General features: G+C 35.1%; 1 protein-coding gene across 2 annotated transcripts; it reads right to left on the reverse strand.

Annotated features, from left to right (window-relative positions):
• Window positions 1-22,563: 22,563 nt before the first annotated feature.
• LOC145676506 (uncharacterized) lies at window positions 22,564-99,531 on the reverse strand. Of its 2 annotated transcripts, XR_014129396.1 has the most exons (8): window positions 98,996-99,531; window positions 86,229-88,849; window positions 82,151-83,580; window positions 75,624-76,514; window positions 69,629-69,757; window positions 69,345-69,387; window positions 58,425-58,473; window positions 22,564-23,217 (listed from the first exon to the last, which is right to left on the reverse strand). XR_014129396.1 is itself a non-coding variant. In XM_081747324.1 (7 exons), coding segments are annotated over exons 1-6 (5,442 nt in total). In that variant the 5' UTR covers window positions 99,366-99,531; the 3' UTR covers window positions 22,564-23,217; window positions 58,425-58,472. The 2 variants fall into 2 exon arrangements, 1 of the variants encoding a protein (XP_081603450.1); XM_081747324.1 differs by lacking the exon at window positions 69,345-69,387.
• Window positions 99,532-121,896: the final 22,365 nt, after the last annotated feature.

Below are 121,896 nucleotides of genomic sequence, written 5' to 3' on the forward strand. Positions count from 1 at the left end.
TATGGCTGTTCGTTTGGAAAACTGGTCTTGCGAAGAAGTCTGCTCAGAGTTAGTCGATTTCTGTGAGCCAAACATGTAACCGTGGATGAAATTCACCGGCAGCTGCTAGAGGTTTACGGAGAGACTGTAATGTCTTGTCAGCATGTCGCAGAGTGATGTCGAAAGTTTGCGACTGGTAGAGAAAATGTCACCGACGAGGAGCGTAGTGGCCGACTCAGCACGGCATCAACAGTTTTGAACACAGCTCGCGTGGAGTTGCTGATTCAGAACAACAGGAGGATCATGTTGCGACATCTGATGGCAGAATTGTGAACGAAGGAGCATCTAGGAGGCCGTCGCTTCACTTCAGACGAGGAGATGAAACACTTTGTGACAATGTGGATGAACAGTCGAGGATAGGATTCTTACCAGAAGGGAATCTTCAAACCCATCACGTGATGCAGCAATTTCCTCAACTGATATGGAGACTAGTAGAAAAATAACCTAATGTATGTACTCTCTGTTGGTTGCATTGGTTGTATAAAGTAATATACAGGGTTTTCATAAAGTATGGACGGATTTAATTCGCTTATAATTTACATAAAAATGCTCATATTGAAATCAAATAAAGTGCAAACGGTAGCGGAAGGATTAAATTTTTACCTGTAATCTGCACCAGCTCAGTTCATTCACCGCCACACCTCCAACTGGGCGCCATTTACGTCCACACATTCGCGTAGGCGGCGCTGGAATGTTGGCGGCCTCCCACTTCGAGGACGGTCCAGGACGCTTCCTGTCTCCAAGAACTTAGCAGGCCACTTTCGGATTGGACTCTCAGTCGGTGCCGGCTTTTTGAACTCTTTGGTGAACTTTCGACACACCAGAATTGGTGATTTTAGCTCTGCGTACCACAGAACACATTGCGTACCACAGAACATAAGAAACTGACCCTTACCCTCCCTCTCCCTCTCTCAACGTGTACAGAGTTGCCGCTTATCTAACAGTGTTGCGAACTAAAAATTTAATCCTTCCGCTACCGTTTGCACTTTATTTGATTTCATTATGAGCATTTTTATGAAAATTATAAGCAAATTAAATCCGTCCAGACTTTATGAAACCCCTGTATATACACGTTTCACTACAGGCTTTGTAACCTTACTTTCTGATCACTGCTCATATGTTAATGATGAGCATGTAGGATAATATGTGTCAGTATCGAGTAATCTTTGTAAAAGGAACAACTTTGTTGCAGACGCCATAAACAACAAGTAAATAGTTTTGTGGTATTCCTTGATTTATTTGCTAATTTAACATCAATATTCATTTCTCTTTCTCTTCTAAAAATCGGGTTGACTACGGGCTTGAAATGTTCGCTTCAGCCAATTGGTTCCCAACCTTTCCTGTCTGAGACACACTTTACTGACCGCCCACGCCCAGAAGATCACACATTTACTTGAGTTTTTCTTAATAATAATATAAATTATACTAGCATAAGACTATAAGTTTCTATGAACTAGTGACTTTACGTAGTACTGAGCATTGTTGCTCGCTGCTGGAGGCGTTGATTGGTAAAATCTGTCTCAAAATTGTTTTTAACTAATTATTAGATGCTTCATGATTTTTAAATTCTAAAATTTCACAACAGACCCTATGAAACTGTGTGACACACCGGTTGGCAACCATTGCTCTAGTCTATACAACATTTGTATGCTGCGCTCGTGTGTACTTAGTATACAGGATGGCTCATAATTATTTATATGATGTTTGACTGACTTAGTATTTGTAATTATAGATTAAAATTTCGAAATGACAACATTGTATACCCTGAATCTGAGGATGATGCAAGAGGAAGCACCACCACACTATGCCATATCCGTACGAAAGTGGCTAAACGGAACACTCTCGAACTGCTAGATCGGTCAACGTAGATCTATAGAGTGGCCAGCTCGATCTCTCGATTTAATATCATCTGACTTTCTCTTATGAAGTGTTTTAAAGGACAAAGTGTATCAACATCAAATATGAAATTTGGCCGAACTACCGGACACTATCACAGAAGAGTTCCACAGGATACCAGTATGGTTCTGTCGAACTGTTTGCGACAACGTTGCTTTTCGGTTCCAGGCAGTGGTGTTATTCTAATTTTTTAACAACCGGTTCTGTATATATATATATATATATATATATATATATATATATATATATATATATATATATATATATATACAGTATGGTGCTAAATTCGTTGTACAAAAGCAGAGGAGTGGTTCGTGGGAGTAAAACAAACAAAAAAGTTCCAATAAACATAGGGCGAAAACCCCATCATTTACGTGTTATAGGCTGCCGAAATCATGAAAAACTGAATTTTAAAGATTCATAGCTCCAAAACTATGAACCTACCTGGGTCGGGTCAAGACTTCACTGGGTCGGGAACTAGTAGGTGCCCTATCCAAAAATGCGTGTTTCAGAATCCTGAGGTGCTTCCACAACAATTTTTATAGAGCGAGTTTGACTACGGGCCTATGATATAAAGTACTCTCCAACTACCTCCATACAAATTGTTGCGTGAGTACCTTAGGATTCTAAAACATGTATTTTTGGATAGAGCACATACTAGTTCCTAAGTGAAGTCTTGACCCGACTACAGTGGTCCCATAGTTTTGGAGCTATGGGCCTTTAGAATTCATTCGGCACCTTATAAAACGTAAACGATGGGGTTTTCACCCTATGTTTATTGGAACTTTTTTGTTTGTTTTACTCTCAGGAAACACTCCTCTGATTTTGTACAACGAATTTAGCGCCATACTATCTATCTATCTATCTATCTATCTATCTATCTATCTATATATATATATATATATATATATATATATATATATATATATATATATATATATATATATCTATATATCTATCTCTCTCTCTCTCTCTCTCTCTATATATATATATATATATATATATATATATATATATATATATATATATATATATATATATATATATATATATATATATATATATATATATATATAGAGAGAGAGAGAGAGAGAGAGAGAGAGAGAGTCTATGGATAGATATAACTCTTTTAGGAAACAAACCATACGAAATAGACAAAAGCAAATTTTTTATTGGATACCACAAGTGACAAGTGGGAATCTGCAGTGCATTCTAATACAAGGTGATGTAACGAAATTATGTAGCACTGCCAATATCTTGGAAACGAATTATCCAAAATAGAAGGTTGTCAAAAAATATTGGATAGACCTTAATCCAGCAATGGATCGACAATTATTGATAATGGTATGGTAATATAAATAACCCTCACCACTACACTCATGTGATCCCAGTTCTTATTCTAGATATTTGAGTATTTAAGGCTAAGAATAAACGCTTATATCTGATCGTGTCTACCTTGTTCTACACCTGTAGTTGTAGCCTAAGAATTTGTAAAAACAAAGATAGTTAAACTAAAATTTACTTGTTCCTAAGTATAAAGGTAAAATTTACTGTTATGTCTGGGTATAACAAACGGTTCTGCGAACTCGAAATATTTTAACAACCGGTTCTAGCGAACCGGCTGAATAGCACCGCTGCTTCCAGGTGTGTATCGATTTGGATAGTGAATTGGTGAATCATGTCATGCAGAACAGAGATTAAAATTCTTGTACGAAAAGGTATGGGAGTAATGTAATTATGTTCAATTTAATGTTTAAGTTATGTTGCTAGTTTCTTTACCGCAGCCTTGGAAACAATATATACATAATTCTGGACCATCCTGTACGTAGTTATGAGTACTTTTAATTGCGACAATGTTTATCAGATACTATATCTGCATAGCGAACATACAACTCATATCATATACTTACTACAGGTTCTCAGGAGTGTAATGTTAAAATTACGATTTGCTAGACATACGACAAGTGCCGCAAAATATGATGAAAAAAGCAGACGTTCTGTCAGTAAAAGTTATTGTTGTAAGCGATGAATTATTATCTTACATCATGCAATCGCATTGTACAATATGAGTTTTAGTAAAAGTAATTAGGAGTTTGTTAAATTAGTGGAGCATGGTAGAAGAAAGTAATAACTTTCGTTCCAGTAGCTGATCTCATAATATATCAGAAAAGAGACAACTGAACTAACTATACGTATACTCTTAAATGATGTTGGAAATATCACCTTACACGTAGAATCTTCTCACAGTTCTTGTCAAAATGGGTCACAAATGGGAATGATTTCCAAATGTGCACCTACAAATTTAATATCTAATTTGATGACAATTTTAATCGTCATTTTATATAACAAATTTAAAATTAATCTAACTGGTTGTGATATTATTAGAAATAAAAGACTGTTGATAGTCTTCTGTCTGGAGTAAAATTTAATTTAGTGATTTGTAAAAAATCATGATGATGTTGAGAGAGTACCTACATTGTCAGGGAAATCTCACTGCTTCCTAAGTGGCACTAAAAAGTCGGTAAGGGTCCTAGAAAACAGTTTGCATTAAGCCATCAATATAAAATTAATACAGAGATACAATGAATTTGTCATTTTTTTTTCTTTGGCTGAGCATGAGCTTGCACTTCGTAGATACGATGAATTTCGAGACTTCAGTAATCGTGAGAACTACATTGGACTGATAAATTTAATTACAGTAGTAAGTTTGATGATGAGGGATCGAATATTCTATAGTGTTTTCTGGATTATCTAGTGACATTCAGAACGATCTAATTAAGTGTATTTCGTAGAGATTATTGTCCGAAACTTATGAAATAACATTTTAGCCACTATACGAGGAGTGATCAGAAACTAAGGTTACAAAGCCTGCAGTGAAACGTGTATACATAATTTTATACAACCAATACAGTCAACAGATACTTCATACATTAGATTACCTTTCGACAGTCTTCATATCAGTCTTCATATCACTTGTCACATCATCGTGGGACGAGTTTGAAGATTCCCTCCTGGTAAAAATCCTGTCCTTGCGTGTTCTGCCACATTGTCACAAGGTGTTGCACCTCCTCGTCTGAAGCGAAACAACGGCCTCCTAGGTGCTCCTTCAAGTATGGGAACCGGTGAAAGTCGCTTGGAGCGAGGTCCGGGCTGTAGGGAGAGTGGTCGATGATATCCCAACTGCTGCAACAGTGTGGTGGTCATCTGGGCTGTATGTTAGCGCGCAAACTTTCTACACCATTCTGCGACATGTTGGCGAGTCATTACAGTCTGTCCGTAAACCTCCGCCGGTGAATTTCCGCTACGGTTACGTATTTCACCCACAGAAATCGAATAACTCAGCGGACTTCTTTACGAGACCAGTTTTCCAAATGAGTCGCCATTTTTGTTTACCTACAACTAGCGCCGTAGGTAGATGGTGACTCAAACTCTGCACAGTTGCCAATTCCATGTATTAAAATTACCACGAAGTCCTCATTCCTCTGTAACAGACGAAACTTCAGAAATACCGGCCTTGTAACATTAGTTTCTGATTCTCTCTCGTAATAAACCAAATCACGGTGGGAGACCTGGATTCGATTGCCGACGGAAGTTCATATGGTGTAGATCTTACGTTAAGCTGTAGGTCTCATATAACCTGAACAGCACGCTAACTAAATCAACCAACCGATGAATTCACGAACATAGCTTACAAAGCCAGATTTCCACAGTATTCCAACATGTAGGAAGAGGAGCAAATTTATGAACTTCTTTTAAAAAATGTATTTAAGTTTACTGATTTCAGTAGTGACCAGTATCACACAACAAATGCATTAACGGAGCATGCTTTCAAAATCTTGAAAACATGCCAATATGAGGAAAAGTAGGTGGTGCAGTCGTATAATTACAAACTAGAGCCAAAGTTCAATATAAAAGTGAGCCGGTGTTCATTTAATGCTATGCGCATAAAATAGCAAGGGGCATAATGACTTGTGAAGAATTACAAAAGAAAATATAAGACATAGTGTAAAAGAAGATTTAAGTTTCTTAAAAAGATAAAAGTAAGAAATTATTTTGATACAACTTTGTTACTCACTAAGAATTCATCGAATGAAGACATTGTCATTAACCTTCCCACCCCACTAGACAAGTATGAATTCAAATGTGTACGAAAATATGTAAAACAAAATAATAATAATAATAATAATAATAATAATAATAATAATAATAATAATAATAATAATAATAATAATAATAATAATAATAATAATAATAATAATAATATAGAATACTGTCAAACCATTGACACATATATGGTAAAGGGTTTTCTGATTTTAATAAAATGTATTTGATTGGCCTACTCGAGCCAAAAACTTTGCACACTTTTCGGTCTTATTCTTTGAGCACAATTTTACCTATTTGAAGTACTTATTTGGACAATTTTATTATTTTCCTGAACTGCGAAGTGAACTTAGTATTTCTTATTCAGGAAGATTTCATACAGGAGTGTCAGATATACTTAAATTTTGCGGCACACTACCGCAAATGATTATCCTTGTCAAGTTACAACCCCTGTCTCTAATGCATCATCAGGAAGATCGTTATCTGCTTTAAAAGAAATCAAAATGCACTTAAGAGACATTCAGGGTCTATATTTACCTACGCTTTCAGCGCTTTTAGGGGTCGTACACATATTACACAGCCTTCATATTCAGCCACTGCAGTGGCGCAACTGCTTGTGAAGCATTGCTTTAAATTGCTGCGTTCGTACGCGGTAACTGCAGTTGCTTCCACTAAAACGGTTGCCGCCACCGACCGCTCTCGCGTAACTGTCTCGAGCAACTCTCAGTGTCCGCCACTCGAGGAAAAGCATTGCTTTAAATTGTAGCCTTCGTACGGGGACACTGCAGTGGCGGTCACCACACAAGGTTGCCAGTGTATCTCGATGCCACTGTATGTATATGTTGTAAAAAAAAAAAAAAAAAAAAAAAAGGTGCTGATCAGACGAAACATGCACACTTGATCTTTCCGTGCCTGCCCTAGTCGCGGGTTTACTACCCCTCCCCGATGGAGGAAATTTTTAACACAATAGAAAATAATAATGAAAAACTTATTTTATGCATACCTTTATTTCGTTTTAGTATAAATTTTAATGAATTTTCATTTTACATATGTTGTGAAGAAATACTTTAATTACTATAAATTCACGATCTTTTCTTGTTGTTTGAAATAGTTACAGAGAATGATGAGTTTTACAATATGCGTTGGCGCAATAATGAAATAAATTCGTTTTGAATTTTCGCCCGTAATAGTTTGAATATTCCAACACTTAAGAATTTCATTAAAGAGAATAAAATAATCGGATTGTTGAACTTTATCTAGATTTATATTGTGACAAGGTGTTGAGGAGCACATGCACAGAGAGTTGCGAGGGAAGTGCAGTATTGCTCACAGATGACGAGAAGAACCCTAAAACAGGGTTAGCGGGGAAAGGTAACGACATGGTCAAGTCCATTTTTGGTTTTTGAGGTGTTGTCTATACTTAGATGTCGTCTGCTACTCCGGGTAGTTATCTGTGTGCTATTCCGGGGTGTCATTTGAAACCCCCGTGCGAAAAGTGGGCGAGCTCATACCTACGTCACATTACTTCTGCTAGGGTTCTTCTCGTCATCTGTGAGCTGTACACCATAATTACCCGCCTCTTCGCTACTGTCTACTGCAAGTAGGACGTTAAAATTCTATTTAGCTTCCACGACCAATGATTAACGCCAATAGACTTGCTAAATCAATTATTATTTGGAGACTGTTTGACTTCTGTTATTATTATTATTATTATTATTATTATTATTATTATTATTATTATTATTATTATTATTAATAATAATAATAATAATAATAATAATAATATACTTTTGCACTTTTCTTCGTCTTGCTAATTAAATTTTCAAAGTGCTCCCCTCAAAACGTTGCGCCCCTAGACTCGAGACTAGTGGTAAATCCAACTCTGCCTAGTCGTGTATTATGTTTTATTCTTTGGGTATTAGTCTTCATCACCAGATTAGCAGTCACCCCTTATGCCAAATGAATCATTTCCGGATACGTTTATAACTATTATTATTATCACGTAACGGGACTTATAATATTGTATTCTTAGTCCGTCCGTCCGTTACTCCTACGATAACTCTTGGACAAATGCCAAATTGCTATATTCTGTTTTTGCAATAGATATGTGGAGCGATTATGGTATCTCGTCCGAGTTCATTTATGGAGACGATTAATCAACCGGACGTGGTAAAATCAACCATTTCCGGTTTTAACGTTGCTATTATAGAGCGAAAGACATAATAGATAGCGAGAATGGGTTTTCTCAAATCGATTAAGTGTTCCAAGAATATCTTCCATGTCCATTCTTAATACTGTATTAAAACCGGAAGTGGTAGAAATCCAGTACGACTTCCGGTTTCAATATTAATCTATATAAAGAAAACCGATAAGAGAACAAGTTCGATTTCCTTGGAATCGACTTAGCGTTCTAAGAATAGTTCGCATTTTCTCTTTTAACACTTTATTCAAATCGGTAGTGGCAGAAATCAACCATTTCCGCTTTCAGTGTTGATAGCCATAGAATAAAAACGATAATAGATAGCGAAAAGTGCTTTTGTAATCAATTTAGCATTTCAAATATATGTACTATCTCCCCTCTTAACCATCTATTTAAACCAGAAATGGCATAAATCAACTACTTCCGGCTTAAACGTTGATTACTATAAGGTAAAATCGGTAATAGGTAGGGAGAAGCGGTTTTCTGTAATCAATTGTGTCCCAAGAATAATATTCCATCTCGACTCTAATCTGTTTACTAAAACCAAACCTGGTACACACGTACCATTTTTGGTTTCCAGACTAATTTGAAAAAAATATTGGCGCGCTCCTCTTGTATTGTCTTTACAAAATTATGTATTATTATTATTATTATTATTATTATTATTATTATTATTATTATTATTATTATTATTATTATTATTATTAAATCATTAAGGAAAGAAGTAAAGGACGGAAATATGTTGTTGACGAAACCAAATATATATTGATGGGATTCTTTGTGGCTAAATGCTTAGAACTTTGCTCCCTTACAGGAGTCGGGTTCGATTTCCGGTGGCAGGTGCTGTGGTTTGTAGATCTACGTCCCATGTAGCCTAGTAGCGTAGGCGTTGAAATGAAGTTGAACTCTAAGTAATAAAAATGAAATGAAATCTTTAAGTTTTACGTCCCACGCTTATGCCGGTTAGGCTAAAGGAGACGGTGATGATGAGAAATGAATAAAATGATGGAATGAAGAAAGTGGGAGGAAACGGGGAAACCCCGAGAAAACCCACGAGCACAGTGTTTGTCCACTACAAAGTCCACACGGCGCGAGCTGGGATCGAAATAGGGACCACAAGCACCGGAGTAAGTAATAAAAATATATAAACGAAAATATTGGTAAGTGGAAGAGTATTACCTGCGTCTAACAAAAGAATATAAATTGAGAAATTAATTACAAAGTTTATGTTGACTTTGGAGCTGCAACACTTCAAAGAAAGAAAAAAATAGTATGGAAATAATATGAATATGTATATAGTCCTAATGACAGGATTGCTCTCATGCAAATCCTCCTCTAAGGCAAATCTCTTAGCAGAAAGAGAGCCGTCCTGTGAATCCTCAGGAACCTCATTCAAGCTAGTTCAGGCCAACTGTCATCCGGGGAACCTAAAATATTCCCCTTCATGTCAGCATCTTCAAAACCCAGGGAACTCACTCAATTAAAAGGATTTAGTTCTAAATATCTAAAAATTGTTCCAGTAGTCGGAACAATCTGGCTTAATTCCCTTAAAAAATGATAATAAATAAATTGTAGCTAGTTAAAATAAAAATCGAGCAGCCTCCATATTTGAAGATTGCGACATTCTCTATCAGGAGCAGCCAACCTTTAAGGGTCCATCCAAAATATAACTAATTCAACTTTATTTAGATTTCGAATAGTCATCAGCCACTGGTCGATCTACCATCTCCAGATTCAGACAGATGCCAAGGACATATTAGCAATAATTGGTACTTTGTCCAAGTAATATATATTTTAAGTTATGTTTCATTTTGTCGTTGAATTTTGTTCTGATTTAGGTATATTATCTTGGTTCCTTCTGTCTGTTTGCTGGGACTATATATATATATATCCCTAATATTATTATTCTTACCTTAAAGTTACAGCTAGTTTCTCTTCTGGTGTAATACTTGTTCTTATCACTGTGTCAATCCCTGTAATATCTGTCCGTATTAACTCCAGGAGTTCATCAAATGAAGGTTTCGACATACAGAAGTAGTTAAAGAACTTCATTTTGTCTGCACAGAGATCACGATACAAAGTATGATACAGGCCAGTTTGCAATCTCGTTGATAGCATAGGATGCACGGACATTCGTTTTTTCCCTCTACGTTTCTTCTTTTTGAGCAGCAAAATAAGAAGTAGTGCTTGCTTACTATTAACAACCACTTCTCAAAGTGGAATAACTTGAGACAGTGGAAATGCTTCTACGAATTATATGAACCGGATAGTCGCCGAATGGACACTGAAATCTCGAACCATGAACGGCTGTATGTGTGTTTCTGCGTGTTCCATGTATTTATGTGTGTGTCCTGGCAACACCACTCATAACTTGGGCCGGTGGGGTTATTTAATACAAGAAACTATTTTTAATGGTAGTACTTTATTACAAAATGCTTAAATTCTGGATATATTTGTAGCGTTTTTTCGCCAACAAATCAAATTATTATAGAATATGGTAGTACCGTAATAACATTTTAATTCCATAAGTTTTTTTTTTTTTTTTTTTTTTTTTAATTAACCAGTATTAATTCTTTGAGATTGTATACTGTCGTTTCCCAAGGAGATCGCACCTATTCTTTTAGCTCACCAATAATTGGCAAGGAGGAAATACAGCCGAGATGCAGGTGAAACAGGATCTAAAGAATTGACATCAACCTCTTTTTCTGGAATGCAGGATGTTTCGTGTATTTGAAGCAAGGATAGAGGATCTGCCCATCCTATTAAATCGGCGAAGCCAAAAAGCAACCGAGCATCGGCACGTCTGATTGGTCACTCTCGTTTCTACCATCGTCTGATTAGCTACTTTCGTTTCCGCCATGATTGTTGACTCAAAACATTGCGATCCTATTGGGCGGGGTGGGCAGAGTAGGGGTGGCGAAACTGTGACGTATGGCTTCATGATTTTGTTGTAATGGTAGATCCTCTATTTTATAAGTTCCTTGATTTGAAGTTCGCCAGTGTCTACGATGCAAAGAATTTCTGTTCCTCGTAGACCACAGATTCGAAATAGCTGCACACTGAAGGATCAGGGACATATCGTTTGTGAACAAGCTTTCAGGCATCTTCTTTGGACTTTGGACTTCAGTTTACTGTTTCAAATTCTTCTTGTCCAAAATTAGTGCCAGAATGCGAATAAACTCGAATTCTCCAGAAATATTAAAATCAAAAAATTCGGTACGAGATGAATATCCGACGAATTAGGTTTTTAATATCTTGTTTTGCTCTCCAAATCGAGGATTGTTGTGTCGCGAAAAATATTATTGCACGAAAAAAGAATTTCTTCTATTTCATATGCGAAACCCCTTAGAAAGCTAATGATTTAAATCAAAAGTTTTAAATAAATTCATCAGAAATAGCGATAGGCTACGAATGGGAATGCGCGGATTTTCAAGTGGTGATTCGATCATTAGCAACTAACTCCTTCTACATGATTTAATTATATAAGCCATATGTTCGCAATTCCCAAAACAATAGAAATATTTATAAAAATAAAAGAACTGTATAAAATTATTTGTTTAAAATATTGCACATAAACCTGAGAATAAAAATAAAAATTACAGCAAAAAAAAGTAGTATGTAACGAAGACGTAAACCACTCCTCCCCTTGTCATATTTCATAGCACAAGGCCGAACCCCCCCCCTTTTGGCGCATTCCGTAATATGTGGACAACCCGTTAATTGAATATTACATAAAATTTCTACCGTTATGGAACTTCAACCAAACTTCTACAACAAAGCGATTGATTTGGTTCAGGGCCGTAACTAGGGAGGGTTAGACGGGGCACTGCCCCCCTAAATTATTTTTACCCACTCTAAAAATAACGCTAAAGAGAATTTCTCAAACTGACTCAAAACCAATGAAGTTCCTGCAATTGTATTTACTAAATTAAATCAACTTTGCCAATTCTACTAATTTCTGTGTAAAATTATGTTTCTTGCTAGATGCACCAAATATCTTCCATTGTCTTTACCCATTTCAAGAATTTCAAACCGCACCCTATTACTGCAAACATGACAAGCTCATCCAAGGAGTCCACAACGTGAGTTGTGAATATTAATAAACTGTAATGCCTTGCTTATTTTGGGAGGCAGAAAATTAAGTGCAAACGTTGAATAAAACATTTACTTCTATTTGGTATTGATATAATCTAAAATTGCTGTAATCTAATTTTCTTCTAGTGTTTTAAAAATAAATACTTCGATTTTAATTATTAATATGAAACAAAGTACCTCGCAAAGAGCTTTATTAAGCACACAAAAATTAAACAAAAATTTACAGTTTCGATAATTCGAAAATAAAATACAGATTATGTAAATAATAAGTAAATATACAATTTTATGGTGTTCTTTGATGTCTTTGTCATGGCGCTCTCAATCTTCATTTCTGACTCTCCCTCTACGGGCCTGATTTGGTTGCTATGAAACCCACATATTTGGAACTCAGAATTAGGATTAGGCTTCAACTCAAAACAATGGTTTTCTCTTAATTCTCCGTATTTGCACTTAAATTATTAGCAATCTTTGTCAAAATTGTTTCAACTACCTTTTCAATAGATTTTGGATTTCATTATTTAACATCAGCGAAGATTCCAAGTATTTACAGTGCAGTTTACATAACGATATTCTTGTATAAATAACTGTCTCAGACGATGTTCCATACGAATGACTAACAATAATCCCGTTCTTCGCATAAGGCATATACCGAATTAAATCTGCCATTTTTAAATTGATGTAATATATTTATTATGGATTGTACAAGTTTATGTTTTACATGTATTGATGCACGTACACTTACTTAGAAATTGATACACTTTTCATTGTTTTATGTTGCAGGGTACAGATACAGTAATGAATGAAAGAGATCGCCGTCAACGAGTAGTCGACAGATGGCTCCAAAATCCTTGTCGCCCATGGATTTTGATTGCGAAGGACCTGAAAACGCTGCGCAGAACTGCCCAAACCATACTGACACAGTACATTATGACTCACTCGATCGAACGACAACCACACAATATAAATCCTTATGGCCCACGTGACCCTCGACTTCACAAAAGGATCGTGAGTGCCATAAAGAAGAATCCTAGTGCTTCGGTCAGGGATGTTTCCAGGAAGTGCAACACAAGCGTCAGCATGGTGCAGAGATCGCGCGAAGGTGTGATTACATACGAAAAACAGAAGGTGCCAAGAGTTTCAGAAAATCAGCGCACCGTCATATATCACGTGCTCGCAAACTCTATGACTACCTCGGACGCGAAAATCGCCACATCATTATGGACGACGAAACCTACGTCAAAGCAGAATTTTCAGCGCTTCCTGGCCAACAATTCTATTCTCACCTGGACAGCATCTCCCACGATCCGAAACAACGGTCGCAGTGGGGAAATTCGACAAGAAATATCTTGTGTGGCAGGCAATCTGCGAGTGCGGAGAAAGGAGTTTAGTTTTTCTCACGAAGGGTACGGTGAACGCATAGGTCTATGTCCAAGAGTGTTTACAGAAGCGACTGCTGCCACTAATTCGAAAGCACGATGTTCCCACTATATTTTGGCCTGATCTCGCCCCAGCTCACTACGCCAAAGCAACGGCATCGAATTTGTCAAAAAAGACATACACCCACATTCACATAACGTTCCGCAGTGCCGGCCTATCGAGCGTTATTGGGCGCGAGTGAAAGGCGTTTTGAGGCTACAGGTGAGGGTACGAAAACCATTCAGGAGTTTCAGTGAAAGTGGATTGCTGCTGCCAGGACGATCAAGAAAGTGTCTGTCGAAATCCTCATAAAGGGAATCTGCGCCATGAATACAATCCATGAACTCTTTGCATTGTTTCTTTGAACATACTTTAAGTCAATATACTTGCTCTCAATAAATGTAAAACAGAAACGTGTATATTCAATGCATAATAAAGGTACTAAATCAATTTAAAAATGGCAGATTTAATTCGGTACATGCTTTAGAAAGGAGTGAATAAGGTTTAATGAATTTTACCTTATACTCAGCTATGTATGATTGTTCCTCTCATCGGCACGGGCGCCGATTTCTGTAAATTTGGAGGGGGCCCATTCAGATGCAGGACGATTTTAAGACAAATTGCATTCAAATTATGCCAAATATTGTATATTCATAAATACAATAGGGGGCCCACATGAGCTTTGGAAGGGGGGGCAGGATCGGCGCCCTTCCTCATCGGCCAACTTTTGCCGGGCTGAGCGATTGAAAATAATGGCACGGCGCGAACTCAATTCGCCTTCCACTCCTTTTTCTCTCTTCCTTACTCAGATATCAAGGAATGCGGAAACACTTGTTTTGGTCACATTAAATGGAAAATCTAAATACCAAATTTAATTTGTCTAAATCTAAAGAATTCCGAGTTTGAAATGAGAAATCTGAATACTGAATTTCATTCCTCTAACCCTTCCGAATTCCGAGATGTGAACACCTTAGTGAATCAACTCATCTCTTTTTCCTACCGTCTAGGTCAAATATAGTAAAAAAGCTAGAACACTTTATATTTACTTATTCATAGAGTATTTACTTATTTTAATCACTATCTCTTTTTCTTCTCTTCTAGGTCATATAGGTCATAACTCAAAGTGGGTGCAGTCACAAATTTATCGGCATGTGCTCGAAGTGTATGATGGAAATGCAATATCGTGTCAAGCTGTTGCAAAAAGGTGCAACATATTTGAGAACGGACGTACAGATATTGATGACGCTTACTGCGCGTGAGGACCAACTTCGACAAATGCTAAGATCGTTGCTCGCGTGAATACAGATGCGTAATAATAGACGAATTCACATATGAACTAGATATTTCACATGGAAGAGTGCATGCGAATATTGTCATGCATCTTAAATTCTGTAAGGTTTGTGTGTGATGGATGCCTCGGCTATTTACGAATAACGCAAAGGGAAGCGCTTTGACAGTGTTTATACGTTTGTGAAACGTTATCAACAGGAAGGAAATGTGTTTATGGACATAATTGTGTCCGGACACAGGTCAGGGATTCATCATTTCTTACCTAGATGAAACGCAGTTCCCCAAATGAAAACATTCCATTTCCCACCACTCGAAAAGTACACCAAACAGTTTCATTTGAATGGAAGGTAACGCTGACGCTCATTTTTGACAGAGGTGTGACCGAAGGGTCTTATGATTAATGCTTCATGTTACTGTGAAACGTTAAAACGACTGGGAAAAGCACTTAAAGATCGATGCCTAGGTAAAATTTAGGAAGGTATTGTGCTTCTACATGACAATGCGAGACCGTATGCGGCAAAACTAACGTGCAATTTTTGGGCAAGTTTCAATCGGTAATGTGCGATCGCCCATCATATAGCCCAGATCTTGCACCTTGTGATTTTCATATTTTCAGTTCCATGAAACAACTTACAATAATACTCGCATGTGACAAGGTGAAAGCTGTAACCCAACAACAATTATCGGTCATTGAACGGGAAATCTTCGCAGAAAAAAAAAAAAAAAAGATACCTTTCGGCAATTTTTTAAAATGAAGATGACGATTGCGTCGAAAAGTAGCTTTTGTACGGACCCCTTTTTGTACAAATAGAAGTAGTGTAAAAGTCAACTCCTGGTTTGCTTTCTCAAGATGTGCAACTAACTTTTCGACTGACATCGTACATGTATATAGTGTGTGTATTGGTAGAGAAGTTTTTCAAAAACTGAATAAATATACCCATAGCCCTTACAGACTTCAGCCCATGAGAAGTACACCATAAATTTCATTAAAGTAGAATACATCTTCGGAAGTTATTCTGGAGAAGATAGACTAATACATGTTGAATTGAATAACAGAAATTCGTTTCAATCAAGTGGGCACGCATGCTTCAGAGGAAAGTAAAGTGAAAACCTTTCGTCGCATTGAAATACATCATTTTTAAAATTAATAGGATTAAACACTTAAAAAATTTAAAACATATTTATTTCAACTATTATAATTAAGGCCCGGATTTTTATGTAAAAAACACCTTTTTTTTTTCAAACACGTACATGCCCAAAACAAAGTTTATTATCCCGATGAAGACTCTGCAAGTGTAAATTATAAATTTTATTTCACATAAAAATACATATTTTGTGAAAAAAGTTATGTTAATAAATATTTTGGATATTTTTGTTATAAATACATATTTTTAACAATTTTCCGTTATTTTATTCTAAATTTTACGATTTTTTTCTTTCGCTCGAAAGAAATTAACATCGGGAAAAGAATAGGCTAATCCATCGTATTTACAAGCAATGTTCTACCTGTATAAACAGCGTCGTCATAAATTCTGCTTGTCAGCGCTGGGGTAACTTGGGCCAAACAAAGAGCTTTTAAAGGAGAACTTTGTACTTTGAAGCCAAAACTGAGGGGAGGGCGAGTGACCATAGGGGAAGGGGAAGTAATCGTAGACACAGCACTGCTCGACTTTAAAGAACTTTCAGTTACGAATCACGTGACAATTGCCAGGCTGTTCAATGAATCTTTGCACATTTAGTGGCCGAATAGCCTACTGTAAAATACAAGTTTTGCTTTTTCTGACTGATGATGCTTCTTTATGAGGAAAGCTGGTAAAGCTTTTTCCATATGCTACCCTAACATGATTCACGTGGCATGTGTCATTGAATTGTTTGAAAATACATCAATTGTTTGAAAATAAATCAGAACCCTTTATCCTAAAGTGGACAAGTTAGTGTCAAATGGGAAAACATTTTCATAAAACCACAAACTAGAATTGCGCTTTTCAAAGAAACAAATCCCGATCTTTCACTTCCTATAACACCCGTAATCACGTACCTATGCGGATCATTTTGAAGCATTTGTATCTGTAGTAATTAAACTAAACCCAGATGATGATTCATCCTTTTAGTAAGTGACAGTAACTTCAAATGTGACTTAGCTTTCAGATCTCCCAATTTCGGTTTCTTGACTCACTCTATAAAGAAACTAGAAACTATGGGAGATTTATTGAGTATTTTGGGTAAAGAAGTAGAGTATGTTGAAAGAAAGCTGAATGTTCTTTCTGCTTCGAAAGCTTAAGTCGTAAGAAAAAAAATTAAGGATTTGTTTGAGAAAAACACAGGATAAAACCCTATGTATATCTGAAGTATAGGGAGGTCAAACCACAAGTGAAGTTGGTGTGACTATTCGTAATATACCCCTTACGCTAGGTTAACATCGTGTAATGTAGAACGTTCCTTTTCCAATATAAGGCATTATTCTGTGACAATAGCTTTACGATGGACAATTTGTTAGTTGTTCACTGCAATGCCCATGGAATCTCGACATTTGATGAATAGGAGCTATTAGTGACTAGCAGTATTTATTTTTCTTATGTTGGGCGTTTTCCCATACTTTTCCTTATTTTTGTTATATATTTTTTTAATTTTTAGCAAATATTTTTCCATTTTTAGCACACAAAAATATTTTACAGTTTTTAGCACATAAAAATCCGAGCTCTAATTATAATAATGACTTACGATACTGCAAAAGCTTGTGAACACTTTTTTTTTTTAAATAAAGAAATAAATAGATGTTTGATGAGAAATATTGGTTTACTTGGAATTGACATGTTTAATTACTTGGGAATTGCCATGCATAAGCATAATTAAACAAATAGTGCATAATGAGAAGTGTATTTCTAAAATAAATACAAAAAATTCCCCTTTGTTGCTTTTCTCAAAACTATAGGCAGTAAGAAGCGATAGTTTATAAAATCAAAAGTCAAGTAGCTGAGACGATTTTTGAAAACTTCAATTTGCCTTAAAAAGCAGTGGCAGAACTATGGTCCTTGAAACTGAAAGGAAGGGGACGCACGAAATGATGGGCTCAAACTTGTAGGACGTTGAAATTAATATTCCGCCACTGCTAAGATTTTCAGTATTTATACATGAGATGTACTAGTTTACACTGCATTGAGAGCAACAAGGTCACGTAAACAGTTGTTTTTGAGAATAAACCGATGGACCTGGTCATTCTCTCATGTAGCCTGTGGGATTTCTATCCAAATTAGGCTTCGATAGTAGAGGCATAACGTGATGCTTATATGCAAAACTAAAGCTTAAAGAAGTATTACTTACCTTCTATCGTGTATTCAGAAGCAGCTAGAAGCCTCGAAGGATTTTAAAGTTGGATAACTGTTTCATATGAGCAAATATTCACTTATTACAAGTTCATTGTGTGAGATTATGCAAAAATGTCTCATAACACCAGGAATAATAGGAATCAGGCAAAATTCTTTTTGTTGTTGTTTTTATTATTATTAGCTTCCGAACACGCATTATGCGGTGCCCTGCAGAGCGCTTGCTCTTCATGTAGGATTCCTAATTGAACACTCGCTGTAGAAAACAATGTAAGTGCCAGAAACAAAAGTTACTGTAACAGTAGAGACAAAAGACAGTAAATTGTGCCCAAACGTCAAAAAATAGAAAATATTATTGCTTAGAACTAGAACCAAGCATATAATCAAGTATGAAGATATAACTATGGCATAAAAAGTATGAAGATCTAACTATTAAAAAAATAAAATAAAATAAGTGAAACAATTCAAAGGTGGCACTTACATTGTTTTCTACAACGAGTCTTCAATTCTGTTCGAAGAAATGAATTTAAGACCATCCTTGTGTCCGCGAACTTCCTCCTGATTCGTCCTGCTACTTCCACTTAATCAATTCTTCCATCACTCACTTCCGTTGATCACTTGTCTCATTGGTCAACAATTCATAAGATGTTATACTGAAGATTCAATTTTCGTGTCATAGAAAAATACAAATACAGCAGTCTCTCTATAATCCAGCGTTTTCTGGTGGAGTCCTATGCGAGCGAAGAGGGACAAACTATTATTGTAATTCTCCGAGCGTTCACTATAGTTTTCTGCACGCTGTGTTTAAGATCCTATAATGATTACTACTTTAAAAGAGAGACTCGTAATTGGGTACAACCTAGTCTGATATTTGCCGGATTACAGTCTACTCTAGTTGCAATCTTTGAATCTGATTATCATTCGCGTAAAGGAACTAAACTGCACACTAGAATTCGCACAAAAAAGGCACAAAGAGGAGTAAGGATCTATAACAGTATGGAAGTGACTGGCTACAGTTTTCATTAAATCAGTACCTGTGAAGATATTGTGACAATGTTCCTTTAATTTGAACTTCTGTTGTACAATTAATCTTCACTTAAGTTGCCTCCTTTCCACAAAGTGCGGGCCAATGCAGCAGTGCTTTGTCTTCAGCAAAAATAATCAACATGAAATGATAAATACGAAATATACCACACACATTTTTGAGACGAAATCTCGAGTACTTATTACTTCGAGCCATCTAATAATAATTATTTGTCTTGTAGGTCAAGGCTGTTCTAAGTATGACCATTTTACGTAGATACATTTTGTTTCACATTTGGGAAGATTGACTGCATCTATCTTCGATCTTGGATATGTTGTATTCATAGGCGCAGACATTTAAGTTTTTTCAATGCGTGCTCAAACTTTATAAGATAAATCGAAACTTTTCATATTAAAAAAAAAAAAAAAAAAAAAAAAAAGAAATTCCAAAAGACCAGTGGTTTCCAAACTCCCCGTAAGAGGCGTGAAAGACTAACGGGGAAGGAAGGAAGACTACGAAATAAAATGAAGTGTGAAATTTTACTTTTAAAATGGAAAGGCGTCAGTTTTTCTACCATTATTGCCTGAAATTTTGATTGAACAAAACTAAATATTGAGATTCTAGTTTTCCATTTGAAACGTGTTTGAGCAACGGCAAGAGAGAGAAAAATATTTAAATAATAATGCATATTTAATGATCAGCACGTATTAAAATAAAATTGATAAAAACGCATAGAAAGCCTTCTCCGCTTGTCTAATGGCTACTCTCTCTTTGGACCTCTGAAAACTCCAACGACTACTCGAACACTTTGTTTATGACTTCACCTATTATCTCCAGCCAATAAATTGGATTTTCTTCTTGTCTTGAAGGAAATTTTCTAAATGGCTTTTGCACTTGAAATCAAGTTTACTGCTTTTCTTCTTAATTTTATTGACATAAAGACAGAAATTTTAAGTCCAAGTGGGACTAACTACAAGAGAGGTTTTAAATCAGGGACGTACACAAGTGGTGGATCCTGCGGGTTTGCTCTTCCGAAATCTCGATTTTTCTGTAAAGTTACAAATTTCAATACAATTTATCCTCATATTAAAATTGGACTCCTCCCGAAATAAATTACTGCGTACGTGCCTGTTTCAAATACCAGAATCTTGATATATATGTAAAAATAATTACGCCTCTCGTACAGTCAAGGACAAAAGTTCTTTCGTTGATGAAATTAGTTTCGTAAATAACTTCAGAATGGAAGAACAATTTGAGTACAGTTTTCAGTAAATTAAAAAAAAAAAAAAAGTACTTTTCTGTACGTTCCAACCTTGAAACTAGTTGAAACTGTGTACGTTCCACCGTTATTCCCAAAATAATTTTACCAAACGGAAAGAACTTTTGTCGCTGACTGTACAATGGCATTAAATCCACACTTACTTTAGTCACCAGAAATACGTAATAATAGATACACTCGACGCGCACAAATTTATGATTCTTCCTGTTACCAATTCCATTCCTGTAGCCAATGTACTGTCTTGTAGTTTATTAAAAACCGCTGTTTCTTCTGAGTCTTTCATGTATTCAGTTTTTTTTTTTTTTTTTTTTTTTTTTTTTTTTTTTGAAGGAAGCTGATTTGCGCTTTCTATTACTACATTACTGGAATGTGAGTGCTTATTTGTTCGAATGAAATGAACGACTTACTTGTAGTCTACACATTTATATCGAGAATGATGATATGAAATTTAGCATCAATTTTCATCACCAAAGCTACACAGATCAACGTGTTATCAAAATAACACGAGCTTCAACACGTAATCAATTCAGTGTCTCCTGCCTCGAAGGCGCGTCAGGAATCATCTACCTTCCTTGACTGACAGGAAGAAGCATAAATATGGGTGAGTCCAGTATAAATATCTGGTGAGAGAGAATCTTGTAAACAAGAAACAGTTCGAATATAAGAAATCCTCAATGTGTGTTCAGGCGAATTATCGTCCATATAAAGAATATAAATTTCAATGGCATTTTAATAAGTTAAGACATGCCAGATATGTTCGAATCATGCAAATAGGCGGAACATATTTATTCATACAGTAAAGTATTATTATTATGGGTGACTTAAACGTTGGGTAAAACGGACGATACATTCTAGAATTTAAAGAAAAAAATAGTAAGGGAATGATAGTTGATACACAATAAAAAAACACTAGGTACATTTACAATAGAAAAAGTAACTACAAATATTTTTATCTTATATATAAAAGAGAACGCACAAATCCTTTGTTCCCTCATCACGCTAATACGGCTGAACCAATTTCTTTCATTTTTGGGGGGTTATTAGGATTTGGACCCTAGATGGTTTTTATCATATCACTTTAATTTTTAATTACCAGTGTCTTGAGATAATTGACCATTCAAGTGTCCATAACGTACAAATCCTTTGTTAGTTCATCATAGGTAAAAATAAACGTATTTATATGCAACCCGCATGACCGTGTCACTCGGCGGGTTAACATAAATGACAGGCGATATAATGTTAACATTTACTGCAATCTACTATGGTTTTTATCATATCACTTGAAAGCGAAAAAGTAAAAATTATCTAAGTAACAAAGTTTATTGCGTTCCGGGGTGACCGCAGCGAAGCGGGGCGGGTTAACATAAATGACAGGCGATATAATGTTAACATTTACTGCAATCTTCTATGGTTTTTATCATATCACTTGAAAGCGAAAAAGTAAAAATTATCTAAGTAACAAAGTTTATTGCGTTCCGGGGTGACCGCAGCGAAGCGGGGTGAACGCTGCTAGTTCTTAATAAGGTACAACATACCTAGGTAGGTAGTATTTACTTGGTTCCTCTTTCTATTGTAAACTTCCACATCAACTTTTGTATGATAATTATTATTATTTTGTATTTGAAAAAAAGTATTATACATATCTGTACAAATAGGCAAGTATATAAACAATTAATTTCATATAAGCTGAGCCCGGACAATATCACAATTTATATCATTAATCTCAAGTTCTTCTTTACGAAAATATTCTAGTCTTTCTTTGGATAAGTGTTTACATATATATCCAAAAATTTGATTCTAAATTATGGAACGATATGGCTTCTCACTGGTGATGGCATTCGACGACTTAGATCATTTCGCTTCAGCGATGGTAAGATTTCTGTACAATAATTTTCCACTATTTTTTTAAAATAAGCTATCAAGGATTACATTTACTTTCTCTCTTTCATATTAACGTAGATCATTGTTATGTCACATCACATTTTATCACAGAGAGCATATCCTTTCTGTCACGGTGGGATTCCTAAATTCATTCTCTTCCAAATCTCCAAGAATCAAAGAGGGCTTGGCAATCTTCCGTGTCCATTTCTTCCGGCTCCATCCTCTCCCTATCCTCCACAACAACTCATACAATCCATAAAATGTCTTACTCCCAAATATTTAAGTGTCTATATTAATTGGTCTTTCTTGAAGATCTCCAAATCAACAAACGATTTATCACAGATAACAATCATCAAATTAGAACTCTTATTGTCTATTTACACACGAAGGAACATGGAATAATCTATATCTACCTTTAACTTATCGCTCAAGAATGGCAACAGTATCAAGAAAAAAAAAATGTCTAATTTTCTTAGAACATAAAAAAATGGTTCTTGTTTTCTGTATGTGTACTACGAACATTTACATAGGTACACTATTGGGAGTAGTGCTCAGTGTGCAACATTTGGAAACATACTTACTGTTTCCGTGTCTATCTTTTTTTGTTTACTTTTCAAAAACATGTCCACTCGGAAGTTTATTATGTGAACTGTTCCACTCAATTTTCAGGTATCTGACAAGATGGATATGTAGCATGATCACACAAATGGAAATGGTTTTAAAAAAATGTGCATATTACATAAATACATAAAAAAAATCAATAAATACATTCACTCTCCCTCACACACATACATATATATACTTTCTCTCTCATACACACACAAAATTATAATTTAACGTATATACCCATGCATACACAACATCTTACAAATTATAAGTAACTAGTTCGGATTCTATTACTATTGAGTAAATTATTACTATATGACTCTTCGCTGAAAAACAAAATGTAATCAAAAGGTGTTACAGGGGAAGAATTGTATATACAAATAGATATTAAGAAAAATCTACCTGCAACCCACCAAAAAAAAAGTGAAACAAACACCACCATGTGCATTACAAAAAAGAAAATTACATGAAAATTGAGAGAGTTCACATAAGGAAATGCTTATGAACAAGTTCATTAGTGTGCTACTTTACACACACACACACACTACACGCTTCATGAATGCACACATTTTCTAGAATGATTCCTTGGACAAAAAAAAAAAAAAAAAAAAAGTACATCTTTCACGGTTTAGTTAAGGAGATACAGGATACGAAAAAGTAGTTACTAGGTGGCACATAAAATGTATTTACTGCAACAATGAAGACTATCTTCTTTTCTTAAACAACTTTATTCAGAGCCTAATGATATAAAGGTGCTTAAAAAATTACAGCGCGTATTTAATAATTACTTTCCGTAAGTGATTTTGAACTTTTTTGTATACCCTATATCTCCTTAAAAGCGTCTTCGAAGATAGCTACATAATAGTTGTACACACGAAATAAACACTTTTCGTGTTACTTAGGTAATTCTTTAGGACATCTAGACTCTTTCCTTATAATCTAGATCATCTTCAAATTAAGCTCACACTTAGAAACTATCCTGCAGTCATTCGTACTTACATTTTGTATCTTCTTTTTTGTATGAATTCACACAATTTACACTATATATTTAATTTGTTCAGAAGACTAGACGTAAAGTACAATAAATGTATAATTGAAAGCAATGTATGCATATCAAACATATTCTGACCCAGGATTAAGGCAGACGTTAAGAGATATCAAATTTTTAGTTCGACCACATTTGTTTCAAGTACAGGCAACGTTAATGACGTGGAAATTCTACTTTGTTAAAATTTTCATATCTCCAATGATCTGGTTAGAAGAGATCTTTCGCTAATTTAATATTTGACTTTTTTTTATCTTCTTTGTTTCACTATGTCATATCATCGTTAGTGTACTAACGTCATTAATTTTAGTATTAGAACGTCATTAATTTTAACTTGAAAATATTTCAACTACTAGGAAGCACACTGTCGGACTGTATACAATGAATTATTAACTTTTTATGAAGGTCTATCAGAGATTACGTCTGATGACATAAAACAAATCCAGCTTTCATTTAATAAATCAAAACTTACCAATCGAATTAACCTACTATAGAAAAAAAAACTATGAAAAAGATAAATGTTATATTTATTAAACTGCTCTAAAATTACGTATATTACTTTTATGTTATCAGAGAGAGAGAGAGAGAGAGAGAGAGAGAGAGAGAGAGAGAGACACACACACACACATACACACACACACACACACACACACACACACACACACACACACACACACACACACACACACACACACACACACACACACACACACACACACACACACACACACACACACACACACACACACACACACACACACACACACACACACACACACACACACACACACACACACACACAGATGTACTAATTATACAACGTACGAAATTACGAAGATTGTTCTGAAATGTATAATCTTCACCAGAAAATCTTCTTTACAGCTTTACTTAAATATTAACTATCAATACAGAAATAGTAACTTTTCTATTAAATCGTATTTTAAATAGCTTCGTATTTATATCTACAGAATACTCTTCAAGTCATTTATTACGAAATTCTGCGTTATTGGCAGCTGTACAGTCTGTGTTCATGAACATCTGGCCGCCTGTTTCTTTTCGGAAGTTCTGTAATGAAAGTATCAAACTATCCTACCTACGTATATAAGGCGATTTTAAAAGCAGATGATTTTTTCATAACACTCAACAGTAGTTGCTAAAAAGTGTGGCATTTGTGCCGTATCGCCGGACCACTTAGAAAACTGACAAAAAGCACAAAAGTGTATTGCATTCTGTTATATTTTGTTGGATTACATTAAGTTACGATAGATTACGTTACATTAGGCGTGCAGTATTACTTTAATACGGATCCATAGTATAAGTATTAGTAGTAGTAGAAGCAGGAGTAAGAGTAGTAATAGTAGTAGTAGGAACGGGTTAGAAGCCCGGCAGGGGTTGGTTGGGTTCTGTTCTCGATATGAAATGGGCAAATTAAAGACTTGCCAATTTTTTTCTGTACATTTTACAATTTCTGGATCCGTATAGTAAAACAAGTGTATCTCTCCGCAAAATAGTCCATCCGCCTCCACATACAGTGCCGCTAACATCAAAAACAATCAACAATACAACCATTTTCTTAACTTTTACTATTCCCCTTACCTCCCTTGTACTTATTCTTTCTCACAAACTTAAATACATTTTCCAATTGACCCGGTAAATTTCCTAAAATTGGTCCGGCGATACGGCACTTAACCCAAAAGTATTTACTGCTTAACATACCTATATACACTTAAATGTTAAAAGTAATGGGACAGCTGTAGGGAACTGGTTGACGTCGCAAAAACATCGCGGAAAACTAGTCGAATGGTGCGAAACAGTTTTAGTGCTGTCAGCTGTACTTTTGTTGAGTGCAGTGAAATGTTCTCTACCATAGTGATGGTAACACAAGAATTATCGAGGTTTGAACGCGGGATAATAATTCGTGCTAGACGAATGAGTCATGCAATTTCAGAGATTGTAAGGACATTTAAGTTTTCTCGCTCCACAATGTTAAGGATGAACCGTGAGTAAAGCATTGGAAGCATTACGACTAATCAGAGTCAATGCAGTGGACTCCCACGTGTGCAGAATAACGCGACCGGCGACTCTGGACAGACTCGTCCGGCAAACAAACAAGCACTGACCGCAAGAATCAATGCAGGCAACGTGTCACAGGTCAGTGCAAAGCAATTTAATCTCTATGGCAGAACCATAGACCGAGACGAGTGCCGTTACTAGCCGCTGACCATTGGCAGCAGCGACTAACGTGGGCTTGCGAACACGTGGATGGGCTCTTAGATGACTGATAACTTGTAGTGAGGTTAGATGAGTCATGTTTCTAGTTGGTGTGCACGGATAGTAGGGTCTGGTGTGGCGCAGACCCATGAGGCCATAGTCAGAAATTGTCAATAAGGCACCATCCAAGCTTGCTGGTGTCTCCGTAGTGGTTTGGGGCGTATTTACATGGCATAGTTCGGATTCTCTGCCAGACTGATCTGTCATCGCTATGTTCATCTGCTTGGGGTCCATCTCTAAGCTCTCTTTGGATTTCTTGTATCTTGTTAACAATGAGATTTTCAGAATGACTGTTAAGTCATCAAGCAGTAATGGTGCACAACTGGTTTCAGGAATATTCTTGCCACTTCCAGCGCATGATTTGGCCCCATAGATCTCCCGACATGAACGTTATCACGCACATAATGATTATCGAACGGGCAATTTCGTGCCCAGGATCCTTCACCTGGTACAACCACCAATTTGTGGACGGCAATCGAGACTACATGACTATACATCCCTCCAGCGGAATACCAGTGACTTGTCGCGTCCCTGCCATTTCGAATTGCTAAAATTCTTCGTGATCGAGGAAGCCCTACACATTCTCAGTTAGGTATCTCGTGTCTTTTGGCACTCCAGTATATACACAGCTGCAAATCCTTTATGAAAAAGCACAAGGCAACAAATTTTAACGAAAATTCAACAAATAACTGCCATTTTTTTCTTGTAATTTTTTCAATCTTATGTACTGGTACGACTCCAACAAAGATTGCATTATTAACCTCTTTGAAGCCCTTCTTGCTATCAGCGAGTCAAAAAAAGCTGACCTTTAATTTTTTTCAAACTCAATGACTTGTAAACCGGTTATATTTCAATTGCAGTGAGTGCAATTTTGTCATTTGTTACTTAATAGTACATTAACGTAATTTATTAATACTTGAAATACTTAACGAACTTAAACAAACTATATTTAAACATCAGATTAAATATACTTATATCTATCCTAACTAAAAAGAACAAATGATGACCAAACTTCAAGCCTGTAAAATAATTCATAATTAATATTTGATGAATACGAAGCTGAAAAAGAATGTGATTAAAACTTACACCATCTAATTAAAAAATAATTATATATTCGGATTTAATCTAGTAATCCCAACGTAAAAATCCTGCTTAACATGTTTAATCGAGTTCAAATATTTATTCTGATGATCCGTTTCTCTGAAGAGTATTCCTGTTTTAAACATTTCTCATGTACTTCAACTGAAAATTGCACTTAGAGCTAACTTGTGATCTAGCTTCTAAATGGCATCTGAACCCTTCATCTATTAATGTGTGTTATTTGCTACATCAAGTGTAACAAAACTTAAAGAAAAAATACATAATCATGTTTAAAGCAATGAAATAATCTAATATTGAACCCTAACATCTTGATAAAATAGACCACTTTACATGGTGAAAACAAGTTGGGAAAAGGAAGTGGAAAAAAGGTAAAACTAAAGGTTTCTTAAAATTTAGGACTCAAAATAGTTAGATTGTTAACTCCGTAAATGACTACATGAGTCAATGAGTCTTTCTTTTATTTATTTATTTTCAAGTATTAATCGGATTTTGTATTTAGTGAACACCGATTTCATTCCACACAGATGAACAGAAAAATGTATGATCAACTAAACAATGAATATAGACGAATAATACGCTATAGACTGAATAAATATTCTCGCTACAATGAGATAGCTAAATTTCAGAGATTTAAATATTTGACTTGCAAGTGAAATCTAGGATCCAAACTATCGAACCAGATATAGCCTGAGTTTCGCCAATAAAAGCTTTCAATAAGAATTCTTCAAATAGCACTCCTATGCCGAAAGTCTTCGTTTAGCTATCTGACAGTAAAGGTATCTTTTAAGTACGCAGTAGGCGTGTATTACTGATAATCTTCATTCAATGAAACTTATCGTGTAGTTGTACTCCAAAATTTCATGATATGTATATCATACAGGGGAAATACTAATACTGTCAGGTAGTAGTAGTAGTACTACTACTAATAATAATAATAATAAAAATCATGTAATTCTTCTCAGAACTCAAAGCATTGTTGTTTTTATAGTTGCTCAGTTTTTATTCACGTTCTTCAAAATATTGCCATGCGGTAAACTGAGCAATAAATGAATCAATTCTTTACATTTTTCAGATTTATTGGTGGTACTTTTTTCATTGAGTGTAAGTCATTCTCCTCTATACACAGACAGACTGTCTTTAACACATAATAGTCGAGTCATAATACGAAAATTAGTTGAAAAAATCCTTATAAGCATGGGCCTTTGTAAATAGATGTATTAAGTTGCATTGAAAAACATAGTAAAAGTCCCCAGGAATCGCAAGTGTGCTACGACCGCCGCAAAATAAGAAATGGTTTTAAAGTTGCTATCTGTTTAAAAAATACTTATAAGTGTGAAACTCACTTTATAGATGTATTTTGTTAGAGTGAAAACCATACTAAAAGTTGGAAAAGAATACAGGTGTGCTAAGGCTGCCATATTGGAAAATGACCGACAATATGAAAAATTCGTATGAACTTGTAACTAGAAGAAAACTTACAATAATGGGACTTTGCAAATAGACGCATTCAGCGGCAGCGAAACACAAAGCATACTTAAAAACTTCAAAAGTCAGAAGTGTGCTATGGCCGCCGTATTGGTAAATGACCACTCTCGTGTGAAAATTATTTTAAAGCTATGATCAGTTTGAAAACTTTTAAACATGAGTCTTTGTGTGAATAAATGCCTTTAGTTGTAGTGAAAAGCACAAACACAAAGGGCATCTTCAGTAACTCCCTACTTTCTTGACTGGTGAGTACCAGGGTCATTGCTCTATACAGTATTTCATTTATAGGTTGGTCTCTATGTCACAAAGTGAGGTGTGTTCGAACAGGAGTAGAGAAACGATCGACAGTATAGACAATGTTGTGGTCACTTCTCGGGTCATCGTGCGTCACTAGATTTGCTTCCAGTGGATATCTTTCGATCTATTCTAATCTCCTGACTCTGCTGCGTAATTCTATGTCGCACACTACTTACGAAACCACAGAGATCCAGCAGGATATTCAGAAGAAATGACGAGAACCGGGCCAGAAATACGGATTGTTTACTTGGGGGCGCGTATCACGGGTGACGGAGGACGGTGACATTGTCCGAGGGGCCCGTCGGTCACCGGAGATACGCGCCCCACAAGTAAACAATCCGTGCTTCTGGCCCGGTTCTCGCAAACCCCAATGTCGCATTTGAAGATGTTCTAGTGCCAGGGCCCAAAACAGCCATACACTGCTGATCGCTCTCGGCTATTTCGACGTATGCGCCAGCTGAGCTTGGTTTGACTCCAGTGGGAACCCATTCTTGGGCTTGGTTGTGATATCCAGCAGAGCCGTAGCTAGAAGTGTGTTATGGGAGAGACATAGTTCAATTTATTCCCTCACACACACACACGCACCAAGCTCAGCTGACGCATGCCTCGAAAATAGCCAAGAGTGATCAATAGTGTCTGGTTGTTTTGGGCCCTGATACTGGAACTACTTCAAATGCGACATCGGAGCTTGCATATTCGGAAACTAGCGTGTCTGCACGTTCTTCCTATATCCACTTTGAGGGGACCGCCGGTCACCGGAGATACGCGACCCACAAGTAAACAATTAGTGCTTCCGGCCCGGTTCTCGTCACTTCTTCTGAATATCCTGCTGGATCTCTGTGGTTTCGTACGTACAGAGTGACATAGAATTGCGCAACAGAGTCAGGAGATTAGGATAGATCCAAAGATCTCCACCGGAAGCACATCTAGTGACACACGGTGACCTGAGAAGTGACCACAACACTGTATGAACCGTCGATCGGTTTTTCGACTCCTGTTCAAACACACCTCACTTTGTGACATCGAGACCAACGTATTCGTGACCTACAGAGCCCACCAGCTCTCTATATATCCATATCGACCCTGGTACTCACCCGTCAAGAAAGTAGGGAGTCAACAATGCCGAAAGCAGATATCCAAATCAGGAAAAATATTTTTTACTACACATGTATTGTGGTGAACAACAACAAACATTGGATGATCTACGGTACTACAGGTACAATAACATGATATCCACACAACCTTTCAACATGACGTTTGACCTTTTATCATTACCTCCTACGAGTGACGCAGCTGTCCAACATTCGTATCGTGTGTACCTTCAGATCCAGCTATAGAAAGAAAATAAATTGAACACAACCGACTAGGGATGGGTACAGTTGGGAAATGCCTTGTCTCCAGTGCCGATGACAAGGAGTCCAGCACCTCCAGAGTTGATGAAGCTTATTTCATGTGCATGTCGATCTACATGCTATAACAAATGTTACTGCAGAAACTCAGGTTTTTAATGTTCTGTTATGTGTAATAATAATTGTCAAGGACTTTCCTGTATGAATAAGGCTAATACAAGTGATCTATTTTCTGATGACGAGGAAGACATAGACTAAAGTGGTGATTGACATAATTTGATTGCATTTGTTTTATTCCTAAAAACATCTACTTTTCATTTATTTTATTTCTAATGAAAATTTTGCAAGGTATATATTATCAAATGCCAATCGCACGGAGACTGTAAAGGTTGCTGAAATTTATATATAACATATTTGTGTAAAATGTAATTTTCACTGATGCCGATGAGAAGAAAAATGTATCAGTACCCTTGAGGATCTAAACAAATAAAATGGCTGTCATATTGCAATGTGTCAGAGATAGTACAAGAGGGTTTCTGTATTTTATTCATTATAGCTAAATGCAGGTGTATAAAGAATTCATAACGTTTTCTAATTATTATTTCATATTCCAAGGTCCAGATTTCAATATGGCGGCCATGGCACACTTGTACTTTTGGGAGGATTTCAGTATGTTCTTCACTACCCCAAATGCATCTATTCACATAGTCTCATACGTATAAGGTATTTCCTTTATTTATCACAACTTTAAAAAATTGAATTTATAACGGCAGCCATTTTTCAATACGGTGGCCGTAGCATACTTGTGATTTTTGGTGACTTTTAGTATGTTGTTCACTACAACCGAAAGCATCTAATCTCAAAGTCCTAGGCTTAAAGGTTTTTAAAACTAATCTCAAAATTTTGACCTAAAATGACTCGTCTAATAACGAGTATATTGTCTACATGGTCACAGAACGTATTTGTGTATTGCTATATCTAGGTAGACAATGTGACATACGCGAATCAAATACTAGGGGCACGCCACAGTTTTTAGATACTAAATTCAAATATAATGCCATACTCAAACGTATTACGTTTAAAAGCGCATGCCCTCTAGCGGTGAGAGATATAACTGCAAGGCTGCAGGTTTGTTTGTTTGAAAATTAGAGGGCTGAAAGTGTAGGATAGAAAACGACCATTAAAATTATTCAGGTCGACAAGAAAGACACCATGCTGTAACCAGACGGAAACCTTACCCCATTCATGATACTCCTCAAACCTCGTGCCTTCGAACTGTTATCTATTTCTTGCAATGCCAAAACGAATTTATAATATCCTTTGCCAACGACGTGGTACTAAACAATTGGCTTGATACATTCTTCGCCCAGGAAAATTTCCTCAACGATGGGAAACAGTCGTGAATAATAGTGGAGAATATATTAATGATTATTATAATGGAATTAGTAACTTGTTCCGTAGTTCCTGATTGAACAGAACAATAAAATTGACAGAATACATGCACCAACTCAATGCACTGAAACACTAACACGAACTCAGAACAAAACACTTAACATACAATATTCCTTTAATCATGCAGACTGAAAATAAATAAGACTGGGTCACTTCAGTGTCGTATGGTTGTACTAAATGAACAAGAAAAGAAACCAAAATTACGAAGCAATCAAATGTTAACTGATCGAAAATAAAAGGACTACTATAGGAAGAACTTCTTAGCACAAAAAGAAGTTGAACTAAAATATTCGACTAGTCAGGTACAGTGTACACATACATTTGTATAAAATTTGCATGGCATTTGAAATATTGCTTATAGCTTAACTCACGTCATAATCTTCAGCGAGATAAAATTATCAATAATGCACAGAACTGTGGAAACGTCATCCACTTTAGTTCGTTTATTTTTTATTTATTTATTTTTATTTTATTTTTTGTTCTACGAATACCCTGATTTGAGGTTTCGTATGTTTGATCATCAAGATCTAAGAGTTACGGAAGCTTCTTCGGACTCAGAAGTTGTTAAGAGGAGTACGATTCAATTTATTTCTTCCCTTCCCGGACTGCAATTCAATGATATAAGAACTAGCATGACTGAAGCTTTCTGGTTTAATATGTTATACAGGGTGTTCGGAGTGAATTTGACAGCTGGTTTTATTGCATGTAGATACGAGATGTCGAAAGGTATTGCCAGCGTTCTCACATATTACTTCTCTTTGGTTTCAGATACAGCTGTGAAGTCAAACAGAACTGCAATGGACGAGTAAAAGCCACCAGAATATTGGAAAAGAGTTACCTGCATCATGATGATCCGTGCCGGCCAACCAAATTCTCCAACCAAGACAGCTGCTCAGTGCTCCTTTAACACTGTGAAAGCGATGCGAAGTGAAATGCAGAAGTGCAACGGTGACTACGAAGCCTCCGCATACGGGAATTCATAAACCAATTGCAGGAGAATGTGCAGGAAGACCCAGGGAAGGGCATCCGAGCTCTAGCGCGGGAAGTGGGTGTCGCCCCATCAACCATAAAGCTAGCTTTGCACAAGGACCTTCGTTAGCACTCCTACAAGAGGCGTAAAGTGAACAACAAAGTGAAACATCCTGTTGAACCAGAACCGTAGAACGAATAGCTAGGCCACAATCCATCTGATATTTCCCGTATTATGAGGTCCAATTTTTTTCAAACTGTGATGCCATCGAATGTATTTCAACAGAGACTCAGGCTAAATGCAAATGGATGTGTGGAGCGTATATCCTAACTTGTGAAGCCTTGGATGGAGAGAGTGGCTGCTGGACGACCCTACGTGTGGCAGCAAAACTCCGTTCCTTGCCATACTGCTAGGACTCTGAAGTGGTTGCGTGACAATTTGTATGACTTTACCAGTTCCGACATCTGGTCCCCTAATTCTCCTGATTGCAATCCTATGGATTATTGTGTATGGGGCGTGGTGGAGAAACACACTAACCGTACTGCCTGAAACACAAAGACCCAGCACATCGATAGAATTCAGGCGGCATTTGCAGCTCTACGTAGGGACACCGTGAAGGATACATGCTCCAGATTCAGAAGTCGCCTTGAGGCAGCTGTGGCCGCGAAGTTTTTTTTTTTTTTTTTTTGAGTGATTTTTGCTTTCTCTTGTTCTCCTACTGTACGATTTCCATGAGTTCAATACAATTTGTTTTGAGGACGATATTCCCTGTTTTTTCCTGTCACTCAAAAGTGTTAAATTTATCCCGAACACTTTGTATTATTTATTTTACGTACTATTATCTTGAAGTAGATAAACAACAAATAATTGGAACAAAATCTCTGTTCGACATTTGGGCACGGAAAAAAAAAGAAAGAAAGAAAAAAAAAACATCCGAGATGTTAAGGCTTAGCCTCTACAAACATATACCTAAATAACTGCATTCTTGTCTTCAGTGCGGGAAACCGGGGTTCGATTTCCTATTAAAGAAACATGACAGTTCCATGTTATACTGTAGTTTTATGTCTCATACAGCCTTGTGTTGAAGAGATTAAACTCCAATAAGTATCCAAAGCATGTTAAAGCACCAGGTGTGCTTTAAAGGAAGTTTATTGGCTGATTTCTGATCGTTTCCACATGTAGGCACTTAGCGAACTCTAATTACCCTTATGGTCCTGATTTTTAGCCCTTCAAAGTCACTGAAATATAAATTTAAAAAGTTTAATAGAAAATAAGCGAAAATGAAATTATGAGGAATTTTTAACTGAAACTGTATATTATCGTAACTTTCTGGGAAATATGTGAAGTTTGAAGTAGATATGAATTTAAATAAAAATAAAATGTGATCAATAACACTTATCTGACCCAGGCCCGTATTTATATATTGTGCGCCCCTGTGCTCTAAATAATTTGCCGCCTCCCCTTGCCCAAACTTATGTCTCAAATCAGGAAACAAGCCGGGATTTTGCAAATAAAATTTACAATGTATTTTTAAATAACCGAATTCTTTAAATGATGATTATGATGTGGTGTTAGATAGATGGGCCATAATAGAAACATGAAACTTGAATATGTTTTAAAGCTCTCAGAGAAATGATTCAAATTACCTGTTCCAGATCTCTAGCTCACACCTGAGCTGAGATATACGGCTGTAAAGTCTTCGTAAGAGTAATATGGGGTAATTTTTAAAATAATCGAAAAGACCAATATTAGAGTTGAATTCATAGTTTTTACGGTCGCTGAGATGAACTGTGGCAGTTTAAATCCAATTCAACTTCAAGGTCATACTTCATTCCCCAGGGAGGGGGGCGGGATTTTAAAAGTAATCGAAAACGACAAATACAGTGCTGAATTCAGTTTTCGAGGTCGCTGCCTTTCGGTATCAGTTTTCATTATGTTCAAGTTCATCCTCACCCTCTGAGTTGGGGATGGGAGAGGATGACTTTTTAAAAATAATCAGATAAGCTAGCTAATTAGTAACTACTGTAAGTAGAGCGAATTCAACACATTAACATATTTTCACGCGCTTGCACGGGACTCTGCGGGTTGCTAGTTTTAAATATTACTTTAGTGTGAATCTTTAGAAAATCCAAAATGTTGCCGCTCCCTAAATTCTGCCGCCCTGTGTTCGAGCACAGAATAGCACTTACCTAAATACGGACCTGATCTGACCACGCAACGATCTATTGCAGAAACTGTAACACGATTTATTAATAGTAAATGTTTGCTTTGGTCAGATTTTACTTTTAATTAATTAACTCTAGATTACTAACGTGCGTAAAATTTACATGCAGTCGTCATTATGTTTTTCGTCACGCCCTCTTTTCATTATTCCCCACATAGTCTTATTTGCTGGCATAATTAATTAATTCATTGTACTAAAATTAAAATAAACAAATTTAATCAAATGAGAGACTCTAAGAGGAATAATGGCGAGAGGGGATGAGCAAAAATATGACGGCTGCACGTAAATTTTACGCGCGGTAGTAATCTAGGGTTAAGTTATACGTTGTAGGTAAGGCCCATTAGCAGAAATAGCAGTGATAATCATTCCTAGTAAACGTAATAGATAAAATAACAGATTAGGCATACCAGATTTGCATATAGGATAGAATACAACTTAGAAACAAAGCTTATCATGCGAACCTTAATCTCCTGAGAATTACGGCCAAAGTACTGATTAACAAACACTAGTTAGTTAATCAGTGACATGAAGGTTCATTTGTAGGAAGGTTAAATGAATTTGAGAACATTCGACAGGAAGTTGCTAAAGAAAATCTATGAACCATTAAAGCAAGATGGAAACCGGCGTGTAAGATGCAATGCGGAGTTCGATATATTTATAAAATAAGATGATATTGTAAAGCATATCAAAGCATAGGTTACAATGGTTACCTCATATGAAAGGGTGGAAGACATATCGATGCCAAAAACAATGTGTGTATCAAGGAAGGCTGCATACTGGAAGGGGAAGACCTAAACTGGGATTGATTGATGATATAATGAGGACTTGAAGATCATGATAGTGAAAGGAAGGAACGAGAAAACCAGCAACAGAAAAGAAGGGAGGCAGATCGTTGAGCAATCCAAGGCGCACACTGGGCTGTAGCGCAGGAGAGTATGTAAATGGAAGCAAGGACAATGCTGTCTCTTTCGCTTCGATTCAGCTAGTTACTACCTCCTTTGCTTTTACCAAACATTTATTACAAATTTTCTTACAATGAACTTAAGCATGATACACACGATACCACAAAATCCCAACTACTTATACTGTATAGCGATAAATTACAGCCTTCCGATATAACAACAAACTTTTATTACAAAATCATACTGTATGGGTTAATGTAAACGGAATGTCACTGAATACATGCAGTTCCGAAAAAAATATTTTATTTTATGTTACTACATGATTCACATAAAAATGAGAAGGAAATGTTCATGAACATATTAACAAGTCAACGTTACAAGTAAAGCATGAATCTAGTAGTTGCCTCATTTGCTTGCACAAAGGACGAGTGTAATAAAAATGGAAGACTACTTTAAAAAAACTCTCAATATTAAGATAATTCTCGTATAGTAAAACATATCAAGAGGAGAGAGCTTAGGTTAAAAAAATAAAATAAAACGGTCTCAGCCTACATAATGAAGTATCCCAGCTGTGAATGAATAACTATCAAATTCGATGAATGAAAGAAGAGAACTGGAATTGTACCAAATTCTTCAGTAAAAGATGTATAGTTATTTTGGCACAAGATGTAATTTAAAAAAAAAAATATTATTTATACAAAAATCGCATTTTTAATTATGCTACCTTGATCTATATCTTGATCTATTTCAAGTATTTAGGAACTCTAATTAGAATAATGGAAAAATAGACGAAGAAATAACACAATTGCAAAAACAGGAAGACTACCATGTCCTAAACAAAAACTTCATAAGTAGAAAACAGGTACTGAAGTCAACAAAGTTAACTGTCTACAAAACAACGTATATACCAAGTTAACATATGGATGCGAATCATGGCCGCTAACAACCAAACATCACATTAAGTTACAAGGAGGTAAATGAAGCATTTAAGAAAGAAGAGAACTAAAAGTAAAGCCTTTAAAGCAACAAATAGAAATGACACAACTACGATGGTTCGGACATGCTTACCGTATGGGAGAGGAGAGGATACCGAAAAAATTTTGGCAGGCTAGACTAGATGTAAAGAGACTGAAAAGAAGACCCAGGCAAACATGGGAATAAATGGTAGGAAAGAGGATTGGGGATAAATGAAGCTAAAATCCTTGCCAAAGATCGTCCCAAATGGAAAGCTCTATGTAAAACCTCTACACTTGATAGTAGAAGAGGACCGACAAACTACATAAGTAAGATCTATATTTAACCTGGTGTTGTGAAAGATTCTAGAATCTTGGATGTTATTTTTTGATTTTGAAACATTGTAACTTGACTGACTACGCTATCAGTTTCCTGAAAACACTTCGACAGATCAGATGTGAGTTATTGTTTTCGGTTCTTCTGATATGATCTTTTTTCCTAGTCTGATATTCCATCTTTTCGTACGTAACTAAATTTTACCACTGATACATGGAACTGTGTAAGAACATCAAGATCTAAACAAAAGAAGTATTAGAGATGCCGAAAATAATACACTCATTTCTGGCCCTCAAAAAATTGTAGGAAAGGCTAAAAGTTAGGTTACAGTGTACGAGAAGTCACAAATTAACAAAGGAAAAGAGATAGAAGTTGAAATTCTTTTGTTAACAGATTTTTTTTTTTTTTTTTTTTTTTTTTTAAGTATGAAAAACAAAATCCACATTAAACAAACTGAAAAAGGAAATCTCAATACAGACTGAACCAGAAACTACGTAGCTAGTCCGTTTTAGTTCCTCATATCTATCCTTTCTGTGTCATTTATCCCTATGACTATGGCTTTACCAAATCAAATAAGAAATTTTTATATGTGATTATTCTGACTCCCTTGAGACTTTTGTTACCCTGTATGTGAAATGGAATGAAGTATTCGTTTCTTAAAAATAAAAATCTGTAGAAGTGTATATTATACGAAAATGTTACATGTGTCTGAAGTGCACTAAGTACATAGTGTGTTTCAATTGTTGTTAATCTTGAAAACACACACACACTGCAATTAACTTCCCACGCGATTTTCTTGAAGGGGTAACATTTTTAATTTTCCATTTGTGTTGGGTAAGGCAAACTTAAGCACATATTAGGTTCGTTTATTGTTCACTCAGGCATATTTCTCTAATTTCTACTGTGTAATATCGTCACACGAAATGTATCAAATACGTATCACAGATTGGAACATGAGGCTAATTGATTTTCAGGCATTTATTTGCAACTGAATCATTTACATACACACGACAATCTATTTACAAACACCACGTAAATTATAAGTTGTGTGGAGAATCATTTCAAGAATCACAGCAGCAGTGTTACAGCCGCCAAAGAACTGCCTCAATGGAAATCTATTGTGTGTGTTTGAAGGTCACAAGGAAGGCGCTTTTCAATTTTAACAATAAATGTCTGTACGCAGAAACAAGCGCCAGGACGCAATCAAAACTTACATATATATAAATTCATTGCTTGCTCAGGCTTTAATGTGCACAACTGAATACAAAACTACAAAGGAAAGGTTGGCGCGTACGCACCAAACAGCGAACATCCTTCAAATAGTTCCTGTCGGCATTCACACATCTCCAACGACAAGGAAGGCGTTGATAGGCGGCAAAACACATTGACAGATCAGACATAGCCGATGTTATTACACACCTTTCCTCTCGTTGGCAACGATGTGAGCACGCTGAGAGGGTCTATTTAAAATGTGTTTGCTGACTACTATGTGAGCATGCCGTACTTTTCTTTGCACATCTTTGTACTTTTGTAGTCATTGTACACACTGAAGTCCGATCAAGCGATGTACGTATTATCAATTATTTCTTGGCACTTGTTTTTGCATACAGGCGCCATTTGTTGGTAGCACTGAAAAGCACTTTCCTATATTCTTCAAACACATAGAAGAGATTTTCAATGCTGAAGTTATTTAGCAGGTATAACACAGTTGCCACGATTTATAAAATTTTCCTCGTGTATATTGAGGTCTAACTATTTTCTGAAAATAGTAATAATAATAAATATATCGCATAGGGAAGATTCACAAAATTTCAAAGTTTTTATGATTTTAAAGTGTCTCTCGTTATCTCCTACAAATGACGGAGTGGAGATTACTATAGCTTCGAAATGAGGTTAATCATTACTCTATGATACGTGGGAAGCACTAATATTTAATAAACCAAATTTACAGCAGTCCCGAGAGACTTAATATTGAGAGCTGTTTAGGTAAGGTATTCATTTTCATTACATTTGCCTTGTACAATATAACATGTAACTGAAGTGTGAAAATAACCATGCAAAGCTCAAGCATTAACGTTTACAAAAATAATAAGCACTGTTGATTTAAAAAGAACTCAGCAAAATTAGCATAAGGGGTTAGTCCTGAAATCCTACGAACTGTCTCCCTTTCTTCTTTCAAATACTGGTATTTTCAAGATTGTTATAATGCAGAAATCTGTCAATTCGATAATCATGATAAATTATGATTACCAATTTCTGGGATACAAGTAACCTTTCTTGAAAATATTTAGGACTAAATCCCCGATAATTATGTGCTGTTGTCACTAAAGGAAACGTTTAGATCTATCATATCTGTTTACGTGTCATCTAGTACCTTATACAACAAACCAAATTATTTTAGGTTCTTCGTACATATCTTCGTTATAATTTATGGATAAAAGATTGCAATAATTTGCACTTCCTGTATAGACTTACACCACGCACAGTTAATACGTAATGTTTGATTTGAAACTATTGTCCAAAAATTTCGATATATATCATCTGATGCTGATGACTTGGCATTGGCTGAGAAATCTCAAATTTTCCTTTTTCCTTTTCCCCCTTGTGTCACTGGACACAGAAAAGCCTTCCATGTATAAAAGGCTATCTGGCCGATAAGTTATAGAAAGATGCAATGTAATTCCATACAACTCTCTTATATACTACGAACCATTATTAACCCAATGCTGGGTATGACAGTTGTGACCTCTTGTATTTACGCAACTGCAGAGTTTATACAGAAATGCTGAACTTCTCTGTATCACCTTAAAAGGATTGGACCATCGTAAGTGCGAACTGTGAGTGTATAAAGTTCTGTATTTCAAGTGTTTATTGACTCTATTGATCCCAATTCTTGAATTATTTGCTATGCTTCAATCCTATAATTAAACTCCATTATTTAATATGTGATCCTCGTATTCGATCAGTTACGTACTTCAAATTTAAAATGAAAGAACGTAGGAGGTGGACACCAAAAGTACGTGCCGTTTCACTCTAAGTTCACATTTTTTGTCATTTTAGGAAAGCAACTGAGGCGTTGGAGACCTCCATCAGTCGTCTCTAATCAGTGTAGGTTTTGTTTACTAGGTGGCAGCAGTTGAGTCACAGTACCTGAATGAGTAAGACGTGTTTCTGACTGCCCGGGAACACGGAAGTTTCGGTTGAGGAGCAACGAGTAATTGTGAAATTCCTCACCGCAGCTGACGTTATGCAGCCGATACTCATTGCCAAGTGGGGTGTGTGGTGATAATGCTTTCGCAGAAAACTGGAGTGGGTGCGTGGGTTCAAAGCAGGGTAAACAAGTGTGAAAGATGAGCAGAGGTCTGGATGTCCAAAAACCAGCATCAACTGTCGCTAACATTGCCCATGTTGAAAATTTCACAATGGTAGATAGGCATGTCACCATGCAGAGATTTGTGATGCAATTGGGCTAACAATGGGAACAGTACAACAAATAATTACGAATGAACTGGGCCTAAGGACACTTTCTTCTCTTCTCGGTGGGTTCCACGAATACTTAATAACGACCCAAAGATGCAAGGATTCGATCAAGTGTTGCAAATTTGATACGCTTCAGAAGAGAGGAACGCAATTTTTGGAAAGTGCTGAGACAATGGATAAATCAGATTCCATTACTGACTCCAGAAACAAAAACAGTCGATGCAGTGGAAACAGATTCACCACCTCCCAAAAAATTTCGTCAGGCGGCATTTAATGAGAAAGTGTTCTAGGTTATCTTCTGGGATTCCCAGGGAGAGATATTGTCTCACTCTGTTCCGAAAGGTCATACAAACGGGCGAGTAGTTTCGTACACTTTTGGATACAGAATTTTTGCCAAAATTGACTGAGATATGACCACAAATGGAAAATGGCAATTTCATCCTCCACATGGATATTGCACCGTCACACCATGTTATATCTCATGTTATGTCCCTCGGAAAGTAATGAGTGAAGTATATAACGAACAGCAACACCTTCGGCATTTTCCCTGTCAATTCCTGAGCTACGCCAAGTGAAATGAATAATGGAGTGAGAAATGATTTCGGTGTTGTCCCTTTGAAAAGTAAAGAAATGAGTCAATTTTCGGGCAATGGTGAGTAAACTGAATAACAACGAGAACCGCCTTTGGCGTTACAACTTTGAAAATAAAGACATGAATGAAATAAAGAGGAGCAACACCCTGGGCGTTGCACCTTTTAATTCTCGGGCAGCGCCAAGTGAAATGAGTAATGAAGTGGACCGCCTTCAGTGCTACAGATTTCAAATTAAAGAAATGCGTTAAATAACAAAGAAGAACGGCACTGCCCCTTTCGAAAATAAAGAAATGAGTGAAATATAATAACGATGAGCAAAGTCTTCGACATCACCCCTAACGATTCCCAGATCACCTCACATGCCCCTTCTTCCCTAACATTACGCTTAAATATCATATGGGATGTCACCAATCATCTCAGCCACCGCGAAAAGTATGGATTTGACAGTAATATCAATTGTTATTATTTTTACAAATGTCTTTCCATTCCCCTACCCCCCCCCCCCCCAATAAAGAGTGCTAGGTGTGTCTTACCCCACATATTTTTTTTCTTCAGATAATAAGTTATATGGTATCAAGTTTGGTTGAAATACTTTCAGGTATTCCGGAGTTATGCTGTAATACACACATACATTTTTTTATATAGATAAGATGCCCCCATCCCGACTTACAACGGAAATTTTCGGAAATGCTGGGACATGACTTTGTTTATTTCTAATGAGGAATTTATATACCACGCTTATCTTCCTAACTTGATGAGCTCGTGAGATACTCAATGTTTCGTATAAATAAGGACCCCCGTGCTCTTCCCTTAGAATATGTATAAGAATAAATTTAATATCAATATGAACTTTGGGCGGGGGGGAGGAGAGGTTGATAATCATGCCAAGTATCGTTTCAACTGGTTCAGTACTTATTGTGTGATGCTTCCGGATAGCATATTCGTTTCTATATTACAGATATATAAGGTGGACCATTTATCTTGATACACCCTTAACTTTTAAACTAATGGACAAAAGACGCCGAAAGTTTGCACCGCAAACCCAACATGCATTTGTATTTTTTCAAATGACATTACGGCAGATTACTACATTTTTAAAATCTCCATGTAAAAGGAAAACATACAATACACTACTCATCACGAAGTGTAGCAAACTAAGGACAGTACAGTAACATAAACATCCAATTTTTGTGGCATTTACAGCAGTAATAATGGAAATGAGACGACCGGGCACAGCACATTTAAAGTAGTTTAGTGTCTAATACCATGATATGACGGATGTTGAATGAATAGGAACAAATAAAGATATAAGGGATTGAAAATTTGATTTTTTTTTCAAAATACTTTATTTACAAACACTGCTTAGGTAAGTACTTCACCTAACTGCATAGATGATTTTCAGTAAATGATGAGATCATGCCGTTTACAACAATTTGATATCGCAATCCGTTCTGGAGACATGGTAAGTGTTAGTAACAACGCTGCTTCAAATCAAGTGATTCTGAGAACTTGCAATTACACCTGGTAAACAATATTGTTGTAAAGTCGTAGAAGCAAAGTAAATCAGTGTTTCACAAAGTTCTCACAAACACGCCATTTTAAGTAATATGTATATCAAACACTCCAAAATTTGGTTGTTTTTCAATATTTGTGATACAGTAGCGTCCTTAGTTTGTAACAGTGTGGTACAGCATGTTTTCCTTTTATATATAGGTTTAAAACGTGGAATAAGATGACGTAATGCCATCTGAAAACATAACTTTATATTGGGTTGGCAACACTGTTAACCCTGTGGTACCACCGAGTATAGCAAACAATGTCCCCCTGTTAATATTTGTATGATACAAAATTTTAGTGTAATTGTCCATTAGTTTAAAAGTTACAAAGGCGTATCAAGATGTGATCCACCCTGTATATACCTGTGTAGATATGGTTCAAAATTAATACCTTTCTTTTAATAGCCCTCTCCTAACACTCGTATTATATCCCTTTGTTCCTGCACACGTACCTTGAGGTAAGTATATAGTATACTAAGCATTACGACACAGAAAACTTTTAACCAAGGGTGGATAACTTAACGAAATGTGCAATATTTACATTTTGTTATCTGTTACGGTTACTATTTTGTAACCCATTTCTGCACCTAGTTAATAACGTTATTAGTCAGTGTAACTTTTAAAATGGTACGCTCTGAATTATGTTACGCTGAGTAACGTTACTCAATGGAACATTCTGCATTTTGGTATTGTAGTTTCGGTCACCAAGGGATTAGCGTTACTCGAAATACCCACGTAGGTCGTACCTGCTTGAGATTGTTAAGATAAAACTGGTTCCACTGAATACCAGTTCTCTCTCGAACCCAATGGGTTTTGTTCCTTGATTTTAGCGATATGAAACGTATTGAAATTCTGCAGAACATTTTTGTGTAAGTAGACATATTTTTGTTATGATGAGTACCATTTCTATGTTTCTCTTTTCTTTATCGGTTACCTTTTGTACCTGTATTTCATCTTCTTCAATTCTGATGGTCTTGGAGTTACGCTTGAGTAACGTTTAAACACCCTTGGCGACAGGGAGTCTAAGGTTGGCTTTAAAATAATCTCCATTATACTAGTAAATAAATTCCACGTTTTTCAGTCTGATTTCTTTTTCCTCATACTTAAGATTCAGCAAACACCTTAGGCCCCCCAGGCACATGTCCTTTGAGAATAGCATTACTTTGATTGCTCTGTATTTAAAAAGAGGAAAAAGAGAAATGATCAAAGAGTGAAGTTTTTAATGTAAGCTTATTGATAAGATTTTTACTTCTTGTGATGACACTGCCGATAGTTGAGTTGATTTGGAGTTTAACGTCCTTTTCGGCAGCGAGGCTTTATGCGACGGGACCTACTGATTAACATGGAATCGAAACCACATGTGCTCACACCGGGAATCGAACCCGGGTCTTCCAGGCGAAAGGCGCGTACACTAAGCGCTTAGGCATGAAGGAGCTCACTGCCGGTAGTCACCATATATGTTTATTTTACAACAGTCTTGCACTGACCAATGTGGTTGAAGCTCGAGCTCACTTCCCAACAAGGATCGAACCCGGAGCTACATACACCAAAGTTACACATATACTGGCCCCCAGGGAAGCAGGAAGTCCATTTCATTTGCTTGCAAGCAATTTAGTTTATAAATCAAATACATATCAGACATCAGTGGCGTAGCGAGAAACTCATCAAGATTTGGTAGAAAGGATCTTCTGAGGGGGTGCACCAATAACTACCAGTAGGCCTACATTTGAATTGAATTGAATTTTTTTAAATGCCTTTAGCACCTGTGGTATGAATGAGGAAATGCCCTGGAAATCCTAAGTATCTGTTCTCGGTGAATCCTTTTGTTGAACGTTTAGAAAATTGACTTAAACTATCGATTTTGCAAAACTTCCCTTTGATTTAAGCCCAAATCGAAACATGACAGAGGAAAATTTCGGAAAGTGTTGCTATTTTCACTTCTAGCTTCTCACTTTAGGTAGTGTATATTTACAAGGGAGGGGGTGCACGTGCACCTTTGCACCTTTAAACATATTTCTCTATTTTATCTTATTTTTGTAAAAAAAAAAAAAAAAAAAAAAAAAAATCTGCCAGAGAAAGAAAATTGTCAAAAAGTGCTACCCATTCAGAAGACTATTTTCTTCTCATGTGAATGTTTTGACTTCTCGTGGCAATGTGGTAATCTACAGTTTATTTTGTCTCATTTTCTCCCTTTGATTTTTAATGTTCAATTTATTGTTTAAATGCTTATAAGTTAACTTGCAAGAAAGTGTCATAGTCGAAGGTTGTACTACTTGTAGAACTGATATTAAAAAGTAAATAAAAGAATTATCATGGAAACAAATTTTCCACGTTGTATTCAGAAAACAAACATAGGGTTCTTGCGGTTCTAAATTGCGGTTCTGAAATTAATATATCGCAGGCATTTGTTGATATAGTAGCCAACATGTTGGTTCTCACCAGGTACATTCGTGAAGTGTCCCCTCGAGTCGAGATTCGTGTAAAATTGATTTAAATACAAAGTTCTCTGCTGTCTAATGTGTATTGTACTAAATTTAGCTGCCCATGCCGGTAATTGGCATATTTATGGGCCTTCATATATCCGGAATTCTATCATACACTACCATAACGCTCGGACACAAAATTTATTTTAGTTTCTTTAGATGTTACTCACTGGACATGAATATGGGCATATGAAAAACAAATTGGATCAAGTACTGCTTCTGACACATGTTACCCATCCCGGCCGCCATCTTAGATCCGCCATATTATATTTTACTTTTGGTTTTTCAAATGGAAATAGGGGCAAGTGTTACATCGGACACTTACGTTTACATTCACTGGTGTAATATATTTTACCGTAGCTTGTACCATTTGGAAGGTATTACATGTTCATTCCCTCCAGCCACTTTGCGAATAGACATTGTAGGTTAATATTAGTTACGCTTACGTTTTTGATGTTGACAAATCAAAACAATTTCTAACTGGTAAACTCCTTAAAACAATCTTATTACATTTCCATGAGTGATTGTTATTACTTCCATGTTATACTATAATAAGGAAGTATTGTATTACTGTCAAAATGCCTAATGTAGATCCAAATACGGCCAAATTTGGGTAAAGACCTACCATTTCCGTATTGACATCTGTGTGTCTGCATGTATATAAGTTCAGAGAATATTTCATCAACAATAACACATAAAAGATTGCATATACACACGGGGCCCTGCACAACTTTCTATTTGGTTCAATATGAAGTGCTTGACATTTACAAGCTACGATAAAACTCAGTACGCCAATGAAATTCCGAGAAAAGTTTACATTAATTTGATGTATCATTTGAACCTATTGCCATTTGAAAAACCGAAAGTTAAATCTAAGATGGCGGCCAAGGTGGGTAACATATGTCAGAGAAGGAGTACTTGATTCAATTTGTTCTGCATATGCCCATATTCATGTCCAGTGAAATCTAAAGAAACTAAAATCAACTTTGTGTCCGAGTGTTATAGTAGTGTATGATTGAATTCTGGATATATGAAGGCCCATAAATATGGAAATTACCGGTATGGGCCGCTTAAATTAGTACAATACACATTGGGCCACGGAGAACTTTGCATTTGAATCAATGTTACACGAATCCCGAGGGGACACTTCGCGAATGTACCTTGTCAGTCTCCGTACAACTTGGAATCGCTTAACATTAGTTTTACGGGAAGAAAAAACGACATCATTTGGAACAACTTTCCAGTTTCGATCATCTGTATTTCCTCCTTATTTATTCGGTGTAAGGACCTCAAACTTATTTTGTTGGATCTTGCTTATCGAAAGGTTTTTAAAACTGCCTTACTGCCCCCAAAGTCTGAAATTCAAGGTGGGGTGGGGGCGGATGCCCTCCTGCTCCATTGACGCCCCTATCTAGCGGCTGTCATATGAAACTATCCCACGCCTTTAACGTGGTTTCAGTTATACTTATTGCGGACTCTTGACTGCGAAAATATTACGTTTGGAAATAAAATTCATTTGCTGAGCAAACCTGAACCTTATTGAAAATGGACTTGGATCCATAGTGCTCTGAACGCCTCAAATATTACTTTTCTTCAATGAATTATTGACTTAAAAAACAACCAATTACATAGGCTTGCAGAAAATATTCTAAAGTTAGCACAACATGAAGTGTGCTTCAAACTATCATTACTTTTCGAAAATTTATTATTTTAAGATAATTTTATTAGCATGAGTGTTCTGAAATAGTAATCAAATTTTTGCAATTAAAATTCACACCCGCCTCCATGAAACGCAATCTTAGCCCCTAAGAGCATAATTAGGAAATTTTCAGAAGCAGTAACTCCAAAATGACTTGTTTTAAGGCTAAAGTAACCGCACAAGCGTATATCTGGTAAAGTTCTAGCCTTAAAACACGTAACATGACTCCATTTGTATTTGAAATTTTGAATTCCAATCAAAGATGGCAGCCATGATGCTTGATAGCACTATCTGATGTGTCAGACCACTTAAAAGTTTCACCTTTCTCCCTCAATCCGTTCTCAACGCACAAAGGTGGTGAGGACTTTTGTTTCACCATGCATATTGATAGATTGTGTGAAATCTCCACAGTAGGTAGATTTTAAAATCTACCTAAAAAGCTAATTACAACCAAGAAAGTACTTATGAGAATCACTGGGTGTAATAAAAAGGGGTTGGAATATGAAATAAGTTGAGAATTACTAATCTATACTGAAATATTCTGTACCCAGCACAGTGTTATAAATCAGGATAAAATAAATGAAAAGGTCGGTTGCTAGGAAAGAGCAAAAAGTCCTAAGAAATAAGTTATTACATGATTTTGAAACATGTTAAAAATCGTGTTTTAAACTGTTAAAAATGTTTAAAACATGTGTTTTTTTCGTCTGTGTTTTAAATCATGTTTAAAACGTTTTGAACATCTTTTTTTATGTTTAAACACATGTTTTGTTCTTTTTTTAAAAAAAATAAAACTATTTTTCCAACTCTTGTCTGGTGCTTAAGTAATATAAAACAAAACCATGTACCAAATTGGTCGCCAGGTTGGAATTTTCGATCGCCAGATCGCCAATGATGACTGAATATTTCAGTTTGGCGATAGACATTTGCATAAATTATATCTTAAAAAAAAAAAAAAAAAAAAAAACTATATGATCTTGTTGCTGGATTCAGACTTGAGGTTTCGTGGCGTGCCTGTAATATATAGCAAATCAATATATAGAAGTCATTACATATGCCGGCATGAAAAGGTAAGAAATATGGCGTTTGAAGCGAATAACTGACAATGTACAGGGCCAAATGAACACATTCTCACACCCAAAATTATATTTCAGCCCCTTCACCTTCCGTCAAACAAAATATATTCGTAGTTCTTTTGTTGTTGTAAAGGCGAACCTGTCCTTTGCCCTGTCGCTTTGTAAAATATAGCGATCTTTATTCTTTGGACAATGGGCTATCTGCGCACCATATTTCGATTATATTCAGCCAGTAGTTACGGAGAAATAAAATAGAACATATAAGGCAAGCCGAGCCGAGCCGAGCCTATCGCCGGCCGAGCTCGGCCATCACATGTAGTGATCTTTATTTCTTAGATGATTGGGTATTTTCGCATTAAGTTTGGTTTAAATTTAGCTGATAGTTACCGAGGAATAAAGTAGTACATACACACACACATAATTACAGTACATCTGGAGTAAAAGTACAACATCCGGTCAGCTTAGGCCGGGAACTAAAAAGAAAAGTTCTAACACCAGGATCACAATTAGAACATACTATATGTAAGCGGAATCCACTTTCAACATCGCAATACTAATGGGGGGGGCTTGAGCCGGGTGATCCTCCCTGACTACGCCACTGTCAGACATGACCTACAGCTTAAGGGGATGTCTTCCCATCATCAGAGGCTTCAGAATCTTCATAAGATAACGTGTAAAATTTAATTCATAAATATCTTAGAAAATACTGCATTTAGGAACTGGTAATTTTGTTGCCAAAGAGTAATACAATTCAGATGGCTGTCACAATTTTGCACCTAATTACTTAGATTAATTGTAATGCATTCTTCCGTATTGAGTTACTGCAGGTAAAGAGTCAAAAGACCACTTGCAAACCTCATGAATTACTATGGATGACATTCTTTGAAGAACAAATGCTGAGGAGGGATGTATTATGACAATTTGAAACGTGAAACCCGTGTCTACCCCTCCAGTTTCATAATCATTTATGCCTTGAGCAGTCTCCCTTCCCACTCCCACTTCCTACTGATTTCCCACAACTTTACGACGCAACTATCTGAATGTGCTTCTTCGGCGTAAGTTGGTATGATTCACGTGTCAACAAAATACTTCGTAGAACAAAGATAATGATCTTTGAAACCTCAGTACGGAATGTCTTTCCAATTGCTTTTCTACATCTTTTGTTGGTTGAAACGGATGGATTCTCCTTCGAAGCAGTAGCTTTAATCTCTTCCACTCACAAATGTATAACCAAAAAAAGTCTAAATGTTTCTTATATATTTGCCTATTTCTTTTGTTTTCTGGAAGGATAGATTTCTTTTCATTTTATAATATTTATCACAAAAACGCACACAGTACTATGTTTCTGTGGTTAGAACGGATTAATTGTGTGCAGGGATGGCAAAAATCAAGTTTTCGTTGTTTTTTTTTTTTTTTTTTTGAATAAATAGAGTTTGGTTTATCAAAACTCCATTATATATTTACCATATTCGCGTGTATCCGTGTGTGACAAAAAGTAAATAAATAAATAAATAAATAAATAAATAAAGTATTTCATGGATCATCACCAAATTTGGTAAAAATACAAAGAGTCAAGAATTAGGAAGTGAGTTTGTTATTAAAATAGTCTTCTCAAACCGAAAGTGGTTTAAATAAACCATTTCCGGTTTGATCATTGATCATCATAGATCGAAAAACGTAATACGTATTAAGATTCGGGTTTCTGTTTCGTAAGAACATATTTAATCTCTATTATTAACTCTCTACTAAAACCGGAAGTGGTTCATTCAACTATAATTTTTCGTTTCAATAAATATTGGTCTACATAGAGCAAGAGCGGTAAAAGATAGATGAAAGCAGTATTCTCCAATCGAATAGCTCCCAAGTGTCTCAAAAGTGCAGTGGCGTAGTCAGGGGGGCTCACCCGCCTCAAGCTCTCCCCATTAGTGTTGTAATGTTGAAAGTGGATTCTGCTTACATGAAGTATGTTCCATTTGTAATGTTAGAACTTTTCTTTTTAGTTTCCTTAGTAAGCATAAGGGGGCTTGTAGTTTTACTCCAGATGTAATTAAGTATGTGTGTATGTAGTACTTTATTCCTCGGTAACTACCAGCTAAATTTAAACCAAATTAGATGCACAAGTACCCAATCATCTAAGGAATAAAGATCACTACATGTGATGACCGAGCTTGGTCGGCGATAGGCTCGGCTCGGCTTGCCTTGTATGTTCTATTTTATTTCTCCTTAACTACTGGCCAAATATAATCGAAATTTGGTGTGCAGATAGCCCATTATCCAAAGAATAAACATCTCTATACTTGGTGGCCGACTCGGCAAAGGACAGGCTCGGTTCGGCTCTGTTTGTATGTGGTACTTTATTTCTCGGTAACTATTGGTCAGATTTAAATCAAATTTGGTTTCCAAGTATCGCTTAAAGAATAAAGATCATTATATATTATGTCTGGGCTCGGTCGCCGACAGTCTCGACTCTACTTGTCTTGTACATTGTATCTTCTTTTTCAGTAACTACAGGCCGAAATATTTTAAACAGGGACGCAAGTGGAATGCAGGACAAAAATATCCTTCTCTCCTCTTGCCTTATGTTTTCTTACTTACTTGACAAAAGTTATATTATTTTGCTTGGTGAATTCTTTTCCTTCAACCTTCAGAAAATCATGCTTTTGCAAAGCTCTGCTTTCTTTTAAGCCCCAAACAGAAACATGATGGCAAAAAGTTTCGGAATGTGTTGCTATTTTCACTGCTCGCTTCTCATTTTAGATAGTGTATATTTACAACAAACGGGGGAAGTGCACCTTTGCAGTCCCTAAATCCGGCGGGGGACTAGCTCCTATAGCCTTCCCTCGGATCCGCGCCTGTATACAAGGGCGCCGATTTGTCTGTAAAATGAGGGGGAGGGGACTCATATAGATGCAGAAGGCATATATGAGGATTTTAAAACAAATTGCATTCAAATTATTCCAAATATTATATCTTCTTAATTACAATAAGGGGGCCCAGTGCTTTGGGGGGTCCCGGGTCACCTTGGTCCCACAGGATCGGCGCCCATGCCTGTATATATATATATATATATATATATATATATGAAATGCTTGTGTGTGAACGCCCCCTTGATGAGTTTCTCGCTACGCAACTGCAAGAATACCTTTCATGTCCTCTATTGATCTTCAATTGAAACGGGAAGTCGTAGGAATGAACCACTTTCGGTTTCAATAGTCATATCCATAGAACAGGAATTGTAACAGTGAGAAGCAGCTCTCTGCATTCTATTCAGCGTTCTAAAAATAGCTGCCATCTTCTGTCTTGGGCCTCTATTCAAACCGGAAGTGGTCAAAATTCAGAAACTTCTTGTTTTAACGTTGAGAGTTATAGAATAAATCTATAATAGATAACAAGAAGCTGTTTTTTTGCAATCAGTTAAGCGTCCAAAAAATATACATTTCGTCTGTATTCTAATCTCTCTACTAAAATCGGAAGTGGTAGAAATCTACTACCTTTTGGGGTTTCAATATTAATTGTGAAAATAAAAATATTGCACTACAGAAACTTACTTTGTTTTATGAACTTTTTTTTTTTTTACTTTGTTGAGTAGCCCTAACGTGTATTTTCTTTTAAAAAATGAAATAAGTCAAACTCGAGGTCATACGTAAACTAGTTTTACAAATGATTTACCAGTAGAGCACAAATTATTTACCACTCTGCTCATTCAGTACTGTCTAAGCTTGACTAAGTCAAACGGAGTAGCGCGTCTGAACAAAGGATTATGAATTAGGGAAACTAATATATAACAGTGCCGTATACTGGTTTCATGGCTTGGGCTACCACTAACCTTTATGACACCTGTACATTATTATTATTATTATTATTATTATTATTATTATTATTATTATTATTATTATTATTATTATTATTATTATTAATAATAATAATAATAATAATAGCTCTTCTTCTTTGGAGTAATGAGCAGTTGCTAGTCGGGAGTAGTTTCTCTTTAGTAACGCCTATGCTCTTCCTGCTGGTCTAAAAACCTAGAGCCCGCGAAAATGTAGATAGAAGTTAAAGGAAACAAACTTAGACTCCAAATTAGATACAAAAAATAATAACTTTACATGAGTTATACTACCCCTCGCTCATAACTCATAACTGATAAATTTTATCCTCAAAAGACCTCTCAAAATATAGGTCAGGAATCTATTTGAAAAGCAACTTTTGCCTTGTATGTCTTCCGTCTCTCAGAATAATTTGTTTTGTAGTCAAAATAGAGTAGAGTTATCAAAAGTTTGACAAGAATTATCTTTTGCCATGGCCATACTTATGGACGGCAGGAGGGACAATTCCTCCTCCTATTTAAGCTTTCCGCTAATCAAGAAGGGCCCACTTTAAGATAAAACTTTTCTAATCCATATGATACAATACTAACATGAATGTATAAATGTTGCATGGAATAGTTTCACCACATCCCATAAACATAGGCACATAAATCCTGCTGAAATGTGATCTGGGCCCATTTCAGTAAAATTATTAGTGTCCCCAGTAATAATACATCTTTAAGTTGAATTAAATATTATCCTCTCAATTTAACTCCTAAAGAATGGAATGGCCTCACGATGCCATTTCCAAAAGAACTCAAAATAATTTAATGCTGCTGATGCCCCATCATCATCTAAAAAAAAAAAAAAAAAAAACCTAAGATGAAGTATTAAATAGATTTATAATTCGAGACGAGACCAAGACCCAACTCAGTCTGTGTGTCATTTCGAATCGAATGTTGGACCAAATGTCCCAAATCTTTCTTACCACACATTTAACTTTGTCACTAGTCCAGGCCAGGAATACTATCGCGAGGAGTAAATGTTCTGCAAAAATCGATGGGTTTAGCAACCTTAGAAAATAATATAAATAGTATTTCATTTTTCTAAAAACAATGGACAAAGTAAAATCTCGGAGATACGCTAGTATAATAATAATAGCTACAAATCGTTTCCTATCTGTTAAGATTCTACTATACTGTAAATAGAGTAACACAACAATTTTACTTTTTATATTTTTACTACATTTGGTGTAAATACATAACACTAAAACCTACATAATATAAAACTGTTGCATGATTTTCCCGGGGAAATTCTGAATTTCTGGGGTATTTTTCACCAGGCTAACCTCTGGATTCATTCCTTTTCAGCTGTTGTACGCAGTTATAAGTTAATAGTACATATTGATATGACATATTCGACAATCTCTGCTAAATAATTCGAAGGGGATTTTGCCATTTTAATTTTCTTGCTGACTTAAAAGAAAACTATTATTTTATTGTTAGGTATTATGTATGCACGTAATTTTAAGTGAACTAGACATATCTTGCCATTTTCGGAGTCAGCCGCAAAATGTTTAGAGATGTGTTGTCCCTTCCGTGGGTTTCCGCAGAAAAGAAAAAAGTGCTCATATTTTATCGTTAGTATGTACATATATACAAATTCAAGGTAACTGGACGTGTTCTAGCGTTTCTCTCACTGGCATTAAAATATTTCCGAAGGGTCGAAAATATTTCCCTTGAACGGGCTTTTCATGTAAAAGATAAAGTTCATAATATATTATTTTACTATTGTAATGTATGTATGAACGGAGCTATAACTGAATTAGTCATATTCTTCTACTACTTTCAGATTTAGCTGCAAAATATTTCGAGAGGGGCCATTAACTCTTTATACTAGTTTTCACAGAACAGGAAAATAAACATTATCCCTTATTTATTGTTGCTATGTTTGCACTAAGTTTCAAGTAAATTGGATATGGTTTTCTATATTATTTATTAGTTAAAAAATAAGTTCACTACCTAGTTTAAATCGAAGTAGTGGAAATGAATTTAAAGCTTCAAAAAGTATATTCCATGAAAATCTAATATTTTTACGAAATATATCTTGGACATATTTCTTAATATAAAGAAAGGGGCGAGGGAGTGATTCATCACTCATTTATGACCGATTTTAATTACTAGAACAGCAGATTACGGAAAAAGTGAAATAAAATATATATAATACTGCATCAAACCGAATGAGATTTATATAAGTTATTGTGAAACTATAAATAATCGGGGAGAGGGTAAAACCACTAAGCTATTTTTTTACTGATTTCGGCTCCATGTAGAGTGAATGATTAGGAAGCCTTAAGGAAAATATACGGCATATTACACTAAAATCGAACAGTTATAACCGGGGAAGGCGACTAAACGCCTTACCCCACACACAAAAAAATATCTATGGCATTCCCCACTTCCTAAAAAAAAAATAAAATGGGCAAAGATAGGCTCGGAGGACGGCATGACGTCATGCAACCCCCCTTCCTTTTCAAAAAAAAAAGAATGAAATGAAATCTTTGAGTTTTACGTCCCACGGTTATGCCGGTTAGGCTAAAGGAGACGGTGATGATGAGTAATGAATGAAATGGTGGAATGAAGAAAGTGGGAGGAAACGGGAGCATCCCGAGAAACCCCCCACACGCGGTGTTTGTGCACTACAAGGTTCACTTGGCGGGGGCTGGGATCGAACCCGGGACCCCAAGCACCAGGGGTGAACGCTCTACCACTGAGCCACCGCGGCACCCCTTCCTTTTCAGATCCACTACCCATACACTGAGAAAAATTCGTTCTCCGGACAGCGGTATATTGTACAAATATACGGAATCCACTTGCTTACTACAGAAATCAGTAGCGAACAAACGTTATCCGTATGCTACATAGGCCCTGCCCTTAGATGTTGCATCATGTCGTTGCACGATGTGGGATATCTAATAGTCTTCCTTATAATATACAATATATATGTATGTTACCTTCGTCAACTATATGTTATATACGTCCATTTGCATGTGAGATCCTGATAGCCTATATTGTTTCATACGGAAAGTACGTACAGATGGAATTGGAATACTTATGCAGAAAGTATTATAAAACATGCGTTTTCAGTTATACGTTTGCTGTACGTTAAGTCCAAAAACTACAGGATAATACAAATGTAACATACAATTTTACGTATCACTCATTTTTTCTCGCTGTAGTTGTAACGGAAATTATCGAGAAAAATGTTTTTTAAGTTCAGGGGGAAGAGGGTTGAATTCACCGCTCATTCTTGAGTGATTTTAATTCCAAGCACTGGGGATTATGGAAAGAGTGAAAAAAAAAAACACATTATATTGTATCGAATAAATTATAGAAAATTTACCATTGAACTCTAAAAGAAATGCACGGGGGCTAAAGTAAACCCACTAATTTATTTCTTATTGCTTTTAACTCAGAGCAGAGGGAATAAAAATCGGGAAGCCTCAAATAAAAGTACGCCAAATTACCCCAAAATCGAATACTTTCTAACGAAAATTATCGTTGACCATACATACATTTTTTAAAAAAAATATGGAGAAAGGTGAACTTAAACTTTTATTCTTGGCAGATTTTAACCTAAAATTGAGGGATATACAAGATGTCATAAAGAAAATATAGTATATACCAACTTTTGTCATAAAAATATTTTACATAGTTTAAATTGAAATATTGTTTTCCATGTACATGTGTAAACTTGCAACATGGGATTGAATTTACTCCCCCTTCCCCCCGCAGTATACTTTATGAATTTTAACTCTAAACAATAGCATTATTGCTGCAAGTGAAAGGAAGACACATAGCACGTAACCAGATTCCGCTAGTCTACCGTAGTCTTAACTTAGGAAGTTTTCCCATTGTCTCAAGATGCTGCGGGTAACACTTTAGCTCCTACTGAGAATTGAAACCAGGAGCTACGTGGGGTCTACTGAATTCAGATTCCCCGCCCTCACTAAACTTCGTAGGTTGACGAATGTTTGTGAACTTTCTTAACACAAGTATATTTGTTTCATATCGAAATGAATGATATGGCCTAAAAATTGTATTTTATATCTCTAGCACTATCATTTTTTCTGAGAAATAGGAGGCACTAATTGACAATTACTTAGTCTTTTCAGATGTTGAATAACACAGGTTAAATACTACAATATACGTATAAGACCCCCCAAAAATCTTTGGATCCAGAAAATAATAATAATAATAATAATAATAATAATAATAATAATAATAATAATAATAATAATAATAATAATAATAATAATAATAATAATTGGACGCGTGCCTGGTGTGCTCTAAACATTCATTTAATTATGTAACAATATTTCAAATACAGCCTCTAAGGCCAATTTACAACAGAATATTTTAACATCAATAGTGGAAAAAGGAAAGAAGAAAATCAGGCAGGATTTATGCTTAAAGATAACATCCCGACATTCACCTTGTGGAACCGCGAAAAAACTGGTGTAACTAGTCAGGGTAGCAAGCCACAAGCTTTGCACCTAGGATCTCCCTTTTGCGAAGGAAGAACGCTAACCACTAGCCTACGCTCGTTAGAAATAATAATAATAATAATAATAATAATAATAATAATAATAATAATAATAATAATAATCATAATAATAATATCTTTACTCAATATAGTGAACCAATTGGGGATCTGCCGGGATTAAGAATCAGCAAACTCCGCTGAAATACCCCGTGGCCATGCATCACACAATTTTCTAGCTATTTTGTGGGTTGTATAGAACTGTAAAGTTTTGTTTTAGTAATAATAATAATAATATGATTTTCACAGGCTTGCGCCCCCATTCATGGAGCAGGTTTCACATCAAATAATCCTATTCTTGTGGACAGCGAAGAGCGCTATGAAAACAAAGCAAGATGAAGAATGAAAGACATTGTCTATTTTTCCCTCCCCTTTGCCACTTTTGGCTCACTCTATGCTTCCCCCTGACCCTGCTGCCCCTTCCACAGTTCCACCTGCCTTGTGACTGACTTTCCCCTGTGATATTCACAGAAATCGATCAAGTTCCTTTTTCTCCTTACTGCTTTAGATTTGCAATAATAACATATGAAAGTGAAATTTCTTTCTGCTTCACCACCTGAAGAACGAAGTTCAATGTGACCCTCTGAAGAACAATACAATTGAAACCATGGCCAAGGAACTCTCCAAAGATCTGATAAGATCTGTAACTGATGAACACAATACCTTTACCAAACCTATCTGATCAACTGTGTTACTCATGTGGCAAATAGTCTTTGTAACGAAATAGCTTCTGTTCCACACATTTTCGTTCCATTAGATACCCGCATAGGAAAGAATCTCATTCTGGTGGTACGAAAGCTGGATTTTTTGCCCAGAGGAGTTATAAAGCATACCAGAAACAGATTTGTTCCTTCAATTAGTTACGGTACAATAACGTTACATGCTCGAATAACGTTACGGTGTCGTAACAAAAATTGGTGGTATACCTTGTACCTACCTACATTAAATAACCAATAATTTTGTTACAGAGAGCTATTTTCGTTACGTTACAGTTACGTTAAGTTATCCACCCCTGCTTTTAACATGTGATTTAATTTCGATTATTCACGAAAAGTAAAAAAATACACTTACGAAAACTACATTTTTCAACAATGGCTTTACCCTTACAACATAACTTCAGTTAGCCGAACCATTAACGTTTGTGCTATTTTACCAGATTTGACGAATTCTCATTGCTTCTTTACCACGAACTTTCACACAGCAAAGCAATATCATGCAGTACACTATTGACACATACACACAATACACACTTAAAAAAAGCGTATGTAAGAATTCTCATCAACAGGCAACAACAATATACATATTTGATCTTTCAAATAAGCATGCAGTTTCTAAAAATTAGAAATAATAATAAACTACTAAAAATAAAACATTAATAGAAAAATATAAACATGTATTAAGATTTTTTTATATATAACAATACGAACTACGTCTTTCGAAAGCAATTTTATATGCGTAGATCACGAACATAAAATACGAAAAGCAAAACAGAAAAGTAACGCAGTTTCTGAAGCTCTAAAAGAATAAATATAAATAAAATTAACTCCAAAATCAAACTGTATGCACAGTTATACATGATTTACAAACGCAACTTACCGCAACTGGATAATTTTACTGCAGGACTTACAATTTTACTCCCTTGTATCTGGAAAAGAAATGAAGAGAAAGAAATCGTTCGAATTTTCTGTCTATAAATAGTAACACATGAATTAAATAATCAATTAACTCAATGCAATCACGAATCCATAAATTCAACACGCGGAACGGGTGAGTCCATTCTGCCCGGGGGGGAAGGAGCGAAATCGGCCAAACGTAGGCTGAACAACCTCTGCATATTATTTAAGATACTAAATTTCGAGTGTTGTTGTACACTAAAATGGAAGAATGTACAGTATTTAAAAAAATAATTTTCTATGATCCTGTATTATAAAAAAATATTTATTTTCATCGATGTCAAAATGTATTGTACGATGAACTGAATCACTAGCAATAGTAGTAACTAAATACCTGTACTGTATAACTAAATACTTAGGTATATGGTTCAAAAATTCAAAATTTTACCTTGTACCCGCAACTGCCACTCTTGTTTAAGACATCATCCTATACTGCATCTCAGTTCTCTCTGCAAACATTTTCAAGCACAAGTCTAACACAAGCCCGTAATCTACTTATGGTTATATTAGTATATCACCCTTGCAAACAGAGAAATCGGCACCGAGTGTTGTGTGGCACACTCCTGTCAATTCTATTTAACTTTTTTTTTTTGGGTGGGGGTATACATACCAATTGTCTAAACTTCTTTACTACTTCCTATTGTCCTACCGCTGTTAGTGGATTAAACCTGTTTACGAGCTTTCAGAATTGCAGAATAAATATCACTTACCCCTTGTACAACCAGAGTGCTAAAAATGTCAAGTCAATCAGTCTTCATATTTGCAAATATCTATGACCAATATTCACACCTACGCACTTACATCTATACTTTTGTTCCTGTAATTGTTAACCAGTTTTAAACATTGACGCTGCTTTTTTTTTTTTGTGTGTGTGTGTGTGTGTTTGTTTGTTTTAAGTTTGTATTTTGTTTTATAATAGTTGTACTAATTGTAATTTATTTTTGTTTATTTCAGAAAACGTCTTAACAAACTATAGATTCCGTACTCATTATGATCAATGTTGCCGTATCAATCTTATATTTGTTGCCTGTGTAAAAACCACTGTGTTCTTTGTCTACTCAAAACTCTATGTACAACACACACTTAAAACTGTAACAACAATAATAAAATGTACTTATATTTAGTTGTAGTAAATATTTATTATAATGTCCCACCGATGATACAGGTTTCCGCTATCCAAGTTCAGTTCAGATCTTTTTATCTTGATGAAGAAAGATTCAAAAACAATTCTATTAATGTCGTTTGTTAAGGCAACTGGTTTGTTCCCACCATCCTTAGAAAAATCTTGAATAGAACTGACATACGTGTACCACGGAATATTCGGTGCCGATTTTTCTATCTACAGGTTTTGGAGTGATATACTAATGTTATCATGAATAGATTCTTGGTTGCGTCACACCTGCGTTTGAAAATAGTTCCACAGAAAACTTGAACATAGTGTAGAATGGTGTTTTAAACAAGGGCGACAGTAGGGAGCACAAAGTAAGATTTTAAATTAGCAACAGTAACTTTCGTACACATATTGAAAGTTCAAATCTCCAACTGAAGACACCCGTATTTAGCTGTAATCTCGAACCCTTCAATGACGGTCTAAGGTAATAGGGTTTAACCACAATTAAAAACATCTTTTAAGAAAATAATAATTGAAGGGGCAATATGCATTACAATAATCTAACTACCACTATTTCTAATGATGATGCACCTTTGGAGTGACTGTGCACTTACTCGTTACATAAAATATAAATGTAACATACAAAAATATTACAGTTAATTACGAGTATTTTAGTATAACGTTTCATGATCCTACACATAGGAGACCCAATATATGCAAATGAGTGAATAATAGACGAATCATTGAATAACAAAGTAGAAGGAGACGGGAGAACTTCCAGAGAGAACGCATAATCACAACATTGTTCACTGCAAAACCTAAATGACCTAAGATCAAAAGTAAGAAACTAAAAGGCGTAAAGAAACTACTGTTCTACTTATTTAAAAGTGTACTAGGAAGTAAAAACTGTGATAGAATTAAACCTGCTTTCAATTTTACCCTGTGAATTATTATTTTTAGTAAAACATCCTCTCAATTTGGTAATATAGCGTGTAAATTACAACGTTATTTCAAAGTACATATACGAAATTTCATAACCACACCGAAGACTGTATCGAACACACACAGAGTGACCTGCCGTATGATCAGATCATTCTTACGTTCATTTCAACCAATTTATAAGAGCATTATGACATCTACTGCGACTCTGAGCGTCACTGCAAGTTGACTTCCTGTCAACACACATTCAAACACAAATTGCTACGATTCGATAGGTTAATGTACCCTGAATCTAAAATACTTCAACCATCTTATTTTAAGTACTTTTACATTTGATTCATATTTAGAACACAATATTTTCCGGTAAATTTGCACCAACAGAGTCAATTCTTTTGTATTGTGAATGACATAAGGGAGTTTTCCATGAGTTGAAATGGCTCGTAAATGACACACAGAAGCCGATTAGGATTTTTAATTTTTTTTTTTTAATATATTACGAGTTCTTCAATATAGCAAATAAAAATAAATTATAAAGTTTCATATTTACCGCAAAGGTAAAAATAATAATAAAAAAAAAATCAGAAGTACTTTCGAGGAACTAGGTTCTCATCTTCAAATTCCTTATTTTTGAAAAAAGGTTATAACGGTATTGGAAGTCGATATAGGTGCCTTCCATTTCAATTCAGGCAGAGCATGTACCATCACCATCTCAGATATTGTTGAAACTTTTTTTTATAGCAACTAGACGTGTTTTTAAGAGACCCATATTTTTTTGTTTTGTCGAAAAAAATTTTCCCGCCAAGTAATGGGCCATCAAAGACGGGGAGTACGATTTATGAATTGTAGAAGACATGGAAAATGGTCAAATTCGGAGCCTCACCATTCGGCTATGGAGACAGGTAGAGTTATAATTCTTGTTGTGGTATGTACATAGGGATATAAATAAACTATATTTTATTATAGTTTGGTTTGCGCATGCGTATCTTTTTGTATATAAATTAACAAATGAACGTCAATTTATCTGAAAAGTCGAAGTTTGCGAATTTTTTTCGAGCACTTCCGGTTCGAATTTTAAAATTCTGTTTTCATGGTTGGTAAGACCTGGTTACCCGCTTTCCGAAAATATTTTTGTATCGCTTCTGTGTGCAACCGTTTTGTCGCAAAAAATTCGAGAAATTGTAAAATTTTCAAAAATCGCCATTTTTGGGCGCCATTTTCTCGAAAACACCATCTTTTAAAATTCTGAAATTTTGTCAGATGGTTCAACTTTACATGAATAATAAACACACCAAATACCATTCTCGACCAATGCTTCATGAATTAACTGCAGCCTTTTAAAGTTAGCGAAGTTTCGTTAACTTTGATGTCACAGTTAGCAACACTGGGAACAATAAAAGTGCAATGATTTGATGATGTTTGTGGTTCACATTCATTAAATGAAGAATAAAAGGTTTTCTTGACTGTTTTTTTCATTATTTTGATCAAGAAGGCTCTCAAAATTTGTGTGTTTCGTAATCGTAATTTCCACCTCAGATTATTTCGGTTTAAGAAAACGAAGGAGTAGGAGGGGGGCATTTTACTATTTCAAAGTTTACTTGAAATGGCCATCCAATAAATTCTGATCTACAAAAAGCCTGAACTATTACCTCAATGATGATTTGGAATGCTCCAGATAAAGTCTCAATTAAGTGCGATGTCATTACAGTGATCGAAAAAGGACAAAAAGTTAAAAAAAAAAAATCGAAACGTCTTCTTACGCGTTCCAAAGAAATTTACTGACTTTTTAAACAGAACAATCCCAACATAAGAATGGATCACTCGGAATTTTACAGTATTCGACTAAAGTGGGTCCGTCCGCAACCTGCGAGGGAAGTGTGTATGTGTGTGTGTGTGTATTATGCAAATTTTAAGTTAGCTGCTACTGCGTTGCTACAAATCAAAGGTGCAGCCTGTATTGAAGCTGTCATGAGTGACCTATTTCCTTTAGTAGTATGATCCGTAGAAAATGACTACTTTCTTCTTCAAGAATGTGGTGAATGTCCTGGAGTGGAAGGACTAAGTATGGAGTCTTTAATTATTGATCCTGATGAAAATGAGTGTTACGTATGCCATATGGGAAAACAATAATCTCGTTAAAAAAAACTGTGCCACTTTCTGTTTTCGTATCGTACATTGCTGGTTTAACTGTAAGAATTGTAATTCATGACTACATCAAGAAAATCCAAAGAGAATTAATTGCTACCGAAAAGCACCGTATAAATTTTCAAGATACAAATTCTATTTTACTTCATGTGGACTTCGCTGAAGACTGGACTGTTATTCTGTAAAGTGAAATTCAGAATTATCACCGGAATATGAAACAACTGACAGTTTTGTTGTAATAAACGACGATAAAACACACGATTCGGCTCATGTACTCATAGCCATAGACAAGATTCTAAAAATACTCGAAGAAAAGCGAAAATATGTTTTATAGAAAAAGTTTGAATACGAGAAAATGAGTGTCTACAATTACCCAAACCGTGTCAGTGATTTCTGATGGTGCTGCATCCCACTTTAAAAATCGCTTTCAGATGTTCGAGATGCAGACAGATCCGATAAAGCAGTGGTTTTACAGTGAAACCGGCCATGCAAGGGTTTCTGCAACGGTATTGAGGGGGGGGGGGGCGAGGTGTATAGAATGTGGCAACGCGGCATAACCTTAGACAAATACAGATACACAGTATTAAAACCGCAGAAGAAAAAAACGAAATGAAATCTTTACGTTTTACGTCCCATGCTTATGCCGGTTAGGCTAAAGGAGACGGTGATTATGAGAAATGAATGAAATGGTGGAATGCAGAAAGTGGGAGGAAACAGGATAACCCAGAGAAAACCCATGAGCACAGTTTTTGTCCACCACAAAGCCCACACGGCGCGATCTGGGATTGAACCAGGGACCCCAAGCACCGGAAGTGAACGCTCTACCACTGAGCCACCGCGCCCCTACTAAAATCGCAGAAGAATTCGTGAGTATAGTGCAAGTACAAACTCCGGGTATTACTCTCGTTTTGTTGCCTGGAACTGAATCCGACGACTTCCGGAAGAAGAAAAAAAAGGGAAAGTATGCAACCAGTAACTGGTATTCAACGAAGTCATCTTTGGCTTTCGGGAACTGGCGAAGTTTTTATGGCAGTAACGGGTCACCATTAACTAACTTCATGCTTCCCCCAAAATCGAACTTCTGCAATTCAAAGTGTAGATTTAAGAAATCTGCAAAAAGGAACTTTTGTTACATACATATATGTATGATAACCAGTGGTACGAGGAGAATTATTATGAATAAATCATGAATTACGTGAAGTTGAAATGCTGTGTATGCTTCCACCAGCATTTGTGACTATCGACAATGTGCTACGCATGGGCGGATCCAGGACGGACTTCGGGAAGTGGGGGGGGGGGGGGGGTAATACTACTACTTAGAGCTACTCTTAAGAGCTCCAAACTCTTAGATCGGTTTTATTTATATATAAAATGAAAAAGTTTCTTTCCACTAGATCACTCCTGAACGAGTTGTGAGTGAGCCAACACCTATTGGAGCACCTGCACGGTTACATGCTATTAGTGAAGACACCAACCAAGCAAATGATTGGTCCGTGTAAAAAATAAAATAATAAAAAAATCAGTGAAATTCTGTTTCCGAAGACCATTTTAAGTAAGTGATTTTGAAATTTGTGCGTTTCGTAATCGTAATTTCCACCTCAGATTATTTTGGTTTAAGAAAACGGGGAGTAGGGGGAGGCTCATTTTACTATTTCAGAGAGCCTACTTGATCAAAATAATAATTAAAAAAAAAAAACAGTCAAGAACAGTTTTTATTCTTCATTTAATGAATGTGAACCACAAACATCGTGAAATCATTGCACTTTTATTGTTCCCAGTGTTGCTAACTGTGACATCAAAGTTAACGAAACTTCGCTAACTTTAAAAGGCTGCAGTTAATTCATGAAGCATTGGTCGAGAATGGTATTTGGTGTGTTTATTACTCATGTAAAGTTGAACCATTTGACAAAATTTCAGAATTTTAGAAGATGGTGTTTTCGAGAAAATGGCGCCCAAAAATGGCGATTTTTGAAAATTTTACAATTTCTCGAATTTTTTGCGACAAAACGGTTGCACACAGAAGCGATACAAAAATGTTTTCGGAAAACGGGTAACCAAGTCTTACCAACCGTGAAAACAGAATTTTAAAATTCGAACCGGAAGTGCTCGAAAAAAATTCGCAAACTTCGACTTTTCAGATAAATTGACGTTCATTTGTTAATTTATGTACAAAAAGATACGCATGCGCAAACCAAACCATAATAAAATATAGTTTATTTATATCCCTATGTACATACCACAACAAGAATTATAACTCTACCTGTCTCCATAGCCGAATGGTGAGGCTCCGAATTTGACCATTTTCCATGTCTTCTACAATTCATAAATTGTACTCCCCGTCTTTGATGGCCCATTACTTGGCGGGAAAATTTTTTTCGACAAAACAAAAAAATATGGGTCTCTTAAAAACATGTCTAGTTGCTATAAAAAAAGTTTTAACAATATCTGAGATGGTGATGGTACAATTTTATATTTTATTGCCTGAGTTGAAATGGAAGGCACCTATACACTTCACATGAAAAACTAAACTATGGAACATAAACCATCATACAACTAGATATAGTGACTAACCTCATAGTGTGATTAGTTTTTCATCTGAAGTGTATATCTACTTCTAAATGTCTTACCTTTTTACCTTCCCACATATTTTTCATCTCTTCTCAAACGTAAACTGAGGATCAAGATCGTGTTCCTGGAAGGTAGGTACTACTCTTACTATTTTGGGACCTTTGTGGTTAAGTATGAAGCTTGCTAATTTATTTTTATTTTCCATACTGACTATTGTCACCGTTCGCAATGTGTACCTTTATAGACGATCTTTAGGTTCATTTCCAATGTTAAGCTACTTATTCCACTGAACTCACAGACGAGATTAATTCTACGTTATTAGCGTTTAAAAAAAAAAGGACATACCTATCCATAGATCTTACTGAGCTGAACAAAATAATGAGTTCCTGTAAATCTTTATGCAAAGTTTCAGAAAATCTATTTTTCGTGAGAATAAAAACGGATGCTCTACGATAATCATGTTATCTATTAAGATGAAATTCAAAGCGCAAAATTTCCGGTCGCCAGGTCGCCATTGGCGACTAGAAATTTAGAACTGGCGACCAGTGTTCAGTAGTTTGTTTCGCAGGAAAGTAATTGCCACTGAGTGAGAGAAAACACGGAATGTGAAGTCTTCAAAACTTTTGTTTTCTTATTTGACGTTGAATCAGACATTGAAAAAGATTTACAGTGAAAACTTCATTACAAGATTCCTGAATTTACTTCCAATTGTCACATTTTGTGCAGTTTTACCTGCGAATACTGCTTCATGTGCGAGAAGCTTCAGCAGTCTCAGACTTAAGACTGCCTACAGGAATTCACTGAAGAAAAAAATGAAATCTTTGAGTTTTTACCAGGGTGGAAAAAAATCATGATTTTTTTAAAAAAAATCATTTTTGTTGATTTTTTTGATTTAAATCGATTTTTTTGATTTAAATCAAAACTTTTTCTTCGTATGATACAAGTCGCGAACTGAAGAAAAAACATTAGAAATTAGTATTAAATGTTAATTATGTCATTTAAGTGAAAGTATTGGGTTTTAATTTTGAATTAAATCCCAATCGTTAACCTATTTCAATCCCAAACAATGTTTCTTAAGCATTACGGAAAAAGTACAGCAATGTATATCAACATGACACTTTTCTTTTCATGAAAGTTACTGATATTTGGCAGGGGCATATTTTTAAACAATTGGAACTAGCTAGCGGCACGAAATACATATAAAGTACATAAATTTCGCCTAAAATTAACTAACTCACTCTATGACCTATGGAACCCGGAGGTTCAATGCCATGTTCACAAAAGCTCTCCTGACTTCTATCCTTAGTCAACTGAATCCAGTTTCTATTTTGTATTCTTATTTCTGCGAGATCCATCTTAATATTGCCCTCCCATGTGCGACTAGGTCTTCCTAATGGTCGTTTTCCGGTTGGACTTCCAGTTAAAACTTTGAAAGCGTTCCTACTTTCTTCCATTCTTGCTACAGTCCTGCCCACCTGAACCTCCAAGACTTGATGACCCTAACAATGTTTGGTGAATGGTATAAATTATGCAGTTTCTCATCATGAAGTTTTCGCCATTTCTCATTTCCGTTCCTTTTGGTTCCGAATATTCGTTTCAGGATTTTATTCTCAAATACTTTCAGTCTGCGTTCTTCCCTCAGCGTAAGCGACCATGTTTCACAACCATACAGCACAACAGGCATAATTATCGTTTTATATATTTTAAAGCTTCAAATTCCTCGACACAATTCGCGATAATAAGAGATTTTGAACTGAATAATAACACGAATTCCCTGCAGGAATTCCAAAATAAAAAATCAAGATGATCAGTTCCAGAAGAAGAAACACTTGTGATTGTTAAAAATATGGTTTATGTGACGTGAAAAACAGTTCAAATGCGAGTTGTTGCTGTGCATTTAAGACATCTATACATAGCAGGCACTTTTTATACTTTTCTGTTGGCTATTTTATTTCCTCTTACAATTTTTCCTGCACAGGCGCGGCAAATTTTCTGCCATCACATCGCAGATCGCGACATGTTCTGCAATGGGGTCAAGTATCCACTTTATCAAAAGTATTATTCGATATTTTAAAGCATCCAAAATTTGTCGTATTACGATCCCGAGGAACTTCTATGTATTTAGTACATAAATGTCGCCCAAAATTTTAAAATCTAATTTTTTCTTTTTTTTTTGTTTGTTTCGGAGAGGGGATCGAACCCTCTAAATACGCCCCTATTATCTGGAAACAAACAAATAGACATAAACACAAAAGAGCTTTCATCTTAAATGTCCATGGTTATTTCCCCGTTGGAACAGAAATTTTAAAACCCTGTGTTACAAAGAGAAGAAAGCAGGGTTCACCCGTAACCCGTTCAAACGGGATTTTCCCTGATAGTTCCCACATGATACTCGTTTCATGCTGTGCTTACATACATTTGAGTCTCACTGTATTATGATTATTATCTTCCATAATCGGAATACCAGAAGAGAAACGGGATTTTACTTACTTTCACTTTAAATTAATTCATTTCGGAATTTGATTTAAATCAACGATTTTTATTTAAAAAATCAAGTGATTTAAATCTTGATTAAAATCGTGATTTAAATCAGACTGATTTAAATCAATCCACCCTGGTTTTTACGTCTAACGCTTATGCCAGCTAGGCTAAAGGAGACGGTGATGATGAGAAATGAATGAAATGGTGGAATGAAGAAAGTAGGAGGAAACGGGAAAACCCCGAGGAAACCCAGGTACACGGTGTTTGTCCACCACAAAGAATTCACTGAAGACTGACACACTGGATGATTTGCTGACAATTTCCATTAATGGCCCTTCACTTAAGGACTTTTATCCGAAAACTGCAATCGACAGCTGGTATTTCAGTGCAGAGAGAGCGTTACACAAACGTGAAGTCTTAAAGTAAGAGTCTTTTTAAAACATGTATATGAATTGAATTGAAATGAAATGAAATGAAACCTTTAAGTTTTACGTGCCACGGCTATGCCGGTTAGGCTAAAGGAGATGGTGATGATGAGAGATGAATAAAATGGTGGAATAAAGAAAGTGGGAGGAAACGGGAGAACCCCGGGAAAACCCACGAGTACGGTATTTGTCCACCACAAAGTTCACACGGCGCAAGCTGGGATCGAACCAAGGACCCCAAGCACCGGAGGTGAACGCTCTACCACTGAGCCACCGCATCCCCTGTATATGAATTGTCCAATTCAAAATTGATTGCACTGAATTTAATTATCTGGTTTTGAAATTTTAGCCCTGATGCAGCCTCTTTGTCAAACAAACGACCGTGGGGTAGGGGAGGCCTCTTATAATCTGTACGTGAGAGATACTGGCGATCATCACTTTTGCATTGGCGAGTGCGTCTAACTTTGAAATTTTGCGCCCTGATGAAACTGATATTATAGTATACACTAAATCACGTTTTCATTATGTCAGCAACAGGGGCGGACCTAGAAGGTAAAAACTGAAGGGGAGCAGCCAGAACCCATGTATATTCTGAGTTTACTATAAATTTACAAAAATAAATAAATAATAGATTAAACTATTATTTTTGTCACTCAAAAAACCTGGGAGCATAGCCCCCCAGCCCCGGACTAGATCCTCCACTGCTTAGCAGCAATATACAGTATGGTTGTTGAGATCTAGCTCAAAATTAAAATTTTCCCTTAAATTTTAATTTTTGTTTAACTGTAATATTATCCTAAGAAAAGTCAGGATCAATTGATAGATCACACTGAATTGAACAAAATGAGCTGCTGAGGGCAAATTCTCATGAGTGATTTTCGAGAAAAATATTTTTATGGCGTTAGAAGTACGACATTTGTTGCCAATCTGGTAAGTTGGTATTTTTTTTATCCTGCTGGAATGGACTATTTATTTATTTATTAACTGTATATGAAAAATATATAGGGTGTCTCAAAAGTCCCCTGACATAGGGTACACAAGTAGAAAATTCTCTCTTCTTAATGTCTGATTTTTGGTAACAATGTCACATATACTCCTAACAGCAAAGCATATACTACTTAATGATAATAATAATGATAATAAACTATCAATAGAAAAATACATAAATTACTGTTACCTTTAATATGATTAATCCGATTTCCACTTCCTTTGTTCCTTCCCTAGAATTAAAATTTGAACAGTTTTGTCACAACAAAAACAGCCTTGGCTACATATAAATTTACAAATATGTATGTTATCCAATTTAACAATAACTTTGATTCCAAATTCTGTCAAGACTAGGAATTCTATAATATAATTTAATACAAAACAGAGTTTGACTTGTATATAAAAATAGTTTTGAGTTCCACGTGAACTTCTTTTATGAATATGTTTAGAAAAAAAGAGAAATAGATAAATTACTATTGTTTACGACATTTCTGGTGTTGAAACTTGCAGTCCTCGTCTTTGCAAAGTCCTGTTAATTCAAACGGGCATAATGCCACATATGGGTCTACCACCCACGAAATATTTCCATCTTGGTCAGAGAGCCTACAAAGAAAAACAAAACACATGGATAATTATACAACAAAACTATCGACATCATCAAAGCTGTAGTCTACATCAAAGAATGAAAGAAAAGAACATCTGTGATATACAAGAGACACACTCGGGGAATAGTAGTATAGAAACATTTATCCTACATTGTGACTGATAAAAAAACTTAAATATTTTATGTAGGCCAGGCTTTCTCAACTATTTCATATCATGGCCTCCATTTTTATCACATTCTCTTATCAGCGAGCGCCACAAGCAATTTCAGGTTTATAATAAAGGGTTCTGATTTTTGCTACTTATCGCTTACAACTGTATACATATAGGTCTTATATGTATACATTGTAAGTCTTATATAGGAATAGAAAAACAGAAGTATGTATGGAAATAAAAAAAAACGTATTTTCAAATATTTTAAAAAACAATATTTTTCCGCTACCAAATTCTAATTACATTTTTCTCTTTCATCTCCCTTCGCGACCTCCATGTATTGCTCTCGTGTTCTCCAGGTTGACAAGGAGACGTGTGATTAATGGCAAAGAACGATTATGAAAGAATAGGTGGAATCCGAATACCGAGACACGGTATTGTCCACCACAAGCTAGCTGACTTGGGATCGAACCAGCGTAATGCATTCAATTTGCCTCAACATTCCACTGACCAGTTCAGAAAGTACAAGTCGCAGATTCGAGTCTCGTCTTCGACATCGATTTATTTCTGTGTATATATTTTCTTTATTTTCTTAATATCATTTCATTAGGCTAACTAGTGATACATACTCAATGGACAAGAGATACGGTGGGTAACGGTAAGGGTCGTTGATAGGTTTAGTATACCGACATTCGCTTGGTGGTACTGAGGGCGGATATAGGCGCATTTTCTGTTTTCATTCTATTTTATTCAACTTCTTCGGCACTGACCACAACAGCGAGCAAAGGCTCCGTCCCATCAATATCTGATTGACAAACCATACTTCTCCAGAACAGCAGGGCCCATTATTTCTGATTCTGAACTGCGAAACGAATACTTCCACATGTTCTTTTCTATTCCCATTACCTACTCCTACACCAAATTTAGTGCAATTATTTCTGAGTAACATCACGCCCTTCTCTCGCAAGTTTAGAAGTTCCCAGATATTAGGATATTAGAGTTCGTATAAAAACTAAGGCTGTATACGGCTTTGGTCGGTTTTAAAGTAAATTTTGTTCCTCTTGTAGGGACACATTAGGTTTTTTATGAATACTATGAACTCAGAATTCTGGGTTCGATCCCTCGAAGTACACTCGTGTGAGGCTACTGGTAGTTATTGAATTTTTTTTAGAACTACCTCTACTGCGTTCGGGAGTATAGCTCTTACTTAACCTTTATCTGTCAGATCTATTTAAGGATCTTTCGCTATTATAAAGCGAACTCATTAGTCCCTTCCTGACTATCATTATTAATTATTTGGATAGATATCCTTTTAGTGCATCTCCTAATTAAGGGAGTACACGAAATTGGTGGTAGACCAGGGCTTTTGATGTAATGAGCAGGTTTTTTTTTTTTGTTTAATTTTTTTAACCAGACTTTTTTTTTGGGGGGGGTTAAATAATGTACTCTATGTATTTATATCACATATGGACAGAAATAAGTTTGTTTCGTCTTGGTGTTATTGTGCAAACAAGCGGGTTATGCTGAAAGGGGTTACATAAATTTAAAGCGGAATCCAAACCGCTTCTCAGCTTACATCCGAGAGAAATTTTCCTCCATTTGAACTCGAAACCGGGACTAATTGGGCACAAATGCGATACGTCTGCCGACTTACTCAAGAAGGACTTCTGATAAAAATACGTTGTACTGATCTTTACATACTTGTTAATATACTTGTCAAGAGTCATTTCAGAAGGACAAAAAGACAAACAGTTACACAACTGAAACCATTTTACAGAATTACATATGGACAATTTCAAAATACTGGAGAGTACAGAAGAACTAATTTAGTCCAAGTTGGTTCACTACGACTTTTATTAGTTCAAGTTAAAGAAATACAACGACTTAATTTGCATATCAGTAAGAAAAGTGAATAAGACACGAATTATTTGAGTTCACTTTGGCTCTGACCCATTTATACATAAATAAATACCAAAGATACTTCTGATTTCAATAAACGAATCTCGTGGGATTTGTATGCCTCCTCCTCCCAAACAAAAAAGTACGGCGTTTCGATGTATTTTATCAATAGTAAACATTATTAAAACGAAACAATATTTAGAATTTGTCTTTGATTGCAACTGCATAACAATAATAACATACTATAAAAAAATCACAAAAGAAAGCAAGCTTTATATATATATATAAGTTGCTCTTGTAGTATAATCTCTTTGAATAATGAATGGGGAATTTAGGTCTGAATACAATACGAATAATATACGGAAGTGAAACGTAATAACCCACAAATGTGTGTTCATCAAGAGTTTACGAACACTTACAATTTTACGAACATTTTTCGTTTTTTGGTTTAAACCAGTTATTTTTTTTTTATCCAGCTGGTTTAAACCACCTTGGTTTAAACTAGTCAACCATGGCAATGAGTCAATGTCTTTTGTAATTTAAGGGAGAGAGAAGACGCTTTAAATGAGTGCTAAACCTTCTGTCTCCCACAGGCACTATAAAATTAGACAGTGTGTCTATTAGTCGCGAAAAAGTCACGAAATCAGAAAACGGTTATGAAAGTCAAGAAAGTGACGAAATTTAGCTTTTTTTTTTTTAATCTGTGCAAATATAAGTACAGACTGGAAAGTTTTGTTGTATAAAACGTCTAAATTCTCCACCAAAAATGTCTATGGTCGGCCTTAAACGCTACCAAATCGCAAGCAAAGTACGCTTCTATCGCATGCATGAAAAGTCTGCCTAATTCACTCTTGAGACTGTTACGAAATTTTATGGTTTGGTGAAGAAAAGGTCACGAAAAAGTTACGAAATTTCATTTTGGAACTTTAGTAGATATCCTGTTAGAGTAACTCTAGACAAGTTAGAGAAATTCAATTAGAGAAGTCTTAGTGAATTTAGCGAAGAGAAAAAGTCATTTGGTATCACGGAGAGACTGTAACTAAGAAAATCTTCGTAATTCATACTTTAATATTGAATAAAATTTGTTATAGGTAACTCTAGTTGTTATGTTTTCATATGTAGTTAAGAACCTGAGTTCTTAACCAGATTAATAAGTAATTTACCCCTACATTACTTACTTTTTTAAAGATAGAGCCTGAAAATATTTTTTTATGTTCTATTTTTTTTTTCTAAAAGCTTGTCGAAAGTTTTATCCTTTGGAAATGGAATAGGTCAGCACGCACTGACCGACAGATTACTATATTACATGCGTATATGATTTTTTATTTTTTATCGACAAACAGTGGTAGTGAGTGATCTTAACATAGCGCTTATAGAACATCCCATGTATATTATACAGGATGTTAGAAAGCATAAGTTCACAATTGTACATGTATTCATCTACATAAAATGTATCATAAGCAGTTATTTGGGTAGGTAGCTATTTGTACAAATACCGAGTATCTAATTGCAGTGTGAAATACAACGCTCACTCTTGGATCTCAGCGTACAGGAGCGATAGTTTTGCCGTACCCCACCGGCGGTTAGGTGTCATATCATACGTTCTCTACAGGGATTAGGTCCGGAGACAAAGCAGACCACGATAGAATAGGTATACCGAGTAGACCACTTTGGGTTGCCTTGGCAATATGAAGACTCACGTCATGCTGGTGGACGGTAGCGCCGCGGAAAGTGCCTAGATGAGGTCGAACGACACACTAAAATCTCTTTTGGTACTATGGAAGGCGTTTTCGGCGATGTGCAGATGTGAGGGGTCCGAAGGGTCTTCTGTCTATTCGCTCCGTACACGTCTACTGCTCTGACGGAACGGTTAAGAACCCTTCTGCCTTTCATCATGTACAACCTGATGTGCTCTCGCAGCCCCAGAATGGGTCACGTTGCAAGTTAACTGCGCAATAGTCCGTTCGCTGGCATTGTCTACACTCAGCAGATTCATATGCACCCAACAACTTTCAGAATTCTAGAAACGTATCCTCTACAACAACTATGATCAGCGTGTTCTACAGACTGACACACTAATTATTTTTTAATTTAATTTACTGAATTGTATAGCATTTTTTTATCGGAGGATGTAGAAGTGTTGTTAAGTTTCCACCAGGGTATAAGTATGGATATTAAAAGGATAGGATTCACAATTGAAGCATCTTATGCTACAGAGTTGCTCATGGTTTTACTTTCCAATTAATGAAGTATTGTAGTTGCCCTCCCCACTGTTCTACTTGCTAGCGCGCGCCTTTGATGCACGGCATCCGCGGTTCGTTTTCTGGTGTGAGATCCTTGAAATTGAATGTATTACGGTGGTTCGGATTCCATGTTGAATGATGAGAAATGAATGATATGGTGGAATGAAGAAAGTGGGAGGAAATGGGAGAACCCCGACGAAGCCCAAGCACACGGTGTTTGTCCACCAGAAAGTTCAGTTACCGGGAGCAGAGTTTCAACCCGGAATCCATGCACCAGAGGTGGACGCTCTACCACTGAGCCCCCGCATGCCGGTATCATGTACCTGAACAGAAAATTCTCTACAATCCCAAACTTTGAAAAAAAGGGATTTTTTTTACAAAATTTCCCCTTTCTAAGGGAATTTTCTCTCCTCGGATACATGGTACCGTTCGAAAGGCTGATTCATTCCAAACAGAATGAGGTACAATTTATGGTCCTATGATAATGAGAGATGACTCAGAATTTATATTCTCTGTCATGATAAAAAGGACATGGGATATTCCTTACAAACAGTGAAATAGGGATATATTTTTTCTCACTCACAGTTTCCAAGATACAAGATTAAAATTTTCCACAGGTGAGGTATTACATACATTACATAGTATGTTTCAGGTGATTTCGGGATCTGAGCGTTAACTTAGAGGGCGACCAAAATTCGGAAAAAGGGATTTTTCTCAAAAATCCCCTTTTTAGGGATTTTTTCTCCTGGAGTACATCGTACCGACATGGGAGTGGTACCATTCAAAAGGCTGATTTATTCCAAAGAAAACGAGGTACGATTCATGTTCCTTCAATGAATAGTTTTTATGCTGCATCTGATTGAATAAAAATTTATTTATCCAGGGAAAATTGGTAAATGAGCTAGAGCATCAAGACTATTTTTCCTCGGATCTTTCTCCGTACCTCATTCTCTTTACAATGAAGCAAAGTTTTTTTGGTACCATTCGCATGATTGTGTTGTGTACCTAAGGGGGGAAATTCGCGATATACAGGGATTAAAAAAAATAGTTCCTTTTTCCCCACATTGGGAGGGAATTTTCCGTCTTAGGTACATAATAGGGAAATTTGACTGATACAATTGGAAACATTGCTTCATTCCAAACAAAACGAGGTATAAACCATGATCCTACAATAGTCCTGACGCAATAGCTGATTGAGTGAAAGTCTACAAAATGCTTTAAAAACACCAAAATTTTAAAGGGTTAATTATAATAGCTTAAATGAAGGTATTTAAAAAAAATCAAGACTATTTCTGTCATGAAGACCCAAATCTTCCCACGATGTCAGCTCAGAGTAGTAACAAATTCCAGTTCTGGGAAGCTAAATATAATAATAATAATAATAATAATAATAATAATAATAATAATAATAATAATAATAATAATAATGTGAAATATTTTGTCCGGTATTAATACATTTTCATTACATTGATATGACTCGAAGCAAGAACAGAGGGAAAAAAGAAGCTTTACCTGAAAGAAGCAACGCGTTATTATATACATATATATAATAAATAAGAAATTTAACTTACTTGCTTGAGTTAAAATATGCCAAAGGTGACTTGTAATGTCCAAAATATGTGGAATGTTTTGCTTGTTTCGATGGCTGTTTTGGTTCTTCGTGTATTTCTTCCGCTATACACGTCTCCAAAGAATTACTCTCTTTAGACATTCCAGAGTCCGTTGCCTTCTCCGATAACTCCTCTGCGCAATCGTTTCGTGATATTGATAAGTTAGTATTCTCAGTCGGCTCATTTAACAGAGATGAAGGTGCATCATGACTTTTAACTTCGCTCCCAACAGTCAGAATTCCGCTGATTTTCCTTTTTCTCTTGCGGCAAGAATCAATTTCAATATCTGGATTATTAACAACTGTTGATTCTTCATTCTCATGATTACTATTAGCCTGTGTCGTTTCAATTTCACACTCAACAGCAGTCCGTTCTACAGTACCTTCACTTCCTTTTTTACTGTTATTTGATTCGTTTCGTTCAGGCAGAGAGTGATTTGGTTTCTCCCCATTATCACACTGCACCGTATTAGTTTTACACGAAGCAGGTTTTTTAAATTTACCCAGACGTTTCGTGCAGTAGGCTACCTCCTTAATTTTACGTTGCATCAAATCTGCACCTTTAGATGGTAAAGTGTATTTAGATCCTTTAATTTTTGTACCTAATTTATAACAACGACTTGCCAGCTCTTTGTATTTCTTTTGAGAAGAAAATGCTAATGATTTTGACTGTTTTAACTGTTGAGTCAATCGTTCGGCGCTTTCTTTTTTAGCCTTCAAAACTGCACGTGCCCTGTCCAACATTCGTTCAATTTTTTTAACTTCCTCTTCTGCCCTTACAACAGCTGCTCGTTCGTCTCCAAGTTTCCTTAAAAGCTGTGAGATTTGTGTTAGGCTGTTCAGGATTTTGCTCCTACAGAAGAAACAGGATATTGTTAATCAACGCAACTATCATTTAGCAATTTTACTTTTACGAGGAGGTTTGAAAAGTTTTCTGCCTAACATGGAAAGGAAATATAGAATTATGCAATATGATGAAGTTGTTCTTGTATGTATTTAAGTTGGAATTTGAATACCGTGATATAAATACTGACAGGTGCATCGTCGAAAGTGTATTGTACTGCGGAAGGAGGACACTGAATAAACTGATAATGCTATTGATTTATTTGGCTTCCTTTCGTGTTAGGCCGAAAAGTTTCAAACCACGATTTACAAGTACAAATTTTATCGGTAACCATCTTAATGAAATACACGAGAGAGAGAAACATTGCCACTATTTTATCAGATACCAAAATATTAGGTATGGTAAGAGATAAAAAACAATCGACTCGAACTGATTAAATGCTACTAAAATTATTAACTTGATAAATAATACACACATATTATATATATATATATCAGGATGGAAAAAATCATGATTTTTTAAAAATAAATCATTTTTGTTGATTTTTTTGATTTAAATCGATTTTTTTGATTTAAATCAAATCTCTCTCCTCGTATAATACAAGTTGCGAACTGAAGAAAAAGCATTAGGAATTAGTATAAAATGCTAATTATGCCATTTAAGTGAAAGTATTGGGGTTGAACTTTGAATTATCCCTAATCGTTAACCTATATCAATCCCAAACAATGTTTCTTAACTCTTTTAAATTATGGCTCTTTTTAAAGGTAAATTATAGACTTTCAGTCAAGGAGCTACAGCATCATCCCTATTTATCCTAGGATCATGGTACATACATCACTCTCTCTAGAATAGAACAGCTTTTGAAACGGTAACATTCACATTTCCCTATCACGTCCCTGAAGCGGGAAATTTTGAGAGAAATCGGGGCATCTTTTTAACTTTTTTTTTTAATTGATCTCCTCTGGATTCCCCTGTGCTAACGCACAGATCTCAAAATCAACTGGGATATACTAAAGGGTGTATTAAATGTGAGTACAAAATTTCAAGCTTCTATTTTGTGTAGTAAGGGCGAGGAAACTATTTAACAATGAGCTAAGAATATTCCCACAATGCCCCAGATGACCCGGATGTAATATAAAAAATTCCTCAGACATCCCTATTTATCCTAGGATCATGATTTGTACATTATTCTCTTCAGAATAAAACAAATTTTCAAACGGTACCCTTCAAATGTCTCCATAATGTATCTGAGGCGGCAAATCACGAAAAAAAGGAATTATTTGTTAAATATCTTCTTTTGCAAAATTTTTACCTCTGTGGACCCCTCCCCCTGTTTTAAGAAAGAGATCTGAAACAAATCTGAAAAATACGGAGGAGTGCACTGAGTAAATGTGCAAAATTTCAATCTTGTAAGTACAAAAGTAAGCCCGTGAAAAATAATATTCCCCAAATACCCCAGATTCCCGTATAAAACAGGATCTCAGGTAACAGTTTCCTGAGACATCCCTATTTATCCTAGGAGCATAGTATTATACGTACATCATTTTCTTCATAATAGAACAGCCTTTCAAACAGTACCATTCATATGTCTCCATCTGAGGCGGGAAAAATCACGTAAAAAGCTATTTTTTGTTAAAAATATCCTTTTTTAAAACATTTTTGCCCCTCTGGATCCCGCTGTTTCCACGCAGAGATCTGAAAATATCTGAAAATTATTAAGGGGTGCACTAAACGAGTATGCAAAATTTCAGTCTTCTGAATGCAAAATGTAACCCGCCAAATAATAATACGCATAACAAAAATATCTTTTTAAATTTATGAGTCATCACACCCATGCCTCAACGAAGAAAGGCGTGAAAGCATATGTAACGTACTCTAAAATGCCTCCAGTCTTAAAGAAAACGAAGTAAAAAGCCTTATTGGTACTTTTTTAATCGAATAATGAAGATTCTACCCTATCACCTAAAAATAGGTGATATAATTTAAAAGGTTAAGCATTAAGGAAAAAAGTACAGCAATGTTTATCAAAATGACACTTTAAAACCCAAACCCAATGTTACGAAAAGAAGAGAGCGGGATTGCTCCGTTACCTATTCAAAACGGGATTTTCCCTAATCATTCACTGCATGACACTTGTTTTCATACTATACTGTACATTTGAGTCTCATTGTATTATGATTATTAACTTCATAATCGAAATAGCAGAACAGAAACGGGATTTTACTTATTTTCACTTTAAATTAATTTATTTCGGAATTCGATTTAAATCAACGATTTTTATTTAAAAAATCAAGTGATTTAAATCAGACTGATTTAAATCAATCCACCCTGATATATATATATATATATATATATATATATATATATATATATATATATATATATATTTACTAGACGGACAATTGGCGCCACTATCTATGTGATTCAAGCTACTAGCACGTTGCCAATTGAACAATCATTTATTTTCCAATTGTATGGCAAAAAGTAGTCACCAGATATTTGTTGCAATATGTAAGCGCATTATCAAGTAAAGCTCCAACCAAGATTTTTAACCAGAGTTCACTTAAAACATCCAGGGTGTCCACACGATTTGGCGGAAAAAAAAACCCTAACTTTCCATGACCAAAGTTCCAGATTTCCCTGACCACTGAATAATTTAAGAATACAGAAAAAAGAAAGAAACCCCAGTCTCCACCTTACCCATAGCTGGCCTTGTTCTCTCGCCACTTCTGTTTCTTTCTTTTTACAATTTCCTTTAACCCAAAAGAATGTAAATTTACAAACATATGCATTAGGTAGATATTACACTTTCTATTTCATAAATTCAAAAACTGTACAATAGACTTAAATTGATTTTCCCTGATCAATCTGCCATCTCCCTGACACATTTTTACTTCCCTGACTTTCCAGAATGTGGACACTCTGATATCAGTTATTTAAAAGTACAATATTACTAATGGATCATATTTTCGAAGCGTGAAATAATGCAGTGTTTTATTTTTTTCATAAATCCACTTTTCATAAAACCACCATCTGAAAGTGAAGTATGGAAAATTATCCACATAAGCACATACAAAGAGTACAAATGATATTACGATATAACAAATAACAAAGGTATCTGTACACCTCATACGATACACGATGCCTAACATATGCTGTTTTATAAACTCAATTAACCACACAAAAAATAAATTGTCTATGCTTTTCAACTGTTAAAAATATTTCAAGAATTGGAAATACAAATTAGAAACTATGATAGATGACTGAGTCTCTCCAACAAAACAACTTTTCAGAATTTTAATGAATTTATATACAGTGGCCTAATTTATATGGGATGGAATGTTAAAAAGCGTTCATTACTAGGCTTCAGGCTTTTCTCAAGATTAAATTAATGTCTCCAGATTGTAGTTTGCTTCGAGTTTTTATGCTACATAACATGGGGACTATGGGTTGAGATCTTAATTTTTCCAACTAGCTTCTGAATTTGAGACCATACGCCAGGGTTTGCCCAAGTGGGCCCAGCCCGAAAAAAAAACACCGGATTTTTGAGCTTTTTGTTAGTATATTATTGGTACAACTGCGGTGATCACATTGAAAATGATTTTTATCAGATTTTGGACTTTCTTTGGGCAAATTATATAACAAATTAATGTATGGATCATGCTTATAGCCTATTTGAAGTAAAATACGCAGTTTTGTAGTTTAGAAAATACTTCCCGTGAATAGTGTGCTCGCCGATTCGGCGACCCCGAGGAACGTTATTATTCATACGTTTGACAGATTTAAGACCATAGGTGCCGGTACTACAAGTAAATATGTAAATACATTAGTAAAACTATTAGTATTATTTCACAAATATTCTTCAGTAAAATTTGGTTTTCCAACAACAATAGTTTAGTTCAGTTACTTGTTGCTACTCTTCAAATAAGCATTCTGTAGAATCAACACCAGCAATGGCGTATAAATTCTTGTCAAATTTAGGAAGCTTAATGCTCGAAGTTTTTGAAGATTACGTAACGCTTACTATTTCAAGTGATGAATTCAAAGTTCCGTACTAGTGGAAGTTTCGATGTACAGTAAAGAAAGCTGCATTTTCGGGAAAAACCCGTCGTGAAAGAAGTGCTCGGGAAATTCCCGCAATTGAACGCACAAAGCATCGGAAATGACTAGGTACTTCAACAATAAGACCATTTATATTACGCTGAAAGATATTTGATTTAATTTACATTTTGAAACATTTAGTTCATAAAATAATTATTATATTTTTGTTAATTGTTCTAAATTAATTTTCGGGAGAGAACCGTCTTGCAACAGCTGCTCAGGAAATTCCCGCAATTGAACGCACGAAGCATCGAAGTGAATTTCAACAATAAAACTATTCATTTTAAGCTGGAAAATATTTATTTCATAAAACATGAATTATATCTTTGTTTTAAATTAACATATTTGGTATTCATATTTGGCGAACGTCATATCTACATTTGTTCGTTTGTCTGCCTGTACCACATACACTACAGGGTACAATTTTCGGTCTTTTAAGTTTAAATTTACAGGGTACAAGCAGGAGACACTCTAAATTTCCTGTATAGATTTTGGCGGCATACCAAGGTAAAATTTCAAAATGGCGGCTGTCCATGCTACAAGGTGCAATTTTCTTTTAAGCTGAAATTTTAAGGGTTGAAGCACGAGACATTCTAAATTTACTATATACATTTTCTCGACGATCCAATATAAAAATTCAAAATGGCAGCCATTAAAAAAAAAAAAAAAAAAAAAAAAAAAAAACAGTGAGTAGAAAATTGTTGCAAGTTGTGACAATGATAATCTTAAAATATAAATCACATTTTAACACTTTTACCCCAAAGACATTGAAATATTTTGAAAAAGACAAATTACAACCGAAAATACCCGAAAAAACCCATATGGGTCCAGGTGGATTGATTAAAAAAAAAACTTTTTTTTTTCAAACCCTGCCACGCGCACAGAAACACAGGATTAGGATTAGGATTTTAGATTTCTGGGCTTTCGGCATCCAAGGCCATTTAGCCCGTCACGATAGAGGGATGACGTCCCTCGGCGAGCACACTATCCGGGGAAAGTAAAGGAAGAAAGCGGCCTGGGACCTATAACTTAATGAGGAAAACCTCATTCAGGATGGCTGGCCTGAAAAAGCGTTTTACACTTTTTCGACTGAATGCCCCCACAGGAAATCGAACTCGGGACCGCTCGCACCGAAGGCGACTACGCTACGCGGGGCCATGCACAGAAACACAGTCTAGATATTTGGCTTGTGTGGAATCTCCGGCGATTTCAGGACTTTGTTTTGGAATAAAGGATGCGCAGCAGAATGAACTGCACATCGCTTGCTGGTACACTTGGAGCACTAAAGTTAATGTTCTACGCGAATCAAATCACTAACATCTCATTTTCTGTTCTTACAATCCATATTCCGAAAAGAAAGTTACTGAAGCGTTTCAACTTTGGACTTCCATATTTATGTTGTTTTTATTTTTATAAACCTAAATAATATACGGGTAACAATATTCATATTTTATTACATTCTCTACCTGCGAACCAATAACTTCGATACAAAACTGTTAAAAATTTCGTTAAAAACTCAAAAGTATACATTTGGTTCCTCTTACCTTTCAGAAATCAGTCTCAGCTCCATCTCATCCAAGCAGTTACGTTCATCCACTGACTCATCTCTTTTTCTTTTCTGACCTCGAATATTCGGAGTGCCAACGGGACATTCAGGAACTTTCTCTTGTTGTGCTGTGAGTTCTGTTTGATTAGTTGGAAGCAAATCTTTCTGTATATTTCTTTGTTCAACACTATCACATTTCGTATCTTTATCATTATCAGTCTTCGAACTCTCAACCATCTGCTTTGAATTATGTTGTTTTTGTTGCTTGTTCTTCCGTGACTGCAGCAAAATCTCTCGAAGAATTTGTTCATCTTCTGATGAATCATCATTATCTTTCCTCTCTACCTGATTACTCACTACAGAATATGATTGAGAGTCTCCTATGTTAGGCCTTATCTCATTGCTATGACTTAGAAGGTTTACTGACTTAGATTTCTTATTACCAACTTCACTTGAAGATGGTTCAACTAAATCACAAATTTTATCCGCATCGTTCGCATAAGGTGTTTCTAGAGCAGCATCTGGATTGCATGAAGAAGGCTGTGATGATAACGTTCCTTCATGTTCAGAGTTCGATTTGCTTTCATCTGCTGTCTTTCCTTGTGGCATTTCACTACCTGAATTGTTCCCTGTAACTTCACTTAATGGCAAATAATGTAACTCGGATATGACACTAACATGATTATGCTGAATATCAGCACAACTAACACCAGTCAAAATTTCTGCTCCACATAATCCTGATGGAGGAGGTAACGGAATTGCCATGGCACGATTAATCAAACGGAATTCGTCTTCCTTATCTGAACTAGGAAGTGAAAACAAATTATCACACTGAGCATCAGTATTTCTCCCCGAGACATCATCAGGTCTTGAACTGCTGATATTCACACCCTCTTGACACGACGATTTTGATGATGATACGACATTAATCTTGTCTGGCTCTGTTTCGCTTTGCAGTGATACAGAATTGTTTTTCTGCGAATGTTCACTTTCCACAGTCAGTGACTCTTTCGAAATTCCCACCTCATTGTTTACAAATACTTTAGTACTAGATTGATACGACACTTCCCCACGAATTTCACAGGAACTAACTTTAGTTTGACGCTCCCCCTGTTTACTATCTACTTTATCCAGTGACGTCAGATGACTTTTATTTACATGTTTCTCTGATTTAGACTGAACTGACGATGATATTAAGTTATCACGATTTCTTTGTGAATAGTTTACACTGCTTGTTCTCACGGTATTCGATCCCGGTGCCGAAAGAGTTCTAGAAATGTCTTTCTGAAAGTGAGTTTTAGGCACAGACTTGGAAGGTGATGACCCAGGACTGTTCTTCCGTAGTTCTTTCAATCTCTCTCTTTTTGCTATTTCCAATTTTAAACGCCTGTATTCTTCTTGTTTTTGTTGAGATAAATGCCGTACAGCCTAAAGAAAAAAAGCAAACAGAGGAATAAACAAACAGAAGAAAACGTCATGATCTTCTATTCCTACTACTAAATTAGATACTGAACTAAAATAATATCTCCAAATTTACTTTTGTAAGAACATAAATACAATTAATTTCATATTCAGAACATTGACGAATTGCTGCTTTCACCGCCGCGTCACAACTGTACCCTGGGCTCTGAAGGTAATCTTTAAGTTGGGAAAGAGCCAAAAGTCGCAAGGCGTAAGATCCGGACTAAGCGAGTATAAATTATTATGCATAGCTGTCGAGAAAAATTAATTCTTTTGGTTACTTAAAAATAATAATTATCGCTTTAATTCTCCTGAAACACACTATTTACTTACGCACTGTATGAGGTGATTCAGAAAGTAATGCCTCCAAGCTCACTACTTGGCCAATAGTATTGGAAACATTCTGAACTGTTTATCATTACTGCACTGGTGTTTAAGCTACAAAATGTCACTTGTTTCCCCTTCCTATCTCTTTTCATTCCAAAGTCAACAACACTGTCAGCAGAGGAAAAACTTTGATTTTATATATATATATATATATATATATATATATATATATATATATACATATATATATGTATAAACAGAGGAGAGGTCGTGTGGCAGTACTCCATCGACTGATGCATCGTTTCCAGATCGTAATGGTGTAGCCACAACTCGTCACCGGCGATGAATGTTCCTGGGCGCACAACCTTCCACAGTCAGAAATTCATGTTGAAAATATGATGCCACCATTTGTAGCTTGCCATTGATACTTGTATCCTTGCTATCTGTCAAACACAAATAAAGGTATCATCTTGGAGGCAATACTTTCTGAATCACCCATACAGACGAGTATATATGCACGTCTACATTCATATTTTAAAAATACACTATTAAGTAGCAGATTTTATCTATTGTACGTTTTCTAACAGTGACACATACATACTCCTAACCTGTAACGTGATTACTACTTGTAATTACCGTATCTTACATTTTTTAAAAATAAATTTATATTATTATGTTTAAATTTATACTTTTATTAATTGATGATTCAAATTAATACACTTAATAGTAGGCTAACGAACGACTGGTTACGACTGCTCGGCCATAAATTGATTTTGTTCTTCAGTCGGCTAGGCGGTAGTCTACTACACATTATAGTATAAAATACCATTTTGAACGGCTGAAAATTTAGGTTGCTCTTACACTGGATCAGAATTCATACATATTTGATCGTCTGAACTCTTCATTTACCAGTAAATCAGACTTAACTGTTAAGAAAAGAAAAAATGAAATGAAATCACCTAGGCTAAAGGAGACAACGATGATAAGAAATGAATGCAATGGTGGAATGAATAAAGTGAAAGGAGACGCGAGAACCCCGAGAAAACCCACGCACATGATGTTTGTTCACCATAAAATCCACTTGGCGCGAGCTGGGATCGAACCAGAGGTGAACGCTGTAACATTGAGCCACCACGGCCCCATTTAAGAAAGAAAGAAAGAAAAAGAAAAATCATAGAATCATAGGTAACAGTACGGAGAAATTACTGTATAAGAATTCCAGTTAGTAGTTTGAGTGAAATAACTAATGAAAGTATGCCAACAAATTGTATGTGTAAAAAAATAAAATAATGCAGTATTAGTCTGTGAATACTTATTGACTAGCAAAAACCAACAGAAAATATAATGAATTCATCGCGTTATTCACAAGTAGTGTTTACAGTCTCACCGTGACAACTGTGTAGTACATCTGCACCACTTAGCAAATTTTTGAGTAATATTAAAATAAGTTTCAGAGTGATTATCTGAAAGTTCAAATTTACGCAAATGTTTACTTGCATACATCAATTACTATTCACTCCGATATAAGGCTTTCTAACAGTCAAAGAGTCAGATCATTAAAAGATGACTGTCTGTATAATAGTATAATTATTATTCTCTACAGGCTGTAATTTTCTCCATTGTTATTATTATTATTAACCTCCATTTTTGGTTTAACTTCAAATTTGCTGAAACTGTCTTTTTTTCTCTCTCCCTATTTTGTTCATCATATTCGTGGGCACTGTATAAAATTTAACTTCATTTCTCCGAAGTTTTGACTAACGTGCCGTAACTGTTGGTGCTTGGTTGAGAATTACTCTTCGGATTTGAAATTTCGTCTGCAGCATAAGTACTGCTACAGGAATGACTTGGCTTGTATCCCAAGGTTGCTACATGTTGATTTTTTTAGTTCTTATCAACTAAGTGAGGACGGTTTAGACATCAACTAGATAAACGTGAATGACAAAAATACAAATAATGAATCAAGAAACCTGGTTTAAAATTTTAAGCAAATAAAACAATGACACTGCCTAGAATACATGAAGAAGAGATGAGTGGCTAGTTACTGAGTGTATACATCGCTCTTTTTTCAGCAGTCCATGAGGAAGTACACCTTTCAATTGAAAGGACTTCTTTACAACATACTTCTTATGTATCAACGGAATGTGGGTCATATCAATTGTGTGCGCTTGCTTTGACGCCGCTTGGGGATGGTTTGACCGTGATGACTTTACTCATAATGTATACCAGACAACTACACAAATGTAACAATGATAGGAAATGAAAAATAAAAATAATTATGATCTTACCAAAGGTGTTCCTGTAGTCGCCGGCCTCGGGTGTAAAACACTTCTTGAAGCTCTTATGTCTGGGTACCCACTTTTCTGTTTTTTCTCAACTTCCTGTCTTGATAGCTGAAGAAATGCTTCAATTTGTTTCTCCAAGTCGTGGCTTTCTGGCTCCTGTGTTTGTCGTTTCGACTGCGTATTACCACTTTCTTTTACCAGACTAGTATCATTATTACTGGGACCAGAATTAATACTGACAACTCTATTTAGAGTTACCTTAGTGTCTGACTTAGCAAATGATGGTGCATCTTCGTTTTCGCCATCACTTTCTTCTGAATCTTCCCCGAGATTAATTACTATCCGTCTCAGTTGATTACTGGGTTTTGGAATAACCCTTTCCCTACTTCTATCCGGAACTGAAGACGCTGGAATAGTCACTTCCAGCTTAGATTTATTGTTTGCATGCACAATTCTTCGAGTATGTGGATTCTGAATAGCATTAAACCTTGGCACAAGTTTTCTTTTGTCTAAGTGGTGACTAGACAACTTTTTGTACTTCTCTGAATAGTGTCTTTGTACAGAATTCTTAGAAAATTGATACTTGGATACATTAACTTTAGATCTAGACATTGTCAGTCCTTTTGTCAGCCCTACAGTGCTTGGAATTTCCACTGGCTTACACAGGGCAGCTTTACTTTTTGCAACGAGCGGTTCATTGACTACTGCTTCAGGTACACGGTTTTCTTTAAGCTTTCCTTCCGAACTGGAAGTCTGCTTTCTAACTAAATCTCTCAACAACGTAGCTCGAAGCAAATCTTCGTCCTCATCTTCCTCCTGCTTACCTTTATCTGTCTGGTCACGAGTACCATTTTCATCATTGTTACTATATGGACTATTGGATGCTTCTTCTAAAAATTCTGGAGACGAGCAATGACCTACTTCGTCTAGCACGATCATGGAACCTTCTTTAAATGCATTTTCTATATCAACATCTGCCAACGATATTTTGTCTTGATTATTTTCATCCGATAAACAGTCGTTATCTTTTGCCTCATATTGCTGATTACTAGTACTCTCAGCCGCGTCAAGATTATCTTGTAATTGAATGCTTCTCAAACAAACTCGTTCATGCCCAGCCGACTTTGATGAAGAACTTTTATGCGTTATTCGAACGGATATACGGTTTGGTTCTCTGTTCAATGGTACAGAACTCTGAGTGGCTTGTGGTTTGTAAATATCCTTCACATTATCATACTCGTCTGATTCATAGCGTTCGCATATTTCACCTTCATCAGCTGTAGTTGTATTAGGGTCCCATATGATTTCATACGCTGAAGTGACATTGGACCAAAATTGAGATGTTCTATTTACAACAGGATACTCCGAAGTGTTCCTTGAATCATTCACAGCAAAGCTTCCACATTCTGAAAATTCTGCAGAATTTTCTACGTCACTATTATCATCAGTTGATGCCAATTCCATATCGACAGGACTTACAGGGCCATCCGGTCCTAAGTCTTCTTGTCGAGGATGTATTAACAACTGATCATCATCCGGAGGTGGTGGGGGAAGTGGAGGGAGAGGAGGCAATGGCGGGTTGTCTTTCAATACATTTTCACTGAAGTTGTTCTGCTCATCATTTAACGGAAGAATACCACAAATTGAAGTATCAGAAATCTCGCTTCTTTGACTACTGCTTTGAGCATCTTTGGGAACGTTTGATGCTTGACCTTCTTTACTTAAGGGTTCAGGTATAGGGAAGGTGGGACTTATTAACTCTTCGGTCGGAGGAACTGAATCTACCTGGCCTTGTAGCCGAGCAACTTTCATAGCAGTCTTTTTGGCTTTCAGTTTCGGAAGTTTCGTTCTCACAGCCGATGCTAAAGCTATCAATCGCAATTGTAGTTCTTCTTCTTCTTCCTTTGATTTTTTCACTTGTTTCTCACTTTCTAATTTAGAAGTTTCATCTTCTGTTGGAACAAAAGTATTTTCATCACCAGTCTCTTCGTTAGACTCAGAACAATTATTTACTTCTACAGGTTGTTCTACATTCACAACACGCTCATTTGTACCTACACGTTCATTACCATCATCGTCTGACAAGACTACTTCAGGTACTTCTTTCTTGTTCTTTGGTACATCTTCTATAATAACACAATCATCGTCCTCCTCCTCTTCTTCATTTACGGCTTTATTTTCAGTCTCTATTACTTCCGTAGTTACACTACTTTCCTCCTTTATAACACTGATATTCTCATCAATTTCCCCCCAATGACTGAAGGTATTTTTTCCTTCTTGTGTAACATGTACGCGCTTTTCATCCATCTTATCAGTAGTAATAGACTGACGAACTTTATTCCATACTTTACCAGGATCTTCTCCTTTAGCTTGTCTAGAAGGAACTTTCTCGTGTTTCTTTTTGTCGTGGTTCTTTCTCCTCTTTTTGTTTGCTTGTGTTTTTTTCTTCTTTTTCCACACTAATGGCGACGTATCAACACTCATCAGTGGAGGAATTACAGGAATTTGCGCTTTCTGTTCCTCTGCGTATGAATGTTTTCGTTTCCTTCCGTAGTCTCTTGGAGTTTCCAACGGACGAGTCACTCTTGGATCTATAAATTCTTTCACTGGATGTATGTTTTTATCTGAAACGAAAAAAAAAATCACTTATTTTATGAACTATATAAGTAACGAAAACAAATATTGCACATATTATGAACTATACACGTTACGTCATTGACTTATTTTTGTTTCAACATTGTCAAGCGTGTTCATTACTCTGCGAGAATTTCCTCAACTGCTGCTATCCTGTATTTAATTTCCTTCTGGTATGCTGGGAAAGGATATCTTCGTCACTTAAGAGTCAAAATTAATAGCTTTGTAAGCATGTCTACTTCTGAAAATAGGTTGAGTTGAGTTGATTTTGGGTTTAACGTCCCGTTTAGCAGCGAGGCTATATGAGACGTGGACCTACTGATTAACGTGGAATCCGAACCACATGAGCTCCCGCCGGGAATCGAACCCGGGTCTCCCACGCCAAAGGCGCGTATGCTAACCGCTTAGCCACGGAGGAGCTCCTGAAAATAGGATAACTGAACTATAAATCACTATACACCGAATATAAGACAGCTGTTGACAGAAATACAAGTCAATGAAATATTGAAGGTTTTTCAAATATCACGATATATACCGCTCAGGTAAATAAACTTTGACTTTTATACAAAATACTGCGTTGAAATGCAACCTTAACGAACTAACTTGCAGATGACAAAATAACACTAAGCTGCAAGCGATTGATGATAGCAGAATGTAAAAGAGCCAAAACCAAAGAGAGAGAGAGAGATTGAAGATTGGGTTTAAGCACCGATTTCAAGAGTGATAAAATGTGTGACTATTTAAGGAGAGGACTGGATAGCACAGTAGTTAACGCATCGGCATGGTAAGCCGTAAACCAAACAGCACCCCAAAATATTAGTAACTTAGCAATAGTGCAATGGATGTGAATTAACACTGACGTTAATATTACGTTTCCGACTCTGAAAATGGGAGAGTAATCTTGAAGATATACGTAAAAAGGGCAAGCCTCCGAGGAGCAAAAGTTAAGAGAAATGGTCTGATCAATGTATATACTATTCCGATTCCAGTAAAATTTGAATGTGCTTAAAATAGGTCTATTTTGGGGAATATAATACTGTAGTTAAATCAATGTGGCGAAGTGTTACAAGAGCATTGGCATGATTTCGCTGTGATATGCACGATATTTAGAATAATTTGTGACTTGTACCACATTCATGACCTGCATTAGGTCTACCTTGTCCTTTCTTAACACCACGAAGATATAACCTTTTCTAATAGATGTACTCGTTTCACGGATTTTCTATTTTTATTGTCACATTTATTTTTGACGAATAAACAGTTCAATTTCCATCTCTTTTTTGATGTTTACTTGTTTATTGTTGTTTTTATTAATCCGTGTCTTCTGTGAAAGTACATTTTACAAGTACATGATCGTTCGAGTGGATTTAACTTACGTTGATCAAATACTGGGATATTTCATCCCGCAAAGATTTGAGTAACTCCACAGCGTGTTCTTAGAACATGTTTTCTTGCTTCATTAGTTATTTCATATCACGGTTCTCATATAATAACTTAGCTGCTTTTGATCTGCATTTACTATGTTCAGTAATGGAGCCATAAGATGAACCGATACCAACTGCGGTTGTTCAATTTTGTACAAACTTCAATTCAAGATCCCCCAAAAATATTATGAACTCACTTATTCAGTAATGTAAGATGAAAAGAATAACCACTGAGCCGAGTTCGCTCTTTGTATTCATTCCATTCACACCTACAGATGAATTGGTGTAATATAAAACCAGTTATTTCTTCCATTTGTCATACATTTCACCTATTCAGTAATCTATGTCGATGTTACGTTAGTTACGTTTCAGTCACCTTTAGACCTGTTACTTGATGGATGTAAAAACTGAAGTTATCAAGGATTGGGCCCAACCAGCTGCAATGATCAGATACTAAATCGAAGACGCTAAAATTATTACAAGGTAACCAAAAAACTTCTTGGCGTCTTTGATGTTCCATTAAGCATGCGCTCACAGAAGGGAAACGAAATGACGCACGTGCCTGACAAGCGATCGAGAATTAGTCTGACCATCGACTTTCAGTAATATAGGCACGTTGCACACATATAGAAGTCATAGCTCGTCTAGTGTCGAAGAGAAATGAAGGTATCAAAGCAGCTTGTTCGTGTGTATTTGTTGTATGACTTTAACGTGGCCCTGTCAGCTCCTGCATCAAGTCGCCACATATCCCAGCATTTGGGAAGAATACCAGAACGAATGCACCCTAGGACTGGTTCCAGAAGTTCCGTTCGGGAGATGCGAGCATCTCGGGTCAACCTCGCAGTGGACGACCGTATGTGTTGGATGAAGAGGCCCTGAAAGGAGCCATTGAGGAGGACAGTGGTCTAACGTGTCATGAACTTGAAGAAAGGTTCCATGTTTCCACTGAAATAGTCAGACTGCACCTGCATGGGATAGGGAAGTCATACAAGTTAAGCAAGTGGGTACCACACACATTGTCAGCAGCCAACAAAGAACAACGAGTTACGACCTGTTTGTTCTTGCTCACTCACACGGAATGTACTTGAACCTGAACCCACAAAGTGGAGGTGATGTATATATTTCCTGAAAGCTTGGGTCAAGCTAAGATCAAAACCGGTTACCAAAATTGAGGTGTCTGAAGCATTCCACTTGAGGGCAGCACGTTACTCATTTTTATTAACACCTTTAAGCGTGTCTTAAAGTCCGTTGCAACCCCGTAAAATCTGAAACGGTGGGACAAATATGAAAACAAAGAAACATGTCTTTCATCATTTCAAAAGTATAACGTATCAAAGTAAAATAAATTGTCCCAGGGTCCCACTCACAATTTTTAAATGGAAAGGGGAGTCAACTTGTATTTCGTATGAAAGGTGGTGTTAAATGAAAGAAGATAAATCAAGTCGCGACTCTCTACGATAAGCCTGTGCAAAATATCGGTAGGTCAACATATCAACACAATCTTTATTGCAAAGTCTATGGTGAATGCTAAAGTGGGCCGGTAAAGATAAATTATATTCGATTTTCTCAAATACATGGTGCTCAACTCCATGTCCATCTGAAAACTAAGGAATCCACGGTGTTGAGACAAGTTCACGGAGTTGATAATCCTATAGTGTTTGTTATGCTCATGCTCTTCCAAATATTGGTTCTTTCAACATATTGATAGAAATAAAGCTGGTTTATGGTCTAGTGACTAGTACGCTTGCCTTTCGTGCGTGATTCTGGGTTTGTTTCCCGGTGGAAGCTAAAAAATTAATGGTGTTTACTTCGCACAATGAGGCAATTGAAAAATTCATTTGAGTAGAGATGTACTGAAATCTGATCCCGCAGACCATCCCAACGGCCGTAGAAGCCGACACGCTGACCACGTATCATTCACACACAAAGGCCGGCTGGTGGGTCCTAGCCCATTTAAGGAGGGTTTCGCAGAAGTTTAGATTTGGGGCTGTCAGGTAGCCGGAGGTAAAACTTCAGTCAAGTTGAGATGGATGGTGTCTGTTTTTAACCTATTGACGTCCCAATCTATAAGTGTTATGCGCACCAACAAAAAGCTTTTAAGGAAGCAATAAGAAAAATATTTTTGTGCATGGAAAGCAGGTGCGTACATTAATTGATATTGATTTATTTCCTCTCTTGATTGATTGATTGATATTGGATTATTTCTTCTTAACTAATCTGTAACTTTTTCCAACTCATTATTTGTCATATATGAATCTCAATAGAAGCTTATTAAAAATTCCGAAAAAATAAATTCGGTACGTAGGCGTTTAACTAAAAAAAAAAAAAAAAAAAAAAAAAAAATGTTCATCAAAATCTTTCAATATCAATGAATTTCTTATATTTCTAAATGTTTCTTGTGTAATAGTCTATAAGAAGTAACATTTGTTACAAGTTTTTTTTTTTTCATAGATTAAAATGCCGAGGAAACGATTAAGTGAAAAGGAAAAGCTAGAAAGAAAGAGGGAAGTCGAAAAGAAACGTCGGTTGGTAATCAGGAATGATCCTATTAAGTATGAAGAGTTCAAGAGGAGAAAACAAGAAAGGTGGAGAAAGAGGAAGGAAGAAGGAAAAATAAGGCACATTGTCATTATCCGAGAGAGAACAGAGAATAAAGATAAAAAGATGGCGACCATCATCAAGAGAACATTACGAAAGGAAAAAATACGCACAAGTTGCCGAAAAATTTGCTACTTACCTGTCAACATCAATTATAAAATGCAAGAATATTACATGGAACTATTCCGAAACTGGACATGGGAAAGGTGCTCCCGATGGGGTCGGGGCCACTCTTGAAAGAAACGCAGAATTCCTTATTGCTCAAGGATATGATGTAGACATTAATTGAACAAATGAGAAAACACTGCAGAGATGTCAGGATATACACTATTTCAAAGGAAGAAATTTCATCTGTCGAACAGCAGCTTCCTCTCACCACGAAACGTTTTGTGGGAACATCAAAAGTACATCAAGTAACATGGTGTAGCACAACACCAAAAGTAATTAATTTCTGCTCTCTTTCGTGCTTTACGTATCTAGCAGGAGATATATGCATTCATTTTCATCTCGGGCAACTTAACTACCATTCTCCACCATCAGTGGCAACAATTTCTTCAGATGTACGCATTTCTTGTGAAGTTGAATTAACAGATGACAATCCACCAAAAACTGAAGACTGAGTTGCAGTTATATACTTTGATGAATGGTAACCCGTAAAATTCAAATTATTTTTTAACTTTTAAAAACACACTAAAAACTCTCCCTTCTATTATTATTTGGCCAAAACTTCTGATTACAAGGACTTACTAAATCTTATGATCAGCTAATTGTTTTCTTTTCAGGGATTGTCAAAGAGTCTGAGAGCAATGTACGGACAGTCAATTTTATGACGCGGATCGGGAGGAATTTCTCCTGGCCCACTAAACCTAACGTTCAAAAAGCGTTGGCAGTTGATATTCTGTGTAGACTAGAACAACCCTTCCCTGATTCCTCAAGACATTTCCTTCATTGGAGTGGAAAATGTGGGCTACTTAACAAAAGCATCGAATTATCCAAAGAAAACTGAGAAACGATGAGAGCCTTACAATGTCATTAAGTGTTCATTATACAGGGTGTTTCAAAATAACACCAACAACGTTTGGGAGGTGATTCCTAACACCAAGATAAGACAAAAAGTATAGACCAATTTGGGTGCACAAATGCTTCCTTTCAGAGTTATAGGCTGCCGAAAACATGAAAAAAAAAAAAAAAAAAAAAAAAAAAAAAAAAAAAAAAACTTTAAAGGTCCATGTCTCTAAAACTATGCGACCTACCGTAGTCGGGTCAAGACTTCACTTAGGAACTAGTATGTGCGCTATCCAAATATCCATGTTTCAGAATCCTGCGGTACTTTCACAACAACTTTTATAGAAGTAGTCAGGGTTGGCAAAAACCATGGTTTTTATTGAAAAAACCAAAAAAACGTTTTTTTTTTTTTTGGGCTTAAACCAGGTTTATTTGGTTTTAATAATTTGCTCTATATATTCATATCATATATGGACAGAAATAAGTTTGTTTCACCTTGATGTTATTATGCAACAGCCGGGTTATGCTGGAAGGGGTCACATAAGCTTAAAGCGGAATAAAAACTGCTTCTCGAGTTACATCCGAGAGAAATTGTCCTCCACTTGAACTCGGAACCAGGACTAATTGGCCACAAATGAGATACGTCTGCCGACTCACTCACGGAGGAATCCTGATAAAAATACGTTGTACTGATCTTTACATGCTTCTTAATATAACTGTCAAGAGTCATTTCAGAAGGACAAAAAGATAAACAGTTGCACAAGTAAAACCATTATACAGAATTACATATGGACAATTTCAAAGTACTACAGAGTACAGAAGAACTAATTTAGTCCAAGTTAGTTAACAACGACTGTTGTCAGTCCAAGTTAAAGAAATACAACGACTTAATTTCCGTATCAGTAAGAAAAGTGAATCAAGATACGAATTATTTGAGTCCACTTTGGCTCAGACTCATTTATACATGAATAGATACTAAAGATACTTTTCATTTCACTAAATGCCTCTCGTGGGGTCTGTATGACTTCCCCCCCCACACACACACACAAAGTACGGCATTTCGATGTATTTTATCAATAGTAAACATTGAAACGAAACAATGTTTAGAATTTTTCTTTGATTGCAATTACATAATAATAACTACAAAAAAAAAAAAAAAAAAATGACAAAACAAACATTTATAAACTTATATATATAAAAAAGTTGCTTTTGTAGTATAATCTTTTTGAATAATGAATGGGGAATTTAGGTCTGAATATAATACGAATAATATACGGGAGTGAAACGTGATAAACCACAAATGTGTTCATCAAGATTTTACAAACACACTCTTACGAATATTTTTCGTTTTTTGGTTTGAACCAGCCAACCCTGGAAGTAGTTGGTGAGTGCTTCACATTATATGCCCGTAGCCAAACTCCCTCTATAAAAATTGCTTAGTGAGTACCTCAGAAATCTGAAACATATTTTTTGGATAGTGCATATATTAGTTCCTCAGTGAAGCAGTGATCCGACTACAGCAGGTCTCATAGTTTTGGAGCTACGGACCTTTAAATTTCATGCAGCCTATAGCTCCGAAAGGAAGCATTTGTGCACCCAGGTTGTCTATACTTTTCGTCTTATCTTGGTCAGGAATCAGCTCCCAAACGATGTGTGTATTTTGAAATACCTTGTATATATACCAAATATACAAATACTTACCAAATGTTGAAAAAGTATTGCACTTTCGACGTGTTGACTTGATCACACAGAGAAGACAGACGGTTTACATAAGCTCAGAAAACAAATGAAGTAAACAATAGACAGGTTTAGTGACTATTTCATTTGTTTTGTAAGCTTATGTGAAACATCCGTCCTCTCCATATGATAGTCAACATATTGAAAGCGCAATAATTTTTCAATATTCGATAAGTGTATGTGTATTTCTTTTTTCCTTATTTACGTCACATATTCATGTATGTATGTATGTATGTATGTGTGTGTGTACTCAATTTTGGAACCTTCATTATATAAATTTTCATATTTTTGCAGTATTTTTGTATAAGAAATTACGTGTCATCTAGTTTGTTAGAATTTTATTCAACATAAGGAGAATAATTCTAACTTACAAAAATTATTTCAATTTTTATGTAAATTATAAGCTTAATCACTTATAAACCAAAACTTATCACCCAGATGTATCACGTTTCTGAACTCCACAGCAATTTTCAACTCCGTGTTAATTAATCTCCGTGGGTGCTGAAAAGTTTATTATTTTTTATTTACTACACCAATAACGATTCAGCTCTGCTGAACACCTAATTAACATGTACTTAGTAGTAGTAAGTGCATTTGATATTTCTTTTGAAATAGGCGACCATCAACGGAACAAAAATTTTCCAAGTGAAAATTTCCCTTTTTCGTGGAATCACCCATATATATATATATATATATATATATATATATATATATTTCACATTCCTACTAATTTGCTGCGAGGAACAGATTGGTGAATGCCTTTGAAGGAGACTCCATCAACATCAAACTCAAGGTGAAAAACTCTCAATTGGGTAGCAGTCTTCGCAAAAATTTGCGAACTTCAACGCAACGCAAAAGCTGGAACATGGAATTGTAAGTACTATGACGATTATCGCAAAATTTCCGATTTATTTTGCGATAATCGGGATAGCAGTTATAATGATTTCTTGCGATGTGTCGTACGCAGAATTTTCGGAAGACTAGTACGAAATGATCCTTCAGATGCTGTTTAGATGATGCAAACCTCTTGTACTTTACGACGGATGGTGAGTATTTGTGTGCAGGTGTGTATGTCAGAGAGCGAGAGCGAGAGAGAGAGAGAATAGACTCAAATAGTGATGTCGTCATTTCTTCTTCACTACCATGGTGATCGTCATGTTGTTTTCTAAACAAATGCATGAAGCGATAGAAATACTGTTAATAAGAATAAACATTTAATGATAATTTTAGAATATTTTGAGGACAAAGTAAAGTTGAAAGGAAAACATACATATTAAGAATATGAGTCCACTATTTAAAAATTTACGAGCAAAATCTAGCAACTAACGAATTAACATATAAGGAACCTTTTTCTAGAGGGGCCACATCCCTCTCTAGGTAATCTGATAAGATAGAATTCGCATAAATGATGCCAACGCCATTAGCAGGTAATACACAATGAACAAAAGCAACTACAAGCAATACAAATACTCGTAAGGTACAGACTGATGAGCTGTCGGCACAATGAAATTAAAACAAATACTTGATTCGTTTGCAAGGATAAATATAGTCTACTTTGAAATCTTTGATGTTAATTATATTGGCATATTCAGATATTTTACGCCCACCCTTTAAAATATGAGTACATAGTTATAGTGGCTACAAAATAAAGAAACAATCAATAAAAAAAAAAAAAAAAAAAAAAAAAAACACGAAGCTTTCTCTAAAAAAATGTTACAAATTTTGGTAATTTCTGTTCACATTCGGTTAGTTTAGGGTAGGATTGGTTAGTTTAAGTTATGTTAGGCAAGTTTAGGTTACGTTAGGTTAGTTTAGTTTACGTTACATTAGTGTAAGAATCCCGCATAATTTTCCAAAAAATCATAGAATTTCGCTTATTTCTACTAATATTACGTTAGTTTAGGTTAGCTTACGTTAGTTTGTGTTAGGTTAGGTTAGATTTGGTTATGTTATGTTACATCTAAGCACTTGCATCACTCATTTCTTCTGTAAATTTTGTGTTTTTTGCGTGCTTCTGGACCCCTTATACTAAACATACCCCAAAATTTTTCCACAATTATTTAAATTTAATATCCGATAATAAGTAAGCTAAATATATTTTGACACTTAACATAACCTCCAAACGTATAAATCACAAAATCTGCGATATCAGGGGAAATATTTTACTTTCAACGCTTGACATATTTTAACATATTATTTACCTAATTGCTTGCTTTTTTTGTTTTCGTAGTTTCATTCATTGGATTCATTTTTTTTAACATATTCAAGTGTTCGTTTTCTCTAATATTTGTAAACCGGAAGTCAACACGTCACTGTTCGCTTTGTACGTAGGTTCTTAGACCATGTTGTTTAGAAAATATAACTACGATAACCATAGCAATGAGAAGGATGTGACGACACACTATTTCAGTATATATACAACACCTAGTAAAGTTTAGAATGTCAGAATACGGCTTTTAGACTGTTTTAAAAAAAATCTCAGATTTCTCCAAGAATTCCACGTTTTACAATAAACTTTCTCTCAACTGACAACGCAGTTTAGTTTCTAGTTTATCGCAAATCAAAATACGCTTTGAAAGGCAGAATGCGTAAACAAGAATCAACCGAAGCGGTAGGACTTTCTGACCTTGATGCGGTCACCTCCTAAAATTGGGACCCGTACCAATCGATTTGTCGCATCACATTACATATGAATGCGTAAAACATTTTGAAAAACAAACTCGTTTTTCCAACCGTAGTAAACAACTTAACATGCCCTAAGCTAAGCTGAATTCGACATCGCACGCTAGCTTTCATATTTTGCTTCACTCTGTGAAATAAAGACCAAAATATAAAATGGGTTCATTGCCCAACCTATGGAAGTTCTAATAAATAACACTTCCATTGCTTATTCGTACATACTTTAAAGAATACTGACCAGAATAAAACGAAGGTAGGGTTAACATTTGTTCAAATCAGACTTCTTAAAAATCTTTTATCCGGTTCTAAAAATACATATATCTTGCAGGTTGGGTTCCAATCTTGCCATTTTCCCTGCAAAACCCAGATCCTGCTCAATAAACCACGGTCAAGAACTAGTACGTAAGTCTCAACATAAATTATCTTTATCATGGCTTATACAAAAAGATTTTTCACTTAATATTTAATCAACGCAATTCTTATTATTTATTTAATTATTATTTTTTTTAATGTTTACGAACTAGCAGAAAGAAACTTTAACGAACTTGTATGATACAAATAAACGTGAAATATTAAGGGACATTTTAAATAGATGAAACTAATACTTTTCTTGCACATATAAAAAACGAGCAAAACTATAAAATCACTTTTTTTTTTAGTATATACATATAACAATATCGTAAAGGAATATACCTCTTTGCTGAGCTCTATATTCATTTAACATATGTGCGTATTCATTTGTTTCCTTCACTATGGCATCGCCTTCATTTGTTACTATTAGTCCTTTACGTCCTTGAGAATTTACGTATGGCTTTCCGGACAACACTTGTTTCCGGTAGTATCTCGCGTATTTTGAGTTTAAAGATTTTCTCGATCCTATTTCATGACGGTAATTTTTCTTTTGAAATTTTGCTCTATATTGTGGTACTCGATTAAATATTATTTGCATCTCTGGATTCACACCACTTTCTTCTGTTTCTGCTTCCTCATCTTGAATTTCTCCTTCTTCGGGTCCATCATCGTCGATTATTTCGCCCTCATCCATTGTTAACTTTGCTGTCATTTGTCTTAATAATACACTAAAATAAGAATAAATATGTCACAAATAACTTAACAATATCTAACAACAATAGTCTTGAATTTTTGGACAATAGTCCTCATAACAATCACACGAAAACAATAATAGGATACTTATCAGCAGCTGTACTGCTGATGTGATTTTTTCCCTATTGCACAATAAGAGAATGAATAGATCGCAATGTTGCCAGATATGCTTCATTGTCCTGAATGTTCAGAGTACTCTCAGGCATCATTCTGTGTCGGACAACGCAAAATTAACAGATCGTTTTCAGCATCGAGGTTATATAAGAAGGAGATCTACAGTCTGAAATGGAACTCGAACCACACTGATACAATCAAATTTGGAATTTTATTCCACTTGAAATTGAATCATAACCACATCCAATAAAGACGCATATGCTTAACCTACAAACCAACTGGGAGGACTGTGAATTATTTTCTTATTAACTTTTTTTTTTTTTTTTTTTGTATTAGAAAAGTTCGCCTTATATTCAGATACTTAAAATTGATACATTGGAGATTTTGTAGCTAAGTTTAAATAAATCTTTCGAAAGGCTTTCGATGATAAAACAATCATCGTTGTTCAATTTTTTACATTTTCCTGAATTCTAGTACATCATTTTGTACAAATTCAAACACTAGCATATGCCCAACATTAAGTGGGTCTCTAAAAAAAAATATGTCGACGTCCAACACACTACTGAACAGGTGTGGTGGCCAGCAAACACTATTTTGAAGCAATTGGTGCTCATCGTTTGTCCTTGCCTCTAAAGTCCTTGGTTTGTGAGGTACTTAGGTGTTTCTGTCTACTTCAGGTCCAACTTTTCAAGTCGGACACTTGACGAATAAAACTTTTTTTACTAAAAAAAAAAAAAAAAAAAAAAAAAGTCATCTCTACTCTCTCTAATTTGGAATTATCGACTCAGTTGGAGACTTGAGATCCATATTGTGATGAAACGAAAATGCATTCCAAAATCATCTCCAGTTTTTAGCAACCTGAATTAACCACAGTCCTGGGTATTAAACAAGATCTAACCACTGTTGTAACCATTTACAATTGTTGTAGGGGATAAATTTTCATCTGAAGTGATTATGAAATCCAGTACTCTTCTCGGTTATTCCGTACACTCAGAGAACTGCATACATCCAGACAGCGGTTGTTGTTGGCCGGTATCAACTCTTGTGGCACCCAAATGTCCAAATTTTCATCTGATCGTCTGCGCGAAACCGCTGAATGAAGTGGTATGGATGGACTGTGCCTAGGTCATCTGAAATGATGCGAACATTTTCTAACGCTTTGCTTCCCCGTTGTTTTGAGGAGATCATACGAACATAATGCATTCGTCGGAGCTTCTATTTTGTAGTGCTGTGTCATCGGAACAACATTTGACAAACCAGCAGATAATGGTGAATTCATTCGATGTCCCTGTTCTGAATGCACTGTTAATATATATATATATATATATATATATATATATATATATATATATATATATATATATATATATATATATATATATATATATATATGCAGTTTATTGTGTTCAATATTCTAGTTTAAATTCGTAAAGATAAAAATCACTTGCAATTATGTGTTCTCCAAGGTGCTTTCAGACGACTCTTTTCAATAACGCATTGACATCTGATTATCTGGTACCCTGGCCTGTTTGCTAAATGTGTACAGAATTGTAACGTTAGATACGCTATCATATTCCATTCCTGAGTTGTGTTACTAAGGCAAGGTTCTCGCCAGACTTCAACGCGGACATTTCATCGGTACGAACTTAATAATATTTTTCTACAAAATCAACTGTAGGAATTCGACTAATATCTTTCTCTTCAAGAACCTCCTTTGTTATGTAGTAGTTTCTACAATTAATGAAGTGCATTTAGAAATGTGTAATGAATGTTTCAAAGACAGATGAGTTTAGTTTGGAGAAACGAAATTTTAGATGAACTTTTCTGGTATGGGGAAAGCAGAGGCGCAAATCTGTCTTCAACATTGAAAGGGGGGGGGGTAGGGTAAGACCGTTTCCATATATATATAATCCAGGGCCGGATTTAGGGGGGAGGTGCAAAGGTGCACGTGCAACCCCCTTCGTTGTAAATATACAGTACCTAAAGAGAGAAGCTAGCAGTGAGTTTTTTAAAATCAATAGTTTCAGTCAATTTTCTGAAGGTTGAAGGACCGAGAGCAGACCCTTAGCATTTCCAGGGCACTTCCTCATTCACACTACAGATGCCTAAAGGCATTTAAAAACTCAAATTTAATTCAAATGTACTGGCAGTTGTTTGGTGCACCCCCTCAGAAAATCCTGGATCCGGCCCTATATATGTGATGGGTAATTCAAAAAGGAAGATATTTATCTAAACCGGTTTACAGCAGGGCGAAGCTGACGAGTCTGAGGGATATGCGTCCATAGGCAGTAGCTACGTCAACGATGGTACATATGCGCGTAAGATTTTTTCTTACAAAGTAGTCACTATTGATATGTATTCTAATTTACAAGGTATTTATTCTTCTCCTTCCGTGCTCTCTTTTCCCCACTGGCGCAAATCCCGGGGATGAGGGGGACATGCCCCCTCCAATCTTGGAACTGAGGGGGACTGTCCCCCCAACAATAAGATTTGAAGTGTGTTTTGGGGGAGAAATGTGATGATTTGTGTCCGATTGCCAGAAACGAAAGTGAGATGAAATTGATGTCCCCCATAATAAGCTCTCAAATCTGCCCGTCTCTCAATCTTAAAGACAACTCTGATTTTGGAGACAGCGCAATATATATTTTGCGGTGTCCAAAATCAGAGTTGTCTTCAGAGTTGACGCATTCGCTCAGACTCGTCAGCTTCGACCTGTTGTGAACCGGTTTACCTTTCTTGCTTTTTGAATTACCTATCACATGTTGGAAATTGTTTTTCTCAATAGTAGTATTTTTTGGTAGAACAGTTTGTCTGCGTGCTATCAATCTGTAGAATGTTATTTGGACAATTTTATTCCACTTGAAATTGAATCATAACCACATCCAATAAAGACGCATATGCTTAACCTACAAACCAACTGGGAGGACTGTGAATTATTTTCTTATTAACTTTTTTTTTTGTATTAGAAAAGTTCGCCTTATATTCAGATACTTAAAATTGATACATTGGAGATTTTGTAGCTAAGTTTAAATAAATCTTTCGAAAGGCTTTCGATGATAAAACAATCATCGTTGTTCAATTTTTTACATTTTCCTGAATTCTAGTACATCATTTTGTACAAATTCAAACACTAGCATATGCCCAACATTAAGTGGGTCTCTTAAAAAAAAATATGTCGACGTCCAACACACTACTGAACAGGTGTGGTGGCCAGCAAACACTATTTTGAAGCAATTGGTGCTCATCGTTTGTCCTTGCCTCTAAAGTCCTTGGTTTGTGAGGTACTTAGGTGTTTCTGTCTACTTCAAGTCCAACTTTTCAAGTCGGACACTTGACGAATAAAACTTTTTTTAGTAAAAAAAAAAAAAAAAAAGTCATCTCTACTCTCTCTAACTAACTAACTAACTAACTCTATGGCCTATGGAACCCGGAGGTTCAGTGCCGCGTTCACAAAAGCTCTCCACTGACTTCTATCCTTAGCTAATTGCATCCAGTTTCTACTTTGTATTCCTATCTCTGCGAGATCCATCTTAATATTGTCCTCCCATCTGCGCCTAGGTCTTCCTAATGGTCGTTTTCCTATGGGTCTACCAGTCAAGACTTTGAAAGCGTTTCTACTTTCTTCCATTCTCTACTCTCTCTAATTTGGAATTATCGACTCAGTTGGAGACTTGAGATCCATATTGTGATGAAACGAAAATGCATTCCAAAATCATCTCCAGTTTTTAGCAACCTGAATTAACCACAGTCCTGGGTATTAAACAAGACCTAACCACTGTTGTAACCATTTACAATTGTTGTAGGGGATAAATTTTCATCTGAAGTGATTATGAAATCCAGTACTCTTCTCGGTTATTCCGTACACTCAGAGAACTGCATACATCCAGACAGCGGTTCTTGTTGGCCGGTATCAACTCTTGTGGCACCCAAATGTCCAAATTTTCATCTGATCGTCTGCGCGAAACCGCTGAATGAAGTGAGTAGTAATATTGGAGTTTGTGCTCAAAAGTAGGAGAGGTATTAGAACAATGGATAGCCGACAAACACCATTGTAAACGTATGAGAAGCTCTTATGTAGCTGTCACGTATTTTCATCATTGTGTCAATTAAAAAAAGAACAAGCTGTCAATTTAATGTAACATATGGATGTTGCACAATACTTTAACTGTTGGAAAGCAGAGAGACACGTCAAATAAATTTTAGAAACATGAGAAACATGAAAGAAAAAGATAGAATTTGAAATTGACAAGCTTTTTTTGTAACACTGTTACAATTGGAACCTTGTGTCATTAAAAGAAAGAAGAAAGTCTGAGTTGAAAGTGAGATATGGATGTTGTACAATACTTTAACCATGGGAGGTGAGAAAGACATGTCAAATAAATTAGTTTCATGTATTTAGAAACATGGGAAACTCTGGATAAACAACAAATGTTAAAAGATATTGACTGTCTAAGATGTAAGGCGTAGAAGGGAGGGGTCCCTTTGACGGAGTAACGAACGTAACATAGACACCTGCTTGTATGTGTGTGTTCCAATGTGATGGAGGTGGGGAGCGAACTGTAGTGTCCTGTGGAGTAAAAGACATTGCCTAATTGGGGACTGTAAATTGCACCCTATGGAGAAATAGCAATGAGTATACTGAAGGAGAGAGAATGTAAGAAAGAGATAGTTACGTGTTACACTGCCCCATACTGAGAGACGGAGCATACAATTACATAGGGGAAGTGTAGTGTCCTTTTGAGCAAAGGACCAGTTTAAATTAACGTGGGAATAGTTAAAATTACTACAATAGAAAGCGAAACTTTTTTTGTGTGTGGATGAGAAAACGTCATGTTGGTTGCGACACACCTGTATGTCTAACTCTTTTTAGAAAAGAAAGAAAAAAAAGATCTTTTAAGTTGTTAGGATGTAGAAAGTTATTTGAGAAAATGTATGTGACATTTATTGTTGAGGGATGAGACCCCCTGTAATTTTGAGTTGAACGTAACTCTTTTTAGAAAAGAAAAAAGATTTTTCTGACTTGTTAGAGAGAAAATTGTTTTCTACGCCGATAGAATGAAAAAAGAAAGAAAGAAAAAGCCCTTTTTCTGGAAAAGATTCTTGTTAACTTTAAAGAATAGCTTTTGTACTTGTTTTTGTGAAAAACGGAAGGGCGAAAACAGACAGGTTGTGAGTGAGATTGCTAGTATGCCAATGGTTTAACAGAGGGAGAAAAAAAAAGAAAAAAAAGTATTGTTGAAGTTAGGAATACTATCATGAATGGATTTTTGTAGTTTTGAAAAGGAGTGTGAGAAACTTACGTGGAAAATAAGAGAATATTTGCAATAAAAATATAGATATTTTGGGGTTATGGATTTGTTTGAAGTTTTAATTTAGTTGAATTTTTATGTCATATAGTTGAAAAGATGCAGATGAGAAGAGACAAGATTGGTTCGATATTATATTATAGTTGAGAAAAAAAATGGAATAAAATATGGGAAAATATATATGTTGTGAGCTGAGGGTTGGACCATAGATGTGTGAAACATTAATGATAAATATTTTATTAGTGATGTGATAATGGGATTAATATTGTTTGAGAAGAAACATAAATAGTTTGAGAATTTGAAGGAACACAATATGAATTGAATGGATTTTGACTTGACTCGATGGTAGTTTTGCCTTGGTTTGAACACCGAAGCTATATGAGACATGGACTTAGTGAATAATACGTGTATAATACGGATGATTACAATCTTATATTTTTGTAGTTGGAATATTGGAAAATGAAATTTTTAAGATTACGTTGCATGGTTATTTTGGTTAGGGTAAGGGAGATGGTGAGTAAAAATGGTGAAATGAGAAAGTTGGAGGAAAATGCATGATGAGAGTACTTAGATGATTTTTTACATTGACCTACTAGCTAGGGTACATACCTTTGATATATGTACGGCTAGGGTGAAGGAGACAACGTTAATAAGTGATGAATGAAATGGTGGAAATGGGACAATTGCGAGAAAACCCATGAGCACGGTGTTTGTTTAGCATAAAGTTGAATTGATTGGCTTGGGGATTGAACCTTTGGTACCTTAGATGGATTATTGTATAACATGAATTATAGATATGTAATATATTAGTGAAAGAATATGATATTAGGATATGTATATGATGTAAGCTGTGACTGAAGCTGAGACTTGAAGAACGAAAGCTGAACGCGTTAGTATTGAAGAACTATGTCGTAATGGATTGTAAGTTAGATTTTTACTTGAAAAAATGTTAACGTATGGTGCTATACTTACAGAGAGACGGAAAAGAGCTCTTCCAGTGGTGAATAAGATAATAAAACTGAAAAAGGCAAACCTTTGGTTTCGTTTTCGTTTTGCAGAACCTACAAAAGTGTATTGTATTTTTTTGGCTATTGTGAAGTATCTAGACGCTACAAGGTGTATTTAAGGGAAAGAGTTTCTTTTATGTGGGAATTTATTGTTTGTAGAGAGATAGTTGCGTAAATTTTCTGTTGTATTGAAGGGCAGTTGTAGGGGGCCATCCTTTTAAAAGAATTTTGCTTTAAGACATACAGTAATTGGACGAAAGTGTTTGCAGGGGACGCTAAGATTTAAAAAAAAAAAAGAAAGCGTAAAATGTTTGGCGTTAGTTTGACCCTTTTATTTGTGAAAAAATATAAATATGTTGTTTTGGAGAACGCGCTTATTTGTATTTTAGAGCTTAGTCGGTGATACTACGTTTGCGTGTGATAGTTAAGGAAAGGAGTTTTTTAGTTGACCGGAAATATTTATATTTGGAAGGTAAGTTGAATTTTGTTTTTTATATTTATTCTATAAAGAAATAACGAAAGAACTTAACTTTTATAGATAATTGAAGTGAGAATATAATATCATTTTTAATGTAAATTGTAACATGAGCTTATTTTTATTTGTTGACTTTTAAGAAAAATAAATGAGAAATATTGAAAAGCTGAGGTGGAATTAATTTTTAAATTTATATAATAGCATAGAACTTATTTGTAAACCACCCAAGTAATTTTTATTAAACTTTTAATATATATATATATATATATAGAGAGAGAATGATATTATGTGTTTGCGGAGGAGTTGTTGAATTTATACTAAATTATTTTTTCTTATTTTTGTTTTAGATTTTTTCCTGGATCGATCTTAGTAGATATTTTGAAGGAATTTTTAGATTTGAGGTAAGAAATAAATTATTTTATTTATTTTTAAACTTAAGAGAGGAAAACTGCGGAGCTTATTATGTTTAATTGACTTTTTTTTTTTTTTGGAAAAGATCAGTTTTAGTTGCGAACATTTTGACTATAGTATGTGTAGCCTAGTTTTATTGAGAGGAAAGCAGGAAACGATGGAAAGATAAAAGCTTATAAATACCATAGAAAATGGAATATTTCAGTTTAACGTCCCACGATTATGCCCTTTAGGCTGAAACTGACGTGTGATTAAGGCAAATGAATGATCATGGAAAAATCGGTGGAATGAGAGTGTGGTAGGAAATAGAAATACGTGAAACAACCCATGGACCTTATGTTGTCCACTAAAAAGTTACATGTTTAGGGATTGAATTACATACCTTAGACACTAGAAGTGAACGTTATAGCACTGAGGTACCGTTGAAACATATGCATAGAAATGAGGAAACGATGGAAAGATAAAAGCTTATAAATACCATAGAAAATGCAATATTTCAGTTTATCGTGCCACAATTATGCCCTTTAGGCTGAAACTGACGTGTGATTAAGGCAAATGAATGATCATGGAAAAATCGGTGGAATGAAAGTGCGGAAGGAAATAGAAATACGTGAAACAACCCATGAACCTTATGTTGTCCACCAAAAAGTTACATGTCTAGGGATTGAATTACATACCTTAGACACTAGAAGTGAACGTTATAGCACTGAGGTACCGTTGAAACATATGTAGAGGAAAGGAGGAAACGATGGAAAGATAGAAAATGAAATTTTTTAGTTTATCGTGTGACAATTATGCCCTTTACGCTAAGACTAACGCATAATTAAGGCAAATGAATAATGAACGATCAATTGGTGGAATGAGAAAGTGAGAGGAAACGGGAAAATCCACTAACAGAATGTTGTTTAACAGAAACTTAATTTGCGGGAAATTGAAGGAGGGATTGCATACACCAGAGGTGAGCGATATAACATTGAGGTACCGTTGGAACATAACGAAAGGAAAGCAAAAGACGGTGCAAAGATAAAAGCTTATAAATACCATAGAAAATGAAATTTTTAAGTTTGACGTTTTACGCTTATGCGGGTTAGGCTAAAGGGCAATAATGTGAGATGGATGAAATGGTGGAATGAGATAGTGGGAGGAAAGGGAAGAATTGCGAGAAAACCCAACGCTTACGGTGGTTTTGTATAGTGTATACGAAACAAGAAGATGTGATATAGCAGTACTTACATGGCTTTTTACAGTGACGTAGTAGCTAGGACGCATACCTTTGCTGAGTATTTGTGTTAGGCTAAAGGATACGGTGATGATGAGAGATGAGTGAAATGTTGGAATGAAGAAAATGGGAGGAAGCGGGAGAACCCCGACAAAATCTACGCATATGGTGTTTGCGCAGCATAAATTTGACTTGTTGCGGATTGGGATTGTATGAGAGATTTGAAGCACCGGAGGCGGGCATTATAGTATTAAGGCACCGCAAACTGGCGTTAATAAATATTGGAATTTATTATTAGAAAGAGGATATGAAATATAAACTTTTAGTTAATTTATGAATTGGAAAAAAACAAAAGCAATGTTATGTAAGATAATGTGCAATTGAAATTATTTGAGTGAATGTGATGAATTGAACTGAATTGTTTTACGTTTAAGGCACCGCTATCTTAATTGGAAAAGTGTAGTTTGCCATATATTTTTGCGTGTAGATAGAAGGTTACGTAATAGTGCCATGGATTTAAACACACTGTTATTATGTAGTAGTTTGGCGATGACAGTTTTTAATATTGGAAACACTCACCAACATTTATGACATGAAAATTGGTAATGTAGGTGCAAGTGTGTCATAATTATTTTGGAAAAGAGATAATTGAATTATTAGTAATTTATTGTGTCTTAAAACTAATTATATTTGTTAGCTAAAGAATTGGGAAAACCCTGCATGTGTAATATTAGTATGGATTTAACCAATAACATGCAGAGAAATGTTTTAATGCCTAAATTTAATTGAAATTAATACCTATATGGACTTTTTATTGGGAATATCACTATTTGAGGGAGTGTGCTCGCGATTTAAATATTATTATTATTTTTGGAATATATATGGCGTTATACCTCTTGCATAGCTTTATGTTTCCTGTATTTTTATTTTTTTATTCTTTCGGACATAAGGGCAGTTACATAAAAGCATTGGGGGCTAAAATATTTAGTCACACTGAAACTAAATTCATGAATTATATTATTGAAATATAAGTATAGAAAAAATGAAATGACCGTATTTAAAATGTGGGTATAAAGAAGATTTTACTCGGGTTAAGTTGATTATGAGTTTAGTGTACCTTTGAGCAGCGAGGCAATATGAGACGTGGAGTTACAACTTTATGTGCATTGGCAACCATATGAGTTTGCCCCGGGAACCGAACGCTGGTTACCCATGCCAAATGCGCGTACGCTAACCGCTTAGACATGAAGGAGCTTATGAACGACAATAGTTTTTAGGAAAACTGAATTTTGTTTTTTTATATTAATTTATTGAAAATATTGAATTGTTTTTATGGCACTTAGCACTTTATATTGCACGGTAATGCGAATTAGGGTAAAAGAAGATGATTATTAAGGATGTGGAAGGAAACGGAAGCATTTCGAAAAGTTTATGAACATAATATTGTTTATTATAAGATTAGTTAACCAAATCTTTTGTTAAGGAATGTTCTAGAGGGTATGTTGACAGGAAAGAAAGGGAGGGGGCGAACAACACTACAATTAATGAGTGATATTAAAACAGAAAGATTATACGCGAAGACGAAAAGGTTAGCGGCGGGCTGTGAAGGATACAAGCTTGTTAGCTGTGGCAAGTGACTTGGTATTAAAGGCAAAATATCTATAATAATGACTTAAGCAGAAAATAGAACTATGAACCAAGTGTACTAGAGGAAATTAGTTTAGGATTTGTGTAGGAAAAGTAAAATAAAAAAACGTAATGATAACTGAATATTATCTTGGTAGTATTGTTTCCTAGAAAAAACTTTTGCTTAATTTTTGTGGAATTTCATATAAATGACACGAATATGTTGATACATTCGTAATAAGGACGTATGTTATTTGATATTTTGAATATTTAGGGAGAGACAAACATACAAATTTTTTGTTGGGAGGGTTACAAAGTAATTTTGTTAGAATATGTTTGAAACTGGCGATTTTTAAGGTCTTGTGAACATTTATATGTAGGTTACTTTTTAAAATTAAGGTAAAAAATTGTAGAAAAAATTAGTTTGTTTATGTTTGAAGGAATGAAATATTACTTTTGTTGAAAATATAGGTAAATTGCGTTATAAACATGATTTAGGGAACTTAGCTCCCCAGAGTTTTTACTGATGGAAATCAAATAAATAATAATACCAGCTTGCTTAGAAGAGAACAAATAAAAAAATAATTAGAGTCATTATTTGTATTGAAGATCCAAGTTTTAAGAACTAATATGTAAATAATGAAATAACTTTGACAGATCAAATTATAGGCGCTAAAGGAATAACTATAAGACTGATAACTGAGTATTTAATGTATAGTAGCTATTTATTTTGAGAATAGAACAGTGAATTGATTGAATGAATTATTGAGAGACATAAAAATAAGGTGATACTTATTTTAATATATTTTTAACAGCACGTATGCTTAAATATAACCTGTGAAATTTTATAGTATTATTTGATATTTATAAGTGCTTATTTTTGTTTTTTGCAGGATGGAGGGATCACGACCGTCGACTTCATTTGATGTTTTTTCCACATTTAAAGAATTAGATGAGATGATGATGTTCACAGTTGAAAATAAAGAAGAAACTAATTTCAAAAAAAGAAAGGGCAAAGAAGAAGAAGAAGAAAAAAGAAAAAAAATGAAAAAAGAAGAAGAAGATCTGTGGAAATTGTTTCCGTTACATGAGAAAACAGCAAAACTCTTAATAATGGCTGTCAAACGCGTGGAAGCAGTAGAAAAATTAAAATTAAAAAAACGAAAACTGTAAAAAACAGAAAGAAAAAAACAAATGTAAATATACGAAATAAAGAGGAAAAAAAGAAAATTAGATTAGACAATATAAGTTCTGTGTTTTATTAATTCCAATATCATTACTTTAGGTAATTTGAACTGAGAAAAATCAGGTTTTAAGGTTACTTGGTTGTTTGGGTGATTGGAAGGCTTTATAGCGACAACATTTTTTTATGGTTTTCTCTTTCAGTTTTCCGGTTGATTCTAAAAAGACTGGAACGAAGAAATGGAGTAGAGTAAGGTATTGTATATTTTTTATGGAAGACCCAGCGAAGGATATTATTTTCACAGGGATTTAAGAATGTTTTGGTGTTAAAATTACAGGGGAAAAAAAAGTCTATAGAAACCTTATAACAAGAAGACTACTGAAAATATAATTTCCAGTTACTAACTAAAGATGCTTTTTGAACTTGATTAAAAGACAAATTTTAGGTAGTGCAAGCTGGAATACAGCTCAGCTATCTAAATATTTATTATTATTATTATTATTATTATTATTATTATTATTATTATTATTATTATTATTATTATTATTATACATTTGACAGACCTGGAAAATAATTTTGACTCTGTTTCTTTAAAATTATGCTTATCTTATTCTTCCTATCCATTACTTTCCTTCTACTTTTTCCTTTTATACTTATATGAAGAAAAAAAGACAATTTTTCGTAAACTATATGCATTGAAATTGTTATCACACATGATCTTTTACTCTGAGGGAAGTATTTGAGAACAGAATCCTAGGAAAAAATATTTGAACCCAAGAGGAATAAGAATGGGGATTGGCAAAAGCTTGATATTGAGAAACTACATAGTTTATACGATTACCCAACATTTTAGCGTTGTCAACTCTAGGAGGGTTAGGTGACCATGTCATATAGGTTTAATGGAACGTTTTCAAAGTCTTGACTGGTAAACTTATAGGAAAATGACCATTAGAAAGACCTATGCACAAATGGATTTCGCAGAAATTGGAATACAAAGTACAAACTGTATACAATTGGGTACGGATAGAAGTCAGTGAAGAGCTTGTGTGAACCTCTGGGTTCCATAGGTCATAGACTTAGTTATTTTTATATGCAATGAAAATAATAATAATATTAAGAACAAGAAAGATAAATAAAATTTACCTCTTTTCTGTTACCCGATTTTTAAAAATAATTTTGTTTGTCCCCCTTAAAAACATTATTGAAGCTTTATAACACATGTATTGGTAACGTATTTTGATCTTGATTGAAGGAGCAATGAAGATCGAGACCAACTTTGTTTCTAACTGCAAAATTTACTTAAAATTTTGATATATAATTTATAATTTCCATGGGATTTTTATGTTTCACAGTTTAGCGATTATTTCCATATTTTATCGATTGCTGCATTTTAATAGATTAATTTGAAAAATATCTCATAAAAAATCATTATGTGTACAAGACTCCACTGAATATGTATGATACTTAAAAAAGAAATTCTACGTACATTTTTCACTAGTGAAACTTATAACATAAACGAAAATTAATGGGAATATTAAAATGAATATTGCACAAAGTACAACATGAACCCAATTGGTTAAGAATAAAGCTGAATTAAAAGTTTTTGTAAGCGTTATTATCAACGAAAAAGAGGTAATATTTAAGAACAGCTACTTGTCATCTCCCGTGCATGAGGATACATCTTAGTGTAGCACTACCTGAACACTCTAAGTACAAGGGCAAGAACTCAGTTTATTACCTACTTTTTAACATCCTAGATAGTGAATGAATAATTCCTAAAAGTATGGCGTTTTTTGTCCTTCCATAAATGGGAAGTACGGCTCCTTAACTATAACCGAAAAAGACATTGAAATTTGTTTGTGAAGATTGAAACACGCAAACCGGAAATGCTGTGCATTTCCTCAATGGTTTTTATGAGGCGATTTAAAACATCAAGAAGCCCATAGTGAACGGACAAGTTACCTAGCGCAAGAGAGCGAGAGAGGGAGGAAAAAAAAGAAAAAAGTTTGCTTTATTGTAGGCTATGGACCGGAGTGCTAGCTGTTGCGGTAGGGAGGATTTTTGTTTGTTTGTAGTTTGACTTGAAGAGCGCGAACGATAGATGCGGGAAACACACATAAATGCGTTCGGTGCGTGAGAGGAGAAGAGAGGAGCGGAGGACAATATGCTTGTAGTTTGACGCAAACAGCAAGAGAGGGAAAGAGACAGAGAAAGAATACGAGAAGCACACACACACACACCTGTATTGGTGTGCGTGAGAGGGGTGAAGTTAACCTGAATGCTGCTTCAGGGCATTTTTTTATTCCTAGTTGAATGCAATGGAATTTACGGTCTTTAAAAGGAACGGTGAAATCTTGTTTTTTTGAACACAGAAACTGCAAAAGTTGTCGTAAGCCAAGAGAAAACGAATACATGGACGAAAACGAATAATTTGTTTGTTGATATCAGTGGTGTATATGCGCGCGGTTTATTAAGATTCTAAGTGAATATGTAAATGTTTTTTGAGTGACTATTTTTTTTTAAAAATATGTGTTTTATTTGAAATAATAGAAATGGATTTATCAGATATACCTATGTAAAGCTAGATTATAATGTTATGATGTGTACTAAAAAGCACATGTAAAGTATAGAAATGTTAAAATGTTAATACTTACCTAGGATAAATTGTTTTGTTTGATGTTTGAAGCACATACGAAGCACTAATATATGGCGGGAAAAAAAAGACGGGAAACGACAAAATGATTTCGTCGGTAAACGTATGAGGGAATGCCGGTTGTACAAATAACACGAGACCGATACGATTTGATGCTAACCGTACAAAAGCATGTATGCTACTGACATGTGTTGCTATATAGGTGGCGTTGATGCAAAAAGACTAAAATTTTTTCCGTATAATAACTTTAAATGGGCGTAGCTCCTAAACGATTGATTATACGATAAAACGGACTACAGAAATCGATTTGTTAGGTCAAAATCTATATAGAAAGACACCCTACATGATAAATTTGAACAATTTTTTGTGGGGGCTAACAGTGGTGGTTGGGTATGTAGGGCTCTAACATTACATTTTTCGCTTTTGACGGCCAACTATTGGTCGTAGAAACAAAAGAAAGGTATTTTCTTGAATGTTAGGACCTAAGGAACACTACTATACAGATTAGAACAATGTAAATTGAAAATAATTTTAAATGTTCGTAGCTCCTAAACGGTTCATCGTAGGTGAAAATGGACAACGGAAATCGATTTGTCAGGTCAAAATCTATATAGAAAGACACCCTACATGATAAACTTGAACAATTTTTATTTTTTGAAATTTATATACAGGGTGTTCCAAAAGTATAGTTTTTTTAATTTTTTCGCTTTTTTGACCAAACTATTGGTCGTAGAAACAAAAGAAAGGTATTTTCTTAATCGTTAGGACCTAAGGAACACTACTATACAGATTAGAACATTGTAACTTTAAAATAATTTTAAATGGTCATAAATCCTAAACGGTTCATCGTAGGAGAAAATGGATTACAGAAATCGATTTGTCAGGTCAAAATCTATATAGAAAGACACCCTACATGATAAAATTGAACAATTTTTATTTTTTGGAATTTATATACAGGGTGTTCCAAAAGTACAGGTTTTTATTTTTTCGCTTTTTTGGTGAAACTATTAGTCGTAGAAACAAAAGAAAGGTATTTTCTTAATCGTTAGGACATAACGAACATTACTATACAGATTAGAACATTGTAACTTTAAAATAAAAATTTAATGAATTTGCATAAACAATATGGCGTCGATTTTTTTCAAACTCTGGAAATATGTTTATTAAAGGGTATATTTTATATGAATAGGTAAAATAAATGATATTACTAAAATAAATACCATTTTTGCGCGTTTTTTACCGCGACCGGTACGCGCCGCGCGGTATTTGCGGCCGAAAAAGGTTTTCGCGACGCGGGACGCGTAAAATATTGCCGCCCGCAAACTGCGTGGGGTATTGCCGGTTATAAAAAACAAACAACACTCGGTAACTTGCTATGGCACATGTACACACACGCACAGTCTTATACACACTAATGTGAATGTTATGGTACAGGTGGCGTTGTTTCAAGAAACAAACAAACATGGCGGATAGATTTTAATGTGTTTTCTTTGCATTAATCTAGTATACATTATTTTTAAAACACCATTAATTAAAAATTTAAACAAATTAACACGAACTTAACTGAAGTTTTCCGAACATTACCGAACATAAACCTAAGAGTTTATTTACAATTTTGTACATATTGGTTAATGTACCACACGAATAGTTCCGAACTTAACCGAAGTTTTCCGAACATTGCCGAACATAAACATAACAGTTTATTTACAATTTGTGTACATAATTATACAAGTATTACACGAATGGTTCCGAACATAAACATAAAAATGTATTATCATTTGCCGTACATGTGTAGTATACGTATACTATGCATTAAATATAATTTAATTACCGTCAAAACTAATTATAATATTAACATGAAGTATAACACTATTACCTGTATAGGCTACAACACAGTTTGTAGTCTCGTACCCAAAAGCATTACGTTTTGTAGTCTTGTACCCAAACGCATTTGGTTTTGTAGTCTCGTACGCAGGTGCTTTAACATATTTTAAATTAGTATCAGTGATATTACACAATATGATGTAATTTGTACCTTATGTTAGTGGGTTTAAAAAATTCCTTTGTTAGTAATGCTAGGAATTTCTTTTGTCTGCTTTGCTGCAGGTGTTTAAACTGGTTTAAACTGGTTTTATTGTTTTTTCTTAACAGAACACTCATAGAGTGTGATCGTATTTAAATTGCTAAGCAAACTCATTATTTATTTAACCTCTCATATATTTTATTGTATCGTTTCCTTTGGAATTTTAGTTGCTTATCTTTTTAATAGAACACTCATAGAGTGTGATCGTATTTAAATTGCTAAGCAATCTCCTTATTTATTTAACCTCTCCTAATATTCATTGGATCGTTTGTTACTCAAACTCTTTATTTATTTAACCTCTCGTAATATTCATTGGATCGTTTCTTACTCAAACTCTTTATTTATTTAACATCTCGTAATAAATTACTCGAACACTATGTGTGAGCATACCAAAGATGTTCCGAAAAAATACTAAAATGTGTGAGCATACCAAAGATGTTCCGAAAAATACTAAAATGTGTGATCATAGCAAAGATGTTTGCTGATATTTGAAGCACAAAGGATATCACTGTGCTATAAGTCATTTACATATAGATATGTTTTCACTACAGTATTTTAATGTCATATATTCGTACTTTTACTTACTTCTAAGATACTTGTTCACCTTGTAGAAGACATTATGCCGACAATATGGTTTTAAACTTACGGTCATTTATTGTATGAACATAAAATACGTATAAATAACCTTATATAAAGCATAGGTATTCTTCCTTTATCTTATATAGAATACATATACTTCGTATGATATCAATATTTGTTTGGAGAAATAAAACATATTATTATAAATTGTAACGCTTTATTGTATTTATATAGTCTACAATAATGTATTTTGGCGTATTGATATCTATATATATAAAAGAGAACGTACAAAATTTTGTCCGCTCATCACGCTAATACGGCTGAACCAATTTCTTTCATTTTTGGAGGGTTATTAGGATTTGGACCCTAGATGGTTTTTATCATATCACTTTAATTTTTAATTACCAGTGTCTTGAGATAATTGACCATTCAAGTGTCCATAACGTACAAATCCTTTGTTATTAGTTCATCATAGGTAAAAATAAACGTATTTATATGCAACCCGCATGACCGTGTCACTCGGCGGGTTAACATAATTGACAGGCGATATACAGCGGAAAATAGCTTGAATCTTCTGTTTAAAATTTTTAAATTGATTTGCTTATTTCTACAGACACTTTTACAATATGCCAGCACCGGGATGACCGCAGCGAAGCGGGGCGGGTTAACATAAATGACAGGCGATATAATGTTAAGATTTACTGCAAAATGACAGGCGATATACAGCGGAAAATAGCTTGAATCTTCTGTTTAAAATTTTTTAATTGATTTGCTTATTTTTACAGACACTTTTACAATATGCCAGCACCGGGATGACCGCAGCGAAGCGGGGCGGGTTAACATAAATGACAGGCGATATAATGTTAAGATTTACTGCAATCTTCTATGGTTTTTATCATATCACTTGAAAGCGAAAAAGTAAAAATTATCTAAGTAACAAAGTTTATTGCGTTCCGGGGTGACCGCAGCGAAGCGGGGTGAACGCTGCTAGTACATATATAAATATGTTTAAATAAGATATTTACTATACTTAGAATATTCTTAATAACTTATTGACATATTTACATTATATATACGTACAAGTACCAACAGATAGGAAAACTTATGGACATATTTGATGATATTATGAGATTATGATACCTTTAGACAGTTTACTATTTACATATATACAGAATACCAATCATTTCACGCACTTAATACTTTGATAACCATATGGCAATGTTCTATAGTCAGTAATACTGTTATGATTTAATCGTCGTCTTTCTGATGTGTTTTAGTTTCACACTTGGATACGATGACAAATCCAGGCTTACGAACAATTCTTCCTGGATTGTGTAACTGTTTTTTGTCAGCTTTATCTTGAACTAGTTGATAAAAATGATCAAAGTTAATTTCTTGTCGTGTACGATGATTTAGTTATTCCTCTAATTTTAAATACATAATCTACTTTTCCTGTTTGAACTTCTTTCATTCTATAGGTATAATTTTTTGGTCCTAAGCCTATAATGGCATCAATTTCCCACCCATCAGGAACTTCATTAGTTAACTGACCTAAATAGGAACCCAAAGAAAGTGGAGGCTTTTCATTACGTTGCTGCACAAACATAATACTATCAGTGTCGCAGTACAATACACGCTGAGGATCTATAGCTGTTAGTAACTAATAAAGTTTTAGACGCGCCCAAGAGGTGATGAACGCGGCAAGGACAACATTGGAAAATTTCCATGGCTTGTTTCTGTTTTCAATGTTTTTATATGATAGAATGAGATGTCGCTTTCCAATAGGCAATACAGTTTGTACCTCATATTGTGGTGCTCAAAAATTTTTCTGGAGTATCTACAATTACAGATTGAGATAAATCTGTTCTTTGTCCCCATTTCCCATACAAGGAATTGAGAAATATTTTGGAAATATATCTTAGACCAGGATTTGATTGAATGTTATTTTCCGTTAACTGAATGCATTCATGTTCATAATAGTCTGCAATATATATATTTTTCTTGATCTTGTTTACTTTTGCACCAGCTAGGAAACCCTGAAGACTCTTGACATAATCTTTAAACAGATTATTTTCTGAATCGGATAATTTAAATTCCCAAATTTCGATAATTTGTAAAATTTTGTATCCGAGATCTAAAGCCACATGAAGTTCAGGAGTACAGTATGTACCAATAAGGACACGCTCAGTATCATTATACATGCACTTGTTGTCACTTTGTTCCATAACCCAAACAAAAGGCGATCATTACATGTATATTGTAAAATTGGGAACTACATTTCATTAATCCATAAATACTTTGCACTTGTATATTATAGGTTTACGTGCCATTACCCGGAAGTAAAGATTGGTAACATCATAATATGACACAAACTCTTCACTGTTACATTCGTACAACACATTAAAACATTCCACCATGAAAACTATCTTTAGGTACCAGATGATCAATACTTTTTTCAGTATTTTTATTACTTTGTATTATGCAATTTCAACTTTATAAGTTGCGGTATTTGTAGTACATGTTTACTAAAAAAAAATCTTTTTTTTGTTTTCACTAATGTAATACTTTTAAAAAATATTAAAATAAACTGTTAACGAAAATATCATTAGCATAAACCAATAACGTTCATAATAATTTCTCGTGAACTTTTTGTAAACATTCTTTCTTATTTTTTCATTAATAGTTATTCTCTTGCGTAATAAAAAGTCATTGGAAAAAACATGTCTTAACAATATTTACGTATACTAAAGAACAAACTCGTTGTTAAAATTTCTTCTTATCATATTAAAGTATTAATATAAACAATACTTCTTTTCTACTTTCATTTTAAAAGTTTTTTTCTATGTCTGTATTTCAAACATGATTATTTTTATTCTTTTTTTTCTTTACAAATGTTATTTCATTTTTTATAATTTACCTAATGATATTAAAATAATTATGTAATTCAATTTTATCCACAATTATAAAATAAAACCATGTATGTAAAATAAATTCCAATGCATGCAAAATTACAACTAAATCCGTTTGCACATAACAATGCAAACTATTTGTGCGTACAAAAATTACAAACTAGGTATTTTTAAAAAAATCAAATAAAAAATAACAAAAATACTTTTATAGAAATAATATTTTTATTTTTCACATAATTTAAAACTGATTACATATAAATAAAAAATTTGTTTCAAAGTATATAATATAAATAAATATGTAATGTTATATTCTATTTTAATTTTAAATTCATACTAAAATTATAATAAGTATTGTTTTCAAATTTACTATATTTACAATGTATAACTTTTACTTCGTTTACTTATATCACTAACACATCAAACAAATTAAAAAAAATTATAAAAATTGTACGCAAAATCTTTTTCTAACAAAAGCTCTGTAATTAAATCAACATAATTTTTGTTTAATAAAATATTATATAACATATAAACAAAGGTCCAATCATCTATTTCAATATCATGATATGATGAAAAAATTTCATACAGTTCATCAAAAGTACGCCCTCGTACCATGACACGCCACGCATTAAAGCACATCATTTCATATTCACAAGTAATACAATCATGGTGTTCTATAATATGAGAGTTTTCGAAACATCCTTCACATACAAGTTTATATTCTGGATTCCATCTTGAAATACAATCCAACACGCACTGTTCATTCACAAAAAAAGAAGTGCAATTATACAGACACGGTCTGATTCCTGTAGGCATTTTTGTCACTTTTTAAAAACACTTCAACTAACTCAGAAATATAACTATCACAAAATGTGAGTGATTCATATGATAAATTAAATCTATTTAAAAGCGTTTTGTTTTGTTTGTAATTATCGTGTAAACAATGTTTCTTCAAATACAGTTTAAACACTATGTCACGAGTTGTCTTCTTAATTACAAATTCCCACACAGAACGTTTCAATCGATTATTATATGCTAATAAACATAAATGAAGGCGCTCATCTGGTATTCTTAATGAACAAGCAGAACAAAGTAGTGGTTCATTCAGTTTATAATTTTCAAAAAGTTCTTTTATGCACAACTTACTTACTTTAAAGCGATTGCACTTACAGTTTATAATATCTAATTCACGAATTTCAATATCTGTATTAGGATACACTTTTTCAAATTGTATTTCATCATCATTTCGATAAAATCTTCTAAACAAATTACAATGTTCTTCATTAGAATGTAATAATTTCACCTCACAAATAACTTTCTTCCTATTAACAAGTTTAAGTTCTTTCTCTCTTGGCGAAATATACTCGGAATGGGATACTTTTCTACTACACATCTTCACAAATACTATACTATTTAAGTATTGTTCCTGTGTATACATAAATAAATTTGCGCATGCGTATAAACTTTTAACGAATGCGCATGCGTGTTACAAACTTATATTTACTTTCCATTGGATACCACAGCTTCCAACTCCAACATGTGTTTTCCTTTTCATAAATAAATTTGCGCATGCGTATAAACTTTTAACAAATGCGCATGCGTGTTATAAGTTAGTATTTTACTCTCCATTGGTAAATATAGTTTCCATTGGCTAACAGAGCTTCCATCTGCAACATATGTTTTTTACTTTTCATTATGCAGGTATGTATGTATGTTTACATGTATTTTTCATCAAACAAAATAAAATTGTGTTGTATATCCAAAACAATAAATATTAATATATGTTTTGCAGATTTTATTATTTTCAAATCATTTTTTTTATTAGTTCACACAACATGGTCGTGTAATTTATTACGCAATGTTAAATAAATACTTTTCGTAAAACAGTTATGATAATAATATGTAAGCTTAAAAATAAAAAATTAGTTAGTAAAACAAATTCTCCAAACATTTTCTACATAATACAAAAAAAAAGTTTATCCAAAACAAACAATAAAATATAAATGTAAAGTTTTCTTTGCAATTTTTTTTAACACGACAATACAAAGTGTTCAAGTAATTTAGTATTTTCAAAAATCATTTGTTTTCAACATAAATTAATTAAGTATTAAACTTTTATATACGTATATATTTTATTATTATTTCTATTTCTCTTTAAATATTTTCTTAAAATGTAAAATAATATTATGAAAAATTAAAAAAATGCAAGCGTGTGAAACAATACTAGTTGTAAAATAATATAAGTAAATGCAAAAGAAAATAAATATCAAACAAATGTTACTTGCAATCATTTTCAAATTTTTCTAATTATTTATTTCATTACTCATTTTAAAAAGAAAAACAAGAAAAATTATTATAATGCATAAGTTTATTTCTTTATATTTTCATCACAATACAATACAATAAAATTACATTAACAAAAAAACTTGATGTTATTTTCATTCAATACATAAAATAATAATAATTATTATTTCTTCTTTGTATACAATACAATTAATGTTATAAAAAAATTTTTTAGATATTACAAAAATATTTTTAATACATGTAATTTTTCTACACCTTTACAATAAAAGGTTGCATCTTGTTTTCTAACAAAAAACGTAACATCAAATTCGGTGTTCACGCATTTTGCGTGTAAAAATTATACTTAAAATTTCAGTATCATGTTGTTCAAATAAATCAATCAAAGTTATATCGTTGGATAAATATCCTACAGGAAAAGTTTCAATATCATAATGAAATAAACATTGTTCACAAAAAATATTATTATTAAAACATAAGTATGCACTTATAGTTTTTAAAACACAAACTTCACTAATATGTTCTTCACTACATGATACACAAAATTTTCAAAATACGTAATATGTATACATATATAGTTGAAAGTTTAAAGTATAATTCTTTCTGTCACTTTTATATGTCTTTACA

This window comes from Thermobia domestica, unplaced genomic scaffold, assembly GCF_964235325.1.
Source record: "Thermobia domestica unplaced genomic scaffold, izTheDome1.hap1.1 HAP1_SCAFFOLD_175, whole genome shotgun sequence".
Classification (NCBI taxonomy): Eukaryota; Metazoa; Arthropoda; class Insecta; order Zygentoma; family Lepismatidae; genus Thermobia; species Thermobia domestica.

What these genes read in the sequence shown, in the direction of transcription:
- LOC145676506 (XM_081747324.1), bottom strand. Translation starts at nt 99,365, where the DNA reads ATGACAGCAAAGTTAACAATGGATGAGGGCGAAATAATCGACGATGAT. An exon ending in ATATAGAGCTCAGCAAAGAG is followed by an intron (nt 88,850 to 98,995) that starts GTATATTCCTTT and finishes TTTTCGTTTCAG; the next exon opens with ATAAAAACATACATCCAGTG. An exon ending in GCATATTTTAACTCAAGCAA is followed by an intron (nt 69,758 to 75,623) that starts GTAAGTTAAATT and finishes TTTTCTTTGTAG; the next exon opens with GCTCTCTGACCAAGATGGAA.